The 144,179-nt window shown below is 35.3% G+C and overlaps 14 protein-coding genes and 2 pseudogenes across 14 annotated transcripts; 12 read left to right on the top strand and 4 right to left on the bottom strand.

The window, feature by feature from the left end:
* Positions 1-1,090: 1,090 nt before the first annotated feature.
* LOC124106321 (olfactory receptor 1165-like) lies at positions 1,091-2,050 on the top strand. Its single transcript, XM_046463931.1, has one exon. It carries the CDS (start codon positions 1,091-1,093, stop codon positions 2,048-2,050), a length of 960 nt encoding a protein of 319 aa, XP_046319887.1.
* An 8,871-nt stretch (positions 2,051-10,921) lies between these two features.
* On the top strand, positions 10,922-11,872 carry LOC124106341 (olfactory receptor 5D13-like). Its single transcript, XM_046463949.1, has one exon. It carries the CDS (start codon positions 10,922-10,924, stop codon positions 11,870-11,872), a length of 951 nt encoding a protein of 316 aa, XP_046319905.1.
* Positions 11,873-17,643: 5,771 nt separating this feature from the next.
* LOC124106320 (olfactory receptor 5D13-like) lies at positions 17,644-18,588 on the top strand. Its single transcript, XM_046463929.1, has one exon. The coding sequence runs from the start codon at positions 17,644-17,646 to the stop codon at positions 18,586-18,588; it is 945 nt and encodes a 314-aa protein (XP_046319885.1).
* A 7,692-nt stretch (positions 18,589-26,280) lies between these two features.
* Positions 26,281-27,219, top strand: LOC124106319 (olfactory receptor 5D14). Its single transcript, XM_046463928.2, has one exon. The coding sequence runs from the start codon at positions 26,281-26,283 to the stop codon at positions 27,217-27,219; it is 939 nt and encodes a 312-aa protein (XP_046319884.2).
* Positions 27,220-33,694: 6,475 nt separating this feature from the next.
* On the top strand, positions 33,695-34,642 carry LOC124106318 (olfactory receptor 5D18-like). Its single transcript, XM_046463927.1, has one exon. It carries the CDS (start codon positions 33,701-33,703, stop codon positions 34,640-34,642), a length of 942 nt encoding a protein of 313 aa, XP_046319883.1. The 5' UTR covers positions 33,695-33,700.
* Positions 34,643-41,498: 6,856 nt separating this feature from the next.
* LOC124106325 (olfactory receptor 5D18-like) lies at positions 41,499-48,073 on the top strand. Its single transcript, XM_046463934.1, has 2 exons — positions 41,499-41,510; positions 47,114-48,073. The coding sequence occupies exons 1-2, from the start codon at positions 41,499-41,501 to the stop codon at positions 48,071-48,073; spliced, it is 972 nt and encodes a 323-aa protein (XP_046319890.1).
* A 7,551-nt stretch (positions 48,074-55,624) lies between these two features.
* On the top strand, positions 55,625-56,566 carry LOC124106326 (olfactory receptor 5D18-like). The gene has a single exon (XM_046463935.1). It carries the CDS (start codon positions 55,625-55,627, stop codon positions 56,564-56,566), a length of 942 nt encoding a protein of 313 aa, XP_046319891.1.
* Positions 56,567-62,700: 6,134 nt separating this feature from the next.
* On the top strand, positions 62,701-63,636 carry LOC124106335 (olfactory receptor 5L1-like). Its single transcript, XM_046463942.1, has one exon. The coding sequence runs from the start codon at positions 62,701-62,703 to the stop codon at positions 63,634-63,636; it is 936 nt and encodes a 311-aa protein (XP_046319898.1).
* A 5,325-nt stretch (positions 63,637-68,961) lies between these two features.
* LOC124106317 (olfactory receptor 5L1-like) lies at positions 68,962-69,906 on the top strand. Its single transcript, XM_046463926.1, has one exon. It carries the CDS (start codon positions 68,962-68,964, stop codon positions 69,904-69,906), a length of 945 nt encoding a protein of 314 aa, XP_046319882.1.
* Positions 69,907-74,813: 4,907 nt separating this feature from the next.
* On the top strand, positions 74,814-75,764 carry LOC124106316 (olfactory receptor 5L1-like). Its single transcript, XM_046463925.1, has one exon. The coding sequence runs from the start codon at positions 74,814-74,816 to the stop codon at positions 75,762-75,764; it is 951 nt and encodes a 316-aa protein (XP_046319881.1).
* A 15,732-nt stretch (positions 75,765-91,496) lies between these two features.
* Positions 91,497-92,433, bottom strand: LOC124106315 (olfactory receptor 5W2-like; annotated as a pseudogene).
* Positions 92,434-101,340: 8,907 nt separating this feature from the next.
* LOC124106314 (olfactory receptor 5L1-like) lies at positions 101,341-114,435 on the top strand. Its single transcript, XM_046463923.1, has 2 exons — positions 101,341-102,249; positions 114,229-114,435. The coding sequence occupies exons 1-2, from the start codon at positions 101,341-101,343 to the stop codon at positions 114,433-114,435; spliced, it is 1,116 nt and encodes a 371-aa protein (XP_046319879.1).
* Positions 114,436-114,891: 456 nt separating this feature from the next.
* LOC124106313 (olfactory receptor 5I1-like) lies at positions 114,892-115,833 on the top strand. The gene has a single exon (XM_046463922.1). The coding sequence runs from the start codon at positions 114,892-114,894 to the stop codon at positions 115,831-115,833; it is 942 nt and encodes a 313-aa protein (XP_046319878.1).
* An 8,635-nt stretch (positions 115,834-124,468) lies between these two features.
* Positions 124,469-125,404, bottom strand: LOC124106339 (olfactory receptor 5W2-like). The gene has a single exon (XM_046463947.1). It carries the CDS (start codon positions 125,399-125,401, stop codon positions 124,469-124,471), a length of 933 nt encoding a protein of 310 aa, XP_046319903.1. The 5' UTR covers positions 125,402-125,404.
* Positions 125,405-129,493: 4,089 nt separating this feature from the next.
* Positions 129,494-130,426, bottom strand: LOC124106336 (olfactory receptor 5W2-like). The gene has a single exon (XM_046463943.1). It carries the CDS (start codon positions 130,424-130,426, stop codon positions 129,494-129,496), a length of 933 nt encoding a protein of 310 aa, XP_046319899.1.
* A 12,999-nt stretch (positions 130,427-143,425) lies between these two features.
* LOC124106324 (olfactory receptor 5W2-like) overlaps positions 143,426-144,179 on the bottom strand; it is a 1,569-nt pseudogene continuing 815 nt past the window's right edge.

The following is a 144,179-nucleotide window of genomic DNA, read 5'->3' as shown; positions in this document are numbered from 1 at the left end:
TTTTTAGTAGTACTTATTTTGTAGTTTTTAGTTGCTGATAAATATTCAATGTTCATGTTTTATAGGTTATATACTAAAAACAGACCGTATAAGACTATAGAATTATATAAAGAATATGTTAAGAATATATTCAGATATTTCCTTAGGATTGATGTGATATATTGAATTTATGATCTTAAAAAGATTATAAAATGGTGATAATTCTACTGAACATAGTTATCAGTAGAGTTTATTATTTATACAGTGCTGAGGGTGGAACCCAGAGGTTCACAGGTGATAGAAAAGTGTTCCACTAAGCCACATCTCAAGGCAAACAGTGGAATTTTGTTGTTGTTGTTGTTGTTGTTCAGGTCATTTAAAGATGCTCTTGGATATTTGATGAGTCTTTGAAAATAGAATATGCATATAAGAAGTAAAATGTCAATCCATTAATACACAACTGTGAATGTGTGGAAAGTACATTTCATACTGTTTTGCTTATTATGTTTTTTGTTTGTTTGTTTTAATTGTTGCTTGTTTCTGAAATGAGATCTTGTTATGTTGCCATAGTAGGTCTTGAAATCATGACCTCTCATGATCCTCCTCCAAACACTTCAGTTTGTCTGAATATTCCTCCTCGCCTGGTTACTACTACGGTTTTCTTTTCTTTTTTTTTAAGCATATTTCTTCTTAAAGGATTTGCCCTTCCATCAACTGATACCTGGTATGATCTGCCCAGTGCTTCCTGAGTTTGCTATATATGTTCTTTCTTTTACAGAATTATATTTATCAGGAGTATTCTAAGCATCACATACATTTACAAATGCTTTGTAGGAAATAATATTGATAGGTACTACTGTGTTTTGCAGAAAACTGCAATGCTGAAGAAGGATAAAATTTATTTTCTGTTATAAAAAGTCAATGAGTGTTCTAAAGGGAATCCAAAGGGAAGCAGAACAATCAGGAAGCAAATTGACCACATTTGTTTACACTGGTTTATACTGAGCATCTGCAGAGCTTCTCCCTCTCCAAATGCTCAAGTTCTGATGCTCAATTTTATTCTCCCTTTCTCTCTCTGTGTGCCTCTCTCTCAACATCTTCACAAAGAATAATGGTACTTGTGGTATACGACACAGGAAACCATAGCTCTGAGGCCACATTCATTCTGGTGGGGTTCTCAGAATTCCCACAGCTCCAGGCACCCCTCTTCCTGCTGTTCCTCAGCATTCACGCAGTCACTGTGGTGTGGAACGTGGGCATCATTGTAGTGAGAAGGATCAATCCCAAGCTTCATACACCCATGTACTTTTTCCTCAGCCACCTCTCATTTCTGGATATTTGCTACTCCAGCGTATTTACACCCAAGCTGTTAGAGATCTTGGTTGTGGAAGACAGAACTATGTCCTTCAATGGATGCATGACACAGTTTTTCTTTGGCTGGGCATGTGTGATTACAGAAATGTTCATGTTGGCAGTGATGGCCTATGACCGGTTTGTGGCCATGTGTAAACCCCTTCTCTACACAGTTGCCATGTCTCACAAGCTCTGTGCCCTCCTGGTGGCTGGAACTTACATGTGGGGTGGCCTCTGCTCCTTAATAATCACATATTCCCTTTTGCAACTGTCATACTGCAGATCAGCCCCCATGAACCACTTTGGCTGTGAGTACTCTGCCATCATCTCCATATCTTGCTCTAATTCCTCCTTCAGCCAGATGGCATGTTTAGTCATTTCTATACTGAGTGACGCCTGCAGCCTCCTGATCACCCTTGCCTCCTATGTCTTCATCATTGCCACTGTCAGCAGAATGCCTTCCAAGGGTGGCCTCCGCAAAGCCTTCTCCACCTGTACCTCTCACCTGATGGCCATCAGCATCTTCCATGGGATCATCCTCCTTCTCTACTCTGTGCCCCACTCCAAAAACTCCTGGCTACTGGTTAAAGTGGCAACTGCACTTTACTCCGTCATGATCCCCATGCTGAATCCCCTCATCTACAGCCTCAGGAACAAAGATGTGAAAGAGGCAGTCAGGGGGCTGATCAACTCCAAACTGCATTTTCATCCAACATAATTTTAAAAAATGATATTTATGTTCTAAACATATTGAAATTTTCATATACTTATTGATGGTATTTTAGCTTTATGTTAATATATGGTTATACTCTAGATCAATTGAATATTAAATGTGCACTAGTTTTCAGTGTGCAAATTGACCTACTGTTTTCTCTGTTTTCATACAAATATAGTGCACTCACCTCTATTTCATCTGAGATTATGAAACAATTTTGTTTCAACATTTCCTTACTGAACACTAGGGAAGGAAACACGAAGAAATTTTTTTTGGCATATACATCTTATGGCATAACTTTATGTTTTTGTTTGTTTGTTTGTTTGGTACTACGGATTCAACTCAGGGGCACTTGACCACTGAGCCACATCCTCAGCCTTTTCTTTTTATTTTATTCAGAGACAGTGTCCTAATAGTGGCTTAGCACCTCACTTTTGCTGAGGTTGGCTTTGAACTTGAGATTCTGTCACCTTAGCATCCCGAGCTACTAGAATTATAGACATGTGCCAGTCTGCCTGGCTTATGTTGTTCTTAAAATAAAGCACACACACATTATAAATGTCTTTACATGAAGGCATTCTCAAGTGGTTGAAACTCACACTTTTGACTCAGCAGGTTCACTAGAACATAACTTTTCATTTCATCTTATATTTTTCAAGTAGAATAGGAACATCAGGTTTATTTTATGAAATGATTCTCTGATTTAAGCAAACATGTTGGAAATAGTAGCTACTATCTATGTATCACTCATTTTCCTCAAGTATAAAGGTAATATGTTACAGTTCAATAAATGTTGAGGTACTGATATCAAGAATTAAGACCAGTTCACTTCTAATTCTACTTATATCTATTTTTCAGTGATACTAAACTATAATTTTTAAAATTCTACTTTGATTACACATTCTCATCATCAACTTATCTACTCTTTATCAATGACATCTGCATCTACTTAGTTACTTCAACCATTTGGAAAATTTTAATGATTCCACATAGTCTCTATGTATCTGCCAATAACTCATATTTTTTTACATCTACAAAATAGGAAATTTCTTTACTTCTCTGCTCTCAAAACTATCATAATAATACATTTGACTTATAGTAGTTAATATAAAATTACCCTAATTTCCTTTTTCTTTACTTTTCATAGATTATCCATGGTTTTGTAAAACATGCAATCTGTTTATTTTCCTCCCTAGGTTAGAATTATCTAACCATTTTGTGTAATATATAAAATGAAAATCAGTCATTTTGAAAAAATGTCATTTGCCTCTCTTGTATTAGCACTTAAAATTTAAGACATACAAGTGTGCATTTTTTAAGAAGATAACTGTGTAACTCCCAAATAGATCAGAGTAAAACTATTTCCAGCACTATAAAAATAAATGCCTAGCTTTTCCTCCAGCTCCTGCATTAGACAAAATCAAGACTTTTACAATAAAGGTGCAGTTGGTATAGAGATTCACTATCTATTTAAAGATACATCCCCCAAAATAGTAAATGATATTTCCTGTTTGCATACTTTACAATGATATAGGGCTTATTTCATGTGTAATACTTTATGTACTCTATGACTTTAGAAAAAAATAATTCAAAATTTTCCATATATTTATAATTTGTTCATTTTTGTTCCTATTTAACTTTTTGTTGCAAAAGTTTCAAGTACTTTTCTATAACTCAGTCTATTATGAAGTTCATTTTTTTCAGTTATAAGTACATGTATATGGTTACAATGTTCAGAAATATTTATGACAATGAGGTATATAGTTAGAAGTATTGTGCACATATATGTAGGTCCAAATTTTCAAAAAGGGTATATTAAACTACAATAAATAGCAGTGTCTGAATATTTAAATGTTATAATCTACTCCATCAGCTGTTAGTATTTTCAGGCCTTTGAAAATTGAATAATTTGCTCATTATAGGACATGATTAAATATTTGTGGTTACTGAAGTTGGGAAGATTTTAATATTTGCATGTATTTTTTTTCCAAATTGTCTTTGTATGCCATGCTATGAACCCATTGAATTATTTTCTTTTTGAAATTATTTTATGTACATTATGGATATTTTTTTTTCCTTTTTCTGTTTAAAACATGAAAACTTTTTATATTTTGATTTATTTTTCAATGATTAATATCCTTTGATAAGGAGAAAGTTAAATTAACTCAAATATATCTTTTTAAAAATGGTTTTGTAATTCTTTAATAGCTTACTTATCTACCTTGAAATGAGGGAGAATTTTTACTGTACCATGTTCAACAGTGTATTTAATTCTTTGTATTTTTTTTCTATGAATTTCCTCACATATGTCATTTTTTGTGGAAAATGTGAGATTTGGGTAGAGGCAAATGATATAGGTTTCATCATTATGTGCTCTCTTTGTCTACATGTATCCTGTGGGTAGACAAACATTTCTCATGTGACTCACCCTAGACAGCATGAAGTTGGTGAATGTGTTGTAAGCTAGTACACAGAACAGGCCTTAAATGTCTCTTCATGGTTGATTCTTTCTTCCTGGAGCTTATGCCTTTCACCTAGAGAGAAGCACAACACAAAAAGAGCATTCCTTCAACTCAGATTCCTGAATGGGCATTTACAGGAAGCTAACCAACCTTAGCAATGTCCAGAAGAGCGGAGATGCAGTTAGCATCAACACTCCTTAACTACTGCATTTTTAATCATACCCATACCCCATTGTCACATGCTGTTCACTCAATAAAATATTGCTTCTGTCCTGTTGCTCTAAAAATGCCAACATTGTTATGAAGGAAGCATCCATGTCTGTGATTTCAGTGTTACCATAAGCTACTACCTCAGGAACTCTTCAAAACCATTCCATAGTCAGTGGCTTAAAAGTTTAATTAATTAGTTTTCCAGAAACTGCCAGTAACCTTATGTGTCTCTGTTTCATGCTATGTAGTACAGGAAAGCATTATGTCCTAGCACATTGCTGTGAGTATGGGTTTTCTCAAATCTCTCTCATCATCTTTAGAGTTGTTGGCTCTCTATGGGTTCTGGTTTAGATGTGAGGTGTCCCCCAAGAGCTCATATATGAGACAGTGCAAGAAACTTTAGAGGTGAAATCATTGGTCTATGAGAATTTTAACCCTATCAGTGCATGAATCCCCTGATAGGGATTAACTGAATAATAACCTTAGCAAGGTTGGGTGTATCTGGAGGAGAGTGGTCTTTGGAAGTATACCATATTTTGTCTGTGGTCAGGAGATCTCTCTCTCTCTCTCTCTCTCTCTCTCTCTCTCTCTCTCTGTCTGTCTCTCTCCCGTACCATATTCCGAGCTGCTTTCCATTACAATTCTGCCATGATATTATGACTCACCTTAAGCCCAGGACAATGGAGCTGGCCACCTATGGACTGAGACCTCTGAAACTGCAAGCCCTCAAATAAAATTTTTTCCTCTAAATTTTTTTTTCCAGGACTTTTGGTCACAGCACTGAAAAAGTTAACTAAAAAATAATGAAAGTGTCAGAAAAATAATAGGTCAAGAGGCAATATTGAAGGTCTCCCAAGTCTATACTTAGAACTTCCAAAATGTCAGCCTCAGCAACTTGGTGAGTACCAGTCTAAATAAATAAATAAATAAGATTGAGAATGTGATTCAGTGGTAAAATGCCCTTGAGTTCAGTCCTCAACATTAAAAAAAATTCCTCAATTCACATTTCAATTGTTTGTGGTAGTTTGCATGCTATGTATATTGTAGAATTTACTACACTTCTTTTTAAGTTTGAGACAGGGTCTTGTTTGGTGATCTTGTTGGCCTTGAACTTGTAATCCTCCCACCTCAGCCCCACAAATCACAGGGAGTACAAGAGTGTACCACCAAACCTGGCTTTCCCACACTTCTAAAAACTATTATTGCTGGGTGTGGTGGAGTACTCTGTAATCCCAATGTACAAGAAGATAGAGGCACGAGGAATGCAAATTCAAGGCCAGCCTCAGCAATTTAGCAAGGACTTAAGCAACTTAGTGAGACTCAGTCTCAAATTAAAAGAAAGAGAGAGAGAGAAAGAGAGAGAGAGAGAGAGAGAAAGAGAGAGATAGATTATTTTTATATACCTGAAATATTTATGAAGCACATGAAGTAGTATTATTTCTACCCAATCATAGCTATCATGTTCAGTCACTAGAAAAATGAATTTATATAATTCAAGATAAAATGTATAGTAGGCCAATTTTTGACAATAAACCAGGGTCATAGAAAGATGAGCCAGATACCTGCACCTGCATTTCCCTGGAAACCATTCACTGAAAGTATAAGCTACAAGTTTTATGGTCATATAGATATATATAGGGAAAGGGTAAAATTTCAAGGGTAATCCAAGTTGAAAATTTTCCAGATTGAGACCCTGAACTGATGCCACAGGTATAAAAAGTATGACATGATAATCCACACTTGTACTGAAACTGAGATGTAACTCATTTCAGGGGCCAGGAAACCCTAGGCCTGGAGGTTGGATGAAAGCGTACTGGAGTGCCTGTGCTCTAAATAAATATTAGAAGCAGAAACATTTTGGTCCTGATTAAATCCTTTGAGACCTCAAATTATCTTCACACCTGAGTTTTGAACATAATGTTCAGTATTTTCAAAGTTTGCAAAGCACATCAAAAGATAGGAGAAGGGCAGTCTCTACCTCTGGAGGTGGAGACTCTACATTCTTATTTGAGTGTATTTTTTTGCTTCAGCCCAGAGCTTCTTTCTCTGAAGATGGCACAGTTCTCCCTTAAATGTGTATTTCTTGCTTTACTCCAAAAGATGTCTCTCTCTTGAGATAGCCGGCATTCTTCCTTTAATGTGTATCTATCTGCATTCTACCTTTCATGCGTATCTAATTATTGATTTCCTAAATAAATCTGTGTCAGAGAGAGAGAGAGAGAGAGAGAGAGAGAGAGAGAGAGAGAGAAGCCTATGAAATAAAATGCAATAACCTTTAGAAATCATCAAAACTTCTTCAGAACATTTTATACATCAACAATACATTCCTTAAATAAGAAGATTATTTTAGTCAGTGTTTTCATCACTGTGACCATAAGATCTGACAAGAACAATTTTAGAGGAGAAAAAGTTTATTTGGGACTCATGGTTTCAGAGTTCTGAGTCCACAGACAGCCAAGGCCTTTACTCTGGGCCTGAGGGGAGACAAACATCCCAGCAGAGGGTGTGGTAGAAAAAGCAGCTCAGGACTTTAGAATCAGGAAGCTGAGAGAAAGCTCTGCTCACCAGAGACAAAGTATATAACCCAAAGGCAGGTCCCCTGTGAACTACCTCATTCACCCACACCCAGGTGCCTGTAGGTATACCCAGTTGGTCCCTGGGTTAAGGCTCTCATAATCCAATCATTTACCTCTGAAGTTCTTGTATTGTCTCACTCATGAGTGTTTGAGGGACACCTCATATCTAAACAATAAAAAAAATAGAAAAAAATGAAACATTTAAAAATGTTTAGAAAACTAGACACTAAGATAAATAGTGTTTTAATTAAAAATAACTAAATATAAAAAGAATAAAAATATTGTAACTGACATTAAGAATTCATACAGGGGCTGGGGTTCTGGCTTAGCGGTAGAGCACTCACCTAGCACATGTGAGGCACTGGGTTCGATCCTCAGTACCAAATAAAAATTGAAAATAAAATAAAGCTATAAAAAGAGTTTAATTCAAAAATATAATTTAAATGGAAGTTTAATACCTAAATAAATGTAGCTAATGATAGAAGTTATCTTTGAGGTTTATCAGAGAGGAAAATAGAAACAAAGAAAATATTTACAAACTTTATATCTGATAAGAGGCTAACATCCGAAACATGTAAGGAGCTCCTACAACTCAATAACAAGTAATGACTTAATATCACAATTTATATTGGATTAAGATCTTGAGTAGATGATTCTCCAGAGAAGACATGCAAATGACCTACATTTCTATGAAAAAAAAATGTTCTGCACTATTAATTATCAGAGAAAGGCAAATTAAAACAATGGGGTATTATTTTTAGTTATGGTTCAAGCTATAAAGTCCATGTTTCCTTCCATGAGTGAACTTTCATTATTTAATTAATTCAATACTCCAAAGTGGTTAATGGAATAAATACCATAATGTAATTATCCCTACTGCTTCAAAAGAAAACACAGCTATCACAATGATGTAAGACTGTTTAACTAATTTTATGTTTTTTTCAGCCCACTCCAATTATAATTCCCTAAGGTCCCTATCTCCATAGTCTGGGGACATGTATAAAAGCTGGAGTTTGGCAGAGTTCAGACTATGAGTTCAACTTTCAGGTGTTTCTTTTTAAAATCCATCTTACTGGCATGATCACTGAAACACTTCCACTTTTATAACAAATCTTAAGCATATTGCTCTGTTAAGTAATATTTGCTCACTTGGACAGAAGTACCTCAACTTCATTAGTCTTAAGAAGAAATTCTAAGTGGATTAATCAAGAACTTCTGGTTTCAGGTCAGTTCATTTATCTTTTGGTCTTTCAGTTCAGGTGGAAAACAGGGGTTCAGTTCACATAGGTGGCTATAAAATTAAGTAGATATCTTTCTATGACTGGGGACATCTTGATTTTCACTAACAGTGCTTAAAGTGTTTCTCAAAATTCAATTTTGTGCTACAGAAACTGGCAACAGTGACACTACCAGGTATCAATGCAGAAAGTCACAAAAAGTTAGTGGGATGTTTGTTAATTTTGAGCTCCCCTAGATTTAGTTCAGCTTTGGGTACAAGCCTAATCCTGACACATTTGTGTTTATAAAATCTATTGGAAGTTGCTAGGACTTAATTATCAAGTCTTTTTCTGAGTGTCTTTTTGTTATTGACCTAAAAAGTATGCCACATGTCCAGAGTAGTAGTAGCTGACTTTACTAATATATTCAAAGTTTACGTATTAAAACAGTATGAAAAATAATGGATATTTAAACTCTGCCCACCCAGGCCCCTTGCTATGGGAAAAACCTGATCCTAAGAGAGGCTCTAAGTGTCAAGTTGCTGTTCAAGTGAGGGTGGGAACTCATGGGGCCAAGGTTCCATCTTGACACTCAATCCAGGTAAAGGTAAAAAAGTGGAAGACCATCTACAGATGTATTTCTGCTGCTGCCTTGTGTCTATCTTTTTACATTTTTCTTCTCTCACATCAAGACCTCTCATTTCATTGCCTTTTGTTTACACTTCCTCCTCTTCTCCAAGTTTGCTCATCTTAAAGAAAGGATTGTATTTTGGGGCTAAGAACATGTGTAGTTTTTATTACAAAATTTTCATTGTATCATAGAATATATTTTGTATGGAAATATTACTGGTCATTATAAGATTATTTTTTTCTACGTGGTATATATATATAATTTTGTTAATATTTTAACTGTTTATTAATGTGCTTTAAGTCAGCTCATTAGATTTTCTCTATATATACATACATATCAGATATATATGTATATATGTGTGTATATATACATATTATATATGTATATATACCTGAATTAAAGCACATTAATAAAGTTATTGAAAATTTGTTTGAAAACCTCTAATAAAAGAATAAAAGTTGACTCAATATCTCAATAAAACACCCATAAAAATACCCAAGGAAGCAGTGTGCATTGAAGTTTGAATGGTGACAATGTGAACGCATCATAATTGAGCTTCTGTAGCAAATTCTACAGAATCATGTTGAGAGGAATCTATGTGGAATTATGAACTATAGACATTTTAAGACTCAGTCTTGTGGAGATTAGTGACAATGACTGGGATACCAGTGTCTGAGACTGGAGTCTCTGATGACTTCATGGCTGTGGCATACTTGGTGGCTGTTAAAGTTTCTGTGCAAAGGCATACGATGCCAGGTTTCTAGGGAAATGTCCTCCATGTCAGAATCTTATCAGCCTGGACCTTAATCTCAGGCATAGCAGCTCCTGGGAATGAAGGAAACTTCTTGCTAAGAAAACAACGTTTCACGAATTCAACTCAATCAGTAACTTTAAACAATGAACATTCTTGAGAGCTGCACAATTCTCCTAACATTGCACATTGCAACTGTAGATTGTAATTGAGGAAATTGCTTCATACTGTTGCTAACTCTGAAACTTTCATGAATACAAAGAATAATGCTTGCATAGTCTTTAATCTGACTTGGAGACATATGTAATAAAGATTGCTGGTGTAATTCTTTAGACTTGCTTCTCCATCAGAGAGCAGCATTCCAATGGACCGCAGCTTTATTTTCAGGATCTGCATGTGTTGATTCTTATTTCTTCCAATCTCCCATCGCCCATTGAGGGAACCTGCAAGTCTGGTTGCACTGGTCGAGGCACAGTCCAACTACTAAATTCTATGGTGATTTGATTTTGTATCATGTTTAGAAAGGTGTAAAATGCAAAAGCAATTTACACTACCAAATGTGGGTCACCAATGGTGATGTCAAGCTCTCTTCAATTCTTAGTGTAAATCTTCAAATCATAACAAGGTACTCTTTGGTTCTGCTTCCCTTTCCAATTTTTGTGATTAATTTATGCTATATTTATTTCAGTTCCACATGAATAATACTAATGAAGGCTGACTTTTAAATAATAAAGATATTACCACATATTTTTCACATTTAGCATAGATAGAAACCTTCTAGAGGCTTTCTAGAATCACAAAGTGTGGGCATCATCCCAGGGTGTTTGATTCAGAAGGTTGATGGGACTGGAGAATTTATATCTTAAGAAATTGCCAAGTTCAGCTGTGGCTGTTCTTTGGGTACCCCACTTCTTATGTCACTCATTACACACAACACCTCTTTATTCCCTCTATTTTTATTTTCTATTAATTTTGATTGTCAGGATTAACTTGTGGTTCTCTTTTGTTTTTTCAGCCAAGAGGATTTATGATGTCTTCTAAAGGAAATAGAAGCAGCAGGCCCACCTTTATTCTGTTGGGTTTTTCAGAATATCCAGGTCTCCAGGTGCCACTCTTTCTGGTTTTCTTGTCCATTTATATCGCCACCATAGTGGGAAATTTGGGGATGATAATAATCATCAAGATCAATTCAAAACTCCACACAATCATGTACTTTTTTCTTAGCCACCTGTCCTTTGTAGACTGCTGTTACTCCACCGTAGTTACACCTAAACTGCTAGAAAACTTGGTTGTGGAAGACAGAACCATTTCTTTTTTTGGTTGTATCATGCAGTTTTCTTTTGCTTGCATTTTTGCAGTGACAGAAACTTTCATGCTGGTAGCAATGGCCTATGACCGTTTTGTGGCAGTTTGTAACCCTCTGCTCTATACCACTATTATGTCTCAGAAGCTTTGTGTTCTTCTGGTGGCTGGGTCTTATACATGGGGTGTAGTGTGCTCCCTGACACTCACATATTTTCTTCTTGCCCTGTCGTACTGTGAATCTAACATCATAAATAACTTCTTCTGTGACCACTCCGTCATTGTTTCTGTCTCCTGCTCGGACCCTTATATCAGCCAGATGCTATGTTTTATTATTGCTGTATTCAATGAGGTGAGCAGCCTGATAATTATCACTATGTCCTATGTATTCATCTTCATCACTGTTATGACGATGCCTTCTGCAAGTGGGCGTCAGAGAACCTTCTCCACCTGTGCCTCCCACCTGACCAACATCACCATCTTTCATGGAACTATCCTGTTTCTTTACTGTGCTCCTAGTGCCAAAACTTCTTGGCTCTCAGTTAAGGTAGCTTCAGTGTTTTATACAGTGGTGATTCCCATGCTGAACCCATTGATCTATAGCTTTAGGAACAAAGATGTGAAGGACACTTTCCGAAAATTAGTTGTCACCAAATCTCTTTGTCACTCAATATAATATTATTATATTTGTTATTCTATATCTAAAAAATAAATAATTTTTAAACTTCAGATTCTTCAGTTAGAAATGAATGAATAATTGAAAATGAGAACAACTGAAAAACCAACTCTTGGTGAGCACCAGGAATGCTCATACATTTCAGATGGGGGTAAAAGGAAAAAAAAAAACAAAACTCTAAGACAGCTTAAAAATGCCATATGAACTTCTAGAAAAAAAATTCTCAAAGAACTTAGCAATTTCTTTTCATAGTATCTGTCCATGATAAGTGAAATCAAATATTTCAGGATAAATTCTTCTCTTTGACTTGTTCAGTAATATAAGGAAAAGAGAAGGGAGTGTAGTTGGAGGTACTGCTGAGATTTTCTCTGCCCAGTTATTTTAAAAGTGATTTTCTTGGAAGATGCAACTTTTCTTTTTTTTTTTTTCATGAAGAACTTTTGCTGTAGGCCTATCAAGAATAAATGGGCAAAAGCAGAAAAAATATAGATGAATCTTATCATAGAAACTGATGTAGATAGTTAGAAATTACTTATTTACTTACATATACACTGCATGTAATTATATAATGTATGTATGTATGTATATACATATTTAAGCATATAATCATAATTGTGCACATTTCATATATGGTACAATGTAAAAATATTCAGTAACATATGTAAACCTTTACCGGCACTGTGCTTTCTACAGTTTCTTCATAATAACCACATTCTTATACTTTGAAGAATTTGACTGATGAGGCATAATTGTCCTCCTATGTAATTGTCTTAATGGAGATTGAAGGTAATTTGTTCAAAAACAATAGTTTGTCCATTGCTGTTAATTCTGTTAAAGATAGACGGTGTATCAGCCAATGTTTTATCAGTATAAGAAATTGACTGGTATTCATTGATAAGATAGGATATTTAGAAGAGTGATTTATCCTAAAAGTGCTGAAAGGACTGCTGGAGTAAAAAAGGAGTTCCATGGAGCACTAAAGACACTGTTAAAATGGAGCAACAAAAATTTTTATAACTCAAATCATCTCATAATTTATTTATGTGTCTTAGGGATGGCTCTCCTGGGGTTTTCACTGAGTCCTAATATGGATGTGCCTTCCTCAGATCTGAAAGGCTGATATAGATTGATACCGACTAGTCACAATAGCCAAGTTATACAATCAGCCTATCTTCCCACTAATGAAAGAATGAGTAAAGAAAACTTGTTACATACACACAATGGAGTACTATTTGACCATAAAGAAGAACAAGACCAAGTCATTTGAAGGAAAATGCATGGAACTGGAGATCATGTTAAGGGAAATAAGCCAGACTCAAAAAGACAAGTATTGTATTATTATTTTCCTTCCATATTCGGAATCTAAAATATAGCAACAACAAAAATATAATCATTACAATACAAGGGGAACTTTTACTAAAGAGGAGAGGGGCTTGCAGGAAAGGTGGATACAATTAAAGCATGCAGCAGCACAATTCATTGTAGGCAAACTGTGTAACCAGCCCAGGGGTCCATTAATGGAAGAATGAATAAGAAAATATGGTATATAAACACAGTGCAGCGTTGTTCAGCCGCAAAGATAAATAAAGTTATATTGTTTGCAAGAAAATCAGTGGAAATAGAGATGATTATAGTAAATGAAGTAAGTCAAACTCAGAAGGTCAGGGCCACAAGGTTTCTCTCATAAATAGAAGATAGGAAAAAGGAAAAGAAAGATGGGGAAGAAGGGATCTCATGAAAAGCAAAGGGAGATAAGCAGAAAAAGGGGCTGGGATATGTGAGGTGGGGGTGGGCAGGAAGTGCTGGGGAGTTATAGTGGCCAAATTATACTGTTATATTGTGTATTATGTGCATGTGTGAATATGTAATAACAAATCCCACCATTATGTATGACTATAATGCACCAATAAAAATGTGAAAAGAAAAAAATAAGTATACATTGCATAATGATTACCACCACTAAGGTAATTAACCTCACCTCATATCACTAACAATTTTTGGTGGTGACATCCCTGAGATTACTCTGCTAACAAATACTAAAAATAAACTATATTCTTATTAACAAATTTTCCCCATATTACATAAGCATTCCTGGTTCCTAGTCATTTATAACTGAAGGTTTGTTTCAGTTGACCAGTAACTACTATTTTTTCCCTAAACCCCAGGTTTTCATAGTTACAGTTCTACTCTCCATTATAAATTTAACTTTTTAAAATGTTTTAGCTGGGTACCATGGCATACTTCTGTAATCCCAGTGGCTCAGGAAGCTGAGATAGGAGAATCATTAACTTGAAGCTAGCCTCAGCAAGGGCAAGACGCTAAGCAACTAAGTGAGACCCTGTCTCTAAATAAAGTACAAAATAGGGCTGGGGATGTGGCTCAGTTTCTCCAAAAACATGCATTTTATCTTACATGAAGGAGTAAAAAATCATGTTCTATTATTTAAACATCCCAGGACACACATGACAGACAGAAAATGAGAACAATAAAACAGCTATTGCTAACAGCAGTTAATTATTAATTGTTACATTACCATTTATTTACCTTTTCTTTTATATTTTATTATAGTTAACATTTTGACAAGTCAATTGTACATTTTCCATAGTTAAAAAGTGTAAAATAAATTAATGGAGTAGGCCTGATGAGGCACTATCTCAAGTGATTAAGAAGAAATTAAATTCTTGTGCAATGCCACATAAGACACTTAGTCTAATTTCTGTGTTCAAAGTAATTTAGTAAATTTTCTCTAGGGTCTAAATCCCCCAGGTCATAGAGGTATAAGTAAGTCCTTCATTTTCTTTTCTACCTAGAAGTCAGAATAAGCTTCTAAATTTTTCTATTTCTCCTCCACCCCCTCCTCCCTCTCTGTCTCTCTTCCACCCCTCCTCCTGCTCCTGTCTGTCCCCTTTATCCCTGTGTTTTCTGAAACATATTCCTGGAAAATTAACCAAAATTCATTGTGGGTGCCTGATGTGTTTGCTAATTCTTAATATTTAAATAATATTTGAAATCTGAGCAAGAATTCCCTGGAGTCTATTTAAAATAAGAACAAGGTTTTCAGGTGAGTACTCTCAATATTACAAAATATTGTAGAAATAAGAGTATATTATATATAAGACAATATGTCTTTTGCTATTTTATACAATTTACGAATCATTGAAGTCCTGTACCTTTTAAAGCAGGGAACTCTCTTATACTGAAGGCCATACTATCTAGTTATCTTCTAGGGGAACTGATATTTAAGTTCTGATCTCTCCTTCTTTCCCTTGGGTATCAGTTCTGATTTTTCATTGTTGTTGTTTGTTTATTTGTTTTTGTTCCTGCTTTTTGCTTTTGGGATATCTACCTTGTGCATAGTAAAGTCACACTGAAAATTTTTGAAATGATGTTATAAAATCTAGGAGTACTCTCAACATTTCATAATCTTGTAGAAATAAGAGTATGTTATATGTAAGTAATAGGAAACAGACATATCATGATGTTCTCATGTCCTGATAATAACAACTGTAGGTACACGAAGCTATTATTGGAGTAAAAACGGAATATCTCTTTGTGATATTGATTTTCATCTAAGACCTTTTGTATTACAAATGTTGCATCAGGAATTCAAGGAAACAGTATATTTAAGTAAAAGTGAGAGATAATTAAATAAACCAAAGAATAAACTAAGAATATTGGCATGATTGAAGAAGGCTGAACACTGGGGTTAGTGAGTTATGGTTTCACTAATGAGAAATTTAAATTGAATAAATTAAGGGATAGAAAGGAATTGAAGTGTTTAAAGCCATAGCTTGTTAAGAACCACATAAATTGAGGATGTAGAAACAATGTTCTCACAGGAAGATGGAAGCACTACAGGGTTGAGTCCAAGCCTCTGCTCCCAGTTTGATAAATCTTCCCTGGGCAAAAACCTGAGATAAGAAGTAGACAACCAGAAAGAGTAACATTCTCATGAGAAAACAAAGGGAAAATCAGAAAATGTTTATTGCAGGATGACTGTGAATTAGAAGGTGAGGGAACCCCGGGAATGAGAGCTGAACTCAGCTTTGACATACTAAACTGCACCCACAGGTTTATTGCTGCCCTCGATGATGCTTGTTCTGTTTCTTCAGTGTTTTTTATACTAATATGAAGGTTGAAAAATAGCAATAGTTCATTATTGAGCTAAAAATTAAAATGGGTCATGACATGGGACCCTCCGTTTCCTGAATTGCATAATTTTGAGACTTGATTAAACACGTGAACATTATTTCCTAATTTGAAACTTACACATGTTTGAAATAGGTATTATCTTTCCATTATTAGTTTTGTTCTATTGACAAAGAAGCTGAGCTCAGAAAATCTAAATAATAAAAGATAGCATGGCAAATGCCAAAGTGTGAAAATGATAATAAATCTCTGTGGAGGAAGCCTGTGCTTCTCTCCTGATGCTGGTCTGTGATGAGCTGTTTGCACTCGCCTGATGATTTTCTTTTCTCTGTGAAGGAAGTACATTGTGGAGTGTAAGAAATAGTAGTTAGCTATAGAGGTGCAAGTTCTTTTTAACTTGAGCTCATAGTACATAACTAAAACTAGAGTCTTCTGTTTATGGGATTTACAATAATGATCTTGTGTAAACTTGAACATTTCAGAGATGCATTTATTATTGGATCAATTTGTTTTTTTTAAATAACTATGAAACAAATAGAGACTTTGTGATTATGAACTGCTACAAACAGAACACGTTTTTGCTTTCTCAACATGTACAAACAAAACCATGATTGCATAACTCAAAACTCTTAAGATAATTACATATGTGTCTTTAATCAAACCCTTCTTCAATATCTGGAGTAAAAATGTCCCTGTCGCCAGAGAGGGTGAGGGTAATTATCTAGCCATTGGTCATTATTACCATATTTTCAAACTTGCTCTATAGAACACAGATGACTTGGGAAAAATGCATTTTACTTTTATTTAAATTATGAAATTTCTGCAAAATAATAACATAATATGACTAGTAAAGGTGTGAGATTGAAATTTAATAGAACGTTTAAAAAAAATAAAACTGGGTCTGGATGAGCACATTAAAAGCATCAGGGCTTATGAGAAAACCTGTAAGGGGAAAAAATAGTGAAAGAACAGGTCCAAAGAATGTTCTTCTGTTTGACAGGTTGCTACCTTATTCTAGCACACTGAGGCAAGTGTTTTGACATAAGGAGGAATCAACAGAAAGCTTGGAGGCATGCAAGTCTATGTTTTCATTAATGTCCCCATGTTTTATGTCTCAGTGATTTCTGTGGCAACTCATAAATACTTATGTCCTCAGTCTAGGCATCCCACCTGCAGCAGTACCCACTCCTCTCTGCTTTTCGTCTCCCAGTACTTCCTTTAAACATTTTAGTGCTAAATGTATTCTCATTGCTTTATTAGTGCTGCTTAGTTTAAGGAGGAACTGCGAAACATGCTTTCTATAACAGGGCAGAAGACTGTTCTCTTTCTCCTACCGTAAACAAATTATCTTAACTGATGCCACTAAGGATCCACTCCACAACCCAGCTCATAGTTAACAAACTGTCTAAATGTAAACAAGTGCCACATTTTGTGTATGCCACATTTTCCTCATATCTCTATGGAGCTACTTGTTTACAATTCATTGTTCCATTTAGAGATCTAAATGAATATTTTTAATGTTTTAGAACATTGCCTGATATAGGGTAAATATTCTATGACTACTTGATCATTATCATTATTACTTTTATTATTATTTCAGATTTTTTCTTCCAACAACAATCATGCTGTTAACTGAAGCAAATCAGACTTCTGAAGTCACCTTCATCCTCCTGGGCTTCTCAGAATACCCAGACCTCCAGGTGCCCCTGTTCCTGGTGTTCCTGATCATCTACACAGTCACAGTGGTGGGGAATCTGGGCATGATCCTGACTATCAGGATCAATCCCAAACTTCAAACCCCTATGTACTTTTTTCTCAGTCACTTGTCTTTTATTGATTTCTGTTACTCCACTACGGTGACCCCCAAACTTCTGGAGAACCTGATTGTGGAAGACAGAACCATCTCTTTTGCAGGATGCATCACACAATTCCTCTGGGCTTGTATATTTGTAGTAGCCGAAACATTCATGTTGGCAGTGATGGCCTATGACCGATTCGTGGCGGTTTGTCACCCTCTCCTCTATACAGTCATCATGTCTCAGAAGTTGTGTGCATCATTAGTGGCTGGGACCTACACATGGGGTATAGTTTCTTCTGCGACACTCACCTGTTTTGTCTTGGCATTATCCTTCTGTGGGTCTAATATCATCAACAATTTTGTCTGTGAGCACTCTGCCATCGTCTCTGTCTCCTGTTCAGACCCCTCTGTCAGCCAAATGCTTTGTTTCGTCATTGCCATATTTGATGAGGTGAGCAGCCTCTGTATCATCCTCAGTACTTATATTTTTATCTTTGTCACTGTCATGAAAATGCCCTCCACCGGTGGACGCCAAAAAGCCTTCTCAACCTGTGCCTCCCATCTGACTGCCATCACCATTTTTCACGGGACTGTCTTGTTCCTTTATTGTGTACCCAATTCCAAAAACTCATGGCTCACAGTCAAAGTAGGTTCTGTATTTTATACAGTGGTCATCCCCATGCTGAACCCCTTGATCTACAGCCTCAGGAACAAAGATGTGAAGGAGAGTTTTAGGAAGTTAATGAATCACCTCACACTATGCTGTTGAAGACTCAGACTTCCAAATTTATTTGAGTTACTGACTGAAGCTTTTAAGTGTTTCTCATGCTCCCTGATGCAGATTATTTAGTCAGTTCATTGGTCAGAGGTTGAAATCTGTTTTAAGTCAATTATTTGGTAATTTTTTCCCATTTCAATATTTAGCAAAATAGCTCCATGAATTAATGTGCTACAAGTTGAATAGTGTCCCCTGAAATATCCACTCAGACCCTCTAAAGACCATATTTGGAAATAGCATTTTTGCAGTTACAATTCAGGTAAGGAGAAAAATGAGATCCTACAGGATTAGGGGAAACTAAATTCAGTAAAAGTGTCCTTATAAGAGAGAGTAAAGAAAAAATGCATAGACAAATGAGGAAGAGGGCCACATAAAGAAGGGAGCCAATTGGCATTTTAGGCAGAAACCAAGGAGTAAGGAGGGATTATCCTCAGCACCATCAGAGGGATCATAGTCCTTCCACCTCCTTGATTTCAGACTCTTGTCATGAGGTCTGTGAGAAAATGAATCTCTGTCTGCCGCAGTCTGGCTGGGCACAAATCACGAGCCACTGAAGCAGGAACAAACTTTATTTTTGAACTGCAGGAAAACACTTCACACAGCTCCCGGGGAATCCTCCCAAAGGCCACAGGGCTCGTCCAGGAACCCCCAGCCGGAAATATCTCTCCGGGAAATCCATCCTCCTGCACTTCCCCAACCAATGGGAACTCTCGGGGAATCCCCGGAAATCCCCACGAGAACTCTAAAATAGTGCCAGAACTCAAAAGTAGTGGCAGAGGCGGATAGTAATGCCTCGCCTGTCAATCAATACTGTTGGCAAAATGCCAGGGGCCATACAGACTCGGCCATGGCTCTCAGCATCTGTCATTTAGAGTCACTAAATTTTGTGGTAGTTTATTCCAGCAGTCTTGGAAATGTAGGAAATAAGTAAATATCTAATCATAAAATCTAAGTCTCTTTTCTTATGCAGTGGCATGGTAAATAATGTTTAAAATATTCTTTAAATTCATTTTAACAATGAAAATGTCAACCTTACAGTGGAAGTCTGCATGTACAGAGATCAATCAGGGCTGAATAAGAATGTGTGTATGGAAGAATTACTGAAGAGAAGCTGGAACACATTATCTTAAAATTCTACCAAATTCTTTGTTCCTTTCCCTGCCACAGCCTGCCATACTTTTATTATGCTATAGAAAGTGATGTTAGACATAACATCTCACTCTCAATTAAAAATGTTTACTTCAGCTGAGGATGAAGTTTAGTAGTAGCTTGCACTGTTAAATAAATAAATAAATAAATAAATAAATAAATAAATAAATAAATAAAACATTGGATTTATGTGATGTTCCTCAGAAATTACCAAGAGAGGGGGGTGAAAGCAGAAAATATTGGTCTCAAAACCTGAATTGTCACAGTTGATTCTGTAAATTTCACTTACTAATAGAATAGAAAGCACAATGAAATTAATAATCTGTTTGTATAAATATTGCAAAAATTTTAAGATTTAGTTGATTACACATTAAATATGCATAGAATAACTTTGTTTGCTAGATAATTATGGCATTATTGAAACTCTTTTGATACAAATATCCTTTGAAGTTATTATTCACATGTTTGGCTTAAACCAGAGATTGTCTGAGTCTGAAAAAAGATCAAACAAAATTTGATCTTTCTATTCCTTTACGAATTATACTTTGTGTTACCAAGTTTCAATTCTATGTCCTGTGCATACATCTGATATGTTACTCTGCATCATTTCTTTTAATAGAAAATATTTTTACCTTTATTAGGGCATTACTCATACTAGTGAAATTAATTTTGGTAGATTTTTTACTAAACACAACTAAATTGGATCCAATCCAGACTTGTTTGATGTCAGAGTTTTGAAATTTAACCAGTGTTTTGAATATATTTTTAAAATTTATTTATTACTTCTATTCAGTTGTACATGACACTAGAAAGTTCATTGATTCATTGTACACAAATGGAGAAGAATTTTTCACTTCTCTGGTTGTTCATAAAATAGACTCACACCATTCATGTAATAATACACGTACCTAGAGCAATGATGTCTGTCTCATTCCACTGTCTTTCCTACCCCTTTGCCCCCCCTCAGCCTTTGCCCCATTCAAAGTTTCTCCACTCATCCAATCCCCCGCCCATTATCTATTAGTATCCATTCATCAGAGAAAACATTCAGCCCCTTTATTTTTGAGATTGGTTTATTGTACTTAGCATGATATTTTCCAACTCCATTATTTACTTGTAAATACCAAAATTTTATTTTCTTTTAATGCTGAGTAGTATTCCATTGTGTATATGTAGCACATTTTCTTTATCCATTCCTCCTATTGAAGGGCATCTAGGTTGCTTCCACAGTTTAGCAATTGTGAATTGTGCTGCTATAACCATTGAGATGGCTATGTCACTACAGCATGCAGATTTTAAGTCTTTATAGTATAGATTGAGGAGTGGAATAGCTGAGTCAAATGGTACTTGCATTCCAAGTGTTCTAAGGAATCTGCATACTGCTCTCCAGATTGATTGCACCAATTTACCCTACATGATCTTAATTATTAAATATTAATTAGTTCCCTAGAATAACTGTGTTCATCTCAAACAAAGCCTTTAACTTCATTTTGTTATTAAAAAATGTATCACCAAACCTTCCCTTTTATATGAAAGTAGATAATTATAAAGCATATCACACACACGTCACCATGATTCTGGACAATTAGTGTTATACTGGATTACACATTTTGCAATGAGGTATGGAAATGCAACTCAAGATTTGTTCACTCTAGGAACAAAATGGGAACTTCCAGTGTTAATTCCACTACTTAAGCCTGAACATATGTATGTGTGGTGGGGTTAGGGGTGTGATATTATAGTTATTGAAGAATGAGAAACATATTTTCCCTCTTCTGAAACATTTATGTCAAATTGAGTATTTTTAATGAATATCCTTAGGAATAAACTAGTTTGTTAAGTTCTTTGTGGTATATTGGCTTGTATATGAAGAGAGGATGAATTTCTTTTGATCTTTTTATTGTGAATACAATAAGATAATGATAAAGGACAATGCAGAAAAGAAGTCAGAAAAATCTGTGATTATTTAATTATTAGTAGCACAAATCAGCAGAAATTATCAGACCCAAGGTAATCAACATCTTTAATTATTGCTTAAATTATTAAATGTACTGAAATATTTCTCTACAACTCTGAAAGTACATAAATTAGGTAAGATAATAAGAATGGTGTACCCTCTGATCATAATTTGTTAGATTTTCAGGGAAGCATTCTGTGAGTTATAGATATTTACAAAGGAATACACAAAATTTCACAGAAATATATTTATTAAAATTGCATGTAGTGCTAAAATGTTTTTGAGTCTATTAACTTCTATGTAGACTCTCTCACATTTCCACACCTCATGTTAAATGTCTGTGAGTTCAACATGGGTATGAGCACTCAGAGACTCTGCTGCCCACTGGTAGGAGGTATCTTAAGGACTGAGTTGAAAATAAAAGCAAAGAAGCAACGGATATAAGCTTTCTTAACTCATCAAAATTGGCTAAACTTAAATTTTTAAAGCTATTTGGATGAAGTGAACATAGTACAAAAGGTCAACAGAATATTTATATCAAATCTAACTATGTTGGACCCATAATAGGCAGCAAAGAAGAGAATAAATATCAGGAAACAGACCAGAGTCCCAGGTGTGCTATTCAATATAGTGTGGCACCTGTGTAAGCATTTTTTTTTAATTCAGTTTCTAAAAGGTAGTAGTTAGTAAATATTAGTAAAAAATAGCATGAGTCAAGACATTGATGAACCTACTAGCTGAAGACAATAAGGAAAGAACACAAGCAAATCAGGACATCTGAGTGACATGAAGAGTGTCTGCTGCTCCCATTCCATGACAAGATGTTAAAACCAGCTCTCCACTACTTTGCCTGACCTCCACTCAGGAAAAGCATGAAGAAAATGGAGAGTGGCCTCCTGAAGAGAGTATGGAGCAAGTACCTGCTCTTGTGAAGAGCACCAGGTGGTAGTGATGCTAGCGAGGGGTCACTATGCCATTTCAAAAAACTGGCAGAGAAGTCTAAATCTCTCAATTAACCTCATCAATCAAAAAAGGCTTAAAACTTTGTTTGACATGTAAAAGAAATACATTTGAATATTATTCAAAGCCTACAAGGAATTACAAAATTACTCACAGAAGCAACTAGAAAGTAAGATATGGTTTCATACAGATGGCAAAAATGTTTTAAGCTATGTGTAAAGTAAAATGTATTAGCACTTTGAATATATTATGCAAATTAGATGAAAAAATAGATAACAGTGAGTTCATTTATTAATCTAGAGATAACAGATATTGTATTATTTTCTGATTCCACAAGGATGGTAATGACCTATAAACAGCTCCATTTTGTAAGTCACTACTAACAGAATGGCTCACTGTGATATTGTTTTACTTGTTTTAAATCTCTCTCTCTCTCTCTCTCTCTCTCACACACACACACACACACACACACACACACACATGCACATCTCTGGCCAAATGTTATTTATGAAAATACAACCACATCAGTACACACATTGGATATATTAAAGATATAAGGTATGCATGTATCTATTCATCTCCATTTTATACACTTCTATCTTAGTCTTCAATAATTTCCTAATAACAAGAAATGATTAGTATAGTCTTCTTATATTCTGATTTCTATTTCTCAGTTTGTATATTTATATATAAATGTGCATGTTTATGTGTATGTGTGTGGGGTGTGCGTGTGTGTGTGTATGTGTGTGTGGTTGCCCTATAAACTTGTTGCTTTTGGAATCTACCACATGCACATTACAAATATTTTTTAAACCAATGAATTCATTGAAATGTACCCTAGAATATATTCTAATTATTTAACTTTAATGATACATTTATTTAATCTAATATGTGTAAAATATTACAATGCCCACATAAAATCAGAAAATAAATTTGCAATATTTTTACGTTCTCTTTTCCTTACTAAGTTTTTGAAAGCAAGTGGGTAGTTCATACTTCCAGCACACCTCAATTAAGAGCTGACACATTACAAGGTCTCAAAAGCCACCTGGGGTGAGTGGCCACCATATTGGACAGAGTAACCTTAGAATTTCCCCCTATGGTTTCTCCTGCCTTCCTCTGTCCTGCCCCCTGGCTTCCCTTCTGCTTCTCTTTTTTCTGTATCTCGGGCAGCTCATGCTTTTTGAAAGTCCTCTGCTAAATAAATTATTTTTGATAAGGGTGAAAAAAACTTTCAGAACTTAGTGACTAAAAACTATCTCTTGCCATTCTGTAAACTGACAGGGTGGATATTGTGCCATTATCACCAAGGCCCATGCACACTGCTGTGATTATGTGAACAGAGCTAGTACTAATACTTCCACTCCAAGATGGTATCTGCTTATATGTCAGGTGATCTGGTGCTGGGTATTGACCGGGGTGCCTCTGTGCTTTTTCCAACAACAACTTAACCTGCTTTTAAGTTCCACTGGCTTCCATATATGATGCTCTCAGAGTTGGAAGAGAGTGAAAGTAGAAGCTATAAGACATCTTGCTGCTTCCCTCCAGAATCTGCAAGGCACTCATACCACACTTTCTTGGTCAAGAAAGTCACAATTCTGACTTAATGTGTCCATCACTATACTGTGTGCCCTAGCAGGAGCAAACTCTCTGGAGAAAAAAGACCTCCTAACTACTGGAGTTCATGGTTTCACTCACAGGAAGGAAGTTTTCAGTGGGTGGATCATCAATAGGTAGAAAAGCCATTCCCTTTACACTTTGGGCTCATTTATTCTGGTCTCAGAAATTATTCCGGAAATTGCAATGCATTTTGGTTGCAGAGTCTATATATTGAGCCTATGTATCACATTCCAGCGGATAGTATTTTAGAGGTAATCTTTCCATCCTCCTGAAATATTCCCATACAACTTTTCTCAGCCAAATTTGAAAATACAACCCTATTTTAAATTTGCAATTCTTCCTGAAAGCCTTCTTTGTTCACTGCTGTCCTTCAGGGCTACCCCAGAGATGGACGATTGTGCTACAGCTATCTACCTTTAGGTTGTGCCAGCATTTCATGGGGAATTATCTGAAAAGAAGGTCTCAATGCTGTCTGCATATTCAAGTTGTCAAGGGAATGAGTTCATAGACTCTTGAGTTTTTGAATTCAGGCTGAGCAGAAGGAAGCAATGAAGTAAGAGTATGAACCCTGGATATTGGTGCCACATTCTCTTGTGATTTTAAAAAGAGGAGTGCAGCTGATTGCTGCCTTGCCTAATATGATAGACGGGTAGGATCACCAACATCCTGCTCAAAATGGGCCATTTGGGTTGCATGGTAGCTTGGGGATCTTTTACCAATCACTGTTGCTAGCAGGATGTGTTAAAATGACAGAAGCTCTTTCTCAAAAGGTGAATGTTACTGTTTCCCTTAACATTCTGATGTGTAATTTATTATGTGTCTTATGTAACATTCTGATAACCTCTATCTGCCATGTATCCTCCAAGGAGAATCATATACACTGGGTTATGTGGCCCAAGTAACTGAACAGCCTTTATGGAAGACTGCACTTGTTATAAAGTTTTCTTTTGTTATGGTACCCACTTAGTAGGAACCACATTTTGATGAGTTTTATAGACAGGCTAGAGTAACATACCTGAATCTCCTATAAGCTTCCTTCAAAATATAGAGATACCCTGATTTTCTGAAGTACATGAGGCAGTATTTCATCTTTATTTATTTATTTTTAATCATAGAGGGCATTTTAATTATATGTAAACAAAGTATGATACTTAACTCCATGCTGTCATTTTTCTGTGTAATTTCAAGAAAATACCACTTATTCTAAGAGACTTGCCTTAATTGCCTGTGTAGGTGCTTGTGAGGAATGATTTGCTGTTGATTCTCTAGAGTTACTGTCCCTGGGGTTGTAAATTTAGATATAAGATGTTTGGTGTCCCCATTATACTCAGCCTACAGAGAAACAGGAGGGCGGTGACCTGTTTCTCTGTGGCAGGTAAGTTTATTCAGGTTTCCTATGAAATTGTGAAAATATTTTTTCCTAATATTATAACTGGGACTCTCTTTGACTTTTTCCTTTTATGCTAAGTTACTGTAAATGCAATTGAATTCTGATCCATGGAATAATCATGTAAATATTTCAAACCCATTTAAATATTTGGCCTCTAGGTACCTAGACATCCATTTCATGAAGAAAATAAACCCATAAAGCCTAATAAAGTGTGTGTTCCCATTGTTATCCTTGATCACTCAGCAGGTAATATATTCTATTAAGGAAATAAGCTTATGAGAGAAAAAAGTGCTGAAATGGGTTTGTTCCTCTCTTTATCAATAACCCCCTAATATTTTACTTATGTTTAATATAGAACATATTCTCTCACTCTCACTGACTTTAATTGGTTTGTGCAAATAAAATACAGTTGCAATGCATATTATTCTTTGAAGCAAATAATTCATTTTTTCACTAACTTGTCATTGGTTTGTGAATTTATATCCTTTTCCTATCAATTATGTGCATTTCATGCTTATCGACAGTATTGCCACTCATCCCCATAAATCTTATGTTTGACAGGAGCAAGTGTCTTCACCTACACTCCCCCATGGAAGGAAGTTATGTGATGGCTGTAGGAAATCTGAGTCTGGAGACAACTTTTGCCCTCTTAGGTTTCACAGACTTCCCAGAGCTTCAGATACCTCTCTTTCTCATCTTTCTGCTCATGTACATTATCACCATGGTGGGAAACCTTGGGATGATAGTGATCATCAACATCAACCCCAAGTTCCATACCCCCATGTACTTCTTCCTCAGTCACCTTTCTTTCGTTGACTTTTGTTACTCTTCCATCGTCACCCCCAAGCTGCTGGAGAACTTGGTCTTGGCGGATAAAAGCATCTTCTACTCCAGCTGCATGCTGCAGTACTTCCTGTCCTGCACGGCTGTGGTGACTGAGTCCTTCCTATTGGCAGTGATGGCCTATGACCGATTTGTGGCTATCTGTAATCCCCTGCTGTATACAGTGGTCCTGTCACAGAGACTCTGTGCCCTACTGGTGGCTGGGTCATATATCTGGGGTATGTTTGGCCCCTTGGTCCTGCTTTGCTATGCTCTTCGGCTGAGCTTTTCTGGATTTAATGTAATCAACCACTTTTTCTGTGAATATACTGCCCTCATTGCTGTCTCCAGCTCTGACATCCATGTCCCACACTTGCTGCTTTTTGGCTTTGCCACCTTCAATGAGGTCAGCACACTACTGATCATCCTTACCTCGTATGTGTTTATTTTTGTAACTGTGTTAAAAATCCGTTCTGCCAGTGGGCATCGCAAAGCCTTCTCCACCTGTGCCTCCCACCTGACTGCCATCACCATCTTCCATGGGACGATCCTTTCTCTCTACTGTGTGCCCAACTCCAAAAACTCCCGGCAAACAGTCAAAGTGGCCTCTGTGTTTTACACAGTCGTCAACCCCATGCTGAATCCCCTGATCTACAGCCTGAGGAATAAAGATGTCAAAGAGGCTGTCTGGAAATTGGTAGGGGAAAAAGTACCATTTCACTGAACCAGTCTCAAGAAACGTTTCCATCCTAATGAATAAGAGAACAGAACAGAACCTGTTTCTAAGCCTATAGCGTGTGTTTCTATGAGATTTGTACAGATGATTGAGAAGCGTGGACTGGTAAATTCAAATCTCATGAAGAAAAGAAAGAAGTGTAATATTGAGATGAATTTCATAAGATTCTGATCCATGAAACATCTACTTCTTTGAAGCCTCTGAACTCAAATTATTTTTTAAAAAGCACAAAATATGATAGAACATGTAGTGTGGGGGATACAGTCACTAAAAGAATGATTGTAACTCACCACAGAATTATTTTTTTTTCTCATTTGTTAATGTGTATCCAATGAATGCCTGGCCTTTAAGGTCATTTGAGTTGTGTCATGGAAGTATTGTGTCAATGTGGGGAGATAAAGGTGGATATGCTCTGCGATTAAAAAATAAAATGTTTTCTGATACCTTCATGCCATGGTTCTGTGAATTTTAGAACTTGAGAGTCTGGCAGTTAAAACATTCAAGTCATCTTCTGTTGAGACACAGGATAAGGACAATTATGTTTGTTGGGTACATGGCTACACTAACTTCGAATGACTGATGTGACTTGAAACAGGAACTGAACTCTATTTCTGACTACAGATCTAGTGCCCTTTCTGCTTAGTGCTGCTGAGACTTTTAGCGGAAGAGTGCGTAAAAATTAATTCTGTCTTTCAGAAAAGACAAACATTGGAATCTTCAATATTTCTAGGTAGCACACTGGTATTACTAGTCAAATGTTGCAGTCCCAGAATCTTCATACCTGGGAATCTCTAACATTGTCTAATCCAGTTTATCCAGAATATAAGCAATAAATAAATCATTTGGTTTCTATGAAAGTTACTGGGATAACAATTCATTCCTCTCAACTTTGTTAAATAAAGAAACTCTATTCAATGTATCTTTCCTGTATGAATTGCATTTTAAGGTCATTTAACAGTTAACATGAGAGGAGGTTCAGAAGAAATCAAGGCTGAAAAAGCAGAAATAAGAAAATCACAACTCTAGAACTGTTCATCTGAAAAAAAAAATTTAAAAGATCATGGTGATTGCAATGATTTCAATGGGTGTTAAAATCATTAGGCAAAAGAGAGTGGGTAATTTTAAAATAAAGTAATCAACCTAACGCTGTCCCTACATGCAGGGTACTCCACATAGGCTTCATACAAGAATGCTCAAGAAACACATTTAGGACAGGGAAAATTAATCCATGCATCAACAGTTCTTGGAGTTCCTTGTTTTGAGGCTTGCGGTATTGAGGAAAGTATTTCATTGTTGTTTCCCTGGAAGTCTTCAAATGACTGAAAGATTTACTGTAATATCGATGTACTGTTTCTGGTTTTACTATTACAGATTATTTCTGCTGATCTGAAATTGTTTATCAGTAATGGACTAACAAAAGTGTGCCACAATAGCACTCTACTAATGCCATTCAATATTTCTTTATTGTCCTATGACAAACAAAGTTAGTGGCATAAATACAGCCTTGAAGGACAAATACAGATATATCCTATATTGTCCTTGTTATATATTTACAAAGAAATTGAGAAAATGCACAGAAAGCTCACCTACTCCAGAGTTGTTAAGATACATAAATAAAAGACCTTCTATTTGAAAATAAATGGGTTTGCTCTTCTTTGCAAACAACTCAAAACTCAAACTCAAATCTCAAAACTCTGTTCCTTCACAAAAGCCCTTTGCCTGACATCTCTAAATAAAATGGCAACTATGTTAACATCTATTTTGGTACTAAAGGAAATGATCACATATTTATCTATTTTTATATCCTACTTTAAATATAACTTTGAAGAGCAAAGAAACACTGTCTCACCAACTCTTAAGACAGTACCTGGCTCAAGGTAAGCCTGTCATAAATATTTATTGAATGAATAAATCAATGAACAATTAAATGAGTAAATTACATATCATCATTATGAACTCAATCTTCTTTCCCTGATTCCTGTACCAGAAGACAATGATCATGGAGTGATAATTGTTTTAATTCTGAGTATGAAATGCATACTTTTCAAACAGTGTGTGCTCAATGGTTATTACTTATTATGGCTTATTACAAGAGAAAGATTAGATATCTTTGGAGAGGAATGTTTTAATGAGATTTCATTTTATATTCTTATATCAAAAGCATATCCTTGGACATAATTGGTATGCAAACACGCTGAGTGACTGGACATGAAAATATTCTAAAGAAGCTACTTTAGGATTTTCTGAAGGAGAATAATTGAGATATCAGTTTCCATTTGCAAATAATTTCTCCATGCTGTACATTTGTTAAAAATACTGAGGTGCCACAAAAAATAAAGCACATGGTGGGAAGTGGGTTGCCAAAGCACAATTGTACTTCTGCAGAAGGGTGCACTCCCAAAGAGAATCTGAAGGACAAGTTCATCTAGGAAGGCAGTAGGATAATATTCATTCCTAAAGAGATAGCACCCATTGTTCCTGGCTCCTGATAAGAAGAGTCCCTGGTTATACTCTACAGGATTAGCTAATTTAAAATCTGGGGTGGGCATTAAACAGGGCTACAGTTGTGATTGGATACATATTAGGGAATTGTAAAAATGACTTTATTCTGACCACATGGTTCCCAAAATTAAGAAGGATCAATGCTACAGGTGAAACAAGTTACAGTAAACATGCATGTGCTACATTTCAGGTTCAACTGTAATAGAAAGGAAAACATAAATATCATATATTATTTTAGAGATACAATATGTCTATTGCAATAAGCTTGGCTAAAAAAAATATCATTACAGAAGACCTTTGTTTTCATTTTTACTGCCAACTTTTAAAATATTATTTTAATAGGTAAATTATAATAGTATACATTTACTTTAAATAATCACAATGTAGTAATATTCAGAAGTTTTTTGAACTCTCTGTTCTCTACTTCCCCACAGTTTTGGTAGGTTTAGCTCTGTCCCAGTTGCATGAAAGGTCATATTTATTATTCAACAATTATTCATGGTATAATTTGTGCTAGTTATTAGTCTAGCAGCTTATAATATATCAGTGAACTCAACAATGAATTTCTCACTTTCCCAGAAAATTTATTTTAGCAAAGGGAAACAAATTATATATTTAAAATGCAGTACAAAAGAATTTAAGAAATACATTTTTCTGTGTTAAACACTTTAAATGGTAATATTGTGGAATAGGGTAATCCCTTCAGTATAGTAGTGTGTTCATATAAGATTTCACTAAAAAATATATATTGGGCTGGGGATGTGGTTCAAGTGATAACGTGCTCACCAGGCATGCGCAGGGCACTAGGTTCAATCCTCGGCACCATATAAAATAAAGATGTTGTGTCCACTGAAAACTGAAAAATAAATATTAAAAAATTTTCTCTCTCTCTCTCTCTCTCTCTCTCTCTCTCAAAAAAGATATATAAGCAGAAATTAAAAGGAAAGAATTCCAGTAAGAGGGAGTATAAAAGCCAACAATGAAGGAGTGTGGTCTTCTTTTAAGAAACAATGAGGAAGTCGGAGTATCTGCATGCACAGCTAGTGTAATAGTTAGCTTGTACTCACTGTGATCTGACAAGGACAAGTTACAGGAGGAAAAGGTTTCAGAGGATCAGTGCATGGTTGGCCCACTCTGAAGCTGAGGGCCAGAGATAAGGCAGATCAAGATGATAGTAGGATACTTTGGGGGAAGGAGTTCATGACAAGGCACCCAGTAAGCAGAGAACTCTACACACTAAAAGGCAAAATATAAACTCCCAGGGAACATCCCACTGAAAACCTTTCTCTAGCCACTTTTTACCTGTCTACACTTACTGCCCAGTTAATTTATATCAGTGGATTAATCCAACATTTAAATGACATGTCTCATAATCTAATCATTTCACCTCTGAAAAGTTGGGCGTAGTTTCACAAATGACCTTTTCAGGGACCCCCCACAACTGAACCAAACAGAGGAAAGAAACAACAGATAGGGCCAAGATTTAACAGGGACTTGATCATTTATCCAGTTGAATGTTGACCTTTGTAAATCTTTCTGCTTTAACTTTCAGTGAAACATTACAACCTGAAGAGCTGGATATTCACTCTTTTCCAATATGAACAAATTATTTAATATGGTAGAAAAGTATTAGGCCTAGCAAATACTAGCAAATCATTTTATATTGATGATTCTTATATGTATTTCTATAAATGAAATTTATGGAGCATGAAATTTATGGGACAAAAGACAGTAATGAAGGTATGGGAAAGGTGAATGTAATATGTGTTATATAAAATGCTCCTGATGCTGCTAGAGGTTTTTCTCTAAATTTTCTCAGATATTAAAATTATATCAATTTGAGGTGATTATTTTTAATTGCTTGTGTATGACCTCAAGAGAATTAAGCAATTGATTGTCTCTAGGGTTCTTATCTCCCAAACTAACTATAGATATAAGAATATTTGCATTGCCCCCAACGAGGCAAGCTCCTGCCTTAGCTGTCAGCAGGTTTCTTTTCAAATTCAAAAGACATATTGGTTTAAATTCAATGTAGGAAACCGACCCTCTTAAAACTAGAGATTTCTTGAGAAATAGATGTGAAAGAACCAGGAACAGTGAGTACACTTTTTCTACAAAGTTTCATATTAGAGGACCATCTTAACTAGCCCCTCACCAGTATCACAAAAACAAAAAAATCGTATTGTCTCACTTTTGCAAATTTTGAAGGAGTTCTCAAGATAGAATATTTAAATAAAATGAAATAGACATTAAATAGAATGTCTATAAAAAAAATAAAGACCCTTATTTGATTAAAGTTAGAAGAATGTAACCACTGATAGCAGAAATAACAAGCACAATTGAGAAAAAATACTGGGATGAAGATTGCAGCTATAATTTTTTCCTGGACTGTAAGTTCATATAAGTTTTCTTTTTTTTTTAACCAGGGATTTCATAATAGCATTTGTGATAATGCATTCATTGTATTAAATGTAAAATAGTTTTAAATAAAATTTAAGATTCTTTAGATAAATAAAACATGGTAGTAAGAAAATAGATAATAGAATGTCTGGCTTGTACATTATCTTTTGAGGTTGTCTTTAATAAGTAAATTCATAAGGAGAGGAACAGATATGGTCATTGAATGCCTCAGCATATGATCAGATATCTTTATTGATGGGCTATGTGATGACTATTCTATAGATTCCGTGACTAAAGATGACTTTTCAGAAATAGTAGGGGAAGGTTGCTGGCATAGTTAGATATGAGAGGTTTTTGGCACTAATAACAGAAATATGTTTCTTTTATATTACCCTCATCTCCATGCAATGAAACATCTTCAGGGTATAGTACTACCTAAAATTGTTAATTCTACTCTTCTACAGGTAACATAAGCACAGAATAAAAATACAGTGTATTTTAAAGTTAGAGAAAGAGAGAGAAAAGAGAGATTGAGTGCATGATACCCAGTAGAGGGATATTTCTATGTCAGAGTTATATTATAGTTAGTTAATCCTGGCTGAGAAAAGTACCTAGTTCCCCCTCTAATATGTATCATCTTGATAGTGCTTTCTAGTACATTTCTTTGTCATATAGCCCATCACAGAATTACCTCCAATAGAATTAGAATTTCCAGTTTGCTTACTTGTTGTAAACATGATTAGTCATAAAAAATTCTAATATCTAAATCTAGAATCAGGACCAGCCACTGGTAGATAAGAAGTAGATATATCACTGGAGGCCTGAGGATCTGGGCTTCAGTCATAGATGTGTAGTGCATTCTTAGTCTGCATTTCATTGGAAAACTCAAGATTTCTTTGGCTCTAGAATAGGAAAGTAAATTAAAATATGTTTACAAATTGTTCCAGTTATATTTTTTTCTTTCAGACATGGAGCAAAGATTTGTGATAGAACTCCTTAAGTCAAACAACATACTTGCTGCAAATTTAATTCAGATTTGTGCTGATTCACAGATACTGGGTCAGAAAAGAAGATTTAAGTGATATGTGGAATTAAAAATAAATGCACAAGGTTAAGCATTAGCGTTTCAATATATCAAGGAATGTTTATAAAAATTAATATATTTAAAAACTTCCAATCTTCTTGCTGGTTAAAGGACTAAGATCATCCATTATCATTGATATTTAGATTTATCTTATACAAATTTACAATTTTAAACAATGGTTGAAAGTTTTAGGTGAACATTTGTTAAAATGGCCATTACCGTTGATCCGAATTTTTCATAATTGTATTTAAAATATTCTTTCAGAACTCATAATTTAATTCAATAATTGTATGTTTCTAATGTTAAAAAGGGGTTCATACTTTTAAATAGTAGATATATTGTCTACCACATATAAATAAACTCACAGATTATGAAAGTGGTGATTTATAAAATTTGAAAGCGCAGTGAACCACACTGCGTTGGTCCTCACTCTCCCTAATATTTTTGTTTTCAGGATTAACTCAGATTCCAAATAACAGAAACATGGTTCTGACAGACAGAAATAAGAGTGGGGCCACATTCACCCTCTTGGGCTTCTCAGATTATCCAGAACTGCAGGTCCCCCTCTTCTTGGTTTTCCTGGCTATCTACAGTGTCACGGTGGTAGGGAACATTGGGATGATTGCCATAATCAAAATCAATCCCAAACTTCACATGCCCATGTACTTTTTCCTCAGTCACCTCTCTTTGGTGGATTTCTGCTATTCCTCCACTGTTGCTCCAAATATGCTGGTGAACCTAGTTGCAAAAGACAGAAGCATCTCCTTTTCAGGATGTGTGGTACAAATTTTTTTCTTTTGTACCTTTGTAATAACTGAGTCTTTTCTACTAGCAGTGATGGCCTATGACCGCTTTGTGGCCATCTGCAACCCTCTGCTCTACACAGTGGCCATGTCCCAGAAACTCTGTGCTGTTCTGGTGGCTGGATCCTATGCATGGGGGTTGGCCTGTTCCCTTATGCTAACATGCTCTGCTCTACAGCTGTCTTTCCATGGCTCCAACACCATTGATCACTTCTTCTGTGAGTTCTCCTCCCCGTTCTCCCTCTCATGCTCAGATCCCCACATCACCTCTTTGCTGCTCTTTATTTCTGCCACATTTAATGAAGTCAGCACACTGCTCATCATCCTCACGTCTTACTTGTTCATAGTTGTCACAGTCCTCAAGATGCGATCAGCCAGTGGGCGTCGCAAGGCCTTCTCCACCTGTGCCTCTCACCTGACTGCCATCTCCATCTTCCATGGCACCATCCTGTTCCTCTACTGTGTGCCCAACTCCAAGAACTCCAGGTACACCATCAAAGTGGCCTCTGTGTTTTACACAGTGGTGATCCCCATGTTGAACCCCCTGATCTACAGTCTGAGAAATAAGGATGTCAAGGACACAGCCAGCAAAATATTGGGCAGTAAAGTCTCTTATTTTTGAGCATCATATTATCACTGAATTTTTTCCTGATATATAAATTGTGTTCTTGAAGGTTGGTTTTAAGAATAGGATTAAAATCAATAGAGCCAATATTATGCAGCTGAATTGAAATGGATTTCGCTTTCAGGATAATAAACTTAGATGTCTTTTTGTTGCTGTGAAACATCAGTAATCTTTCTCATTTTCCTTGTTTTATCTACAAAATTGGAATAATGTAACTTTCAATCATATAGTGAAGATTAACAAAAAGCCTACATATCATATGGGATATTGTTCTGCTTAGTAAATATTACTACTTTATCTATTTTATCAGATATTTGACATAAACTGAGCTCTTAATAAACCTATGCAATAAGTGGCCAAGTAAAATGTCAGAAAATATTAACTATCATAGGGAATTTCAGAGAAGGGAGTGCACTGAGAAACTTGAAAGGGATGTTTTTCTAAAATAGGTATTCTGTGAACTTGTCCAAGGAAAAGAGAAAGAAAGGATTTTGGAGATATAGTTCAGTGAAAAAGTAGTTTTAGTCAGAAGAAAACAGTGTATACATGAAATCCAGGAGGTAAGAATGTGATATTTTATTTTATTGAGCTAATATGACACATTTGTGTATGTGCTGCTATGTGTCTATGTTTATTGTGCAATATAAACAATTTCTTTGGTATAAATAGAAATTTGAAAGAAAGATGCTGTGTGTCCTGAAATATTTTTAAAGTAGCTCTGCATGGCAGTGTGATAATCTATGACAGAATCCACCAGAGGATCAAAAGTGGTAGACTTCACCTTAAGGAAAATTTCTTACATTAAGCTAAGAAACTGGGTTGATGGCTTCCTGCTATTATTCCTGCTATTATTAAGCTATTATTCTATCTTGGAAGATATCACACATATTCTTGATTTTACTGAAACTTGTTGTCCTGAGCATAAACATAAACTCTTAATTCTCTCAATAAAATTTTTATTTATCTTATATCAAGTGTTCCAAGCTAACTATTTATATAATCTTCTTCAAAGTAAATTTGAAAGCCATGTATCATCCTAATTAACATAATTAATTAAAATATGAAAACTTTGGTGTTAACTATTTTTATTTGAATAACTTGCTCTGCCTTTTCCTTCTCTTTACTAAATGTGTCCAGATAAAATTCCAAATATTCATCAATACAATGAAAAAATACATTTTTTAACATATTTAAGTGAGAAAAAATACCTGGGGTATACATTTATGAAGGTTTAAGAGCATTATTTGTTATTGTGATATTATTTTAAATGCTTCATAAATACTAAAAATGTTTATTTCATGTCCACTATTAGATAAGGAATCATATAATCCTGTGACCTGGGCACAATGCTATTTTCTTGTAGTCCCAGCTACTTGGGAGAGTGCAACAAAAGGATCACAAGTTCAAGGCCAGCCTGGGCAACTTAGAAGGGCCTCATTTCAAAATAATATTTTTGTTTGTTTGTTTTTGTCTTGTTTTTTGAGGAGAGTAATTCACCAAGGAAGATGTAAATGAATAAGAGAAAGTCCATGAATTTGAAGAATAGGAGAAAAGTTATTCTGGGAATGATAGCTTTGAAAGGAAACCCAAAAATATTTAGATTCAGAAAATTTTATCTCTCTATGAATAGTTGTTTTGAGAATTTAGGAATGGCTTATCTCTAACTACTTACTTCCATGAAACTTTTAAATGTTTGTGGTATGTAGGGGCATCCAGACTGTGGTTTAAACAATGTTCATGTTAAAGATCTATAGTAAGGAAAGGCACAGACATGGAGGGATGTTTAAGCATCTCAGTATGATGGCCTCTGGCATTACATAGGGAGTCTGCCCTCCCTGAGCCCTTGTAACTCTGCTTGCCCCACAGTTATGTGGTAGTACAAACTGAAAGTAGCATGTGATGCATTTCAACCAAGGATTCTCTGTATGACAGTGGGCAAATTATGCCTGTCTGTTCCTCAGTCACTTCATTTGTAAGGGGCATAAAATCACTGATATCATTTATTTTATAAAGAAGAAATATGATAATAGTTGGATTTAGAAAAGTACCTTGCATATAGGGATTGCTCAATAAATGTGTGTCATTATTCTCACTAATGGAGTTTCATGGTCCCCATTCTTTCTGTGGAGAATGATGTGTCTTCAGACTGTATAATGTACAGGAAGGAGCTGTTAAGCATAAAGCAGACATACTTATGGTATGTGTTCAATCTAACAAAATGATGAAAAGACTCTAGAATGAAACTACAGAATGCTAAAGAAAGAAATTGAAGAAGACCTTAGAAGATGAAAAGATCTCCCATGTTCTTGGATAGGCAGAAATAATATTGTCAAAATGGCCATGTTACCAAAAGCACTATACAGATTTAGTGCAATTCCTAAAATAAGGTTCTTGTGACATACTTCATAAAAATAGAAATGACAGTCATGAAATTCATTTGAAAACATAAGAGGCATAGGATAGCCTAAGAATCCTTAGCAAGAAAAGTGAAGCAGGAGGCCTCATAATTCCAGTCATTAAATTATACTACAGAACTACAGTAACAAAAATGGCATGGTATTGACACAAAAACAGACATGAAGATGAAGAGAAATGGAACAGAATAAAAGAAACAGAGACAGACCTACACAAATACAGTTATTTCATACTAGGCAAAGGCACTATGAACATACACTGGAGAAAAGATAGCCTCTTCAACAACTGATGCTGGGAAACCTAATAATCTATATGTCACAAAATGAAATTAAACCCCTATCTCTCACACTGCAAAAAACTCAACTCAAAGTTGATCAATGACCTAGGCCTTAGAACTGAAAACCTCTGCTCACTAGCAGAAAAAGTAGGCCTTATGTCAGCTTAGGAACCATCTTCCTCAACAAGATTCCTAAAGCATAACAAGTACAATCAAGAATCAATAAATGGAATGATATCAAATTAAAATGCTTCTTTATTATCAAGGAAACAATCAAGAATGTGAGGAGAGAGACTACAGAATGAGAGAAAAATTTTTACCACATTACATTTCAGATAGGGCATTAATCTCTTGGATACATAAAGAACTAAAGAAAATTAAAATTAAAAAAAAATAACCCAGAAAATAAATGGGCAAAGGAACTAGTCTGGCACTTCACAGAAGATGAAATAGGATGGAGATATATTATTTATTTTTTATTTTTTCAATTTCTCTAGCTATTAGAGAAATGAAAATTAATACTACACTGAGATTCCATCTCACTTCAGTCAGAATGACAATTAAAGAATACAACTAACAATAAATGTTGGCAAGGATGTAGGGAGTAAGGTACTCTCATACACTGCTGGTGGGACTACAAATTGGTGCAACCACTCCGGAAAGCAGTATGGAAATAATTGTTTGAATTCCAAGAGTTTTCTTGATGTCCCACAGAGGTCAGTGATTGTTTTGAGAAGCTTAGGAAACACAGATCCCAGAGAAATATCCACAAACATAAAGTCCATGATATTTTCCATCATAACATTTTCAGGGTTGGAATATATGCTTATTATTTTGGAGGGATATAGATATGAATAATATATTCTAGGAACTGAAAACTTGATTTATTTTCCTGTTTGACATCTATTGTAATCATATGTGAGAGAAGAATGATGTGTAAATGAGGGAAATAGTATTACAGTTTTAAAAAAATCTATAATTCCTCTCTTAGAGAATCCTTTGAGAACTGCCAAGCCCCCAAGAATAAGTAAGACTGGAGACTACAAAAGAGAGATTCTTAGGCAGGAATGCCTGATCACTATCAGGAAAAACTGGCAGATGTTATACATCCTGGTGAGATATTATTGGTTTCAGTCATCTTCATGATATTTATTAACATGTTCCAGATGCTGCAACATTTGTTTTTGTATTGTTCTCATTTCAGTAAAAGTTTTTGTTTCTTTCTCACAGAAACATCCATTCCCAGATGTCTTTACAACCTGTTCTTTCCCAACCAGTCTTTTACTGATCTGACCCAACTTCTAAAAGGGACCTCCAAAGCTGCTTGCCCCACCAAATGTAGCCTCCTCTCAGCTCTAAGCAGCCAGAGAGGTTGTCTCCCCTTGTCCTTACAGCAGTAAGGGTTTCCTAAAATTAGAGGGGGAATGGAGCCAGAATTAGATGGATAGTCAGTATAAACAGGTAAATTGAGTCAGGTCAGATCAAGGAGGCCAATTTTAGTGAGTCCGGGAAGTTGGAGAGGGATTGAAATGCTAATGTCTTCAGAGCCCTTCCTCCACCCTTATCAAGATAGCCTGCCCCTGCTCCAACCTGTTTCTAAAATAACCTGTCCCAGGGATTGTTTTCCCTATAGGGAGTTGTTAATTTTGCCCCCTTCCTGCCCAGATAATACCACTTTAGACCCTCTGGCCCATCTGCTTCTCACCTTTTGGCCTTCCCTCCAAGCATCTCCTGGGCCCAGTACACCAGGAGAGAGATAAGGAGAAGAGAACAGGAGAACAAACAAAGCCTAGGACATATAAAAAAAGGCAGAATGCCTTGCTTCTTGGGATACCAGGATACCAGCTATGGACCCCCTCTCCCTCCCAGGAGAAGCCTATGTTACCCCTTTTTAAATAAGCCCTTCTTTACATGCTTGCCTTTGTGTGCTTCTCTAATGTTATACTTCAGTATGTGAGGAAGCAGAACTCATCACTGGTAACTGACAGTATCACATTAAGCACCTCTTTAAGAAAATATACTTCTCCTTCTGTAGTAAATGACATTCTCAATGGGAAAGGGGGACAATTTAATCTGTAGAACTGCATATCTCATAAGAAATTGCTAGTGTGAAAGAAAATGAACATCAACGTGGGAATAAATGCCTTTTTCCATCCTTCCTTTTTATCTCTCTCACAACTCCATCCGTGAAACCTGGTCAAGCCTGCATGGAGAGTCTCCTGACAGTCACCACATTGCTGAGAGTGGCAATGAGATGCCCACGAAAATTTCCATGGAGGACCACAGACATGTGAACCGTCTCTGAAGTAGAAAAGGGAAGAATTACTTTAGCTCTGCACAAAGCACTTTAAAATGTCCCTTGAAAGCAGGTTCCTCAACTGTGTGGAACAACTGACTGTATCAATCTGGTAGTGTTTGGCTGTGTTGCATGTGTGGGGTGATAGAGAGGGTTGGCCATGTGCATTGGATGGTGTTTAACAGCATCCTTAGTAGATGGCAGAAGCACACCCCACTAACCATAGTGACAACAAAAGTACTACAAATATCACATAGTGGTCACATTCATTCCTGGTATAGAAGCAGTGCTTAATGAGAAAACAATCACCCGATTGATTTATTTATTTTTTTGAAAGACTTAAAAACAGGAAAACATTTTCAAAAATATGTATTACTTTGAACTTAGAGAAAGACTACTCATTTTTCCTGGTCACTTAGAGAAAGAAAACCATATTATTACATATACATAATACAGGATAAGTCTCTCAGTTTTATTGTTCACTAAGTCTCAGTTTTTTCATGGTCAATTCTCATGTCATTAAAATTTTCTCTGATATATACATTTCCTCTCATATTTCACTACTAAAATTTTCATATCATAAATAATGTTGCAATGTTCATTGGTTATTTTTCTGAATCATATCCTTTGCACATCTTTGATGAGTTGTTGAGATAGATTCAGAGAAGCAAATTAGTCAGCAAATAGATTTTTTGAAGATGGAAAACTCATAATATAGAAAGGCTGTTCTCAAGAGTACTAATTACCTGAATCATAGCCAACATTAGACACTCTATTAAACTAAAACACTAAGCTAATTGTTTAACAAAAAAAAATATGGAATATAATAAGTACTTTCCCATCTAAAATGCATCAAGAAAACATAAACACTTATGGGTAAATAAGCACAAAGAAGCCTATCTCACCAGTTCATGCTCCTGGAATTGTCTGATGTCCCTGAGCTGAGAGTCCTTCTCTTCCTGGTGTTCCTTCTCACCTATGGAGTGATGGTTTTGGTCAACGTAGGCATGGTTACCTTGATCTAGGTCAGCCCTCAACTGCACACTCCCATGTACTTCTTCCTCAGTCACTTGTCCTTTGTGGACTTCTGCTGCTCCTCAATCACAGTACCCAAAATGCTGGCCAACATCTTAACCAAGGTCAAAGCCATCTACTTTCCAGCATTCATGGTACAATTCTATTTGTTTTGCACTTGTGTGATTACAGAGGGCCTCCTGTTGGCCATGATGGTCTATGACTTTTTGTGGCCATCTGCAACCCTCTGCTGTACATGGTCATAATGTGCCAGAGCTCTGCGCAGATCTGGTTTCTGGCTGTTGCCTGTTAGCATTAGTGTGTGCTCTGATTCACTTGTGCTCAGCCCTTGAGTGGAGCTGAACATGGTAGTGCAGGCTTGTATTCCCAGCAGCTTGGGAGGCTGAGACAGGAGAATAACAAGTTTGAGGCCAACCTCAACAACTTAGCACAGCCCTAAGCAACTTAGTGAGGACTTGTCTCAAAATACAAATTTTTTAAAAGGGTCTGGTGATGTGGTTCAGTGGTAAAGCATTTCTAGGTTCAAGCCCTAGTATCAATAAATAAATATACAAATAAATAAATTTTAGATTATGTGATTATAAAACATTCTGTATAAACCTGCAGAAAATAAAATGACAAATTTAAAACCGAGACATTCTTTATTTATATGAGGAACAACAGTGGAAAATGAGCATTCCTATAGAAAAACAGGAAAAGGCTAATAAGAGTCTTTATACAAAATAGAAATAGTTATTAAACATCAGGAGAGTTGTTTTAGGGAACTCATAACAATAGAAACACAAATGTAAACATTATCATTTCCCACCCATCAGAATAGCAGAAATTATATGAGTTCAGTGGTAGGGAAACAGACTATTTTATATATCTGGGCAGAAGGTTACAAGCTACAGAACCTGTCATAGGCAATTTGAAGTATGAGCTACATTTCATATGCACTTAGCCGTCTCTTAAGCAGTTACAGTTCTAGGAATCTATCCCAAAGATAAAATGGCAAAAAAAATACACACACACACACACACACACACATGTTCACAGGTGTTATTTATCACAGTAAAACACAGGATGAAATTCAATATGAAGGTTTTCGAATATATATGATGAAAAAAATATATGTCTAACATATATACCAATGTAAACTAATTCTTAATAATTTATTGTAATTAGGAAGTCTCTAACTGAATAAAAGAGAAATGTTTCTACAAATTACTATGATGTACTGCTAAAACATATTAAATAAAAAACTGTTTTAGAAAAGTTTATATAGTAAAATCAGAAGTTTACAAGTAGAGAAAATATTAAACAAAGACCAATAAACTTAGGAAAATATGAACTAAAACAATAAAATAAATAACAACAAATAAATAGTTTTAAGTGAAAATCTTAATTTGAAGTAGGGGTTCAGTTTGAAATATTGTTTTTTTCTCTTAAAAACAAGGATCATTAAAAAACTACAAACCAATAACACTCAACATCCTTATTCTACAATTTTCCTCTAAAAAGAAACTTGTCCTGTCCAGAAATAGAGCTTGTTGGATAAATAACAGAATTTAAGTCTAGATAAAGAATATATGAAATGGACCTTGGATGATTTACTTGTCTGGAAAGTAAGAATGCTATAAAATCTCTTCAGATAATCTCAAAGAGACATAGAAGATGATTTGAAATGAGTTCTACTGGTTCATGGTGAGAAATACTTAATGCAAACTTATATTGACCACAATTGATTTAAAGGTACCAAATAATTTTAAATCTCAATATTTAAAATACAATAAATAAATCATTTGGTTACCATGAAAGTTACTGGGATAGCAATTCATTACTTTGAAAGTTGTTAAAAAAACATGAAATTAGAAAATCACAATTCTAGAACTGTTAATTTGGGTGGGGAGGATTATGGTGATAATTTCACTTGGTATTGAAATTATGAGGCAAATGTTGTTGGAGGGTAATTTTAAAATGAATTAATTGACTTGACACTAACTAAACACATGGATGAGCATTATTGCTTCAAGCCAAAGAGCCAGTTAACAGGTGGTTCCCAGTGGGCTGTACCTGGAAGTGCTGAGAACCCACTGCCAGAGTTCTTGCTGAAAAGAAACTAAGAGTGAATCTGAACCAGTAATGATATTTCATCTGAATATCCCTTTAAAAGAATTGCGGCAGGAACAACTAATTGACATCAAATGAAGCAGTCAGTTAAATACAGAAAACAAAATGTTCCACAAATGGTTCAATTTCCAACCCCCCAAACTTCCAAACACACACACACACACACACACACACATTTTTTTCCTTGCACACAGATTGGTGATATGATAAAGGAAACATAATGGTAACAATCAAATTTAACTTGATTTAACCTCAATGGAAAAATACATATTTGGGACAAATGGAAGAATTTAAATAATGGTTTGAGTTTTGAGTATTATTGAGAATATATTTTTATTATTGTTATGTTCAATTTTGACATGAGTAATTTTTGTTCATTTGATTTATTTTTGGTGTGGAGTATGAAATCCTGTCCTTGCACATACTTACCCCCAACCTACAACCCAGCCGCTTGACATGAGTGTTTAAATCAAAGGTTTATTATTATGAATGATTACACTTTTTCATAAACTTTTTCATTGATTCAGTCCTTTTTTCTTTTTCATTTTCTTTCTTTTTTACTTTTTTGATACCAGGTATTTAACCCAGAGGCACTTAACCACTTAGCCACATCGATATTAATCCCTAAAGAGGTACTATCCATCACTCCTTGTTCAACACAGGAAGAGTTCCAGGATAGAATCTACAGGATTAGCTAACTTAAACTTGGGGCAGGCAAGAAAAAGGGCTACAGTTGTGATTGGATACTTGTTAGGGGGTTTTAAAAATGTCTCTATTCTGACCACATGGTTCCTAAACTTAAGATGGTTCAATTCTACACATGAAACTTAAGTTCAGTAAACATGCCTGTTTTATACTGCAGGTTCAACTTTAATAAAAACCATAAATCGTACATATTATTTTGAAGATACAATGTTTCTATTGTAATAAACTTGAATAGAGATATAAGTATAGGTACGGAAGACTTTTTTGACTCCCCATTTAAAAATATTATTTCAAAGGTAAATTATAATTGTATATATTTACTTTAAATTATCATTTAATGTAAAAATATTCAGAATTTCTTCTCTCTGTTCCCTAACTTTCCCACAGTTCTGGTAGGTTTGGCTCCATTCCAGTTGCATAGAAGGCCATATTTATTATTCAATAATTGTTCATCATACAATTGTTGCTAGCTATTAGTTTAGCAACTTATAACATATCAGTGAACTTCAAGTGAATTTCTCACTTTCCAGAAAATTTATTTTAGCAAAGGTAAACAAACTATATATTACAATGCATTACAAAAGAATTTAAGAATATATATTGGGGAATAGAGTAATCCCTTCAGTATAGTAGTGTGTTCATATAAGATTTCACTAAAAAGACAGCGTAATTTAAAGGAAAGAATTACAGAGGGAATGTAAAAGCCAACAATTAAGGAGTGTGGTCTTCTTTTAAGAAACAATGAGGAAGTCAGAGTATCTGCATGCACAGCTGGTGTATTAGTTAGTTTGTACTCACTGTGATCTGACAAGGACAACTTACAGGAGGAAAAGTTTATTAGGTTCGTGGTTTCAGAAGTTAGGTCCATGGGTGGCCCACTCTGCAGCTGAGGGCTGGAGGTAAGGTAGAACAGAATGGTATAGGGCATGATGGAGGGAAGGGAGCACAGGAGAAGACACCAAGGAAGCAGAGAATTCTATTCACTAAAGACAATATATAAACCCCCAGGGAACATCTCACACCTTCCTCTAGACATCCTGTCTACACTTACTGCCCAGATAATTGATATCAGTGGATTAATCCAACATCTGTTTCACACCTCTCAATATGTAATCATTCCACCTTTGAAAAGTTTTATGTCTTACACATGACTTTCTCAGGGAACCCCCCCAACCTGGCCGACATGTAAACTAGGAAAGGAATAGTAAATAGGGTCAAGACTTAACAGTGACTTGATCATTTAACCATTTGAATGTTGACCTTTGTAAATCTTGTGATTACAACCTGAACAGCTGGATAGTCACATTTTTCCAATATGAACAAATTCTTTAATATGGTAGAAGAGCATTATGCCTGGGAAATATTAGCAAATCAATTTGATAATGATGATTCATAAATATATATGTATTTATAAATAAAATTTATGAAATATATGTGGAACATAAAATTTATGAAATTTATGGGGCATATGACAGTGATCAAGGTATGGGAAAGGTGAATTTGATATATATTATATATGAAATGCTCCTGATGCTGCTATATATTTTCTCTAAATTTTCTCAGATGGTAAAATTACCTTAAGTTGAGGTGATTAATTTTAATTGTTTATCCCACCTCAAGAGAATGAAGCAATCGATAGTCTCTAGGGTTCTTATCTCCAAGACTAATGATAGATATAAGAATAATCTCATTGCCCTAACTAGGAGAGCTCCTGCCTTCGCCATTAGCAGGTTTGTTTTCAAATTCAAAAGATAGATAAACTTAAATTTCAATATGGGAAACTGACCCTCTTAAAACCAGAAATTTCTTGAGAAATAGATGTAAATGATCCAGGAACAGTGAGTGTACACTTGCTTCAAAGATTTGGTATTATGCACTCTCATTTTTGCAAATTTTTGAAGGAGTTCTCAAGATAGAATGTTTAAGTAAAATGAAATAGACATTGAATAGACTATTAAAAAATAAAGAGCCCCATTTGATTAAGGTCACAAGAATATAACCACTGATAGCAAAAGTAACAACAAAAATTGGTAAAAAAAATAGTGGAAAGAAGAGGTCAGCTATCATTATTTCCTGGACTAAAATTTAATATAAATATTTTTACCAGGGATTTAATAAGATAATGTGTGATAATAGAGTCATTGCATTAAATATAAGAATAGTTTTATATAAAATTTAAAATTCTTTAGATAAATAAAATGTGGTAAAAATATGTGATAATTAGAATGTCTGGCTTATGGAATGAGTTTTTGAAGTTGTCTTTAATAAATAATTTCATGAGCACAGGAACAAATATGGTCATTGAATGTCTCAGTCTTGCATATGATCATACATCTTTATTGTTGGGCTATATGAAAACTATTTCTTAGATTGTGTGACTAAAGATAAGTTTTCTAGAAATAACAGAGTAAGGTAGCTGGCATGGATAGATATGAGAAGATTTGGCCAGCAATAACAGAATTATGTTTTTTTTATTATCCATCGCAGGCTTCCCAGAATGTCTTCATGGTACAGTAATACTTAAAATTGTTACTTAATCTCTTTCACAGGTAACATAGGCACAGAATTAAAATAATGGTTATCTTAAAGAGAGAAAAATAGACAACACAGAGCATGATCTTCAGGAAAGGGATGTTTCTATGTCAGAGTTTTATGATACTTATTCCTGGCTGAGAAAAGTATCTATTTCCCCTTCTAATGTGTTTCATCTTGATACTGCTTTCTAGTTTATTTCTGTGGCATATAGGATAGCTTGCTACAGAATTATTTACCAGAGAATTGAAATCTTCAGTTTTCTCACTATTTGAAAATGTGATTATTAATACAAGATACATGCTAACATCAAAATCAAGAATCAGGACCAGAGACCTATAGTGGAGAAATGGATACATCACTAGAAGCCTGAGGATCTGGGCTTCAGTCATAGAAGTGTAGAGGGTTCTTAGTCTGCATGTCATTGGGCAACTCAAGGTTTCTTTGGCTCTAGAATAAGAACATAAACTAAAATACTTCCATAAACTCTTCTAGTTATTTTTATTTTCTTCAGTCATTGAGCAAAGATTGGTAATTACTCCTTAAGTCAAAGAGCACACCTACTAAAAAAGGGATTTAGATTTATGTTGATATCACGGATATTGGGTCAGAGAGGAAGATTTAAGTGATGTGTGACATTAAAAACAAATGCACAAGGTTAAGAATTTGCATGTAAGGCTGTCAATGAACACTTACAAAAATTAATTTATTTGGAAAATTCTGATTTTTTATGGTTAAAGGGCTGAGATCATCAGCTATAATTTGTTAATTAGATTTAACTTGTATGAATTTACAATTTTCAATGACAGTTGAATGACTTATGTGAAGACTTGTTAAATAGTCATTACTATGTTGATCTAAATTTTTCACATTTTGTATCAAAATTATATTTGAAAATTCATAATTTAATTCAATAATTGTATGTTTCTAATGTTAAAAAGGGGTTTGTATTTTTAAATTGTAGGTATGTTGTCTACCACATATAAATAAATGTGCAGATTCTGAAAATGGTAATTTATAAACTTCGAAAGGGCAGTAAAACACACTGCGTTGGTCCTCACTCTCCCTAATATTTTTGTTTTCAGGATTAACTCAGATTCCAAACAAAAGAAACATGGTTCTGAAAGACAGAAATAAGAGTGGGGCCACATTCACCCTCTTGGGCTTCTCAGATTATCCAGAACTGCAGGTCCCCCTCTTCTTGGTTTTCCTGGCTATCTACAGTGTCACAGTGGTAGGGAATGTTGGGATGATTGCCATAATCAAAATTAATCCCAAACTTCACACCCCCATGTACTTTTTCCTCAGCCACCTCTCTTTTGTGGATTTCTGCTATTCCTCCACTGTTGCTCCAAATATGCTGGTGAACCTAGTTGCAAAAGACAGAAGCATCTCCTTTTCAGGATGTGTGGTTCAATTTTTTTTCTTTTGTACCTTTGTGGTAACTGAGTCCTTTCTGCTAGCAGTGATGGCCTATGACCGCTTTGTGGCCATCTGCAACCCTCTGCTCTACACAGTGGCCATGTCCCAGAAACTCTGTGCTGTGCTGGTGACTGGATCCTATGCATGGGGGTTGGCCTGTTCCCTGATACTAACATGCTCTGCTCTACATCTGTCCTTCCATGGCTCCAACACCATTGACCACTTCTTCTGTGAGTTCTCCTCCCTGCTCTCCCTCTCATGCTCAGATCCCCACACCAACTATTTGCTGCTCTTCATTTTTGCCACATTTAATGAAGTCAGCACACTGTTCATCATCCTCACATCTTACATGTTCATAGTTGTTACCATCCTCAGGATGCGATCAGCCAGTGGGCGGCACAAGGCCTTCTCCACCTGTGCCTCTCACCTGACCGCCATCTCCGTCTTCCATGGCACCATCCTGTTCCTCTACTGTGTGCCCAACTCCAAGAATTCCAGGCACACGGTCAAAGTGGCCTCTGTGTTTTACACAGTGGTGATCCCCATGTTGAACCCCCTGATCTACAGTCTGAGAAATAAGGATGTCAAGGATACCGTCAGCAAAGTATTGGGCAGTAAAGTCTCTTCTTTTTGAGCATCATATCACCATGGAATTTGTTCCTGAAATATAAATTTTGTTCTTTTCCTTTGATTTTAAAGGAAACATTAAATTAATATAGTTAATATTTTACAATATAATATAAATTGATTTTGCTTTCAAGAGAATAAAGTTGGCTCTTTTTCTTGCTGGAAAACATTAGTAATCTTTCTAATTTTCCTTGTTTTACCTACAAAATTCGAATAATATGAGATTACTTATAATCATATTGTGAAGATTAAAGAAAAAACATACATATCATATGAATACTGTTTGTAGCTTAATAAATATCACTACTGTATCCATTTTCTTATAAGATATCTGACAAAATCTAAGTTCTCAATTATCTTATTCAATAAGTGGTCAATTCATAAATCAGAAAATTTATGAATTGGCCACTTATTGAATTCCCTATCATAGGGAATTTCAGAGAAATGATTGTTTTAATGCACCGAGGAACATGAAAGAGATTTTTTTTTTGTAGAATATATATTGTGTGAACTTGTTTAAAGACAAAGACAGACAGTATATACATTAAATACAGGAGTTAAGTCAAACTTCTAATAAATATTTTATTGAGCTAATATGACATATTTGTGTATGTGCAACTATGTGTCTATGTGCATTGTGCAGTGTGAACAATTTCCTTGGTATGAATAGAAATTTGAAAAAAAAAGATGCTGTGTGTCTTGAAATATTTCTAAAGTAGCTCTTCATGGTAGTGTGATAATCTACGATAGACCCCACCAGAGGCTCAGGAGTGATAGACTGGACCTTAGAAAATCTCTTACATTAAATTATAAGAGACTAGGTTGATGGGTTCCTCTGAAACATGTACTTCAAGCTGATATTCTGTCTTGAAATATATCACATATTCTCAATTTTACAGAAACTTTTGTTCTAATCATGAACATAAACTCTGAATTCTTCTCAACAAAAATTTCATTTATCTCCTTTTAAGTGTTCCAAGCTATCTGTATAATCTTATTCAAAATAAAATTTTAAAAAATGCATCATCATAATTAATATAATTACTTAAAATATGAAAACTCTGGTGTTAATCACTACTTTTATTTGAATAACTTGCTCTGCCTTTTCCTTCTCTTTACTATATGTGTCCCAGTAAAATTCCAAATATTCATCAATAAAAAGCAAAAAATAAATTTCCATATATTAAAGGAGAAAAAACCTGGGGATACTTTTATGTGGGTTTAATAGAGTTATTTGTTATTGTGATATTATTTTAAATGCTTTATCAATATGAAAAATATTTGTTCCATGTACAGTACTAGACAAGGTAACAAATAATCCTGTGACCTGGGCACAATGCTATAGAATTGAAATCCCAGCTACTTAGGAGATAGCAGCAAGAGGATCAGAATTTCTAGGCTAGTCTGGGCAAATTAGTAGGGTCCCATTTCAAAATGATATTTTAAAATGGCTGGGGACGTAGCTCAGTGTTAGAGAATTTTCCCAGCTTGTGCAGATTCTGGTTTCAAACCTCAATACCACATACATGAAATAAATAATAATAACCTTATGAGCATACACATTTTAAATGTAATAAGGAATGTTTTGAATATTGAATATTATATATCAATAAACAAACCAAGCCAACAGCTGCCATGTCCAGATCAGATCTGCATTAAATTATCCAGTTGACACATCCAATAGATGTTTGCTATTTCTACCCAGTGGTTTTATATGGCCTTGGAATGCAATCTTTATAGTCACTGGCTTTCTCAAATCTGGGAAAGCTGCCACAAAGATTTTTCAAGCATAATGGCTTTCCTATTAAAAATATGATATTTCACTTTATTTGATCATTTATTTTTTATTACTTTTAGCGAATTTTCACATACATAATAACCCAGCTTATTTTTTTAATTGTTGCCTTGTATTTATATATAAAAATGGAATTTACTATAATATAATCACATATGCAAACAGCAGAGTTTTGTTGATTGAGTTCCCAAGTACCTACCTACCTCCAATCCTCCTCCCTAAACGTTCTCTGCTCTACTGTTCTCCTTCTATTTTCATGAATTCTCCAATTTTAAAAACCCTTTTTGTCTCTAGCTTCAACATAGGAAAGAATCCACTTGAGCTTTCATTTCTGAGTCTAAATTATTCAACTGATCATAATGCTCCAGTTCTATCCCTTTATCAGCAAATGATGTGATTTCACTTTCTTTATGGCTAAGTAGAACTTTATTGTGTATACATACCACATTTTCTTGATCCATTCATCTGTTTTAATAAAACTTCGCCAATTCAATGTTTTAATAATAAGGTATAACATTATAAGGCTTAACTGTAATTCATGTAACACTGTCATTTGCAACAGAGATAGACCTGCAGGACTTTTGTTAAGTGAAATATGGGAGGCACAGTGAAACAAAATCTTCATAATCTCATTCATGTGTAGAATATTAAGCAGTTGATTTCATGCCAGTTAAGAAAAGAATAGCAGCAGGATGCGGTGGTGCATGCCTGTAATCCCAGCAGTTTGGGAGGCTGAGGCAGGAGAATCACAAGTTCAAGGCCAGCCTCAGCAAAAATAAGGTGCTAAGCAACTCAGAGAGATCATATCTCTAAATAAAATACAAAATAATTCTGGGGATATGGCTCAATGGTTGAGTGCCCCTGAGTTTAACACACACACACACACACACAAAGAATAGAATAGCAGTTACCATTGGCTGGGGAGTTCAGGGAAAGAGGAGCTTTAATCTTTGAAGGAGGAAGAAGTTTCAGCACTCTATGGCACAGAAGAGTGACTATAATTAAACCTAAATACTGTATATCTCCAAATAGTTAGAAAAGAATGTTTTCAAATGCGCTCTCTATAAAGAAATGATAAAAGATGATGGAGATGAAAATTAGATTGGGTCGATCTTCATGCAATATGCACATGAATAAACGTCTCACATTGCATTTCATAAATGCATACAAATATATTATGAGAATAAAAAATTAAATACAAGGAGAAATTTTAAATTTGAACCTTTATATTATTCACTTTTTGGATAGTGACCTTGAAATCAATTCAGATAATGCATTGTGTGCTGAGTTAGGTAGTGTAGAGGGAGGGAATAGAAATGCATACTAAGGATCTGAGCAGCATTGCACCAAGGCATCAGTAACCCTTATTCCCTGTTGTGGGAACCAAACTCTCTCCAGACACTGACAAATGTCCTACTGCAATCAGATTCTTCTGGGAAAGATCAGTGTTCCATGGGGAACCAGAAGCCTGATTCTCCATCTTCAGTCTTGAAAATACAAATGAATTTTCAGAATTATATTCTGCATTGAACTCAGGGAAAGACAAATAACCTATTTTCCTCTCCATTTGATACTAGAAAAAGCATGTAATTAGAAAAATATCTTTAGACTTGGGTGTTTCTACCAAGGGCTGGGGAGAGAGAATAAATGTGAGGCATCTCACCCTCTTTGCATTTATTATCTGTTGAAGGCCATGAAGCTATATGTCCTTTATTCAAAACAAAACAAACAAAAAAAAATCAACCCTCCTCCATTCCACATCATAGTTATTTGATTCAAATTAATTTACTTTAACTTATATATAATAATGAAAAAAAAATGTAGATAAATGAGGGTACCATGTATATATTGTGTAATGTTTAAATACCAGGTTAAATATATCTGTCTCCTCAAATGTTTATTATTTCTTAATATTGAACTCTGAAAAAATATTTATTCTACATGAAAAATATGGGATCATTCAGAAATGTGATGAACACCTATCTATGCACCGACAAATTAGGAAACCCATAACAAATGGATAAATTTCTGGACACATACAACTATGCAAACTGAACCATGTATATGTAGAAAACCTGAGAGAGCAATTGTAATTACCAAGATTGTTTCAGTAATACAAACTTCTCAGCAAAGTAAAGCTCAGGATCAGATACATGGCTCCATGGCCAAATTGTACCAGAAACGTACAGAATACTACTGGAATGAGAATATACACATAAAGAGCACCACAGAGAACACAAACATAAGTCCAAGTATTTACAGCTGACTGACTTTTTGCAACAACAAAAACAAAACAGAAAAAGAAAAAGAAAAAGAACTTACATTAGAGAAAGTAAATCCTCCTTAATACACGGTGCTGAGGTCACCAGATATCCATATGCAGAAACAAATTAAAAAACAAACAAACAACAAATTCTGATCATTCACCATATATCAACATCAAGTGAAAACTCATTAATATCTTAAAGACCCCTCATTATTAAAGTAATGTAAGAAAACATAAAGACATGATCAGGACATTGATCTGGGTGAATGTTTTTTGGGTATGATCTCCAAAGCACAGGCAAAACAAGGAAAAAATTGACACATGAGATGACATAAACTAAAACATCATTTGTACAGCAAAGGAAATGACCAACACAGCAAAGAGACAACATACCAAAAGGAAGGAAAATAGGGACAAACTATCCCTGCAACATGGGATTAATATCCACAATGTGTAGGGACTCGAACAACTCAGCAAAACCCAAAAAATAATTCCATTCACTCTGAGCAAATGATATAAATAGTTCAATAACATTATCAAGAAATGCAAATGAAAACCACAGTGATATAGTATCTCAACCCATTTGGAGTGTCAATTACCTAAAAGAAGAGAAGTAGCAATTGTTAATGAATGTGGGAATTAAGAGGATTTCTTGTACACTGTTGGTGGGAATGAAAATCAATACAGCCCATTATGGAAAATAACATAGAGTTTTCTCAAAACACCAGACATAGAACTAACATATGATTGAGAAATCCCACTACTGGGAACTTAAATCAGAAACTAAACTCTATGTACAAGTGACTTTTGCCCTCATGGGTTTACTGCAGCACTATGTACAAGAGTCAAGATATGGAATCACACTAAGTATCCATTGATGGATGGGGAATGGTAAAGGAAACAATGGAGTAATATTCAGCTAGAAAAAAGGAAATCACATAATTTGCAGGAACAAGGATGGAAGTGGAAAATATGATACTAAGTGAAACAAACTAATGCAGAAAAAGTACAGCAAGTTCTTACCTATATGTGGAAGTTAAAGAGCTGATTCAGTAGTAAAGAACAGAAAAGCATAACCAGTGCCTTGGAAGGGTGTCAGGGAAGCAGAGTTTGGAAAGGCTATTACATAGATTAGAGATGTGTGAAGGAAATAACTTTTAATGTTCCATAGCATGATAGAATACAGTTGGCGATAATTAGTGAACATTTCCTAACCTGGTGGAGAGTGTTTTGGATGTTCCCAAGATAAAGAAATTATAACTGCATGAGTTAATAGATTTGACATCTACCCTAATCTGACCATTACATATTGTGTACATGTATTGAAATGTCACAGAGTAGTCCATAATGAAGAATTTATTTGTGATAATTTAAAAATACATAATTAAAAATAACTATCAGATAAGGTGATTAGTTTAATAGTTGCTTTGTCACCTCTAGAGAATGGGGACAATATCTAGTCTCTAGGGTTCTTGTCTCCAAGGGTCTTATCTACAGGTATAAGAACACAGATTTCCCTCCCAACCAGGAGAAGGCCTAACTTTGGTTTATCAGGTTTAAAATTCAAAAGAAAGATTGAAATTTATTTCAATCAGGAAGACAAGTGAAGATGGAAGAAAGTCAGTAGAACGACATGATCTTTGAGAAACAGATGTGAATTTGCAAGGAACAAGAAAGCACCGACTGTCAGGCTTTGTATTAGTGGCCCTGGCTCAGCCAAGCTCCTCAAAGAAGGTATGGTGCAGGGAGGAACAACAGCTCTGAAAAGCTGGGGAATGTGTATTGTTTCACTTCTGCAAATTGTGGAGGCATGGACAATGTAGAATAGGCAAGGATATAAGTAAAATGAAATTGATTCCAATAGAATAGACTCTAGTGAAAAAAAGTAAAAGCTATCAACTTTATTAAGATTATAAAATAAGAAATGTGATTCCTGTGAACAGATGTAGTAATCACACTGGAGAGCCAAAGCCAATAGGGAAGAAGATATGTGCCACTGTGTTTTCTAAACCCAAAGATATATAAAGTTACTAGCCATATAACAGCATATGGATCATAGGAGTCATTATCTTCTATGTAATACAGGTTTAAAATAAATTTTTAAAGCTTTAGATAAATGGAATTTTATTATTAAAAATGTGATAATCAGAGTCTTTAGCTTTGTGATTGCTCCTTTTGAGGTCACACTAAAGATTTTCTTTTGAGTTTACATTAATGATTAGTATTTATAAATATAAAAAGCTTGGAGCCTTTGAATGTCTTAATCATGCATATATTTTGCCAATTTTATTGATGCACTACCTGAAAACTATCTATTTGGTTATGTGAGCATAGACAACTTTACCAAAAAAAAAAAATAGAGAAAGACATTTGTGGTATGGTAGCATCTAATGGTTACTGGGTCCAATGAGAAAGAGAAAGAGACAGAAACAGAAACAAGGAACGAGAGAGAGAGAGAGAGAGAGAGAGAGAGAGAAAGAGAGAGAGAGAGAATAAACAGATTGTCTTTGAAAAATTTCTGGCAGATTCCTAAATATAATTAGTTACTCTTGATACTCTTGGGTGAAAACATTTCCCTGGATCTCATTCTGTTCCTTCCTTTGATGCTGTGTGACAGGTTCACGGTCATGGGTTTATTTCTATGTATAAAAGTCCCTGGTTTACTCACAAATTAAAAGTGTGATTATTAACAAAGGAAATGTGTTAGCATCTAGACCTAGAATGTGGATTAGTCTAGTATAGGGAATGGACTCATGACTAGAAGTCTGTGGATCAGAGCTTAAGACAGAGGTGAAGATTGGTCTTTTTGTGTCATTGGGAAGGTTAGACTTTCCCTGGCTTCTGTTTTGTCAACTCAAAAACAATGAAACAATCAACTAGACCATCTTTAAAATTTGTTCTAAATTTGTTATTCAGTGGGTAATGTTAAAAGAGTTGAAAAGAATGTCTTCTGAAATACGATTGTTATATATTTCAGTATCATATTTATTGGGTCAAACAGATTAAAGTGCTATATGGAATTAGCAATACAGCAACAAGAAATAGTGCTGGCAGTAAACAGTACCATGTAAACATAATATAAAATTAATTTGTTGAAAACTTTCTCACAGATACAGAGCTGAAATAATCAATCATGAAACTGGTAGGCTTCATTTTCATGAATATGCAATATTAAATAATGGCTGAAATTTTTATGCAAGGATCTTTTTAAAATAGCCATAAATATTTTGAGCTCATTTTCCCATATCTTAATGTTCAAAATTACTTTTGATAACTTAAAATTTTCTTCAAGATCTTCATGAAAATTTAAAAATGGTGTTGCTTGTCAAAATTTAAACATATGGTCTATTTTGTATAATAAAAATCTAGATTCTAAAGAAAACTTGCTTCATTCTACAGGTTCTATAAAGGAATGAATCAAGGTTACTGTTTCTTCACATCATTCATTATTATTTTCATTTTCAAGACTAACTTTAATATTATAACCTAAAGAAGCCATGATCCTCTCAGATGGAAATAAAAGTGGGGTCATGTTCACCCTCTTAGGCTTCTCAGATTACCCACAAATGCAAGTGCCCCTCTTCTTAGTTTTCCTCGATATCTACAGCGTCACAGTGGTAGGGAACATTGGGATGATTGCCATAATCAAAATTAATCCCAAACTTCACACCCCCATGTATTTTTTCCTCGGCCACCTCTCTTTTGTAGATTTCTGCTATTCCTCCACCATTGCTCCCAAGATGCTCGTTAACCTAGTTGCAAAAGACAGAAGCATCTCTTTTTCAGAATGTATAGTACAATACTCTTTCTTTTGTACCTTTGTGGTAACTGAAGCTTTTCTGCTAGCAATGATGGCCTATGACCGCTTTGTGGCTATCTGCAACCCTCTGCTCTACACAGTGGCCATGTCCCAGAAACTCTGTGCTGTGCTGGTGACTGGATCCTATGCATGGGGGGTGGCCTGTTCCCTGATACTAACGTTCTCTGCTCTACAGCTGTCCTTCCATGGCTCCAACACCATTGACCACTTCTTCTGTGAGTTCTCCTCCCTGCTCTCCCTCTCATGCTCAGATCCCCACACCAACTATTTGCTGCTATTCATTTTTGCCACTTTCAATGGAGTCAGCACACTGCTCATCATCCTCATGTCTTACTTGTTCATATTCATTACCATCCTCAAGATGGGATCAGCCACTGGGCGACACAAGGCCTTCTCCACCTGTGCCTCTCACCTGACTGCCATCTCCATCTTCCATGGCACCATCCTGTTCCTCTACTGTGTGCCCAACTCCAAGAACTCCAGGCACACGGTCAAAGTGGCCTCTGTGTTTTACACAGTGGTGATCCCCATGTTGAACCCCCTGATCTACAGTCTGAGAAATAAGGATGTCAAGGACACTGTCAGCAAATTATTTTGTGGTAAAGTCCCTTCTTTTTGAGCATCATAGTATCATAGAGTTTGTTCTCATATATAAAGTGTGTTCTTGAAGGTTGGTTTTTAAGGATACCATTAATATTGACATAGTTAATATTGTGCAATGTAGTGGAAATGGATTTCACTTCCAACGGAATAAACTTGGCTCTTTTCCATACTGTAAAAGTCAGCAATCTCTCTTATCATTAATACATTTAATCACAAATTTAGTTAGCATAATATAGTTTCTAAACTGTGAAGATTAAAAGACACATGCATTCTATCTGTGATATCCTTGTATAACTCAATATTAATTTAATCCCCCTTTCTTATAAGATACCTATTGTATACCAGCCTATTAATAAACATGAGAAATTTATTTACAAAATAGAAATAATAATTATAATAATGCATAGTACAGCACTGAAGTATATGATCATTTTGTGATGGTGAAAATAATAAGACCCATAAAGATTCATCTAGGGATAATTAATATCACCATATTATTATTCAAAATAAGATAAAAATCATCAAGTCCTATTCACTTGATGATTAAAAACACCAGATTTCTACTTTAATAAACTCACTTTTTTAAAATAACTTGGGTGTCATTTTTCTTCTCTTTACTAAATTTGTTTAGATAAAATTCTGAACAATCATTAATATATATTAAAAAAATCCATTTATTTTATTAAGGGAAAAGAGTAATCTGGTGCCCAATTTCATATGTCCAAATAAAGTATTTCTTCTGATAATGTTATTTTGTTCATTATAATTTTTGTTTTGTAATTATTAATAATAGTCACATTACATCACTAATTAAAATATAAGAACTCTATATTTTGATAAAATATAATTAAACTTTTTAAATATTCCTGAAAATATTTATTTTCATGGGCATATGGTTTTGGATTTCTAATTTCAATTAAATAATGTATTTGTAGAAAACTAACTTAATTCTAGAAGTCAAGTGTATTCAGTCTCATTTCTAATTCAATGTTGTAGTAAATGACAATATTGCAGCTGACCAATTCAATAAGGGTTGTTATTTTTAACAAATAAGTTTTAGAGCATTTTGTTTTGAAGTTACTAGAGTTAATCACTTTTTCAAACTCAGGAAAGTTTACTGCAAAGATTTTCTCAGGTCTTACCATATGCAAATTAAAGATATCTATCATTCTTCTACATGTAACTTTGTTATTCAAAATAATGTAATAAAACAGTTTATAAGATTTAACATCCACATTTAACCTTGCATATATACTATTTTATCTATATGATATTATAGCATATTGTATGATATTATGTGGTTTAAATATATATTATGAAAAACTTCATTTGCAAAAATTCAGATAGACCTGGGCAATATTAGATGAAGTGGAAAAGCAGGACAGAGAAACACAATTATCACGTAATCCCACTTCTGTGTGGAATTTAAAAAGTTGATCTTAGAGAAATTGAGAATAGAATAACTGTTACCAGAGACTGGGAAGAATAGAAGGCAGTGGGGAGGGAGAAAAGTCAGACAGGAGAAATAAATTACTGTTTGCTAGAAATTTTGTTTTGTTTTGTTTTGTTTTTTTTCATGTATTTGTATGCCACCTGCATTTTCTCTTTTGAAAAGTATGTGTGTAGTTCTTTTGTTCATTCATTAATTGAACTATTTGGTGTTTTAGTGTTAAGGTTTTTTTTTAGTTCTTTATATATTCTAGATATTAATTATTGAGGAACAGGTGGCAAAAATTTTCTTCCATTCTAGAGTGTCACTGTGCATGCTTTTACTTGTTTTCCTTGCTATGCAGAAAAATTTTAGTTTAATTCCATTCCACTTATTGGTTTTCTATTGTGAACTTTAAGAATCTTGTTAAAGAAGTTGATTCCTGTAAAAATATGTTGCAGTGTTTACCCTACGTTTTTCTTCCAGAAATAAAAACCAACCAACTTTTACAAATGCCTCACAGGTCTTTAAGTATGAGATATTGAAATGCAAATAGTTTGCTGTGTGGCATTTGTTGGATGACATTCATTATAGTCAATCATGTTCACTGCAAATACTCTTTTTGCTTTGGTATCATGGGATGTTCTCTTCAGTAGTATTCATCTTGTGACAAAAGTTTTAGGGTTTACTAGGAGCACCCTGAATTAGTATTCAACAAATATTTCCATCAGCCTACTTTATATCTGATTTCAAAATATTCCTCCATGGACTAGAATACATGCCCTTTTCCATGAAAATACATTTGTATACCCCAGGGGAAAATAATAGTTGGATTGTCTTGCTGAAGAAGACTTCAGAAGTCATGAATATTTCAAGTTGTCCTTTTTCAAAAGTGTTTTTAATTCATTTTAATTAGTTATACATGTCAGTAGAATGCATTTATTTTCTTTGATATATCATACAGAGATAAGGTATAATTGCTCATTTTTCTGATTGTACATGTTATAGAATCACATTGGTCATGCAGATAAAAGGTAATAATGTCAGTTTCATTCTGTTTCCTTCTACTATCCCCATATATCCTCTTCTCCCTTCCCTTCCCTCCCCTCTACCTAATCTAAGGCAACTCTATTCTTCCCTAGTGCCCCACTTAATGTGAATTCACATCTGCACATCATAGAAAACATTCAGTGTTCAGTTTTGGGGAATTGGCTTATATTGCTTAGCATGATATTCTCCAGCTCCATCTATTTACCAGCAAATGCCATAATTTCATTCTTCTTTAAAGCTGATTAATATTACATTGAATATATGTACCACATTTTCTTTATCCATTCATCTATTGAAGGACACTTAGGTTGCTTTCATAGTTTAGCTATTGTGAATTGAGCTGCTATAAACATTGACATGGCTGCATCACTGTAGTATGATGATTTTAAGTCCTTTAGGTATAAACCTAGGAGTAAGATAGAAGGGTCAAATGGTGGTTCTATTCCAAGAGTTTTCTGAGGAATCTTCATACTGCTATCAATAGTGTTGCACCAATTTGCAGTCCTACCAGCAATGAATGAGCTTCCCTTTTTCCCCACATCCTCGACAATATTTGTTCTTGCCTTTATTCTTGATAATGTGTCTTAGATTTTGGAATTTTTTTCTCATTAGAGTAATTCACAGAGAAAATGTGAATGGATAAGAGAAAAATCCCATTAAAGTATAGGGTAAAAGGAATGTAGGTATGCTAGCTGCAAATTCAAGGAAACCCAAGATTCCTTAAATTAAGAAATTCTTCGGATCAAACTTGGAAGAGGTTTGTTTGTTTGTTTGTTTGTTTGTATGTTTTTTAGAATTTAGAAATGGCTTATAAGAAACTACTTCCATGAAAATTTTAAATGTTTGTTCTACCTAGGGGCACACAGACTGTGGTTTGAACACCTTGAATTCGTATTAAAGTTCTATATTCAGGAATGGAGAAGACAGGAAGAATGGTGAAGCACCCCAGTACAATGGCCTCTGGCATTGCACATGGACTCTGTCCTCCCAGAGTCCTTGAAACTATGCTCTCCCCATAGTCAAGTGGTAGTACAAACTGAAAAGTACCATGGGGCCTATCTCCACTAAGGATTTTCTGTGACTTTGGGCGAATTACACCTGTCTGTGCTTCAGTCACTTCATTTGTAAGGGACATAAAATCATTGATACTTTTATTTTTATAAAAATAAAGAAGAAATATTTTAATAGTTAGATTTAGAAAAGTACCTTGCACATAGAAAGTGCTCAGGAAATGTGAGCAATGGCTATTATTCTCACTAATGGAGGTTCATTATCCCCACTCTTTCTTTGGAGAATAATGTATCTTCAGACCCATTACCTTGCAGGAAGGAGCTGTTACATATAAGGCAGACAAATGCATTCATATATTTCATAATAGCAATGTGAGGACTCAAAGAGGCAAAGCTTGGATGTACATACAGTGTTTCAAATTCATCAAAATTCTCAATGAATGGTGTTAGCTTTTAATAACATACAAAAATCAGAATCATAATGTGTACCACATTATTTGTTTTCCCCATTTTGTATCTCATAGTGGAAAAAATTGTTTGAATCCCAAGAGTTTCCTTGATATTTTGTTGATATCTTACAGATATCAGTGATTGTTTTGAGAATTTTAGGGAACACAGATCCCAGAGGAACATCCACAGACATAAATTCTATGACATTTTCCATCATAACATTTTCAGAAAAAGAGAAAACAGTTGAATGTCTACTATACAGGTAGGTTGGATTACAAGCTCATTATTTGGGGGGGCTGTGGTTATTAATAATATTTTCTGGAACCTGAAAACTTGATATATTTTCCTATGTTTGGAATCTATTGTAATCATATGTGAGAGAAAATGATGTATAAAGGAGGGAAATAGTACTACAATTTTTTTTTAAAAATCTGTGTATATATTATCCTTTTCTTAGAGAATGCTTTGAGAAATGCCAAATTTTAAGCATTCCTTTAAGAAAATATACTGCTGCTTCTATAGTAAAAGACATTCTCAATGGGAAATGGGAACAAATCTGCAAAACCACATGTCTCATAAGAAAGGCTAGTGTGAGAGGAAAATCAACATAAATAATGCAGATGAATGCCTTTTACCATCCTTCCTTTACATCTCTCTCACAAGAACTCCATCTCTGCAACCTGGTTGACCTTGCATGGAGAGTCTCCTGACAGTAACCACGATGCTGAGAGTGGCCATGAGAAACCCATGAGGATTTCCATTGAGGCACATAGATGTGTGAATCATCTCTGAAGTGGAAAAGATAGGAATTATGTTAGCTCTGCCCAAAGCACTTTGAAGTGTCCCTTGCAGGATTTCTCAACTGTGTGAAATGACTGACAGTATCATCCTGGGGGTGTTTGGTGGTGTTGGTCATCGGGATGATGGAGAGGGATGGCCATGTGCATTACGCAGTGTTTAGCAACTATATATATATATATATATATATATATATATATATATATATATATATATATATATATAAAACCACATACATTGTTAAACTATATATATATATATATATATATTTTTTTTTTTTTCCACTGACCATTGGGAAAACCAAAACTGTCACTGACAAATGTCATAAAGTGTCACAAAGTGGTCACATTCATTCCTGGTTAGTAAGCAGTGGTCTGTGAGCAAACAACCCCCTATTTTTTTTTTAAATACAGGAAAACATTTTTTTAAACTGTGCATTACTTTGAACTCAGAGAAAGACATCTCACTTTTCCTAATCATTTAGAGAAAGAAAACCATATGACTATGTATACATAATATCTCTGTCCCTCAGTTTTACTGTTTATTACTCTCATTTTATCATGGCAGTTATCATGTCATTAAAATTATTTGATGTGATCATTTAAAGAGAAATGCATTTTCTCTCATATATGTATTATAATTTTGGACATTTTCCCTCTATCTGATACTTCAATTCTGAAATTTATGTATCATAAATAATGCTGCTATGATCATGGTCTTCATTCTCAATCACATCCTATACACAGATTTGACAAGTTCTTGAGATAGAATCAGATAAATAAATTATCAAATAGCTCTCTTGAAAGAAGAAAACTCACAAATAGAGGAAGGCTATTCTCAAGAGAACTAATTCCCTGAATCTCTAAAATATATCAATAAAACATAAACACCTGTAGGTTAACAATAACAAAGAGGTCGCCTATCTTGTTAGTTGTCAGAGTGGAAAACTCAGAAAATGTTACCCTAGATTTTAAAATTTATTTCCTTTGATCATAATATTTAGAGTATTGATCACAGAGTAAGCTAGGAAAAATGGTTTTGAAATTTATAGAGAAATGAGTCCAATCAAATAATATTTTGGCATCACCCCCTCATGATTCTATGCCAAGCTTGCGATTTTGAAAAGCTAATCAAAGCATGTATACAAGTTTTTGTAAATATTAATTATTTCATATGATCTCTGAAGTAAACTATAGGCTTCATATATCTCTATTATGCAATGCTATAATTTTTGTCAAATTTCATGTGAAAGATTTCTAATTTCTTGATAGGTAAAATTAAACTATCCTATTGAGTCTGTTGTTATTTATTTTTTAATTCATTATTTACCAGCCAAAATAATATTTGAATTGCATAATAAAGTATAACATTTAGGGTTTTTTTTTCCTCCCCAGCCACATAGATAGTAGGCACATGGCTGAGGAAAACTGCACCACTGTGACAGAGTTCATTCTGCTGGGATTGTCAGATATCCCTGAGATGAAAGTCCTTCTCTTCCTGGTGTTCCTTCTGATCTATGCAGTAACAGTTTTAGCCAACCTAGGCATGGTTGCCCTGATCCAGGTCATCTCTCAACTGCACACTCCCGTGTACTTTTTCCACAGCAATTTGTCTCTTGTGGACTTTGGCTACTCCTCAGTCATTGTGCCAAAGGTGCTGGCCAACATCTTAAACAAGGACAAAGCCATCTCCTTCCCAGCATGCATGATACAATTCTATTTGTTTTGCACTTGTGTGGTTACAGAGGTCTTCCTCCTGGCTGTGATGGCCTATGATCACTTTGTGGCCATCTTCAATCCTCTGCTGTACATGGTCATCATGTCCCAGAAGCTCTGTGCAGAGCTGGTTTCTGGCTGTTATCTCTTAGCATCAGTGTGTGCTCTGATTCACTTGTGCTCAGCCCTTGAGATCCCATTCTATAGGTCAAATGTGATTAATCACTTCTTCTGTGATTTACCCCCTCTCCTAAGTCTTGCTTGCTCTGATGTCACTGTGAACAAGGTGCTGCTGTTCATCATGGCTACTTTCAATGAATCTATGACCATTGTGATCATCCTCACCTCCTACCTGTTCATTCTCATTACCATCCTGAAGATGCGCTCTGCAGAGGGGAGGAGCAAAGCTTTTTCCACCTGTGCCTCCCACCTCACAGCCATTGTTGTCTTCCATGGAACAATCCTTTCCATTTACTGTAGACCTACTTCAGGTAATGGTGGAGATGCTGACAAAGTGGCCACGGTGTTCTACACTGTGGTGATCCCCATGCTGAACCCCCTCATCTATAGCCTGAGAAATAAGGATGTGAAAGAAGCTCTCAGAAAAGTTGTCAGCTCTAAAATGCATTCCTAGAGAATGTGTATTTACCAGGACTTAGGTTGCAAAGTAGAGGCAGGTGGAGGGCATGATCAGTGGACTGTAACATTGAAATGGAGAGAACACAGGAACAAGCCAAGGAGTCACAAGTGAGTCTTTTGATTTATCTATATTTGTGTCTCTTCAATTTCCAGCTGTGGGATTAAACATATTTCAAAACTTTCAGACTATTCTTTTCTGTTTTTAACTTATAAATAATCAGTAAAGTTTAAATGAGTATGGTTAATGGCACGATTCAGACATACATACTTGTTTTGGTGTAAAGCCTTTGTAAGTTAAAGAAGAACATAAGACTTGTACTTTATATTAGTATCCCTGACCCACAAAACTATCTTTTAAAAATAGTAGTTTTGTAAGGAAGATCACACAATTGACAGTGTGTATACAGAATGAAAAATATATATGTAAACCTATACTTCTATTATTTTCTTTTGTTGCTATATATACACATACATAATATTATTTACTATATATTCCTTTTTCCTTTTTGTGTTGCAGTTGTCCTAATGTCCAGTGTTTGAACCTTGGATAATATTTCATGTGTAATATGATAATAATTTCATAAGTATTTAGGAACATTGTGTTATAGAACCTCAGAACATCAGCTTAGACTGATCCCTAGTAGATAATTAGTCCCCTTATGTCTGTAGTTCTTTCTCCTCCTCTTATATACTTATAACCATTTTTAAAAAAAAAACATTATTAAAGGTAACAGAATTTCTGAATTGTCTCTTTTTTTAACTTTATGTTTTCTTCTTATTTTCTTGCTAACACTTCAATTCACTGTAGATTAAATGATTAATGATACAAGTGTATTTCTAAGCTCTGTTCACGTTCCTTGGATGCATCTTTGGTCTTGATGAAATACTCTTTTTTGCACTTTTCTTTATGCATCTAAATCATATTTCTTCATCATTCCTGATTGACGTACACCACTGACACTTTAAGGCTGCATTATGATTTCATTTTCTCAATTATATTCACTTACTTAAATGAAGCTTTATGTATAATAATTGTTTGAAAACAATAGGCTCCAGTTCATGAAAGCCTGGACAGGTACTTTGACCTTGATTTTTTTAGTTTGACAGAATTTAACTTCTTCAGTCCTCAATTTCCTCCATCCTAATGTTAACAAACTTTACTAACCTCACAGTATTTCATTAAAATTAAATTTTGAAAATGTATATTTACTCACCAAATTCTGGAATGTATTTTTGGTGTGTATCATATGTTTCTGGGGCTATTTAAATATTTATCTATTTTACTGTCTCTGGCATATAGTAAATTCTCTTTAGTTATATTTTTATTGAATAGATAGGTGATTCAACACTGGTGGTTGAACAGTATTCATATTGAGAAAAACAGATGAATACAGAACGCTTTGGAAGCCACCAAGAATTGAGAATTGGCTCAAAATTGCCCATATATTGACACCTATGTTCAATTAATCAGGGTCCCTTAGGAAAACAAAATCTCAACAAGATTCAAAGTAAGGTGTGAAGAGTATTAAAATCTAAAAGAGCATGAAGGGAACACTGTGAATTTCAGTTTTAATAACTGCAGAGAGGCTACAGTTTTTTATATCAGGGTTGATATCAAGGATATGAAGGTTTTGTGATTTAAGTAAAACCAGCTTTGAAATGGAAGCTAGTTCATAAAATTTAATGCTTAAGTGAGAATAAAATCAGCCTTAACTAGGAAGAGGAGTGTGCTTTAAATTTTTAAATGACTAAGAAATGATATTTATTTAAAGAACATACAAAACATACAAGTCTACCAATTAAAGTTGCATTTCTATTGCAGACTTTTCCTTTGTTACTCTCTGATATTTGAGACAAATCTGCCTCCGCACTTTGGCCTCAGTTTCATCACATATATATAATTTCTAATCCTCTCATCTGCCCTAGAGTTTGAGGAACTGATCAAAATCGTGCTGGTTCTTGACACTCCTTGGATGCTGGTCAGAAAACTAAGCGAAGGAATGCTGATGTTGTCACTTTGTCTGCAGCCTAACTTACAAAAACCCTGTTTGAGTGGTTTTGGAGAGAAAGGATGTATGCCACTCATCCAGGTAGCTGCCATTGGACAAAACTCCACCAGGGAATGGAGGCTGTGCCTGCCAAAGTACCAAGAGGGATGGAGGTGTTTTCTGCCTGTTGCCACTGAATTCTTTTTTGGAGTAGTCAGTGACCTCTTGAAAGTTTTTCCAATAAACCATGTGTCTCCCATGCTGTCTCCAACACTTTCTTTGTCCTGCCCACAGCCCTCCCTACTGCCTTTGGCAAAATTATGTTAAATAAGAAAGTCTTAACACTGATTCTGAATATGTGCTTCTCTCCATACAGTCTATATGCCTTCTCCAGTAGAATACTTTGAGTTTGTTCAAATTACAACTGATTGTGCTTTCATTATCTCCTTTGAAGAAATGCATAAAAACAAAATTGTCTTTTGGCTAGTTATTAGGAAGATTAAATGAGCTAAGCTTTAAATAAGATTTAGATAGATTATAACACACAATGCATGCCCAATAGGTGAGTCCTGTGATTATAGCTATCTGACCAGAAGATCTATTACCATTATTGTATTTGAAGAAACTCCAGGGTAGCTCAACACAGTCTGCCCTCCTGGAAGTTAAGGGATTTTGTAGTGTTACGAGAAAGGGAAAGTTCATCATAAATATTCATGGTAATTACAAATGGCAATACAATCTGTGCCTCACATATCAGATATTAGGATACAGAATCCCAATCACTCTTGAAATCTGGAAAAAAAGAAGTTTTAGTATTGTTTCCAAATTTAGAATATTTTTTTTTCTTTTTAATTTGCCATGATAGTTGTACTTATAGAGCACAGTATGCTGTTTGTATACACGTATATGATGTGATGATAAAAATCAGGGTGATCTGTATAACTATCACCTCAAACATTTGCCATGTTTATTTTTTCATTTTTTTTGTGTGTTGAAAACTGTTTCTTCTCGCGATTTAAATTATATGTGCATTATTCTTAATATGTTCACCCTACTCTGCAATAGAACACCAAGTTATGGTGGTTTTAAAACCAATTTTCTGATCACATTCCACAGAGATTAATTATTTTTGAGCCTTCTATGACATCAATTTTTACTTCAATTTTTTCTTACTTTGTTAAACCACAGAAATTAATAATTATTTTAGGTAAGGCATTAATTTCCCAGGAGCATAATTTATAATATAAAGTCTTTAATTGCATGCTATCCACACCTATCACCTTCAATTCCAAGAAAGAAACATCTATATCACAGGTTTGTTCACTAAAACTAGACTCTAAGTGCTTAAAAGAGAAAATGTATTATATATATATATATATATATATATATATATATATTCTGAGCAAAAAATAATAATTAATGACATGGTTAACTCATATGTCTTTGACTTAGAGAATGTTTATGAGAACACTTATCTCATGCCCTTACTTTTCATTTTTTTAAATTTTATCTAAGAGACAGTAGAGAAATTACAACTATTTCTTCTGTAATATCAAACATTAATATATATAAACACAAGCTAAAATGGTAAACTTTCTCTTTTTCTCTTTCTCCCCCGCATTTCTCCCCTTTTTCTCTTTCTCCACACCAGCATTCTTCATGAGATCTACAATGACCAAAGATGAGCTCGTATTTGCCACTGCTATTCCAATTTTGAGGGTGGTGTTAATGTGCCTGCAAGGTGGTCATGAACTTCATTGGCTCAGCATAGAAGGGTAATTTTGGGTTTTCTTTGGATTTATCATAGGCTAGTAACCTATGCATAGAACATAGCAAACAAATTGTTCAAAGAAAATTTTCCTCTTTTATCAGGGCAGGAATATTAGCATTTTTTAATGGCCATGAATTCAAGAGAATAGTTTGTTTTCATTACTTTAAAACTGGCTCATAATACAGAGAAACCATCAGGCTGCTTCTGGTCTAGACTGTCTTCACTCAATTTTCAGTACAATGTGTTAATGAATAAATGTCTAAATCTACATATTAAGGAGAATAGAGAGTAAAATTATTTTAATTACATTGATATCTTCTTTAAGGGAAAGATCAGAATGGTAGTTTCCACTTACATAAAATACTCAATTTAGTATAACATTTTGAGGGACCTTAGAAAAATTTCACTTCCTTTTTAAAATATGGATAAACTTATATATATATATATATATATATATATATATATATATATATATATATATATATATATATCATGGCCAAATTCAAGTTGATGACATATAGGCCATCTATCTGTTTTCACATTTCTACATATACACTGTCATTTACAACTAAAAGTTTGCATCCTATATACTGCTGGTGTCCCTTTTTAATGTATTTTCTAAACAATTTTATAAGTACATTTCCACAGTAGATATGATAAACCACAGTTTGTTAATTCTTTCACTTTTGACTATTATCAAAACAGTAACAAACAATAATGAGAATTAAACATAGTTTTTCATACTCTTTCAATATAATCAAGTTTGATAATAAATTATTATTATATCTCTAGTTTTAAAATTATACAGATTTTATTGTTGTTAATGTTAAAATTTCAATAAATGTGATGAATTACTTTTATAAAAAGCAAGAAAGATGTATTCCATCTGTCTGTATCATGAAAAGACTTCATAATCACCAGTACAGTGAAATACGTAACCATTAATTTGACAAATAAAAACTATTATGTCTTTGACTATGTGCATTCATTTTCGTTTTTGGTTCTGAATAACTGCAACTTTAAAGGATCTTCATGAACCACTATTTTCAAGGAAAATTTTCCCACACCCAACAAAAAATTTAGAAAACTTGTGTGGGAAAATTTTGGGTTATTAATATATTTAACAAAAACAATAATATTTGTACAGTAACTTTTATACTTCTCAGTCATAATTTTTAGTATTTTTGTGAATAGACTTTAATTTCCATGTAATATTAAAGCATATTTTAGAATCTATTTCAAACTCAACCAAACCACCTACTGTAATAGATCATCTGAACTGTACAAGGTAGTTAAAGACTGAGAATCCTTTAAGATTATGACTAATTCTGAAATTGATTGTCACTAGTAAACTCTACTGAGAAACATAGGTTAGAATATTATAATTATGGAACAATAAATAAATTTGGTAGTTATGTTTCTCTTACAATTCATGCATATGTATTTCATATTAATGTTACTTGATACAGAAGTTAATGTCCACCTACCATTTCCTCTTTCATATCTTCTCAGAAGTAAACCAATAGTTATAATATGTAAGTTATCCTGACATCTATTGACAATGGCTGAAGAAAACTGCACAATTGTGACAGAGTTCATTCTCCTAGGATTGTCAGATGTCCCTGAGATGAGAGTCCTCCTCTTCCTGGTGTTCTTTCTCATCTATGGAGTCACAGTTTTAGCCAACCTGGGCATGATTGCCCTGATCCAGGTCAGCTCTCAGCTGCGCACTCCCATGTACTTTTTTCTCAGCCACTTGTCCCTTGTGGACTGTAGTTACTCCTCAGTCATTGTGCCCAAAATGCTGGCCAACATCTTAACCAAGGATAAAGCCATCTCCTTTCCAGCGTGCATGGTACAATTCTATTTGTTTTGCACTTGTGTGATCACAGAGATCATCCTGCTGGCTGTGATGGCCTATGATCGCTTTGTGGCCATCTGCAATCCTCTGCTATACATGGTCATCATGTCCCAGAAGCTCTGTGCAGAGCTGATTTCTGGCTGTTATCTGTTAGCATCAGTGTGCGCACTGATTCACTTGTGCTTGGCTCTTAAGATCCCATTCTACAGATCAAACGTGATCAATCACTTCTTCTGTGACCTACCACCACTTCTAAATCTTGCTTGCTCTGATGTCACTGTGAACAAGGTGCTGCTATTCATCGTGGCTACTTTCAATGAATCTATGACCATTGTGATCATCCTCACCTCCTACCTGTTCATTCTCATCACCATCCTGAAGATGCACTCTGCAGAGGGGAGGCGCAAAGCTTTTTCCACCTGTGCCTCCCACCTCACAGCCATCTTTGTCTTCCATGGAACAATCCTGTTCATTTATTGCCATCCCAGTTCTGGCACTAGTCTGGATATTGACAAAGTGGCCACGGTGTTCTACACCATGGTGATCCCCATGCTGAACCCACTGATCTACAGCCTGAGGAACAAGGACGTGAAAGAAGCTCTCAAAAGTGTGCTGTACTCCAAAATATTATCACAGACAATGTGATAAAACATAATATGGATTAAGGGTGAGTAGGTGGGAAGAGGAGTTGGAATGCAGAGAATGATAAAGAGCTAGGCAGGTATTAGTGAGTCTTTTTGTTCTATAATCTTTGTGCATCTTGAATTCAGAAAGATGGGAGTTAGCATGTTCACAAGTTAGTCTGTTTTGTAGTTCTTCAATATATAACATTGTAAAGTGATATAGTAAATAGTACTGTTATTACATGAATTTTTAATTTGTTTTAATCTATCACATGTTTTAATGAAGAACTCACAATAATCATTTGTTTCAGTAAACGTTTTTGAAAACATAACACTTTAAGAATTTTTATTCATGATTTTTATAGTAAAAAACACCCCCATGTCAATTAGTTTACACAAGCATGAGGATTCATGTGTACATATATTGTTAACTGTTTTTATTTCTTCTTGTTTTCTTTATTATTGTGATAGTTGTTGCAATGAACATTATACAACTTCATCATACATTATGCAACTTCATTATATAACTTCATCCATATCATATTATTTGAAAAATGGAGACAATATTAATAATCATTTCATAAGAATCTTAGAAGAAATAAATTACATGTCAAATGTAGGTACAACCCCTTGTATATAATTCATTTTATCTCTTTCTATCTGGATTCTATATTGTCATTCTTCATCATTTTTAGTTATTGAATAAGGCTTACTCATCATGAGTAGTTTTCTTTTTTACTTCATCTTAACTTCTGATGTTTATGATACCTCTTCAATATGTTTTGGATGTAATGCTTACTGTACCTTATAAGTGCATGTATATTTATTGTTCATATAATGATTATTTGTCCTTGTTTTCTGTGGATGTTAGCAGCATTTCTTAATTCAGTTCTGACTAGATACAGCATTGAGTCTTCCTTTATAAATTCATTATAATTTATGTAAATTTTACTTTGCACTTGCTTGTTTAAATGAAGCTTCTTCTAGCTGCAAAACATTAGAAAATCACAAGATCCAGTTCATAAAAACTAGGATTGGGGGCTGGGGCTGTGGCTCAGTGGTAGAGCACCTGCCTCATACATGTGAGGCACTGGGTTCGATCCTTAGCACTGCATAAAAATAAATAAAGATATTTTTAAAAAACTAGGATTGGTTTCAATCTTGATTATTTAATTTGGAAAGTAACTTAATTTCTGCAATCTTTATTTTTTATTTTTTTGCATTTTCACACTGCATAATTCTACTAACCTCACAGCATTTTTTGAGATTAAATTTTGACAATATATATTCAGTGGTGTTTATATTCTCACAGGAAATAAACCTTGCTAATTGATAATTTGAAATCATAATAATTTCTTTACTATTAATTGTAAGATACAGTCTACCACAGATATTTTATAACAGATGAAACTGTTTAAAAATAGATTAAATATGATAGGAATTCAAATGCCAATGATCTTCTACAGAATTGTGTCAGGAGAAAGAACAGCACTTGAATTCAGCTTATCACCCATTTTATACCGAATTTTCACATTTCACCCAAGACTGTCCATTTCATGACTATTAGATCCTTACACTAAAAATCTAACACTAGTATAGGGTAAGCAAAACTAAAAAGAGTAATTTTCCTATGTAAGCATCCATTCTTGAGAGAGCATGAGGATATGTGAGGGGGGCAACAGATTAGGGGTAACCCTTTCTGATCACAAGAAATTCACATTTTGATGGGAGAGAAAACCGTGTCAATGTATCTGGGTATAATTGTATCACACCAAGGTTTGAGTAATGTTTAAATAAGGACAAATTCACAGAAATTGTAACTACTAGAGAATAATGAATGCAGTCTGGAAGAAACACAACATGTTATAGATGGTTCCCCCTGGCTCCCATTTTTTTTCTGTCTTATTTTTCTTATTTTTGGTCTCAGTTTCACATATTAAAATGAGGAAAGTTCTAACACTGGCTCTGACTCTCATTTTTTTTCTCTGTAAAATCATGTAGTTGGGAAAAAACTGCAATTCTCTTTGCTTTGTTAAAATTACAACTATCTGTGTCTCTATCACCTATTTTGTAAGAAATGTATAAAAACAAAATTGTCTCTTCACTGGTTGTTAGGAAGATTACAAGCTAACATTTAAATAGATGTGATTTACAGCTGGGTATAATAATCCATGCCTGTAATCCCAATGGCTCAGGAGGCTGAGGCAGGAGGATCACGAGTTCAAATCCAGCCTCAGCAACATAACAAGGACCTAAACAATTTACTGAGACCCTTTCTCAAAATAATTCATAAATAAATAAAACAGAAAATGGACTGGTGATGTGGTTCCATAGTTAAGTTCCCCTGGGTTCAATCCCTGGTACAAATAAAAAATAGATATTATACATATTTATAGGGCATAGTGCTTTCTTTCTAAACATGTATACATGATGTGATGATCAAATCAGCATGATTTGTATATCCCTTGCCTCAAAGATCTGTCTTTTTTTTTTTTTTTTGGTACCAGGGATTGAACTCAGAAGCACTCAGCCACTGAGGCCCATCCCCAGCCATGTTTTATATTTTATTTAGAGACAGGGTCTCACTGAGTTGCTTAGCACCTCACTTTTGCTGAGGCTGGCTTTGAACTCACCATCCTCCCGCCTCAGTTTCCCAAGCTGCTGGGATTACAGGTGTGCACCCACCACTGTGCAAGGCTGTCATTTTTTTTGTGGTAAAAACATTAATAATCTGTTGTTTGGGCCATTTAAGGTATACAATGAATAATTATTAACTATGTTCATCTTACTCTGCAATGTAACACCAAGTAATGGTGGTTTAAAAACAGATTTTCTGATCAACTTCCATAGAGATTAATTATTTTTGATCCTTCCATGACATCATTTTTTTATTTTGTTATACCATAGAGATTAGAAGTTGTTATAGGTAAAGCATCCATTTCCCAGGAGCTTAATTTATAGTATAAAATATTTTTTATTGCATTCTGTCCACATCTAATACCTTCTGGAAAAAACGTCTATACCACAGGTTTGTTTACTAAATCTAGACTCTAGTTACTTGAAAATGAAAATACATATATTTTCTGAGGAAAAAATAATTAATATGTTTAATTCATCTGCCTTTGACTCAGAGAATGGTTATGAGAACACTTATCTCATTCCCTTACTTTTTAAATACTTTTTTTTAAGAGACAGGAGAGAAATTACATTTTTTGAAATATCAAACATTAATATATTTTAAAAATACAAATAAAAATGGTAAACTTTCTCTTTTTCTCTTTTTTCCCTCTTTGGCCACACAAGCATCTTTCATAAGATCTACAATGACCAAAGTTGAGCTCACTACTGCCACCATTACCTCAATTTTGAGGGTTGTGTGAATGTGTCTGCAGGTGGTCATGAATTTCCTCTACTCAGCAAAGGAGGATACTTTTGGAATTGATATGGATTTATCATAGACTTGTTTTCTATTACCACAGACTATAGAGAATAATATTTTCAAAGAGTATTTTTCTTTTTTTATTCTGTCAAATATCTTAATTTTCATAATGAATAAAACACAAAAAAAGCATGACTTCAGGAGAATAATGTGTTTTTATTTCATTAAATTTGATTCAACATGCAGAGAAACCAGCAGTTTTTCTGGCCCAGATTGCCCTCACTCAATTTTGATTAAAATGGTTTAATGAAGTAAGTATCTGTTCCTACAAGGTAAGAAGAAAGGCAGAGAATAAGATCATGCAATTCCTTGGGCCTCTTTATTAAGGGAAAGGTCTGGATGGGAGTTTCCACTTCCATGAAATACATAGCTTTACACCTTTACCCAAATAACTCTTTGAGGAACTTTAGAAAGTATTCAAATTACCTCTTTTTAAATGTGGTTAAAATATTTTTATATCATTGTTGTATCCAAATTATGTTGATGACACATGGTATTTTTATATGTATTCACAATTCTACACATGATTCTCACAACTAAAACCTCTAACTATATGCATTACTGGTGTCTGTTCTTTAAAACTGATCATATTAAAACAAAATTTGAAAGTACATTTCTACCATAGATATGATGAGTCATAGTTTAACAACTCCACATTTGACTATTGTCAAAATAGTCCGAAACAACAATGTACCATTCAACATAACTTTTTATAATCTTTTGATACAATCATTTCCAACAACATATTGCTAACAATATAAAATCTCTAATTAAAATTCATTTAGTTTTTACTGTTTGAAATGTTAAGACTTCCAATAAATGTTGCCTAATTGCTTTTACAATGTATATGTGTGTGTGTGTGTGTGTGTTCTTTCTGAGACATTATAGTACTTCATAATTATCATTACAATGAAATCATAATTTTTCTAATTTGATAAAATTGAGTGTACACATTGTTTTCTTTCCCATTCTGAATAATTATAATTTTAACAAGTCCTCATGAAACACATGTTTCAAAGAGAATACATTTTCCAACAATACACTTTGGATAACTTTATAATTAAAAAAAATATGTAACTGATTTTTAAAGAAAAATCAAGTGTGTGATAACTTTTACACTTATAGGTTATAACTTTTAAATATTTTTGTAAATAGAGGTAAATGTCCATGTACCATCAAAGCATATAATTGAGTCTATTTTAAAGCCTGCCTAAAAACGTAATTCAATGGATCATCAGAACTGTACAGGGTATTTACAGACTGAGAATCATTTAAGATTATTGCTGATACTTAAATTAAGTTTCACTAGTCAACTCTACTAAGATACAGATTTTAGATTATTCTCATAATTATTTAATATTTTGAAAATGTGACAGATATGTTTCTTTTACAATCCATAAATATGTGTGTTTAATTTTAACATATTTTCTTTGTGTTCTCCTCCCTAAATGAGCAAAAAACATACCAAACTTTCCTTAACATGATTTCTGATGATAATGGCCAAAGAAAACTGCACCACTGTGACAGAGTTCATTCTTCTGGGATTGTCAGATGTCCCTGAGCTGAGAGTCCTCCTCTTCCTGGTGTTCCTTCTCATCTATGGAGTCACGGTGTTGGCCAACCTGGGCATGGTGGCACTGATCCAGGCCAGCTCTCAGTTGCACACTCCCATGTACTTTTTCCTCAGCCACTTGTCCCTTGTGGACTTCTGCTACTCCTCAATCATAGTGCCCAAAATGCTGGCCAACATCTTTACCAAGGACAAAGCCATTTCTTTCCATGGCTGCATGGCACAACTCTATTTATTTTGTACTTATGCAATTACAGAGGTCTTCCTGCTGGCACTGATGGCCTATGACCGCTTTGTGGCCATCTGCAACCCACTGCTGTACATGGTCATCATGTCCCAGAAGCTCTGTGCAGGGCTGGTCTCTGGCTGTTACCTCTATGCATCTATTTGTTCTCTGATTCATTTGTGCTTAACTCTGGAGATCCCATTCTACAGGTCAAATGTGATCAATCACTTCTTCTGTGACTTACCCCCACTCTTAAATCTTGCATGCTCCGATGTCACTGTGAATGAGATGTTGTTGTTCATTGTGGTCAATTTCAATGAAGTCTTCACCATCACCATCATCCTCACCTCCTACCTGTTCATTCTCATCACCATCCTGAAGATGTGCTCTGCAGAGGGGAGGCGCAAAGCTTTTTCCACCTGTGCCTCCCACCTCACAGCCATCTTTGTCTTCCATGGAACAATCCTGTTCATTTATTGCCAACCCAGTTATGGCACTAGTCTGGATATTGACAAAGTGACCACAGTGTTCTACATTGTGGTGATCCCCATGCTGAACCCCCTGATCTACAACCTGAGGAACAAGGATGTGAAAGAAGCTCTCAGAAATGTGCTGTACTCCAAAATATTATCAAAGACAATTTGATAAAACATAATTTGGGTAAAGAGTAAATTGGTGGGAAGAGTAGTTGGAATGCAGAAGATGAGGAGGAACTAGGCAGGTATCAGTGAGTCTTTTTGTTCTCTAATGTTTGTGTGTATTCAATTCATAAAGATAGGATTCAGCATGTGCAAAAGTTGAAGTCTGCTGATTTATTGTTCTTCAATTTGCAACATTGTAAAGTGATATGTGAAGTAGCACTGTTATGACATGAATGTTTAATTTGTTTTAATCTATCGTGTTTTAATGAAGAACTCACAAGCGTTATTTGTTTCAGTAACTGCTGCAAACACCCTATTGTCTATTAGTTAATGCAAGCATAGAATCCTATATGTGTATATTTATGGGTAACTGTTTTATTTTTTCTCCTTTTCTTAATTGCTCTTGTAGTTGTTCCTTGTTTTTACAACTTCACACATCATTTTCTTTGAAAAAAAATATTAATAATTATTTCACAAGAATCATAGAAGAAATAAATTACATGTCAGGTGCAAGCATTTATTATAACCTGGTATATATAATTCATTGTATCTCTTCCTCCCTGGATTCTGTATCTGTATCTCTGCATCATTATTAGTCAATAAATAACTATTATTATGAGTAGCTACATCTGTAACTTAGCCTTTTTATAACTTTGTTTTATCTTCTGATTGTCATGGTACCTTCTTCAATACACTGTAGAGGAAATACTTATTGTACCTTGTAAATGCATTTCTAACCTTTGTTTCTGTTCTTTGCATGTGATTTGTACTTCATATTATGATCTTTTATCACTATTTTCTGTGTACTTAAGCAGCATTTCTCAATTCAGTCCTGACTTATATGCAGCCTTGAGTCTTCTTTTATAAACCCATTATAATTTAATTAAATTTCTATTTTGTACTCACTTGTTTAAATAGGAAGATTCTTCCAGCCATAAAACATTAGAAAATCACAAGACCCAGTTCATAAGACCCAAATCATAGTCTTAGATTTTCCATGAAGATTAGGCATTGATACAAAGAATTAAATATTTGCTATCTAGATGTAAAAGAAGTTGCGATTTTTACAAGATCAAATCTAGTGATTGGTTTTAAAGACCATTGTGTGAGTTCTAGAAACAATGAGTACTATGCTTGGTCTATGTGCTCTTTAGTATTTGATGAGACACAATGTAAGTGTTCTTTCCTTTCCTTTTGACATAAGGCTCACTACCCAATTTTAGATATGATTAAAAGAGAAAGGGGAAGTCCTCCTGATCATTGAAAACATAATTCTCAAACAGAAATGATGGAAACCTCATAGTTTAACACATAAACTTACATTATATAAGATTTTTAAAGTACATATTTATTTAAAAATTGAAAACAGGATGAGGGACAATTAATAGTTTATACATACATAGAATTCTTAAAAGTATGTGTGCATTTATGAATATGTAATCTTTGTGCAATTGTGTATGATTATTAATTGCACTAAGTGAACAGTGGAGAATAGATATGTGTATATTTTTTTATTTATATGCTTTCTTTTTACTGTGGGGCTTCTATGATAAATTAATTAAGTGATCAAACAAATTTTTAAAAACCTTACACTCCTTTGTATCCCTACTCATTGATAAAATAAAGGCTTGCTTATCATACTATATATAAATAAAATAAATGTAATATTATTTTGTCAATGCTATCAAGTTCACTTAGAGTTATCTGGTTCTAAGAATAGATTATTTTTAATCATTTTAGACTTCAGAATTCATGAAACTACATAAGAGGTCATAAAGCAATTCATTTACAAAACTCCCATTTTTTTCCAAAGAGGTCAAATATTTAACCTACAGTTTTAAGTTTGGAAACTCAGGATCTTACCTCAGATGAGCTGTTCTTTGATAATTGAGTATTGAGCAGTATCATTGTATTGTAACAGGCAGCATTTGGGACTTAAACATTATGAAGCTACTTCCCTCAGGTTTTGAAATTATGCAACAATGTAATTATGTTTCTGGTTCTGTGTTGCCCCTTGTGAATACATGAACATCTTTAGTAAATGTTGAAATTAAATCTTGAAAATATTCACAGAAGGGTTTATGTCAGATGATAAATGCAAGTGAATTTGTCCTTAGGAATACATAGAATGTGCATAATTTACATTATAAAATATAATGGGCATTATCCTTGTCCAGCTGAAGCAGAATCAGTAAAACTAACATCACCTTGTTGAATAATTTCCAATTTCTTTCTGTTATTCATCTTTTCTTTCATTTTTGTAGCACTGTCCTTCACCATCTAAATGCTTTTTATTGAGATATAATTCATATACTATACAATTCACCCTTTAAAGCAAGCACATCTGTGAATTTGGCTATATTTGTAAGGCTGTGTACTCTCCTTTTGCAGAACATTTTTTTTGTATCCCCCTGGAAAGGACATACAATTGCTGTTTTCTATTCAATAACTGCACAAATACCAAAGTTACTACCCAGTATTGTTGGACTGTCCTTCCTCGGGGTTTTCAGAACTCTCCCACTTTGTTTAATGAGATTCTGGCAAAAGACTTGCGAGGGTTACAGCTGGATCAAGGAACCCTTTGACAATATGTGGATGGACTGCTTATAGCCAATCTAGACTATGAACATTGTCTTTCAAATACTATTACGCTACAGAACCAGTTAGCCTCATGTGGATATAAGGTGTCCACTAAAAATGCTCAAATTTACACACTACAATTCACCTATCTGATATTCCAAATTAGCCAACGAACCTGAAGTTGATGTCAGATGGAAAATTGACTATATTGAAGCTGAGAGAATCCCGGAAGCAGAGGCAATTACATGGATCCTGGGAATGTCCGGATTCTGCCATATTTGGACCCTAATTTTGGACTAACAGCAAAACTCTTGTATGAGCATTGAAAGGGACAGAAATAGAACCTTTTCTGGATCCTAGAATGTCAAGCTGCTTTTGAAAAATTAAAACATAGCCTTATGACAACCCCTGCTCTGGGCCTACCTGACTTAAAAAAAAGGAATTCAGATTATATGTACACGAGAAACAAGGCACTGAAACTAGATATTCAATGGAAACTGCATGAATCCTGGAGAACCCAATCTACAGGATAAACAGAGAAAATAAACCACACCTTTAAAAAAAGTGGCTAAATTATGCCAACAAATCCATCTGCAGTGGGATAAGGTATTGCCAATTGCTCTCCTCCAAACATGGGTGGCCTCAGAAGTGGGCTCAAATTAAACCCCTAAGAAATAGTGTATGGGAGACCCTTTAGCACCCCAGGGAAAAGGGGAATATGTGGTGAGAGCAGGAGAAACTAGACTCAAACAATCTGTACATCAGATCATTCGAATATTAACTAATGTTGCATGAGTATGCTTCTTTCAGGCTGCCTTTAATTTGAAGTCACTGTTTATCCCTTCCAGTCTGGGGACCAGGTGCTACTTGAGGCTTGGAAAAAACAGGGACCAGAGCAACAACTGGGAGAGAAATGAACAGGATGTTATGATGTGCTTCTGACAACTCACACCTCTCTAAAGCTTGCTGAAATAAAAACCTGGGCCCTCCACACTAGAATGAAGAAGTTCCCAAGAGACTTACCTGAAGCTACCTTTCCCACCCAAACATGACAACCCATAGGGGACTTAAAATACCTGCTCAGGAAATCACAATGAGAAATTTTATGTTTTTATTGTTATTTTTTCTCCTGTTCCCTCTCTAGGGAGGACAACAGTTTGGTCAGAATAGCACAGAACTTGACCCTCTCAACTCATGCAGTTGTTGATTGCTGAATTCATCTTCCCAGGGCCTAATCCTCTGTGGACCATGGTGACCCCTTTGTATATCCAGTGACAAACTTTATTTGAATCCCAGATGCAGACTGGACACCAACATGGGACCTTCAAGCCCACACCATAATTTATTGGATTCCAGTTATGCATTATCCAGATGATGCTGTTTCCGGTGTTCCCTGTCTCACTCTTCCTTGTATTGCCTCAAATACAAAGACCTGGTCTACAGGAGAATACAAATTCCAGAGCATCTTAAAATGAGACCCCCTCATTAACAAGAATGACTACCTCTGTGTGTACAAAAAGTTACCCAACTTTTTATAGAGAAAATTACAGCAGTAACTGATTATCCTTCCCAGATTATTCCCAGATTACTCCTGGGTGGAATGCATAGGATAGTTTAAAGTTGGGGACTACTTTCTAATTATGGACCCACTGGATTTCTGTTTATAAAAAAAAAAAACTGGTCTTCTGTGCTGCTACAGGACATGAGTTTTTAAAATTAATAATCATGGGCTACTGAATGCCTTAGAAACTTTACAACTCCCACCGTATATTATTTTAAAAATTTAGCAACAACATTCTCAATTCAGTCCTTAAATGTATCTGCCCATTGGATAAGCTCTATAAACATCTTTACTAAGTTGGCCATGGACCTCCCAGTGGGATTCCTGATGGATGTAAATATTTCTTTGGCTATACTTTATTACCCTGATGGGGTGTTGGGGCCCATCCTTGGGTCCTCCAAAATCTGTCCAAAACTTTGATCACACTGGCCAATGAAATAGCTCTATCCCTTTCAAACTGACAAACCTCCCTGAACTCCTTGGCCAAAGTAGTTTTAGATAACTGCCTGGCTTTTGACTGTCTGTTAGATGAGCAAGGGGGAGTTTGTGCTATAGCTATTATTTATCTATTTTAAGACCTTTATTTTATTTATTTATCTTCATATAGTGCTGGGGATCAAACCCAAGGCCTCACATGTGCTAGGCAAGTACTCTACAACTGAGCTACAACCTCATCCCCTGCTGAATTTATGTTTACACCTCTTCACAAGTGGAGACTGGTATTGAAAAGATCAGGCAACAAGCAACCTGCCTACAATAAACTCTTGACCACCATACAACATTTTTGTAAGTGATGTAAAAAGGCCCAATTGATTGATTCTCTGGCTTCTTCTCCTGGATACCAAGATGGATTCAGTGTATTTTACTAGGTCTCCTCCACCTCATTCTTACTATCATATTCATCATTGCCTCTGTTTATGTATCTTTCCATTTACTTTTCTGTTGCTGTTCTTCCCTTTGCAACTACGCAATTAAACACAGGATTAAAGAATGACAACAATAAATAAGCCTTCCATCTCCCACTCTCAGCAGGAAACAGCTTGGAGATATCTGTCATCCATCTTTCCACAGAAATGGAAAGTAGAAATTGACAGTGGGGAAATGTAACAGAGGTCTACTCACCCTTTGAATATTGCTGTTTTTGCTCTGAAGTTTATTTTTTTAAAAAGACGTTTTGTTTGTTTTTATTGGTATTAATTTTTTTTCTTTCTTCTTCCCTCTCCACCTCCTTCACAAGATTAGGGAGACAGTATTATTACTTTTTACCCTAGTCAATTGTCCTTGAATTTTTACCTACCACAGGAGGGAAATATCTTCCAGAGGATCTAAGACGTGATTATCTATCATACCATCAGAAGATCCCAGGACCACTTACCAGAATACACCTGGAATGCAACCTTTGATGAATTCTTTCAAAATCTCCTTATTCCACCAAATGGGTAGAAATACATACTTTGGGACAGAAGTCCCCTGTGTTTCTCCTTTGCTAGCAAACCAATAAACCTTCATTTTCCTTTTTCTCAAAACTGTGTCCATCTTATTAAATTGGCATTAGGGACAAGGATCCAACTTTTGGCAATACTATGAGATTCTGAATTTAGGAGACATAATAGCACAACCTCTTGCTTGGAGATTGGTACAAAGATGGTCTACTATCTTCCGTAAAATAATATTATCTTCTCAGAAAAATATTTTCAATATAATGAAACTAGACAAGATCAGTAGGAAACAACAGTGAGGGCAAAACTGCAGATTTAACCGAGGGGCATTCTAACACTAAGCTGCATTTTTCAACTCTTCTCATATTGAGACAGTGTCTACATCACCATGTACTGGGTTGAACTTGGTATTCTCCTGCATGAGCCTCCCAGTACAATTATAGGCACTCACCACTACAGCAGGAATTCAAAGTGAGGCATTGAGCCATTATGCAGCGATGTTCTCCATAGAAATAGAAAAAGCAGTCATGAATTTACTTGCAAGAACAAGAGGTCCGAAACAGCCAAAGCAATCCATAATGAGAAAAGTGAAGCTGGAAACATCTAAGTATAAGACCTTAAATTATACTACAGAACTACAGTAACAAATACAGTCATGGTATTGGTACCAAAGCAAATATGAAGAACAATGGAACAGAATAAAGACAAAGAGAAAAACCCAAATGAATATTCTTATTTCATAGTCTATAAAAGTGCCATGAACATACATTCGACAACAGACAGGTGCTTCAACAAATGGTGCAGGGAAAACTGGAAATCCATACAGAGTAAAATTTTACTTTATTATATTCTCTGGAGAGTTTGGACTACCTTGTACACATGTATCACATAGGGTAGGAGGTTGTTAGGACCCCCTTTTGCTTCTCTCTTCAATACAAACTGTATCATTCTTATTTATGCCAAAATTCTCCAACAGATTTTTTTTTCAGGGTCTTTCCAAGCAAGGTATCTATTCCAGGTGTATTTCCTGGGATTAACATATGAGTACCTGGTGTGGTGCCTGGTGTGCTCATCTGATACTTAATGCTTCTCCTTCGTAGTTTTTGGTTTTATTTTTATATCTGTATGTATTGTCCAGGGTTCTGGAAAACATGGATTGTGTGCCATGGATTTGAGTACATTTAGCATCAAAATTTGTTAGGGCAACTTTTTTTTTTTTTTTTTGGTGGACAAGCATAGAGTGAATTCTATATGAGACCTCAGGTTGCTCTCTGTTTGCCTCACTCTGGGGCAACTTGGACCCTATTCCTAATCTCAGGGACTGCAAAGGAGTCATCTGAAATAACCTGCATCACCTGACTGCACAGGCTGATTGTCTCTCTCTGTGTGGGAAGAGAGGTTGAAACTGCTTTGTATCTTTCAATACAGCCACCAACAGGTCACTAGGTTGGGTTAATTTTCTATCTTTGAAATACTAGTTTTAGTGAAACTGGACTTTTGACATGAGACTAGACTCCATGCTTCACCAATTTCCTCTAGGTTCTTGTCTCATAAATTTTGAAGGATAATATTCATGGATAATCATGGAAGGGAAAAGTAAACAAAGCAGAATTTACTTAAGCAAGAAGAGATAAAACTGTGGTCATGCAGAAAGGAACCCGAGCAGAAAAATTCATTAGTATGTGTGTCAGCTTATGAGTTTATATATGGTTCTAGCTAGAGCATAGAGCAAAATATGTATTGAACCAGCATTAGGAAGTTGAAAAACAATTAAAAATATTCTCTGAAATGCATGGATTTATTACAACAGATATATATTGATTCCTTTTAACCTGCTATTCCAACCATGGCCCTTGAGATTGGATCCCAATGGGTAATATAAAACAGTGCTCTGGGATTAATTAATGAACTCACTTTTTAAGAATGTGGGAATAAAGTTTCTAGCGTATTTTGGGGCAAGCAGCTTATTCAGGTGATGATATGATTTCGGGGGGGGGGGCGGTCTTGGAGAAGCCTCTACTAAGCTCTAAACAAAAAGGAAGGCAGAGTCAGGAGTACTAACTCCTAGGGTGACTGGACAGAGATACATAAACATGATCTAAGGCTAGAATCTTCAACTGGATTTTGACTAGCTAGGTGAACAGTCCTTTACTTGTAATCCCAGTGACCTGGGAGTCTGAGACAAGAGAATCATAAGTCCAAGACCAACCTATGCAACTTACTTACAACTTGCATCAGTATTGGCTGGGGATGTCATTCAGAGGTAGAACACCTCTGGTTTTACCCCCTAGTACCACAACTAACAGACAGGAGTTACAGCTTGAAGACTGTTTCATGATCTGATGCTATGAACAATATCATTTATCTGTCTTTTATCATCAGGAGGTTAGTCCTTTATGGTTGACCAAGTATGAGCTTTAGCTTTTTTGTCACTATAAGAAAAAGACCTGGCAACTACAATGTAGAGGAGGGAAAGTGTTTATTTTGTCTTGTGTTTTCAGAGATCTCAGTCTAGAAAGATTTGACTCCATATCTCTGGGCCTAAGTTGAGGCGGAACATTAGGATGGAACATTATGGCAGAAGGCTGGGCAGAAGAAAGCAGCTCAGGACATGGCAAGTAGGAAGCAGAGAAAGCTCTCTTCTCACCAGCAAGAACATACACACCCCAAAGCATACCCTCAGTGAACCATCTCCTCCAACCATAACCTACCTGCCTATATTGAATCCCAGTGAATCCTTGACAGTGGATTAATCCACTGTTTGCATTACAACTATCATAATCTAACTATTTCACCTCTGAATATACTTGCCTGTCTCACACATTAACTTTAGAGGGACTTCTCATATCAAAACTAAAACGGTATCATTATAGAAACTCTATTGAGCAATATCAGACATATCTCTATATAACTGACAGATACAGATTTTACTAAAGCCCAATTTAATAGATGAAAAAAATGAAGGTCTGATTATTGTCATAAAATTAATAAGTAATCACTGCATACAAACTAAAATCATATCTGTCTTCCTTCAAAATCCAAAGTCTTTCATTAAGGTCACTTTCTTCTTTATTCCTTTCTTAAAAGAAAAACAAACCAAAACATAAAAAAAGAAGCAACTATCTGGATTAAGGTTGTATAGAACAAGTACTTAAGAGATGCAATAATATTATTCATTTATTTTCAGCTCTGTTAGCTCATTAATGCAAGACAAATATCCTGTCAAAATTGCATATTTTTATAAATTGCTCAATTACTATGATGTTTTGGGATAGATAACATTCAGTAAATCTTTTTTTTCTTTCCACATTTTTATTGGTTCATCTTAGTTGTACATAATTATGGGCTTTGTTGTTACACATTAGTATATGTGTTGAGTCCCAACGCAAAGAAAAGACCACCAACTCCAATTTTAAATCAAATTAAAGCAAGCTTGTATTTGTGTACACAAAGAGCAGATCAGCAGTTGTCTCTCTCAACAGGGGCTAGAGATCAGCATCCTAGCTCTCCAGGAAAGAGGTTTTATAGCACAAAAAGTTGCAAAGTGGGTGTTTTGAGAACTTACAGCTAACAGGATTTTGACAAGCATAATGTAAAAGCAGATAGTAGGTTAATGATCTACATGGCTCAACATTTCAAGTTGGGGAATAAATTCAGATCCCAACACCAGAATTTATGAGGCACTGCTGGGGTTTCAGTGATGGTTGTTGTCTGGCCAGGGAAAGCCAGGCATGAATGAGTTTAAGGCACTAGCAGGCTTTCCAAGAAAGTTTAAAACATCAAAATATGGCCAGGCCAAATAGTAATCCTAGCATTTTACAGAAAACAGAAATGAATTTTCTGTAATGTTTGACAAGATGGCTCCCAATCTTAAGAGGGAATTAGGCTGGGTTTATCTCATGGACCCAATATAATAGCACACATAGCACTTCCCAGCATATCCCCCAGCACATTCAGTCCATCTTATAACTGAAAGTTTATATAAAATCAGGGAAGAGGTCTTGAATGGTAAACTCTGTATCACCCTCCATGCTCCTTTTATGACAATATGGTAAAATAAGTTTAATATTTTTGAGTGTAGAAAACACTTATCATCAGGAAGTTCAATGGCATTAATACATTTTTTTTTATTTTTGGAAAAGTGTGTGTGTGTGTGTGTGTGTGTGTTTTCCATTTGGTACTGGGAATTGAACTCAGAGGTGCTTTACTACTGTGCTGCATACCCAGTCCTATATATATATACACTTTGGGACAAGATTTCACTAAGGTGCCAAGAATGGCTTCAAACTTGCAACTCTCCTACCTCAGCCTCCTGAGTCTCTGAGATTATAAGCATGAACCACTTTTCCTGCTGGTAAAATATTATTATTGACAATTTTTAATGTCTCTTGGTGTTTCATTTGCATTCTGTTTGACGATACCAAATCTTTTGTGGGAGATTATAGAAGCAAAGGTATGTTCTAAGTAATTGTCAATAACTTTCAACAGGTTTATTTAAGGACCTAAAGGAGTTCTATTAATTCTCAGCTGCACATGCGGGAAAGATGGAATCATCCTCCGGTATGTTCTAGTTGCTCTCCTGATTTTCTCCTCAATTGCTCCCCTGTCCCCAGGGATGACTCATTCCCTCAGGCTACACTCGGCTCTTAAGGATCCAAACATCAACTTCATAAACAGAGCTACTCCTGAAGGCCATGAAATCCAGCCCCCATCCCCACTAATATGACAGCAAAGGTTGGACTGTGTTATAAAAAATTGCTTCATCTGAATTACTTCCCAAAGGAATTGTTTTTTTTTTTTTTTTAAAGAAAACATTTCTTTTTAAATATTTTTTTCAAGGCTCAAGAGACTTAAGGTAGAATTTAAAACATCACAAACAAGTGAGAATGACACATAAAGAAAATACCTGAACAAAAACAGCTTTCCTGGGGTCACTGTTGCCCTTAAATATAACTATGGGCACCCCACTTCTTCTAAGGTCCTTCTTTAAGAAGACAGCTACCAAGTCCTGTGAAGAGCAATTATCACATATTCAAGTTTGACCACATATCATATTTGACCACATGATAGTGGTCAAAAGGAAAACCAGTTTCAGAGATCTCTGCTGCTCAAAGCCAGAAAATCAGTGCCTGAGAATGCTAGCATTAATAAATTAATAAATCACAGATTTTTGTAAATATAAATAATATTTATTTTATGCAATATTATGTGAAGGTTTTGTGCTTTATTAATTTCACAAGTGTAGGTTCAATATGCTTTGTTTACAGAAACTGCTAGAGATTTATAAGGGCTAATATAATCATAAAAATCTAACAATAAATAGTGTTTGATTTCTGACAACCTTCCAGGACATGTGTACATAAAAAGTTTTAACTGTATATGTTTAAAAATAATATATGTATTTTTTACAAATAGTAAAGAGAGCAAAGGGATTTTCAGAAATGCAAACACTTCTATATTTCAAAGCTGAACCACAAAAACTCAGAACAGAACAAGAATTTCAGAGAATTGTTGTGGACCGTAACTAAATTGGATAGGCAAATTGAAATGCAATATTGCAAATTGAAATATTGTATTCTTTTGCATCTGTTTTCTTTAGCTTTCTTATGTGATTCCTCTACACATTTGGTTGTATGTAGTAATAGTTTATTTTCATTAATATGCAGCATTCTGATAAACAGAGATTTGTTTAAAAGAAGGTATCACACTTTGAGAACATATGTTATGTATATGTCCAGTTATAGAAGATATTGCCAAAGAGTCCTTCAGTCAAAACCCAATTCTGACTCTTACTTAGAGTGTGTAAGACAGAAAGTTATTACATATCCACACTAATATAAATTGATATAATTAATAATGTTAACCATTTTTATTTTAGTCTTTCTTTAGATCATTTAACAGCATTATTTTTTATTGAATTTACACTGACAGTTTTACAACCAATTCTGTACTGTGTCTATTAAAATAAAATGCAGAATGGCAGGCCAGTTAAAAAAGCTGTGTTTAAAAGTATCTGGTCTTTTGCAACACAAGTCCTCTAGCTGACATCACTGTCAGAGCCATTTCAGACCAAATCAATCCAGAGAAAGAACAAAGTTTTTTTATACAAAGATCAAGCCCTTCATTGTTTTATTTATTTAATACCTTCAATAATGGGAATAGAAATACTTGATAGTGGAATCATAGGTATAATAATGCAGAATATTACAATTGAAAAGAATCTCACAGATAATCTATTCTTAGTTCTTTTACACAAGGGCAGTTATGTCAAGTGAGGAAGAGTGACTTCCTACATATCACTGTGGTGTTTGTCTCCTAGCATCCTTCTTGAGAGAGAGATGTGCCAGGAGTTTAAAGCTGCTGTCTCTGACATTAACACATTACTTCTCTTTTCATTGGTTACTTATCATAATTATTGCAGTTTTCTAACAAATATACTATACAGCCAATCCCCGGTAGGTTCTCTGCTTTCACTAGGTTATACAGACATCAAACCTCCATAAATGTTTAAACATCTCAGTTCATGAACCTACAAATTTATATGAATTAACACAGTGTTATGTTCAGGTATTGTCCTGTTAAGGCTGAAGAAAATAAATCAAGATAGAGAAACATTCGTATAGTCTTAACTCCTGAAACAGAGTCATTGGCAATATCATATGTAACAATACAATTTTCCATTAGTCTTCCCTGATCTATGAGGAGGATGTGATATGGAGGGATAGGCAGTGAAGGGACTGGTGGGCACTGAAGTGGACAGGCCAGAATGGATCAAAGACCTTTGATCCAGGTTTGCCTATCAGTATAGAAACCCAAGATGGATGGATCACTCAAGGCTATCTGCCTAAATTCTTACTGAAGTCACACATATACTAAGCTATATTTAGAGTAAGTGTTTGTTTTTTTAAATATTAGTTTAACAAATTCACAGAGATGAAGACTATAACTTATGAACTGGTTTTCTTATACCTTTAGACATGTATCATTGAGTATAAGATACACTCTTGTTGTGATTAGAATTTCCTTCTGTTTATATTATGCTTACTGCATATGATTAAAGGAATAAATAAGAAGATCAAATTGATCTTTCCATGATCTAAATGTGGTATGTCATACAGAGGAAAATTAAATGTGTTTACATGTACCTTTAAATTTATTTGAATTGTCACAGTGTTTCAAGTAGAGTTTTCTCCATGCCACTATTCATGAGAGAGATGAACAAAAACATATGGGTAAACTGGGAATATGTGGCACAGGCAGAATCCTTTAAGTCTGTGTTTGAAAAAGCAACACTCCCCCTGTTCTTCCCCATGTGTTTTTTCTATAACTACACCGTTGATATAACCTGTCATAGGGTCCTACTGTTGCCACTTTGGAAAGCGTAGATGCCTCAAGTGCTTTATCCTGTCACTCAGGATATTTTATATTGACATCTAGAAAAGGCTACAATGTTTAAAATCTTTTTTTTTTAATTTTTTATTGTTGGTTGTTCAAAACATTACAAATTTCTTGATATATCATATTTCACACTTTGATTCAAGTGGGTTATGAGCTCCCATTTTTACCCCATATACAGATTGCAGAATTACATCAGTTACACATCCATTGATTTACATATTGCCATACTAGTGTCTGTTGTGTTCTGCTGCCTTTCCTATCCTCTACTATCCCCCCTCCCCTCCCCTCCCCTCCCCTCCTCTCTCTCTACCCCCTCTACTGTCATTCATTTCTCCCCCTTGTATTATTTTTCCCTTTTAAAATCTTTAAACTTGTACAATTTTAATGGATAATTAAGAATTTCACAAAGTTGAACAATCCATCTAACAAATGGCCATGTTTGCATTTTCTCAACAAGATTCTCTTTTCTTGTTTGGACATCATAAACTTGAGCAGAGCCAGATGCAGCAGCTGAGCTGTCTTCTAAGTACTTAGAAGAATGCTCTCTACTTAATTCACACACTTTTGTTTATTCACTAACTTAGAATACACAAATATTTTATTTGTTTTTGAAAACTATAAAATATTTATTCAAAATACATGGCATATCATCCATCAATTCACTATAATTGTATAGCAAATGAGCCCTCAAATGTTACCTCAAATGAGAGATCTTTATTTCTTATTGTTTTTCCATTCTGTGTCTCAGTCACAATGCTGTGAAAGAAAGAGAAGCGTAAGACATGCTGTCCTTCAGCAAAGAATACTCACACTCTTTCACTGAAGTTAAAGATTTAATAAACTGAGAAATGGGAAGAATAATTCCTTTAGGAGAGTAATATTTATGAATCACAAAGGTACCCTCTTAACCACAACTGAAAAAGAGAGGAATGCAAGAAAAGCTGAGTGGAAGTGACAGAGTTGAGAATTTCAGTACAAGGTTGACTTTATTGATGTCCTTCATTTACAAGTTTCTTCATTTTATTGTTAATTGACACAAAATTGACAAATTGAAAGGATACATTTTGACATAAAGTCTTATATAAAAATTAATAATGAAACATTGAAAATATAACTCTAGTGAAATTATTGATAGAACATTGATAGATAATGGTCTTTCATGAAGTCAATGTTAAACTTTATAATCAATAACATACAGAATTTATTTTTAGTTATTCAGACTATAATCTTTGTAGTCCTAAATCATGTCAAAAGCTCTTTACTCTCAAATGCATACACTTATCTTTACTAATATTGTTTTCTTGGATAACTGAAAAGAATGTGGATTTACCTTGTATTTAGTATGTACTATTGTATAGGTCATAAAATGTGAAACTAAAAAGAAGCATAGCCACTTACACTTTTAAAATCTTTATATAATGGTCTGGGATCATGGGAATTTTTCTCAATAGACTGAACAAGGGAAAATAAATCCTCATTCAGATATAAAATATTTCTCTTACAGCATCTGAATTTTGCATTTATTATAATAGTAGGAGCCAATCCTGTGACTACTTAGAAATACCATATCTTCTTTATACATAAAATATTTTTACAAAAATAAAAATGGCATTATTTAAAAAGAGTCATATATACATTACATAATAACAAAAAGCAAGGTGATTATTATATCCATTATATCAAATAATGTGTTTATAAGATGCATTATCTCAAAGACTTATGATTTCTTTATTACATAATATTCAGTCTCTTCTTCTACATGCATTATCATTGACTATTGTGATACTACATTGAGTAGAATGTAAAAAACAGTAATAAGAAACAAGCAAAGAAAAAAAAGGAAAAAGAACTTGAATAAAAAATTCTAGAGAAGATTGAATCGACAATTATTTAGAGAAGGCATACAAATTACCAAGTGCGTGAAAAAATATATATTCAAGTTTTCTTATCATTAGGGGAAAGCAAATTAAAATCACTTTGCTTGATGTTCCTTAAATGATGCACTTTATTTTATCTACAGTCATTTTCCTGCCCACTTCTAGATTTCTAATTCTCATCTCCATCTGGAATCCTTTCTTCTCCCCATCACTCCACTGTATCTCTTTCTATTCATTGCTTAGATCTGAAACTCATCATCTCCATTCCAAAAAATCATTTCTTCACAGAAGTCTGGATTTAGACATTTGCTTTTAAATAGAGTAGCTAACCATTGGACTTCTTGGCATGCTACAGTTCAATGTGAATTACTTGTAAGTTAAGTTAATTACTGTTTCTAATTTCCAATACAAAATTTAGCTCATTTGCATTGAGATTATTTTGCAAAAGGCACACACTGAAAACTCAATAACTCTTAGAATAATTATTAATGCATAAATCTATGCAAAACGAATGACACTTTTTTTTAAATTTTTTATTGTTGGTTGTTCAAAACATTACATAGTTCTTGATATATCATATTTCACACTTTGATTCAAGTGGGTTATGAGCTCCCATTTTTACCCCATATACAGATGTGTAACTGATGTGACACTTTAGTACACTGAAACACAGACTGAAAAGTTTTCCAAACCTAAAGAGTATAATATTTAAATTGAAGGCACATAATGAAGTATAGGATATTTAATTATCTAGAAACTATTGGCAGGTGACAATTCAATAAAATTAATATTATAAGTTATTAGTGATAACTTCACATGATATGTGTTTTGAAGAAAACATGATTATAAATTTCTGTATAGTATGTATTGTATGATGTTTATTAAAAGAAAATTTTATTTTTCAGTTTTTTTATGCTCTCTTTCATATTTTTGGTCCGTAGGCTATAAATCAGAGGATTCAGCATGGGAGTCACAAGGGTGTAGAACAGTGAGGTCATTTTGTCTTCATCTAGAGAGTAGGCAGAACTTGGTTGAAAATTCGTGAAAAGCATAGTGTGCTGGAAAATTACAATTACAGTTAAGTGGGAGGCACAGGTGGAGAAAGCTTTGAGCCTCCCTTCAGCAGAATGGATCTTTAAAACTGATGAGATGATGTAGCCATAAGAGACAAGGACTCCACAAATGGTACTCAGTTCAATGAATCCAAAAATGGTGAATATCACTAACTCATTGACTTGTGTGTCAGAGCAAGAGAGTAACAGGAGTGGAGGGACGTCACATCACAGAAGAAGTGATTAATCTCCTTAGACCCACAGAAACATAAGCAGAATGTTAATGCCGTTTGTATTAAAGCATCTGCCAGGCCTATAAAGTAAACCCCAGCCATGAGCAGTGAACACACCTTAGTGGACATGTCTACTGCATAGTGCAAGGGGTTGCTGATGGCCTTGTACCTATCAAAGGCCATCACTGCCAGAAGCACACACTCAGAATCTTCAAAGGTACAGTAGGTCAAGAACTGCACAGCACAACCAAGGAAAGAAATTGATTTTTCTTGGAGAATATGTTAACCAGCATCTTGGGTCCTACTGCTGTGGAATAGCAGAGGTCACAGAAAGAGAGGTGGCTGAGGAAAAAGTACATTGGAGTGTGAAGCTGGGGATCCACTCTAATTAAAATGATCATTCCAAGATTTGCAAGGAGAATAATGAGATAAACAACTAGAAATGCAGGGAATAGAATCACTTTAATCTGAGGATTATTAGTGATTCCCAAAAGAGAAAAATGACTTAATGATGAACAATTTCAACTGTCCATTCTTCTTGGTTCTTGTAATAATCTTTTATAAAAGTCAATAAGGGAATGATAAATTAGGGATTGCTTTTTATGCATACATGAAAAATGTTATTATAAGACATAACCTAATTTATTTTCAAACATTGTGTTCCTTGCTCTCAGAAAATAGCCTACACAAACACAAGTGTCACTGATAGGAAGCATTAACATATTAAAAAAAAAAACTTTAAAAGGGCTAACATAAGATCTTGATTATCTTTGCTTCCAAATTTATATATAATTTCTGAGTCTTTGACTTTAGACTTAGCATAATGACTGGTAGTTGGCATACACTGGCATTTGCAATGTGTTGCTTCTATTAATATTTGAATAAAAGTAGAAGAAACTATGTACCACATTCCTTGAAGAATGATTTTGTAAAGGAGAGGACTTCTAAAATATGAACAAGTGAAAGTTCTACAGCCCTTATTCAAATAGCAAATGAAGTCAGTCAAACTCATACAGGTCTATCAGGAAAATCATCATTGGTCATTACACTGAGGGGTTTACTTACTTGAGTATGAAAGTATGAAACTAGTCACTTACACATCTGTCAAGACATGATTCCTCATTGGAAAATCAAGTCATATTTTTCTATTACTCTTAAGCATAGCCACTCAGAGACTTAACCAAGGTGAGAAAGTCTGTCTGTCCTTATCTCTGATGCCTGAATGAAAAGTGGATCACATTTTATTTCCATATAGTGACAGTAGGGAGTTAAATCTCCTAAGCCACTGCCATCACTTCTTTGTTTTATTCAAACATGATTAATTAGATTAATTACTACTTGCTATAACAGCTTATTACGAATACTCTTGTGTGAGTATTTTCTCCTGAGAATACCAAAAGAAATTCAGCAAAGACTGAACTTTTAATTATTTTCCCTTATCACAAAATTACTCACTGTCAGAAATGGACAAGGACTTATTTAACAGTCTCCTTCTTGGCTCTCATAACCATACTGGCTGTTGGTGAAACCAGACATGTACTGAAACTGAAATACATTCCCTACTTGGTGGCTTCTGGGTCCCTTTCATTGTCCTCCTGCTTCTTCATTTCTGAGACCACCTCCTGAACTACAGTTTAGACACATGGTAGTCCACAGGCTACTTCTTTCATTAATCAATGTCTGATTCCTCCTCGCATCCACACCAATTGCCCTCATTTTAATGCACGTTCTCCACTGCACACTGGTCCTTTCTCATGTTTGTATATCTCATTCCATGTGAGTGTCTCTACATTAGCACAGAAATTAGTGCAGATATTTGCATGAGTAATGAATCAGTACATGTGTGTTTTAAAACATTTTAATGTTAGGCTCTAGATATTCAACAACCAGCAATGAGTGTGTTTCAAGGTTTATTTCTGTTAACTTAGTTCACGTGTACAATAATACTCTTTTTTAAATAATGCATGGTGGTATGATGTTTTCACAAAAACCAGCAAGATTTACTATTTTTCCAAAATAAGTTTTGCATACTATTATTTAGTATACGTACTGGCAGTATTTTTTTGTGTGCACACTAATCTATCCTGTACAGCCACCAATGAATATTCTCCCTCTTTCAATCTGTTTAACATCCTTGTCTTTAAATTCATTTGACTACTTCGTATGTACAGGCTGCATGTAAGGCCGTTCTCATTATTGTCAAATATTCCTTTACACAAATATACTATTTTTTTAAACACTGAATTCTTGGTAGGAATTGAATTGTTTTCTTTTTTACTATAAACTTAAATGTTATTGTGAATATTCTCATGCATTTATTTGGGTAGAGACATACATTTATTTATTTTTTGTATTGAAATTGGAGGTATAAATATGTGTTTATGTCTGTACAGAAAGATTGTACTTCATCTCTCTCTCTCTCTCTCTCTCTCTCTCTCTCTCTCTCTCTCTCTCTCTCTTTCTCTCTCTTTTTTTCCCACTAGACAGAGGAGTAGTGAATGATGCCAAGTAGGTAGTGTGAGTTTCAGAAGGTCAAACACTTTGAAACATTGTCATATTAACTGACTTCTTACTCAAATTCAGAATTTCATAGACATGTAATATTAGTGGATATACAATTTTATTGGGGCTTTTGGTGGCTCGGGTAAGCATCCTCCAAGGCCCATGTGCAAAGACTTGGTCTTCAGTCCATGGTGCTATTGGAAGTACTGGATCCTTTAAGAGCTGGGACCTACTTCCAGTAATATAAGAAGAAAAATTTATTGGGACATTGGGACCCTAGCTCTTCTTTTTTCTTGCCTTTATGGCTTCTTATCTGCCATGAGGTGAGCAGATTTCTCAGACCCTCATTCCCACCACAAAATGTTGCTTCTCCACAGGCCCAAAACAAAGGGGCCAATTGATTATGAATAAAAAACCCAAACTATGAGCTAAAGTAAAATCTTACCCTTAATGTTAATTACCTCTGCTATATAATTACCATAACAAAAAGCTGAGTAACCTAGCCATTTTCTGAAAATAAAGAATATCACATAATGAAATAAATAGTTTTGCAATTATCAAGAAAAATTAAAACTTCAGTATAGAAATTTCTAGATCATGTCTTTAGGGTTTCAGAGGGGTAAGTAAAAATGAAGGGGAATTTTGTTTTCCATGAGTAAATTCCATCTCTTGGGAATTCTCAAGAAACCTGGGATTAAAAAGACACTATTTGACACATTTCTCATTGTTGATCTCCTTTATTTTACTGCAAACCAAGTAATGGTAATTTTATTGGACTGGATTCCCAATTTCACACATTACTATATCTTTTCTCAGTCACCTGTCCTCTCCTGATCTCAGATACTATACAACAATTGGAGCTAGGATACTGGTAGGCTCGATTGTCAAGAACTTGTCAACCCCCTTATTTTGCTGTGCTCTGCAGTTCTTGATCTTTCTGTAAAACAATAAAGTGACTAATTTTTTTTTCAATTTTTTTAAACACCACATGGGATTACATGGAATAGAATCATAATTCATAGTAACAGAATGTGGTATGTGGAAAGGACATTATAAATAATCTAGATTATCTTTCTTTTTTGTAAAAGAAGATTGAAATAGATTATGTATTAGATTATGCCATATCTTTTGCATTCTTATATTTAAGAGTTACAGCATTAAGGGTGAGCACAGAAAAAAAAAATATACCATTAACCCTGTCAACCCAATAACCAATACTGTGCTTATTTCAACAATATTTGCCATCAGTCATTGATTGACATGAAAGAAGGATGTGCTTAAGAGAGATCAAGAGAAGAAGGGAAGAATGAGGACTGGACTAGACAGACTGTAATAGATCCTTTGGTGCTGTGTTCCACAGATTGTTAGAATCCCAAGTTTGAAAGAATTGGGCATTATTAACTTATGTAAATATATGATCTCATGACTTCATGACTGATAATTCTACATCATGTACAACCAGAAGAATGAGAAATTATACTCCATCTTTGTATGATGTGTCAAAATACATTCTACTCTCATGTGTAACTAATGAAAACAAATTAAAAAGAGTAAAATGGATAAAAATGAGCCAACGTGAACCATCTGCTCAAACTTCTGTTTTGGTTATGAATCCAATAATAATAGTTTCACATGATACATTTTGAAACTCATCAATTTCAAGGAGGTTAATTTCAATATCAAACCAGTTTATGATATTTTGGTCATCCTTTCATAAGTCTTTAATTTCTCTTATTTCACAGTCACTGTATCTAATGATAGGAGCCAATATGAAGCTTGAATTGGCCTCTAAATATGACAATTAAAGTGAATATCTGAGAAAGAGATGGGTTAGTTGGATAGAAAATTTTTACCATCAGGTTACTGGCAAGCCACATTCATCCCTTTTGCCTAAATTTCAGAATATTTCAAACATTGTTTTCACCATTTTATTGTTCAACTTGAGCTGGTATAACAAAATACCATAGAACTGTTGTCATATAAACAACAAAAATTTATTTTTTCAGAGTTCTAGAGGATAGAAGTCTAATATTTAGGCACTGTGAGATTCAGTGTCTGGGGACAGCCCCTATCTGTCCAGAGACAACTGTTTTCAGTGTCTTCTCATGGCAGAAGCGTCCAGGGAGATCTCCAGGCCTGTTTGATGAAGGCACTACTCCCGTTGTGGAATACCCTGCACTCATGAATTTATCACCCCCAGAGGGTAATAGTACCATCATTTGGGGATTTAGGGTCACAATGCATAGGTGAAAGAAAAACAAAATACAATAACTATGTACAGAATGCACTATTTCAAAACATCAGGAGATAGTTCACAAATTGTTATAGAGGTGGAAACACATAGGCTTTTTTAATAAAGCAAGAATTGTTCATAGGTATTTTCCCTCATGATATCTTCTCCTGACTTGTGATTGTAGTTACCATTCAGGCAGGCAGACTCTCATTAGTAAGAAGTTGCACAATTTTGCAGTGTCTTAACAATTCTACAGATGATTGCTACTGAATGAGTAAGGTTTCTTGCATGGTGGTTGTTGCAGGTTGTGACCTGTCTTCTGTCTGAGCTTTTGTCTTCCATTACAACCACTGTTGAGATGAAAAGTTTGGTACATAAGACAGAGAATCTTCCCAGTCCACACTTTCCTGCTCCTAAGAATTCCATTTCTTTCCATCTCACTCAGGTCACTAGACACTTGCTTTCACTTGTTACTTCTATCATTTTCCCTCCTAGCCTGACAAATCCACAGGTTAATATCTCCAAACCAGAATTCTGTTCTTCTATGTCTGTTCTTTCAACTTGGAGGCCAGAAAGAATGTGGAACAATGTACATCTGTTTGTAGCTGTAATTTCTCCTCCATCCATTTTGTTCTTGCCTCTGTAATTAGTTTTGCATCAGTAACGAAATGTACACACTTCAACAATGGGCATTCAATAATGGCAGCAAAATACAGCCCTTCCTTACCACATTAGTTTAGACAAATTTCTGTCAACAATGGCAGAGTATCATCCCTGCTGCTCTCCAAACATAGAGTGTCCCTGTACTACTATGGCAGGCCTCCAGGATCGGGCATTTAGTTCTCCCCCTCCACATACACATAAGTGGATGCTCAGGATTTCCCCTATGGAAGGTTCCTTCTCTTTCATTAGTTTTTTAAGCTCCTTGCTAGCTCATTGATTATTTCATAAAAATGGAATCTGGTGTGTAAGAACCAGCCATAAATGGTGGAAGGTGCAGAAAGATTGATGAAAGAGGCAGTTAAACATAAAATTTCACAGAGTCCAATCCAATTCATTAGGTACTTAAAGACAGAGCATGTCTTGGGTGGCAGAAGTCACTCTCCATGGTACGACAAAAAGGTTCATATGCTAAACTAGACAAATGTGATCTATTGCCAATCAGAGTGTAGCTGGGATTCCTCAAAAAAATAAAATAAAATAATTACTATTAATATATTAAACATAAGTTAAGGAAAATTCAAGACTTCAGTGATTATCACTGAATGTTCTGCTGAATATCTCAATCATTTTCTACTGTTTAAAATGCATGCCAGGTTTACCTGATGAACAAGTCAGCAATTTCGAGCAAGATGCCTATACTCATGTCAAGCTGATACATACAACTGAGAGAATCACCATGTCAACTAAGTAGAGGCCCAGCTCAATCCTGATAGGTAACACTGAGAAAAAGAAGGAATAAATCACCAGACAGAAATGACAAATAACTTAGTATCCCCAAAACAATATCTATTCTTCCTTCTTTCTAGCCTTTCTTTCTTCTTTCCTTTATTTCAGTTTTTCTTTTTCTTTTTTTTTTAATTTTTTTTATTTGTTTTAATTGGGCTCTCACTATGTTTTCCAGGTTGGTCTCAAACTGTTGGGCTCAAGAGACACTCTTACCTCAGCATCCCAAGTAGATGGGGCATCAAGTACACACTTCCATATTGAGCTACCAGTATCCATTCTTAATCAAAATTATAAGGTATACATGAAAGTAAGAGACAATAACTTATTATAAAAAAAATTAGAAGACCCAGATTTACGTACAACATAGATATTAGAACTATATGACAAATAATCTAAAATAGTCATGATTTCTATATGCATTAATGAAACAGGTGGGCAATGAAACATGTATGCAGGTGTATAAAGCAAATTTCAAAAAAGTCATGAAAACTATAGCTAGAAATTAAACTTAAAAAAATAAGAAAAAATACATTAAAGAAGAACAACAGTAGGTGCAACATAACTGAGCAGAATTTTAATGAAATTAAAGGCGTATCAACATAGTATACCCCAAATGAAAAAGAGTAAAGACCACACTTGAAGACAGTGCAGTAAGTAACACCAAGGAATCAAAATAACTATAATTAGAAATAATGGGGTTTTCCTTCAAGATAAGGAGGTCAGGGCAGAGGAAATATATGTAGGAATGGGGCTAATTTTTTTTCTGAAATTAATCAAAAACGAAAAGAAATAGAAAAACAAAAGTCTCCAAGATGAACAATAAAAGGTCAGAGACAAGCAGAAAGAACACACACACACACACACACACACACATTCTCATCCAGAAAAAGTTTTAAAAAGTAAAATAGAAATTACTGAAAGGAAGAATCATTACAGAGATAGTAGGGCTTGTCGTTCTTAAAGCTATTGATGTTTTACATGGGACAATTTTTCTTGGGGGCCACTACTTCCTGTAAATTGAATTAGAGGATGCTGAGCTGCACCCCTAGCTTCTTAACACTAGATGCTAGTAGTAGGAAATGTAAGAACTGGAAAAAGGTCAAAAATTTTTAGATGAGTTTATGGTTTATACAAAGAAGATATAAAAATTAACCCTGATACAACAATATTTCAGGTTATCCCCCCTTTTATTTTGGCCTTCAGAATTTTAGTCAAGATGATAATTTACCCTACTCTGAGTTGATATAAACTTTCCTTTTTTAAAATGTGAAAAATAAAATAGGTGCTTGAGTAGAGAAACCAACTGTCTCCATAGTTTTATGTGCAATCTTTGACAGATCAACTTTAGAAATATACTGTACAGGAGTTGAAAATATCTCAATATGTTTATCTGAAACAGCTTTTGCATCATGCACACCTTGAAAACCCAAATGGACATCCAGTGATAGATAAAGACAAGTAGAACAGGTGCCTCGCTTATCCTTATCAAGTGTGAAGGGCAGCACACCTAGCAGCATTCACCTGGATGCCTTCCAGCATTGGACAGCCACTAGGGAGAATGCAGTCTCTACACTGGCTCTGGTCCTATGTTTTCTTCATGTTCAGCTATGAAGTGCAAAACCAGACACCAGAATGGTAATACTTGTATCTCATGATTCAGAATAGCTTCAGACACATAGTGTGATTGTTAATTAGAATTTTCTTATTAGTAGGTTCATTATCTTTCTACTATTTGAAGGAAATTTGGTGTGGCTTAAGGCACTCCACCAACTGGAAAGTATGGGATTTGTATAATATTATGAGAAAGTGGATGTTTATAAGAAATATACCTGTTCCTTCAGAATGGAAGCATAAACTCTAATCATATATTTGATATGCAGTTATACAATTCCACAAAGAACTATGGATTCTGAAAGGAAGCATGTTTGATATTAAACAGTTATATCTTCAATTAAAGTAGTTTAACGAAATACTCAGCCAATTCCACAGAGATTAATTATATTTCATAGCTTACATCACATGATTTTGTGCCATTTGTATTTTGTTAAACCATAGATATTAATAACAATTTTACTTAAGAGACCCATTTCCCAGGGGGTTACGTGTAGTATAAATCTCTAACCTTATACTATTCACTTACCATCCTCACTATCAAGGAAGAAAAGCTGGTACTTCAAGTGTGATAGCCAAAACTAGATTCGGGTTATTTGAAGAAGGAAATTAGAATATTTTCTGATAAAAGATAATTTAAATATGTTAACCGCATCTCTCTTATATTTATAGACTGTTTATGTGAACTGTTTCTCTGTGAAGTTAATTTATACAATGTGTTTGCCTTATAGTTTTGAGAGGCAGTTGATGGGAATGATTTCCTGTGTAACATAAAGCATCGAAAGTATAAAAGATAGAGTAATGAATGGTAGAATTTGTCTTATATCTGTCTGTGTCTCTCTCTCTGTCTCTCCTTTTAATAGACCTAAACAATTTCTAAGAATAATAGTACTTCTAAACAAAACAATATCTTATCTTTTCTTATTTTCTGGATTAAGACTTCAGATGCATATTGCCTAGTTATTTCCAGGTAAGTTCACATAGGTATTCATCTTTATGAGTAATCAGAAATATTGAACCTTAATTAATGAAATAACTGTCAATTTTGTAAGTAAAGTTCCTATGATTTTCAGGGTTCCTTTTATTGTTTATTCATTCTACATATTTCTGTATTTAAATGATCTATCTTCCTGTAATTCCTCAAATTTGTCATGTTTTTATATAGTAGCTGTAAATCACCTCACTTAAAAAAGTAATGTTATGACAAATCAAACCAAAAAATAGTGTATATTACACAAGGTCATGTTGTCTGTGAATCTCTTAAATGCAACTAACCAAGTATTACAGGGAACAAGGTTTAATTTCTATGTATTTTAAGATGAAACATAAAATATATTTCAAAGTCCATGGAGTGACATAACTTATTAGATCACCTGAACCTACTTTGGTAGAAAAAAGGTGGAAATAAATATCAAGTGCTCCTGATGAATAAATTAATTTAAATCAGTAATACTCACTAAGATGCTTAACTTTTAAATTGCTTGGTAGTTATGTTTTGTTATCTTCATAAATATTCTGAGATCAACGACATATATACACACATGAAATTTTTCTGATTTTAATATAGACTTTTTTTTTTCCTTTTTATTCTCTTTCCAGAAAAAAATACAAAACAGAATATCTTCCCAACCTGACTCAGTGATCAATGGTGGGAAAAAACTGCACCACCATGACAGAATTCATTCTCCTTGGATTATCAGATGTCCCGGATCTGAGAGTCCTTCTCCCCCTGATGTTCCTTCTCATCTATGGAGTCACCGTATTGGCCAACCTGGGCATGATTGCTCTGATTCAGCTGAGCTCCCGACTTGACACGCCCATGTACTTTTTCCTCAGCCACTTGTCCTTTGTAGATTTCTGCTATTCCACAACAATCGTACCAAAGATGTTGGCCAACGTCTTCAGCAAGGACAAAGCCATCTCTTTCCTAGGGTGCTTCGTGCAACTGTACTTCTTTTGTACATGTGTGGTCACTGAGGTCTTCCTCTTGGCAGTTATGGCTTATGACCGCTTTTTGGCCATCTGCAACCCTCTCCTTTACATGGTTACCATGTCTCAGAAGCTTCGTATGGGCCTTGTTTCCAGTTGCTACCTCTGTGGAATGGTATGTTCTCTGATTCACTTGTGTTTAGCTCTTGAAATCCCATCCTATACATCAAATGTGGTTGATCATTTCTTTTGTGATCTACCACCTATCCTTTCTCTTGCTTGCTCTGATGTGTCTGTTAATGAACTCATGGTATTAATTGTGCCCACTGGGAATGAGGTCATTACCATTACCATCATCCTCACCTCCTACCTGTTCATTCTCATTACCATCCTGAAGATGCGCTCTGCAGAAGGGAGGCACAAAGCTTTTTCCACCTGTGCCTCCCACCTCACAGTCTTAGTTGTCTTTCATGGAACAATTCTGTTCATTTATTGCCAGCCCAGTCTAGGCCACAGTCGGGATGCTGACAAAGTGGCCACAGTGTTCTACACTGTGGTGATCCCCATGCTGAATCCCCTGATCTACAGCCTGAGGAACAAGGATGTGAAAGAAGCTCTCAGAAAGGTAATACGATCTGGGCTGGGGTTATAGCTCAGTGGCAGAGTGCTTGCCTAGCATGTGTGAGGAACTGGGTTTGATTCTCAGTACTACACATAAGTAAGTAAAAATGAAGTTCTATCAACAACTAAAAATAATATTTTTTTAAAAGGTGATGGGATTCAATTACTTTTGAAGAATCATTTTCTTATATAGATTTCAGGGTTGCATAAGGAAACCTCAAGAGGACTTATGTGTGAATGAATGTGGGGAAATGTCAAACAGGGAAATATTTTAGGCACCAGGGGATTATATGTGCTTTCAGGTGGACCACTTGTCTGGATGTTAAGTCATGTGCTATACTATTTAATTATTGTTTAACTGAATATTCTACCTTCACTTCTCTTCTTCAATCTCCAACTGGTTTAAATGGGTTTGTAAGATAGCATAATTATTCCCAATTTTAGGGTCTGAGATAGGTACGATGTTTTTCCAACAAAGTGCATATTGAAATGTTTTTTCATCATCCTTGATGCATATAAACATTTTCACTAAATTTACTTCACTTTTACTAGAGGGAAAAATACATTTATTTAATCATCTATGCTTTTTTTCATAATATGCTATTAGTTTCCACTGAGCTGTTATGTATTTCTGGATAATATTTTCAGTAATTTTCATTTTATTACTTTTTCTATGGTGAAAAGAGTACATGCACATTAAACAAATTCCAAATATACAATGCAATAGTATTTACTATATGACTGTGTCATATATAAATACACACTGATTGAAAGAATGACTTATGTTCTGCTTGTGATGGACAGTTAGCACTCAGTGAATTTTCAAATGTTTAAACTGGAATGAGATTTTATTTATCTCTTGTGAGACTTTGAATGTGAAGACTAATTGCCGCAGTCTGGCTGGGCACAAAATCAGGAGCCACTCAAGCAGGAACAAACTTTATTTTTTGAAACTGCCGCCAATGTCCAGTAGGCGCCCAGGAAGAATTTCGATCCCCCCACTCGGCCTCCTCCCGGAACTACAGAGAGCGCTCCTCCCCTGGAACTCCCTCCTACTGTACTTCCCCAACCAATGGGAACTCTCCAGGAGTCCCGTAGTGGGCCTAGGTGAACAGCAGGAGTCCAATATCCATATGAATGCAAATCTTAACATAATCATATCATCTCAATGGCTAGCTGGTGTCACCTTTAGACCAAAAATGCCATGCATCATATACTTGGCTCTTAGCAACTAATGAAAGAGAAATTTCTTTCACAAAATTTTCTTCTCCAAAGAGAATAGTGATTCTCTATATTGATACTACTGACATTTTGGACCAGATCATTTCATGCTGTGGGAATTGGTCCTATATTTGATGGGATGATTAGCAGAATCCCTGACCCCTACTCATCAGATGCAAGGACTTAGCAGCCCGCACATTTATGACAAGCAAGGGATCTTTGCAGACATTGCCACATTTCCTACAGCAGAAGGCCCCTTGCCCCAGTGGAGTGTCACTGGTCTAGAGAGTACATGAGTGTGTTACCAAAATCTCAGTGCTTGTCCTGGATGTCAATTCATGCCAACTTAATAATGAAGACATGATTTTGAGAAAAAAGATAAAAGAAATTTTATTGCTTTGCTAACAAAGGAAAAACACAGGGGACTCCCATACCAGAGGCTGAGATTCTGCCCATCAGGAGAAATAGGGTCTCCTATTTAAAGAAAAAATAAATAGGAGTCTCCCGTTTTAAAGAAAAAATTTCAAGGTTTGCATTCCAGGTGTGCTCTGGTAGGTGGTTCTTTGGCACCCAGATGTTGTGTTAGATATTCATTTCTTAGATGCTGTTGTGGTGTGAACTGATCAATATAATCAATAAGTCATAGACATAGGTTAAAGATTATAGGAATTGGGCTGGGATTGTGGCTCAGCAGTAGAGCGCTCGCTTAGCACAGGCAGGATCCAGGTTCGATTCTCAGCATCACATAAAAATAAAGGCATTGTGTTGTGTCCATCTACAAAAAAAAAAAAAGATTCATATTCTCTCTCTCTCTCTCTCTCTCTCCTTTAAAAAAATCAAACCTATAAAAATTATAGGAATAAGATAAGATAGAATAGGATAATAAAAATAAGTACTATGAGATGAATAATGTTAAACTGTCCTAATAATAAGTTAGAAGTAAGCATAGAACATAAGTTCATCAGGAGTAAGCATAAGTAATAGCAGGATAATCATGTAACTGTAAGACATAGGATTTAAGCTACAGGAAATAAGATATAGCACAGCGTAAATTAATAAGTATAAGTCAGTAGGCCGATATAGTTATAAATATAGGCTGGTAGGTTAATACAGACATAGACAAGGTTAAATCAGTGTAGTTGTGAACAATTGTAGTAGCTTGATCATGTAGACATAAGGCTTATAGAGATCAGTAGTGAAATGATGAGTAATTGAGACAACTTCAGCATTGACTAAGTTATCACTACTGGGATAGCAGGAATGGAGTCACTGTGGGTATATGAAAAAAAGTGTTGCCATAGGGACTCCGTCTTAGCTGTTCTAGACTGCATCTTAGTTTTTCTGTTACTGCTTCTGTGAAGAGAGAACTGCATGACCCACTTCTGAGAAACAGAAACGAAAGCTGTCTTCTTAAAAAAAAATGTTTTACTGTACTTTGTACCCCACAGAATGTACCTAACTCAGGATATAGTGGTGGTCATGGTGAGCTATATCCTGGATTTGAGTACATTTATGGGTCTATATGACTTTAAAATAGATTATCGCCCCTACTCAGCTAAAACTCATGATATGGTGGTCTAACACTTCTTCAGAATGGAAATGTGATAAAGTTAACTGCCTTTTTTAGCTTTTGTAACTTGCTTGCTTGCATGATGCTGAAAGAAGCCCCTGAGTTGTGATTTTTTTTCATCCTTAAATTCCCAAGGCACAGGCCAGGAAACTGCTGTTCTCCCACAGAGCACCAGTCTCTACTTGTGAGAGACAGTCCCTGGCCAGGTAAATAAAGCTCTCTCTTGTTTGAATTCAGACTTAGAGTGTTTTCTGAGATGGCTCCCCATAACAATCCTCTAGCAGACCTATCCTTCCTGTAGTGGGTGTGTTGAAGGACAATTAACTAAGGGAAGAAAAGTCTCTTGGGCAGTAGTCTCCTGTGCTTCTACTTTGATAGCAAAACTATAAACCTTATTCCTTTTTCTCAACATGAAGTCCTCAGTATCAAATTGGCATCAGAGACAAGAAGTGAGCTTTTAGAAACAATAGTGCTCACTGTTCCCAAAGTATTCAAAGTCAAATTGGTAGAATAAGAAGTTTTAATTCAAGCCAGATTTGAAGGAAATCAAAGCAAATAAAAAAAAAAAACTTCATGTGAGTGTAGCTGGCACAAACACCCACAAGAGAGACATTGCTGAGTCAATCAAAGGTTTATTGACAGAGAATAACCCATCTGCTCCTATGACTATTACTTCAGGTCTTTGTTGTTGTTTTAGTAGTTAGGGACTCTTGAGGGAAACAGTGACAGGAGGGTCAAGCCTGGGTGCCCCTGCTGATTTTCCAAATGGGGTTACTTTGGCCTAAGGACTTAATACTTCATTGTTACTTTACTGCTGTCAGTCAAAAGCCAAGAGATGGACCTGGGTGAGACTTTTAAAAACTTCCCTTGGAAATTAAATAACACTGAAAAGGAGCATGGTCTCTCCCTCTCCTAGAGGACTCACTCTTCTCCTTGACAGCGTCCCTTTTACCTTTTTTTCCTATCTCCTTTAATACACACATATCTGCTACTTTGAGTGATGTTTGAAAACTTTCTTGTGTTATAATGGGAGACAAACTCAAGCCTGAACATAATAACAACTATCATGAGAATTAGTGTCTGGGAAAGGGAGAGCTCTCCTCCCCTTTGTAGTCAACCCTCTTGGGATCTTCAGGGAACCAGATTAACACCCCCCTGTCTTTTGAGTTGTAGATGACTTCCCCTAGGAATCTAATGACTCCTTTGAAGTGTACATGCCCCTGTGGGGAATCAGGTCCAAAACTAGAGATTAATCTAAGGCCTTGTAAGAAGATGGGCAAAGGTGCAATTTATGCAGTCCAGCAGGAGAAATAAAGAATGTCCACACTCATATGCCTTTTTTCAATGTTTTATTCACTCAAATTACTCAATATGATTTCACTCTATAGGTTCTTAATCAAGAAATAACAATCCTTAATGCTGGGCACTACAAACACAATAATTCAGACTGATAAATGCAATAAACACAACTAATTCAAAGTAAACAAATTATACGTTAACTCTAAGCACACAAAACACTCTTAATTATGACAGACCTATTACAGACATTCCCTCTGCATGCTAAGCTTAAGTGCTAAATTCAAAGTCCTTGCTTAGCATCTGTATTTATACTGGATGGACATTTTAAGTGACAACCACCATTTTTAGGAAAAAGTTTCGCTTTCCTGCCCAAGGGTGTTTCTGAGAAAGACTTGCCACTGGGTCATACCAACCCAACCCTTAACTACCTGCATTGGCACCTGCCCCACCTATTAGTGCCTGCCCTATAAAACTCCTGGAACCCAAGCCTATTCTGTCTCTCTCGCTATAGAGAGATGGTCTTTATTTGTTAGCTCTGGCAAATAAACTGTCATGTGTATTCTGCCTGGTCTCTGTCTTTCATTTATTGCTTACTAGTCTCTTGTTCCTACCTTTCCCTTCACTCTCCTCCCCCCTTATCTTGCCTACATGACTAGTGACTAAAATGTGGAGTGATCCAAGAATGAGAATAAAACTTCCCATCAGAACAGACAGGAAGGGAGCAGCCCAGCAGATATTCATTACTAACTGCTTGCAGGGAGGAAAACTTCCCTGGAGGGAGGTAACCTTGAAAAGCAGAAGGGCTCTGGAGGTATGAGCATTTTATTTCCTTTCCTACCAGCCCCCATCTTCCCAATATGACCCAATCATTCATTATCTACACTGTCTTTTTTCACCTACCTGCTCCTCAATGCTATGTACCTACTGGCTCACTATTTTTCATTAAAAGAAGATTCTTAAACTTCCAAAATGTGTCTATAATTCATGAGATGGCCTATATCCCCCCTTGAATGTGTATTCCTTGTTTTAACCCTAAAGACATTTTTCTCTTGATATTGGCCACATTGTACTTTTAATATAAGCCTACTTTCTTAAATAAACTTCTGTCTATGCCTCTGACTGGTGCAAGTTGATGTCCTTACCATGTAAGCCATCTATACCACTGGCTCTGTCACAGGAAAGCAGGGAGCTGAAATTCCAAATCTTGGTTCTTGTGTTCTGATAAAAGAAAAATCATGCAAGAGATCTTTGATATAGGAGAAAGTTATATGAAACTGAAGTGAAAGTTACCTAAAAATAAATTAAGGCTTAAGCAGAGAGCATTCTCAAGAGAGAGTGAGTCATCTCCCAGCAAAAAATAACAAAGAAAAGGCTCTTTATTTATTTTCTTTTTAATTGTTTGATGTTTACCAAAAGAGCTGAGGACCATTTTCTGTGCTCTTTTCCGATCCTCCGTCACATCAGGAGGTAGAGCTTTTGGTCCTCTCTGGAACTGTCATGGTGGCCATCCATTTAGCGGGGCTTCATCTACAAGTCAATTCCATGTTAATGTGGGCATTGATGTCAATAGCTGGTCAGAAGTTACCTTAGAGCATCTGCAATACTAAAAGAATCTTCCTTCCGAGACAATTTGAGACACATATAGTCATAATTCCTAGCTTTATATCAACATCAGTGGACCCTCTTATGAGTTAATCCCATTAATCCTTTTCTCTTGATATGTTCTACAAAAAGCTCCTTTTTTTTTGTACAGATTAACTGCCACCATTTGATTTCATTTGACAGTTTAAAGAAGGACATTGAAGTAATTTAAAGAACACTTTGTGACCTTGCCATGCATTTCACTGCTCATTGCTAGCTACTACATAACAGTGCTGTCTCAAGTTTCCCCATCTCTCCTGGAACTTTTAAAACACTTCTAAGATACCTCTTCTCCTGTTGCTGTAGTCAGAGAAGTGGTTTATGATCAGTCATCTAGAGACACAGGGATTGGTTTCTGGTTAGACAGAAGTGAGATAATGAATTGATTGTAGGATTTTGCTGGGATCATTGGAAGAAGGAAGAGGTACTTCCTACCCAGGTAATCCTCTGAGCAGTCAGAAACTCAAATGCTCATTGTTCTCTTTCCTAAGAATAGAGAAGCTACTTGAGATTTAAGTCAACAGAGGAAAGCCTAAGAGAGAAATAGAGAAAAATAAATAATCAATGGCACTTATTTTGAGCCCTTTGATCCTTTGTCTTCTGCTTTATGTCCAGAGTGTTCAATTATATCATTGACATATTCTGTTCATTTTAAGTTTAATACAAATTTCAAGAATTTGCATTCTACTACGTTCAGACAAAACATTCCTACTCTTTTGGTCTGTATATGATATATCCCCTTTTTACATTAATGCAGAAATATTCAGAGGTGAAATGATTGAAATGTGAAGACTGTCAATTCATTAGTCCATCTTAATTTGAATGAACTGACTGGGTGATAACTCTATTCAGGTAGCCCTTTTTGGAAGAGATAGGTTACTGGGGGTGTGTTCTGGAAGCATTCATTTTCCCTATGACATATTTCTCCTCTCTTTGCTTCCCGGTCTCCATGAAAAGGACTTTATTTCTCCACCACCTTCTTCCACCATGATGTGCTGCCTCATCTTGGGCTCAGAGTAATGGAGTTAGCCACCTATGGACAGAAAACTCTGGAACCATGTGCCAAAATAAACTTGCTTCTCTAGTTGTCAGGTATTTTGTTTATAGTAACATAAAGATAACTAAAACACCTACAACTCAGTATCCTCTTGATTAATTAAAATATATTTGATTTCCTTGAAGTGAATTTTAAGACAAAACATTTTTAGCTACATGTGCATGTATATTTGTGTGTTTTCCCAGTCTTACTTTATTAGGCAATATATTCTTTATTGATCACATTTTCAATTCTCTAATCATGCTGAGATAGGAGAAAGAAAGAAGTACAAGTACCTGATTATCAAAAAAAAAATAAAGAAAAAAAAGAAAGAAAGGAAGGAAGGAAGGAAGGAAAGAAAGAAAGAAAGAAAGAAAGAAAGAAAGAAAGAAAGAAAGAAAGAAAGAAAGAAAGGGGTAGATAGCACTTCCCCATCACCTGGTTGCAATCACTTCTGTGGGAGAAGAAGGATCCTATTTTCCAGCAGAAGCAATCACTGCCAGAAGAAGCTTCCTGCCTTTTGGTCACATAGGCAGGATAACAAAAGAAGCATGAAATTTGTAAAGAGGAAGTCGCCCCCACTCCCATGAACATCAGCTTTGTGTCCCTTCCTCTCTGGATGAATCTCTTTCTCTCTCTTTCTCTCTCTCTCTGTGTGTTTCTGTTTCTTAAAATTTACTATTTGCCCTTGCCTCCGTGTTTCTCAGGTGTTTAAATCTTCAATACCAGGGAACTAGATCTTAATTTTTTTTTTAAGACTGATATCAATGCCATGGAGTTTCCAATCTCTATGTAATTCCTTATGTTATTTCATCCATCTCACATAATTGTTCTATATTTGATAAAATTAGTAAAGCATGTTTAAGTTACTCTTTTTTTAAATTTAAACTTTGTTTCTGAAACAAAATATCCACGAACTAAATGTACTTATAGTACATATCAAATTTATTAAATCCATGCATGATTGGTTTTCTTTTGACATTTTGGTTTTTAAGATCCTATACTTCTAAATTAATAGTCACTTTTGTGACCTTCTCTTTGCATAGAATATTCTGCTAGTTTTTTGATAAATTGTTATTTAAATCAAGTGTGATAACAAATATCTTAATCCAATTTTCCATATATGCTGTCATTTTGAAAGCCAAGCTATTTCCTTGAGGTATTCTCAAGTGATAGACAAACACATTATATCACTTGGTTTTGGGTTTAATCAGCTCCTTGGTGGAAATATTTAATTGCTCATGTATGGTTTCCTATGGGAAATTTGGATGTCAGAGTTAGAATTCTTAGGATCTAATGTGAGATTAAAGGCTGACTTGAAAAACCTCACAGCAAACTATAAAATGTCATGCTTTTCCACAGCAACAGCCTTCCTAAGGAAGGCACAGATTTCTTCTATGAACCCAGAAGTCCTGCGCTAAATGGATTATGACAGATACTACAAAGGATAATGTTGTTGTTTTTCTTTAATTGTCAACCTTAACTTTTTTCCAGGAGAGAATTAACTGGGGGTCATAACAGTGAAGTAAGAAGTTGGAAGAAATAAAGGCAGTGATCTGGTGAGTGTTCTTGTCACTTGGGGGTTCTTAGGCATAAGAGTCTGAAGACAATTTTCAAAATTATTAGACTCTGACTAGACTTGACCAGAAATCTAAGTGCAAACCCAGTTTTCATTATGTGTTATGATTTTTTAAAGTGTGAACATACAGATATCAATTAAGGTGAATTGATTTTATATGTCACTTGCTTTATCTTATCATATTGATGCTGCCAGATATCAATAAACAAGTAAAGGGCTGGAGTGAGGGGTGTATGTTTATTGTAAGGGGACATTTTTTAAAAAATAAAGTATTACAATGTAATTTACAGAACTTACTATAACAATATCATTTTATGGAATACATTCAAAATCCTCCATTTCACCTGTCCATTGCATAGGACAAGTTTCCTGGCTTCAAGTATTTGCACTATTGAAGCATATAACATCCTTGCAAGATTATTGCAACCAATATTCTCTTTATGAATTAATTTCTTTATCATCTTTAATTTTGTGTTCAGAAATAAGGGTTCATAATACAAAGCATTTTCAGAAGAGAAGTGGCTATTTCCTAATAGTCCATACCAGAAGTTCATTTAAGAATTGTCCCTAATGATGAACCAATGTTTTTAAGGATCATTCTTTGGAGTTGCCCAAATAGAGGATGGCACAACACAGAAGCACTTCCATCTGAGACTCACTTTCTAACCACCAGAGATAATCATATCTTATATTTTTTGTGAAGGAAATACTTTGTATTATAAACAAGGAAGAACCCAAAGAGTTGACCAGTCGATTAAGGATTTTTTTTTTCCAATCAACTCACCTTTTAATTTTTCTCTTTACTTTTTCTTTCTTTTAAATTTATTTTTTATAATGTCTGAAAATTGCACAGATTTATGGAGCTCTGGATTCATAATAAGATGACATATTAATGTTTAGTGAAATTCAAACTCATCTCACTAGTTGTATTAGTACTAGCTTATATTTATTGAATATTTGAGATATGAAATATACATTTCAAAGCACTTTATATGAGTTAACTCATTTAATCCTCATAACCCTGTAGACAAGTCTCACTATATGATACGACTTACATATCAGAGTGAAACCATATAGTATAACAAATGTGCCTAAAGTCTTATAAACATAAATGCTAGAAGTGGGATGTAAGCCCAGGCAATCTGGCTCCAATGTGCATCCTACTGTCTGTTCCTGGATGAAAGAAGCAAAACTGACATCTGCAGGAAAACCCAAAATGGACATTCAAGTTTGTTTAATACTCTCATATCAAATTTAGCACATTGTTTTTTTCAGGAAGCAATGCAAGTATTTAATAATTTTTCCAACTTGAGCATCTTTGTGTCATCCCCTGTCTTGGGAAGTGCTGCTTATTGGAGAGTGCTCTAGCCCAGTGGTACAGAACTGCCAATCTCTGGCCTGGTTCTTTTATAATTAAACTCCATAACCATGGACTGACTAATTTGCCTATAATAATTAATTCCTTTTTTTTTTTAAAAAAGAGCAATAATTAGAAAATTTAATGATCAGAATTTAATCAGATTTAACAGTCCTTTGAAAATTATAAAATAAAAACAACAATTCTCAGTGTATCAAACTTATCCATGAATTGTTTGATTTAACTAGACCTTTTTGGAAAAAGAACGAATGTAAGAAAAAGCAACTTTGAAAATAATCATCATCATGTCTTATTACACTGTTTGTACCCAGAGAATAATGTTTCAAATAGTTGCAGTTAGTTTATTTATTCTTAATTGAATCCAGGGTTTTAAAGAAGAAATTTAGATTTATTAAATATATGTACCAACGTAATGAAAATCAAGTAAGAAAGCCAGTGTGAGGGTTGTCAAATAAACAATAACAGGGTGGGGGTTAGGCTTATATGTTGATTGTAAGGGGATTTTTAAAAAATAAACCATTACAATTTATTTTACAGAATTTAGTATGACAACATCATTTTATGAAACTCATTTAGAAGCATAAGATATTTATAATATTGTTAGATTAGGTCATGGTATAGAATGAAGCATATGAGATAAATGGAAATAAATGCAAATATGAAGCTATTCGAATATGGGAGAATTGGAGACATAGAATGTTTTCAGTAGTAAATATACCTACAAGATCAGGATGACAGCACAGGCTTATGTAGTGGGAAGTAGTATTAATGAAATTCAATTTTAGACTTATTATGTACATGTGCATGGTCTACAGCCATGTAATGAGGGACAGAATTGAAATGAATACAGGAAAGCTGTCTTGTGGATGTGGTACCTTAGTAAAGGTGTAATATTGCCTAGAAAGAGTGTACTTAAAGGAGAGAAAGAGGTCAAGAATGAAGTCACCACCTGCAATGGTTGAGGAGGGTGGGGGAATTTGGAATTTGGAAGCAACCAATAGGTGACAGGAACCCACAGAGGTGGGGGTTTTAAGGACAGTTCTATTATATAGTACATAAAACCAAAACACACTGAAAAATCTTTGAATTTGGCAGTGAAGATGTAATTTATAATGTTGAAGAAATAAACTTTCTTTAAATTATTGGAAAAAAAAATCATCAGACCTGTGAGTGGGGACTTCACTGTGAATACCCCTAATGCAACATTTAGATGAAATGAAAGGATACATGAGTAAATATATGCCAGGCTGCATTTTGAAAGAAGAAATTGACAAACATTATCATGTGCTAAAAGTTTATGAGAGATGATTAGTAGAAGTAACTTAAGTGAAACAACATGGTTGGTAGGATCAACTTCACAGAGAAGGGGGGCACATTTTCCCTAGGGAAGAAAATAGAAAGAGAGTGTGATCATTGATATATTCAAAAGCTGATTAGATGACTTGAACAGAAAGATCAGGATAAACTTATTTTCTATTTAATATTTTCCCTATAAATTAGAAAGCATTTTCAGGACGAAGAATAAGGTGGCAAAGTAGGGTCATAAATAGAATAATAAATGTTTAAGATTGCTATCCATAGGGAAAGAGCTGTGTGTAATATGAATCCTGAAAGGACCTGTCTTTATATACATGGATAAACACACACATAACCTAAAATTGTGAGCATACAAATATAAAATGTGTATGTTCAGTGATCTTTCTTGTCTTATTCATTAGTTAAACTTCTATAATTGGCACAAAAGAGAATTTAAAAAAACTAATTTGAAAGATCAGGTATTCTGAAATAAATTATACACACATAAAAATCTGGGCTTTTCCATGGAAGAGAGAAAAGTCAGTTTTCTCTATGCTGGACAAAATACACACAGACAAGGATAATTTTAATGCAAATATTGATACACAACTTAGAGAGTTATAGATTAGAGCAATAAAAGGCAGAAGCAATTTAGAGAGAAAGTAGGTAAGATTATTTCAAAACTTATACAGTTATTCCCTGAAAAGGTAATCAAAACCTTCCTGTTTTTCATTTACTATAACTTCCTGAATTAAACAGAGTAAATTTGCAAGTATGACAAATCATTGTTCCATATTTAGATTCCAGACTTGAACAAAAATTAGATGTCTGGATTCACCCAGAATTGTTATAGTGACACTTGATAACAGGGAAAGAACAAGAGGGGGACTATACTGAAGATGTGGAAGCCAATTAGTTCAGCATGTGCATTTGGTGAAAGGTGCTGTCTTTCTCATATTGCAGATGAAGAAACTGAACTTGGTACATAGTTGTGCCACCAAGATCTTGCAACTACTGAGGAGCAGTCAATATGGAAGTAACTATACAGAATCATTGCTCTTTCTGTGTTATCAGTGGAGTTCAGACATGAAGGAGGAGGTCCTTGGTTCCTCCAAGGTGGAAGCCACATCTAACAGTGAGAAATACAGACCTACTGCTCCACCCACATGACTGCACTAACAACAGCAGCACTTTTATCTGTTATAGAAATAAACAAGACAACACAAAAGGGAAGTAGTTTACTCACTTTGCCCACATCAGGTGCTTAGCCATAATCACTCCACACTGATGATAGAAGAAAAAAAAGAAGGAAAATTAAAGCTAAAGTCCAAGTGTAGAGCCCTGCAACTGGTTTGATGATGGCCCTATTTAATGTGGGAAACAATACCTTTAAATGATACCTTAAAATGACATGAATCAAATTAATTTTAAATGTATGTAATAAACTAATTGTGGACATACCTGGTTGCTATCGGTATACTCAAGTGGATTAGCAATCATTATTGCAATTATTTTGACCTTTTTTCCTTTTTAAAAAAATATTTTCCTTTGATAGTGTTGGGGTTGTTATTAACACTTCTATCTTTACTCTGTCAGGACTCCAGAAAGCCAGATGCACCCCAGATAATGAGGTTGGAGAATGATACTGTGAAGGCAGACTTTCTTCTCCTGGGATTCAGTGACCATCCAGAACTTCAGAGTCTTCTTTTTGCTGTGTTCTTTTCCATCTACTCTGTTACCCTGATGGGGAATCTTGGGATGATTTTACTAATCACCACCAGTTCCCACTTGCACAACCCAATGTACTTTTTCATAGGCATTCTGTCCCTCATAGATTCCTGCTACTCCTCTGTTATTGCCCCTAAGTTGCTTATGGACTTGATTTCTGATGAGAAGACCATTTCTTACAATGGTTGTGCTGCACAGTTATATTTTTTCTGCTCTTTGGTTGACACAGAATCCTTCCTCTTGGCCGCCATGGCTTATGACAGGTACATTGCAATCTGTAACCCACTCCTTTATACTGTTATTATGTCAAAGAGGGCATGTTGTCAGCTTGCACTTGGAGCATTTGTGGGGGGAACATTAAGCTCAGTTATTCACACCACCAATACTTTCCATCTGTCATTCTGCTCCAAAGAAATTAACCATTTCTTCTGTGATATCTCCCCGCTCTTCTCTCTGTCCTGCACTGACACTCATGTGCATGACATCATTCTGGTGGTCTTTGCTAGCTTGGTGGAAGGTATCTGTCTTATAACAGTTCTCCTCTCCTATGTCTGCATTTTGGCAGCCATCCTTAGAACAGGTTCAGCTGAGGCCAGAAGGAAAGGCTTTTCCACCTGCGCTTCCCACCTGGTAGTGGTCACTATCTACCATGGCACCCTGATCTTCATTTATTTGCGCCCAAGCACAGATCATTCCCTGGATATTGACAAGGTGACCTCTGTGTTCTATACATTGATTATCCCTATGTTGAACCCCCTAATTTACAGTCTAAGGAACAAAGATGTCAAAAATGCCTTTAGAAAAATGATTCGCCAAAAATGGCTTCTTAAGATGACATGAAAATCAACCAGACAACTTTAATAAGGTCTGTTTCTTGATCTTTGGTTCTAACTGTTGGAAATGTCAACTTAACATGGATATTCCTCAGATCTGTGAATAATGAAATCTCAAACACAGAATAAGGTTGAAGGTTAACCTTGGAGCTGGGATCTCTTACATTATTAATATAATTTCTATTGTTTTAAAGCTGAAATATTAAACATCAATCTAAGGGAATATTTACTCATCAATTTCTAAGTATCCTGTTATACATTTTCTCCTCTTTCTCTAACCCTTTTTCCCCACAATTTCTTTAAAAAATGGATAAATCAATGGTATTTCATCATCCTGTTTTTGTGTTTGTGTGTATGTGTGTGAAAGAAAACAAATTCAATTCAGGAAGATTATTTATCATTAATCTTGATTCCTATGGAAAAAAAAATGTACTCATCTGTTCAAAGAGTTCACCTGTCTAAATCCTACCTATTCTAAAATATATTATTAAATTTCAATTCACACCTATTTGTTTTCATAATACCCTTTCAATTTCAGATAAAAACTAAACTTGTATACATTGTCCACAGGAATCCTTGGTGTGATTCTTTCAAGATCATCATTTTGTTTGTCTATTTTCTTATCTTGTAGCTGTCTATATTCTAATCATATTTCAGATTCATTAATTAAATCTTATTCATTATTTAATCTCTTGCCTCATATCATAGTATATTCTCTAGTGTTCCTGTTGGGAGAATTTTAACATGTTAATGTAAGTTGACCATTGATTGTTTTTAGTTTAGGTCACACTCCTCCAGTCTTCAGATACTTGTTATTTTTAGTGCAGTATTTTGGATGCATTCTCCAGAATGATACAGTATATACAAGTGGTGGCCATTACAAACTATTGCAATGCACTGAGAGCCAGCAACAGGAACTGTTACCTATGAATGTTGGGATGATGGGCTAACTTACTACCATATCATGACACATGAAGCATGCCTATAAATAAAAAGAAAAGAAGAGGAAAAAAAATGAAAGCCAAAGTTGAAGTTGAATAGTGAGAGAGAGGATAAACTAATGAGGGAAGTCTTCTGACAGTGAAAAATATATTCTGGGCCCTAAATCTATACCACTGTGCTCTTTCTTAGAATGGGAAATGTATGCATAAAAAGTAATTTGTCCTTCCACACCAGTACTGAAATAGGGCTCTGGCCCATATGGATTTTCAATAGTGAAGACAGAAATGGTATCCTGAGATTGAACAGAACTAAGTTTTTCAAGCTGAAAAATCAATAGAAAATGTTCTCTGAAATGCATGGATTCATCACAACAGATAGATATTGATTCTTTTTACCTGCCATTCTAGTCACGGCCCTTGGGATGGGTCCCACAGAGTAATATAAAATAAAATGCTCTGAAATGAATTAATGAGTTCAGTTTTTGAGAATGTGGGGTCTGGGATTGAAGTTAGTACTGTATTTCAGGGCAAATGGCTGAAGCAGGTGATGATATGATTGGCAGGGGGAGTCATGGAGAAGCCTCTGCTAAGCTCTAACCAGGAAGGAAGGCAGAGTCAGGAGTACTAAATCCTAGAGTCATTGGGCAGAGATACATAAACATGACCTGAGCCTGCCATCTGCAACTGGATTTTTGACTAGCTAGGTGAACAGGCCTTTACCTGTAATCCTAGTGTACACAATATAATCACATAATTTGGTCATTACCACTTCCCAGCATATCCCCCACAACACACTTAGGGTATTTTATAAGCATGCACCACCTTTCCTGTTGGTAAAATATTATTATTGACAAATTTTAATATCTCTAGCTGTTTCATTTTCATTTTTGTTTGATGACTGTGATACTAAAATACCAAATATACTTTTGTGAGAGATATTATAGAGGCAGAGCTCTGTTCTAAGTAATCACCAAAAACTTTCCCAGAGGTTCACTCAAGTACCTAATGGAGCTTTATTCATTCTCAGGTGCACATTTGGAGGAGGTGGAAATATCCTTGGGAACCTTCTAGTAGCACTCCTCTTTTTCCCTCTTACAAGTTCCCTTGTCTCCAGGGATGCCTCATTTCCTCAGGCTACACTCTGCTCATTCAGGATCCAAACACCAACTTCATAAACAGAGTCATCCCTGCAGGCTATATGGCACAAACCCTACTCCCCATCAATACATACTTCTCAAAGGAATTTGTGTTTTGAAAAAAAAAAAACAGCCTTTTAAAAAATATTTTATTCAAGGTCAGGAGATGTCACGAGGGGGTAAAATTATGACATATGCAGTCCACGTGCTTCTTCCCCTTTCAATGCTTTATTCACTCAAATTACTCAATAAGATTTCACTCTATAGATTCTTAATCAAGAAAACGACAATCCTTAATGCTAGGCACTGCAATTGACATAATCAATTCACAGCAAACAATTCTAGATTAATTCTAACCACTGCAAAACACACTTAATCATGATAGGCTGATGACAGACATTTCCTCTGTGTGCTAAGTTAAAAAAGTCTTAAGCCTTAGGCTTTAAGTCCAGCAGATGCACACTCATACCACAGTGATCAGGTCCTGAACCAAAGCAGGCTCTTCCTGTCGTGGAGTGGATGACCGGTTGAGGAGAGGGTCCTAGGGAGGACTTGAGGCTCTCACCAAGGTCCAGAGGAGGCAGTAGAGTTTGAGAGTGGTGAGGATCACACAGAGGCTCAGGGAACAATGACAAGTGATGAAATGTCAGCTTCTCATCAGGCTCTCCAGCTCGAGTGCATCCTTGGTTCTGCTGGCTGATTTGCTCTATCATTTATACTAAATTTTGAGGTTTTTTGACCCCCCTTTCAACCCTTCTCAGCTACCACTGGAATTCTCAGTGACATCATTTACCCTGGGGTCAGAAACATCTGGTCTGGTGGTTTCCACCCTTATCTTCTTGACTTTCCCTCTTATCAGACTAGGACAGCCTACCAGAGGCTTCACTCTCTTTATCAGGGTGAGGGGAAATAACTTGTTTGAGGCCATACTGGAGGGCTCTGTGGGTGTGCCTGGTGAAACTGCAGGTTTCATTGTTCCCTGAGCCTCTGTGTTATCTTCACTGCTCTCAAACTCTACTGCCTCCTCTGGACCTTGGTGAGAGCCTCAACTCCTCCCTAGGACCCTCTCCTCAACCGGTCATCCACTCCATGCCAGGAAAAGCCTGCCTTGGTTCCAGACCTGGTCACCAAGATCTGAGTGAGTTTGCATCTGCTGGACATAAAGCCTAAGGCTTAAGACTTTTGAACGTAGCATGCAAAGGGAATGTCTGTTATTAGCCTGTCATGATTAAGTGTGTTTTACAGCGCTTAGTATTAATCTAGAACTGTTTCCTGTGAATCTATTATGTCTATTGCAGTGCCTAGCATTAAGGATTGCTGTTTTCTTGATTAAGAGCCTGTAGAGGGCTGGGGCTGTGACTCAGTGGCAGTGCACTTGACTGGCATGTGTGAGGCACTGTGTTCAATTCTCAGCACTACAAATAAATAAATAAATAAAAGTCTATCAACAACTGAAAAAAATATATACATAAGAAGAACCTACAGGGTGAAATTGTATTGAGTGATTTAAGTAAATAAAGCATTGGCAGAGACAGAAGCAAATGGACATTCTCTGTTTCTCCCCCTGGACTGCATAAGTCGCACCTTTTGCCATCACAACAGGGCCCTGACTTAAGTTGGTACAAAAATTGATGGTTAATTTTACGTGATTAAAAAATTGATATTGAAGTGGAATCATTCACATTGTGTTTCTTATGTCTGTGTTCTTTAACTTTCCTACTAGATTCCTCCATACATTTGGTTATGTGTAGTGATGGTACATTTTCATTAATATGCAGCATTCTAATAAACAGAGACAACCTGTTATTTGTCAAAGTGCAAATAATAAGACTGACCATTCTGCCTAAATTTTGGGTATATCTCTCTATATATGTATATGTACACACACAAACACAAGTATACATTTCTCCATTAAGTTCAATTTTTACAAAGTAAGGTGTAATGCCAGATTCTGGGGACCCCAGTAGACCTCCAGGAACCGAATCCAATGCAATCACATAAGAGTCTTTATTGCAAGCGAGCCTGGACTCACAACTGTTTCCAGTGCAGCGGTACTGAGGACTGAATCATCTCCTTTGTTCAGTGAGATTTTATAGGTTTGGGGGATACTCTATGTGTCACAACATCATTTCATATCATGGGAAAATCAAACAACTCTTAACATTGATTAGCACATTGACTGGTGGGAACAAGTTGGGTAGGGCTGATTGGTTAGTTCAAGAGGTGAATACATTTGAACTGATTGATTTAGGCCATGAGGGGTTGCAAAAGTGTATATGCTAAACTGCAGGGTTTCCTAATCATGTTATCAATCATGAAACTACTGGGAAGGTCACCTGGCATTTCAGGTAGTTTCCTTGTCTCATGCTGATTGATGGTTGCTAGGGGGTTGCTATGGGTCTTCATGCTCTTTCCAGGAACTAGCATAACTGAGTCTGAGACACCTGGTGCTAGAAGATCTCTGCTTTTATTTACAAACAACTTCGCAGGGTGGCTATGTGGGTTTTTCCAAAGACAAGGGTCACACCCCTCCCTTTGGACAGGCCTTGAGGTAAAATCTGATTTTTCAAAAATGGAGTCACATCAGTTTCTCAGAGGAATAGAACTTTGGGGACATAGGTATGTATATGTCCAGCTATAGAAGAGATTGCCAAATAGTCTTCCAGTGAAAACCCAATTCTGACTCCTACTTCCAGTATGTAAGATCTGAAGTTGTTACATATCCACTTTAGTATATATAGATATACTTAATAATATTAACAATTTTTACTTTAGTCTTTCTTTAGGTCATTTTACTGTACCAAGGTTTTAACTTTTACTGAATTGAATACTCATAGTTTTATAACCAGTTCTTTGCTGTGTCTATTACAGTCCAAATGCAGAATGGCAGTCCAGTTAGACGTTATGTTTAAAAGTATGAGGTCTTTCACAACACAAGTGGTCTAGCTGACACCACTGTCAATGCAATTTCAGACCAAATCAGTTCAGAGACACAACACAGTTCTTTTGTTTTATTTATTTGTGTCTTCAATATCTCCAATAATGGGAACAGGAATACTTGATAGTAGAATTATAGGTATAATAATGGAGAAAATGCCAACTGGAAAGAACCTTACAGATAATTTAATTTAAGCTCTTTTACAGAGGAGGACTTACATCAAATGAGGAAGAGTGACAATGTCCTACATATCACCGACTTAGAGTTTCTTTAGGTGTTTATTCCCTAGCATGCTTCTAGAGAGAGAGATGTTCCAGGAGTTAAAAGCTCCTGTCTTTAACAGGTGACTTCTCATTTCCTCGGTTACTGATCATGATTACTGCTATCTTCTAACAAATGCGGTTATACAGCCAATCCCCAGTACATATCTGTGCTTTCACTAGGTTATACAGACATCAAACCTACCATTAGGTGCTATTGTTATGTTCAGGTATTTTTGTGTTAAGGCTGAAGGAAATAAAGGAAAATAGAGAAACATTCCTGTAGTTTGAACTCCAGTGACACAGTTATTGGCAATATCATATGTGACAATACAATTTTCCATTAGTCACTGTTGATCCATGAGGAAGATGTGATGTGGAGGGATGTACAGTGAAGGGACTGATGGGGATTGAAGTGGACAGGCCAGAATGAATTAAGGACCGTTAATACAGGTTCCCCCTTTAGCGTAGAATCCCAAGATTTATCATTCACTCAAGGCTATGTGCCTAAATTCTTACTGAATTCATGCATATTCTAAGAAATATTCAGAGTAAGTGATTTTTTAAAATATTACTTTAACAAATTCAAGGAGATGAAAATTGTAACTTATGAACTGGTTTTCATATACCTTTAGACATGTATCTTTGAGCATAAGATGCACACTTGTTGCAGTTAGACTTTCCTTCTGTTTATTTCATGCTTTCTACAAATGATTAAAGGAAGATCAAATCAATCCTTCCATGATCTAACTGCAGAATGTCATACAGAGGAAAATGAAATGTGTTTATGCACTTCAGTTCATGAATCTTCTAATTTATTTGAACTGTCACAGTGTTTCAAGCAGAGTTTTCTCAGTGCTGCTGCTCATAAGAAAGATGAATAAGACTATGGGTAAACTGAGAATATATGGCACAAGCAGAAACCCTTAAGCCTGTTTTTGGAAAGCAACACTGCCTACATTCTTTCTGTGTGTTTTTTCCATCACTATACTTTTATACAACCTGTCATAGGGTCCCACTAATGCCACTTTGAAAAGCATAGTTGCCTTCTGTGCTTTACTTATTTTTTTGAGAATTCTCTTACAGGACATTTATAATGACAGCTACAAAAGCTACAATTTTTTAATTCTTTAAACTTGTACTGTTTTAATGGATAATTCAGAATTTCATAGAGTTGTACAATCCTTCTAACAGATGACCATGTTTGCATTTTCTCAACAGGATTCTCTTAGTATTTGGACATCATAAACTTGAACAGAGCCAGATGCAGCAGCTGAGTTGTCTTATAATTACTTGGAGGAATGTTCTCACTTAATTTGCACACTTTTGTTTATTCATTTAGAATATACAACCTTTTAACATGTTTTTGGAAGCTGTAAAACATTCCAAATACATTGCATTTCCTCAATTCACTATAATTTTATATCTAATGAGCACTCAAATGTTATTCTATGGAGGGACTGGGGATATAGCTCAGTTGGTAGAGTGCTTGCCTCACATGCATAAGGCCCTGGGTTCAATCCCCAGCACCACACACACACACACACACACACACATGTTACTCTATGGATTGATTTTTGTTATTTACTGTTTTTTTTTTTTCCATTTTGTTTCTCAGTCCAATGTTGTGAAAGAATCAAAAACATAAGACATGCTTTCTTCCGCAAAGAATGCCACAGTTTCTCATTGAAGTTGAAGATTTATTAAACTGAACAAAAGAAACAATAATGCCTTCAGGTGAGTATTATTTGTAAATCACAAAGGTGCCCACTTCAGAACTGATAAAGGGAAGAAAGCAAGACAAGCTGAGTGGAAGTGACAGAGTTGAGAATTTCATTACAAGGTTGACTTCACTTATGTCCTTCATTTACAATTTCTTTTTCATTTTGTTGTATTCTTTTTTTTTTTAATATTTATTTCTTAGTTTTCGGCGGACACAACATCTTTTTGTTTTGTACGTGGTGCTGAGGATCGAACCCGGGCCGCACGCATGCCAGGTGAGCGCGCTACCGCTTGAGCCACATCCCCAGCCCTTTGTTGTATTCTTAATTTGCACTGGTACCCGGTCCTCCACAGAAAATCTTAATTAAGCTTTTCCAGAAATTCACACTATAATTGATCTTAGGACCATCAGCAAATAAATAAATAAATAATAATCTCTGTAAAAAAAGTTTAACATAGTTAAGCTTCCTATTTCCTGTTGCTCTCCCTTACTTGTACATGGGCCTGAAAGAGATCAGCTGAACTCCCCTTTATTAGCTTTTCACAACATTTATGGACTATGTAGTATTGTAAAGATGTATAATAATTTGTAAAATTTTTCAAGCCGGAAGTGTGTTTGCAAATGCAGACTGTGATCAGGAAGACCAAATGTTTTACCAAGTTCTCTGACTTTGGGGGAGGGAGATTCAAAGAGACATCTACTTTCCAAAGATAAGAGAAGGCGTTGCCATTTGGGCTCCATAGTAATAGCTGGCATTAATACTATGCTCAGTAGAATACCAAATTTATTTTTCCCTTGGTACTCAATCAACTCAGTAGGAAAAAAAATGAAAACAAAAAGAACTTGAATAAAAAGTTTTAGAGAAGATTGAATAGATATTTATTTAAAGAAGACATACAAATTACCAAGCATATTAGAAAATTTCAACTTCACTTATCATTACTGGAATGCTAATCAAAAGCACTTGTCTCCATATGCCCTACATTTGCACTTTATTTTATCTACAGACATTTTCTTGCCCATTTCTGAATCTTTAATTCCCATCTCTATCTGGAATTCTTTATTCTCCCAACCAACTTCCACTGTATCTCTACTCATTGCTTTAATTTAAAACTAAAAACCTCCATTACAAGAAATCATTTCTTCACTGAAGTCTATATTTAGAAACTTGCTTTTAAATAGAATACCTAGCTTTTTGACTTCACGGTGTGCTACAGTTCAATGTGAATTAATTGTAAGTTAAATTAATTACTGTTTCTAATTTCCCATACAAAATATAGCTTATTTACATTGAAATTATTTTGCTAGGAAAATCAAGGCACACACTAAAACAAAAGGCTCACACTAAAAAACCAAGAACTCTTAAGATAATTAATGAATAAATCTACAAAAAATGAATGACACTTTACTACACTGAGATACAAAATGAAGAGTTTTCCAAAACTAAAGAGTATCACATTTAAATTGAAGACAAATAGTGAAGTATAGAATGTCGAATCATCTAAAACATTTGGCATGTGAAAATTCAATAAAATCAAAATTATGTTAAGATATTAGTGACAATTTAATATTATAATATGTGTTTTGAAGAGAACAACATGATTATGAATTTACTTTATAATATATATATTTGTAGGATATTAATTAGAATAAAACTTTATTTTTCAGTTTTTTCATGCTCACTTTCACATCTTTGTTCCGTAGGCTATAAATCAGAGGATTCAGCATGGGAGTCACAAGGGTGTAGAACAGTGAGGTCATTTTGTCTTCATCTAGAGAGAAGGCAGAACTCGGTCGGAAATTCATGAAGAGCAAAGTGCCCTGGAAAATTATAACTACAGTTAAGTGGGAGGCACAGGTGGAGAAAGCTTTGAGCCTCCCCTCAACAGAGCGGATCTTTAAGACCGATGAGATGATGTAGCAATAAGAGACAAGGACTCCAGAAATGGTACTCAGTTCAATGAATCCAAAAATGGTGAACAGTACCAGCTCATTGACTTGTATGTCAGAACAGGAAAGGAGGAAAAGTGGAGGTAAATCACAGAAGAAATGATTAATCTCATTAGACCCACAGAAACATAAGCGGAATGTTAATGTTGTGTGTATCAAAGCATCTGTCAGTCCTATTAGGTAAACTCCAGCCATGAGCAGTGAACACACCTTAGTGGACATGTCTACTGCATAGCGCAAGGGGTTGCTGATGGCCTTGTACCTATCAAAGGCCATCACTGCCAGCAGCAGACACTCAGAATCAGCGAAGATACAGAAGATCAAGAACTGCAGAGCACATGCAAAGAACGGAATTGATTTGTTCTTGGCAAATATGTCCACCAGCATCTTGGGTCCAACTGCTGTGGAATAGCAGAGGTCACAGAAAGAGAGGTGGCTGAGGAAAAAGTACATTGGTGTGTGAAGGTGGGGATCCACTCTGATTAAGAAGATTATCCCAAGGTTTGCCAGAAGATTAATGAGGTAAATCAGGAGAAAGATTATGAAAAGGGCCACTTTGAGTTCAGCATTACTAGTAATTCCCAAGAAAATGAATTCATTCAAGGATGAACAATTTTTCCTGTCCATTCTTCTCCTCTCTTGTCTAAATGCTCAAAACATAATAAATATATATTTGATTCATTTTTTCTTCCAGAATATAATAGGACAGAACATATTTTATAATAGTATTTTTTTATCCTAAAAAATCAAGTCATGTGTTCTCCTCTACAAAAATACATTGTATTTTTTTTAAATTTTTGATTGTTGATGAATCTTTATTTTATTCATTTATTTGTATGCAGTGCTGAGAATAATACTCAGTGCCTCACAAATGCTAGGCAAGCACTCTACCACTGAGCCACAGCCCCAACTCCTATTGTGTGCTTTTGACAAAAGACATGAATAGATAGTTGAAGAGAAATTGTGTAATTCATGAGGTACATGACTTTCTACACATTTATATCTCTGGAACTTTCAGTAAGTCTTTAAAATAATATTTAATAAACAAAGTCTTAGATTTCTTAGACAGTGATATAAAGGATTAAGTATTTGCTATGTTTGAAAACATCCATCTAGATGTAAAAAATAAAATGCATTTTTTTCAATATCAATACTTGTGATTGGTTTTAAAGACTGCTGTGTGAGTTGTAGAAACAATGAGTACTATGTTTGGTCTATGTGATCTTTTATATTTGATGACATACAATATAAGTGTTCTCTTTTTTTCTTTCCAAAAAATATATCGGTTTGACATAAGGCTCACTGGCTATTTGTAAATATCTTCTTAACAGAGAGGGTTAGTTTTCCTGAACATTGAAATAATAATGGTCAAACAGAAATTATAAACCTCTCATAATTTAACACATAATCTTTTATTATATCATATAATACATATACAATATATATTTTTAGAAGTACATATTTATTTAGAAAGTGAAAACAGAATGAGGGCCAATTAATCGTCCATACATATATGAATTTCCTTTTTTTAAGTGTGTGTATATTTATTAATATTTAATCTTTGTGCATGTGTGTATGATTCTTAATTTGACTAAGATAAGGTGAGAATGCATATGTGTATATTTTTATTTGTATGCTTTCTTATTACTATGGTGCTTCTACAATCAGTTAAATCATCCTACAAATTTAAAAAAAACCTTACATTCTTATATATCCCTAGTCAATGATAAAATAAGTAAAGGCTTGGTCATCATCCTAAATATAAATAAAATAATGTTATTTTGTGAATACTATCATGTTCACTTAGAGTTTTCCAGTTCTGAAGAGAATACAGTATTTTTGATCATTAGACTTTTAGAATTCATACAACTACATTAGAAGGTATAACTTGATTCATTTACAAAATTCCCAGTTGTTTTCTAAAGTGATATATATCTTTTTTAATCTTGCAGTTTTAAATCTAGAAACTCAGGAGCTTACCTGAGATGAGCCATTCATTGGTAACCAAGCACTGAGCAGATACCATTGTATTTTAACAGGCAGCATTTGGGACTTAAACTCTCTGAAGCTACTTCCCTCAGGTTTTGAAATCATGCAAACATGTAATTACATTTCTGGTTCTGTGTTGTCCCCTGAGAATACATGAACATCTTTAGTAAATGTTGAACTGAAATCAGAAGTCACTGAATATTGTCTGTAAGAATGAAAACTGCAAATTAGTTCTTCCTGTAGAAGAAATAGAATATGTGCATATTTTACATCATAAAATGCAATCTGTATTATCCTTGTCCAGCTGAGGCAGAATCAATGAAACTATTAGCCTCATGGTACTGTTCATAAGAAAGATAAACAAAGTATATGGGTAATTTGAGAATATGTGGCACAGACACAAACCTTTAGACCTGTTTTGGAAAGCCACATTCCCCCAGTTCTTATCCATGTGCTTGTTTCCTTTACTACACATTGATACACCCTGTCTTAGGGTACCACTCATGCCACTTTGAAAAGAATAGGTGCCTCCTGGGCTTTACTTATACTTTTAGAGTTCTCACCTGGGATATTTTATAATGACAGCTAGAAAAGGTACAATCTTTATGCCTTTAATCTTGTACAATTTTAATTGATAATTAAAAATTTCATAGAGTTGAACAATCCTTCTAACTTATTGCCATGTTCATAGTTTCTCAACCAGATTCTCTTAGTGTTTGGACATCATAAACTTGAGCACAGCCAGATGCAGTAGCTGAACTATCTTCTAAGTACTTAGAAGAATGCTCTCTATTGAATTTTCACATTTTTGTTTAATCACTAACTTATAATATATGACCACTTTATTTGTTTTTAAAGCTTAAAATATTTATTCAAAATATATTGCATATCCTCAATTCACTATAATTTTATATCTAATGAACACTCAAATGTTACTCCATGAATTCATCTGCTTGTTTTTCCATTCTGTGTCTCAGTCACAATGCTGTGAAAGAATCAAAATCATAAGCCATGCTGTCCTTCAGCAAAGAATGCTCACAATCTCTCATTGGAGTTGAAGATTTAATAAACAGCAATGGAAAGAATAATTATAAGAAATAATAATAAAGAGGAGACACAGACAAGGTGCAGGGGCAGGGAAATTGGCAAAGTAGCTTTTTGTCCAAGAGGCTACGTTTATTTATATCAATAGGTTACATTAGATCATTAGTACCATAACCACATTATTGTTTAGAGTATCAGTAATGTTACTTATTTTGAAATTATATTTCATAGTTACAATGTACAATGTCAGGAGTTTGTGGCAGTTCTCAAGAAAGTCTATTATCTAAAGTTACTGTTAGGTGGGCAGCTCTAGGAGCACCAGAGCTTGATGAAACATTGTAGTTATCTAGCAAACAAATTTTTCTATTCCCAGGAGTTATGTGCCTGTAATCAAGGTCAACGCTTGATGAGGCTCTAAAACAGAGGTATCTCAGGGCATTGCCATACCAGCTAGACATAGCTCATATGTTAGCTATATTATTAGATCCTAAGAGAGATTACAGGACATTCTAAGGGTGGGAAACATGGTGCCTGTTCCCTCCCCGGGAGTTTTCTCACCAGAGGAACGCTTACCTGTACATTTCCAAAGACAGAATCCCTACAAATAATATCTTTAGCAAAGTACTATTTGGGAATCACAAATGTACCCACTTAATCAGAACTGAAAAAGGGCATAAAGGAAGAAAAACTGAATGGATAAGATCGAGTTGAGAATTTCATTACAGGGTTGACTTTATTGATGTCATTCATTAACAAATTTTCTTCATTTCATTTTATTGTTAAATGACATAAAATTGACAAATTGTTCTGGTATGGTGTGACATCAAGTCTCAGATAAAAAATGAAAAATGAAACTTTGAAAACACATAAGTCCAGTGAAATCTTTTCTTTCATTGATAGATAATGGTCTTTATAAAGTTAGTATTAAACTTTACAATCAGTACCATACAGAATTTTTTTTTTAGTTATTCAGACTATAACCTTTGTAGTCCTAAGTCATTTCAAAAGATCTTTATTCTCAAATGCATAGACGTAGACATATGCCTAAAATTATTTTCTTGGGTAACTGGAAATGAGTGTGGATTTATCTGTTATTTAGTACATACTATTATATAGATCAGAAAACGTGAAGATGAAAAGAAGCATTAACACTTACACTTTTATAAACTTTATATACTGGTCTGGGATCATGGGAATTTTTATCAATAGATTGAACATAGTGAAATAAATTTTGACTCTTAGATATGGAATATTGCTCTTATAGTATCCCAGTTTTACAAATATTATAATAATAGCAGCCCACCCTGTGACTACTTAGAAATAACACATTTATTTATTATTTATTCTTAAAAGTTTTTACAAAAAAAGCATCAATTAAAAAAGGATCATATATACATTACATAGTAATAAAAGGAAGGTGACTATCATTCATTATCTCAAAGAAGGTGATTATCATATGTATTATCTCAAAGACCCATGATTTATTTATTGTAAAATAGTCAAAATCTTTTATTTGCTTATTTTGAAATGCACATGCATTATTACTGACTATAATAACCCTATCATTCAGTATAATACCAAATTTATTTCTCCTTTTATGCTCAAACAACAACTCAGAGGAAAACAAGCAAGGACAAAAAAAGAACTTGAATAAATTCTGTATAATATGTATTTGTAAGGAATTTATTAAAATAAAATTTTATTTTTCAGCTTTTTTATGCTCACCTTCACATCTTTGTTCCGCAGGCTATAAATCAGGGGATTCAACATGGGAATCACAAGGGTGTAGAACAGTGAGCTCATTTTATCTTGATCCAGAGAGTAGGCAGAACTTGGTCGGAAATACATGAAGAGCATAGTGCCCTGAAAAATTACAACTACAGTTAAGTGGGAGGCACAGGTAGAGAAAGCCTTAAGCCTCCCCTCAGCAGAGCGGATCTTTAAGACAGATGAGATGATGTAGCCATAAGAGACAAGGACTCCAGAAATGGTACTCAGTTCAATGAAACCAAAGATGGTGAATATCACTAACTCATTGACCTGTGTGTCAGAGCAAGACAGTAACAGGAGAGGAGGGACGTCACAGAAGAAATGATTAATCTCCTTAGACCCACAGAAACATAAGCGGAATGTTAGTGTTGTGTGTATCAAAGCATCTGCCAGTCCCACAAGGTAAACTCCAGCCAGCAGTTGGGAGCGCACCCTGCTGGACATGTCTAGTGCATAGCTCAAGGGCCTGCTGATGGCTTTGTACCTGTCAAAGGCCATCACTGCAAGCAGCATGCACTCAGCGTCTGTAAAGGTACAAAAGATGAAGAACTGCAGAGCACAGCCAAGAAAGGGAATTGATTTCTTCTCGGCTAAAAGGTCCACCAGCATCTTGGGTCCAACTGCTGTGGAATAGCAGAGGTCAGAGAATGAGAGGTGGCTCAGGAAAATGTACATTGGAGTGTGAAGCTGGGAATCCACTCTAATTAAAATGATCATTCCAAGATTTGCAAGGAGAATAATGAGATAAACTACTAGAAATGCAGGAAATAGAACCACTTTTGTTTGAGTGTTATTGGTGATTCCCAAGAGAAAGAATTGACTTAATGTTGAACAATTTCCACTTTCCATTCTTCTGGTTCTTGTAATAATCTGCTGTAGACATCAATATGTAAATGATAAATTAGGAATCATTTTTATGCATACTTGCAAAATGTTATTTAGAGGCAGAACATGATTTCTTCCTGTACATCTCTTTCTTTAACCTCAAAAAATAGTCCATAGGGTCACTGATAAGAAACATTAACATATTTAAAATGAACGTCGAAGTGTCTAATGTAAGAACTTTATTAACTTTGCTTCCAAATTTATAAGCAGTTCCTGACTATATGACTTTAGACTTAAATAAAATAGGGATGGGCCATTGGCATACGCTGGCATCTGTAATGTGTTGCCTCCATTAATATTTGAATAAAAGTAGAATAAATTAAATTTACATGTACCACACCCCTTGCAGAAAGATTTTATAAAGGAGTGGATTTCTAAAATATGCATAATTAAAAGTTCTACAGGCCTATTCTATTGACAAATGAAGTTAGTCAAACACTTGAAAACACACAGGTCTATCAGGAAAACACCACTGGTTATTATTGTAAACTGAGGGGTTTACTTACTTGAGTATGAAGGTATGAAAACAGTCACTTACACATCTGTCAGGACTTGATTCTTCATTGCTGAGTCAAGTCATGTTTTTCAATTACTCTTAAGCATAGCCACTCAGAGACATACCCAAGATGAGAAAGTCTGTCTGTCCTTATCTCTGGTGCCTGAATGATAAGTGGACCACATTTTATTTCCATATAGTGACTGTTGGGAGTTAAATCTCCTAAGCCACTGCCATCACTTCTTTGTGTTATTCAAATATAATTAATTAGATTCTTTTCTGAGTATTTTCTCCTGAGAATACTGAAACAACTTCAGCAGAGGCTTAACTTTTAATTCTTTGCCCTTGTCACAAAATTAATCAATGTCAGAAATGGACCAGGACTTATTTACCAGTCTGTTTCATGGCTCTCATAACCATACCGGCTAATGAAAGCAGACTTCTATTGAAACTGAAATGTATTCCCTACTTGGTGGCTGCTGGGTCCCCTTCTTCATCCACCTGATTCTTTATTTCTGAGAAAGCCTTTTGCACTACAATTTAGAGATATGGTAATTCACAGGCTACTTCTTTCATTAATCATTATCTGATTTCTCCTCACTTCCATACCAACTCCCTCAATTCAACTCATGACTCCACTACACACTTGTCCTCTTTCAAATATTTGTATATCTCATCCCATGTGAGTGCCTCTACATTAGCACAGTTATTAGCACAAAGGTTTGCATGAGTAATGAATGAGTAAATGTAGGTTTTAAACATTTTAATGTGAGACTATAGATATAAAAAAACAGCAATGAATGTTTCAAGATTTATTTCTACTATCTTAGTTCATATGTAAAATGAATCTCCTTTTTAAAAAAAATTAATGCATGTTAGTATGATGTTTTCAAAGAAACCCTAAGATTTAATAGTTTTTTTTTTCCAAAACAACTTTTGTGTACTATTATTTATAATAGGTACTGGAAGTATAAAATTTTTTGCACACTCATTTATTGTGTACAGTCACCAATGAACGGTCTCCCTCCTTTAATCTTGCCTATCATCCTTGCCTTTGACTTTATTTGACTCTTTTGTAGGTAAAAATATCTCAATCTTGCATTACATTCTTCCCACCATAAGAGTACACCTAGTCTTCTTTCTGTAAATGTGCTCTGTAAGTACCTTTTCATTTAGCACTGAATTTATGAGGGTAAATGTTATTAATTTAAATGTACAACATTGTGGATATCTTACAAAATGCCACTTGTTTTCACACAATATTCAACTCATTTCCATATATAATATTTCACATACTGTTTTTTTATTCTATCTCTTAACAACCTCATTATACCGATTCCAAAAATTAGATACTTAAGTAATCAGTAAACTTCTGGATTCCTATAAGAATCATATTTGGACTCTAAAGTACCTATTCTCAATAGATTTCTCATTACAGTATAATAGGAAAAAAAGAATACCCACGGTATAATAGGAAAAAAAGGATACACCATTGAAAAAAAATTATCTTTATTGTTATCATGAAAAGTCATAGTGTTTTTGTGCAGATGTTCAGATTTCTAAGAAAATAAAATTGTCGTGCTCCGGCAGCGGAGCACAACAGACACTAGTATGGCAATATGTAAATCAATGGATGTGTAACTGATGTGATTCTGCAATCTGTGTATGGGGTGAAGGTGGGAGTTCATAACCCACTTGAATCAAAGTGTGGAATATGATATGTCAAGAAATTTGTAATGTTTTGAACAACCCACAATAAAAAATTAAAAATATAAAAAAAAAATTGTCATCCAATTCTCATCTCTACACCGAGAGAGTTTTTTTCCCCCAGAGATAAAGTACAGAGGGAAGCAGTAGGAAAAGCTATCAGATTCATGTATAATCTGTGTTTTTCATTTTAACAGGATACTTCCATATTATTATCTTTTTTTGCAGAGATCTTCCATATCACAAAATTTCAAGAATCACATACAGCATAAAAAATGGCATCCCAGGGTCTGTGCCATGTTCTGAGTGATATTTTATAATGTGTCAATCATTTCAGTATGAACATATTTCTATGTGTTGTTTAAAGATGTTGACTCTAATGTACAATTATATAGTATATATTTATATAATGATATGTATATATTTTAAAGCATATTTAGTGTAATACTCTATTTTTAGTAAAACAAATGAAAGTGTTATATGTACAAAATTAGTATTAAAAACTGCTCTATTAACTGGTTTCATACTCATGTTCAGAATTTTATAGACATGTCATGTTAGTGGATATACAACGTTATTGGTGCTTGTGGTGGCTGGGATAAGCATCCTCCAAGGCCCATTTGCAAAGACTTGGTCTTCAGCCCATGGTGCTGTTGGTAGGTGCTGGATCCTTTAAGAGGTGAAGTCTATTTGGATGTTTTTCAGTAAGTGGAAGTACAATTGATGTGGACATTGGGACCCTAGCCCTTCTTCTTTCTTGCCTTTTTAGCTTCCCGGCTGCCAGGATATGATCAGATTCCTCTGATTCTCATTTCCACCATAAAATATTGCCTCTCTAAAGGCCCCAAAGTAAAAAAGGAATAAAAACCCTCAAACCATGAGCCAAAGTTAAACTTTCCCCCTTAACATTAATTATCTCAGTTATGTTATTACTATGACAACAAACAGAGTTACACAGCCAATTTCTGAGAATAAAGAATATAACATATTGGAATAAATGTTTTCTGACTTACAGATTCTTAGTTTGCAAATGTCAAGAAGAGATAAAATTTTGTCTAGAAATTTCTGGAACACATCTCTAGCCTTTCAGGGGAATAAATGAGAATGAAAGGGAAATTCCTTTTTCTTAATTAAATTCCTTGTCTTGGAAATATTTGAATATCCAGGGATCAAAAAACCATTCAGTATATTTCTTTTTGTTGATCCCCTTCATCTTACTGCAAACCTGGTAGTGGTCATTTTAATTGGTCTGGATTCCCAACTTCACACACTACTGTATCTTTTCTAAGCCACCATCTCCTCTCCTAATAGCAGCTAAACAACCATCGGAGCTAGGATACTGGTAGGCTCAATTGCCAAAACCTGGTCAACTCCATTCTTTGGCTGTGCTATGCAGTTCTTGATCCTTCTGTACAACAATGAACTATTTTTGTTTTTGTTTTCAAATATATTTAAACAGTGCAATGGGGTTTACATATAATAAAGTCATAATTCATAGAGGCAGAATGTGGCACCTGGAAAGGACATTGCAAATAATCTACATTAAGTCTCTTGTTAAGTACAAGAATAGTAAAGTAGACTGTGTTTTAGGTACATACCACTATGCTATCTCTTTTGCATTCTTATATTTAACTGTTATAGTATTAAGAATGAGCACAGAAACAATTCTACCATTAACCCTGTCAACATAATAACCAGTACTGTGTTTATTTCAACAATATTTGCCATCAGTCATCTGTTGACATGAAAGAAGGAGGTGCTTTAGAGATATCAAAAGGAGTAGGGAAGGATGAAAATTGAGCTAGACAGTTTGTAATAGATCCAAGTCTTTGGTGCTGCATTTCACAGCTCTATAGAATCCCAAAATAGAAGAGCAAATGGGGACCATCTGCCCAAAGTTATGTTTCAGTAATTAAACCACTGATAACAATTTCAAGTAATACATTTTCAACCTCTTAAATTTCAGGGAGATGAAGTTCACTATCAAACCTGTTTATGAGATTTTTTTTGTCATCCTTTCATAAGGGTTTAATTTTTGTTGTTTTATTTCACACCCACTTTATCTGACATATGAGCCAATATAAAGCTTGAATTACTAACAAAAGCGAACATCAGAGAGGGATATGAGTTAGTTGGGTGGAAAAATTTTACCCTAAGTTTACTGGGAAGTCACATTTATCCCTTTTGCCTAAACCTGAACATATTGCAATCATGCTTTCCCCATTTTATTGTCCAGATTAAGCATTATAACAAAATACCACAAAATTGTTGGCTCGTAAATAACAAAAATTATTCTTTAGTGTTCTAGATGATAGAAATCTAACATTTAGACAATGTGAGAATCAGCATCTGGGGAGATTCCTTTTCTGATTCAGAGACAGGACTGTTTTTACTGCCCTCCCATGGCAGAAGTGTCTAAGGAGATCTCCAGATCTGTTTTATAATTACACTATTCCCATTGTGGAGTACCCTGCACTCCTGAATTTATCACTCCCAGAAGGTAATAGTACCATCATTTGGGGAGTTAGGGTAGAAAACCATAGGGGAAAGAAAAAGAACTATAGCCATGCACAGAAGACACAATTTCAAAAACACAATCAGGAGTTAATTCAGAAATTATTACATAGGTGGAAACACATAAGGCTTTGTAATGAAACAAGAATCCTTATAGGTATTTTCCCTCATGATATCTTCTCCTGCCTTGTAGTGTACTCATATTACCTAGGAAGCAGAAGCACATATGGGCTTCAACAAGATTCAGAAATACTTAATACAGAGATGATTTACACTGGCAGGTCTAAAACCTGAGTTAAGCATTGGTTTTAGCAGCTGTAGTTGTAATGAATAACTAAATATATCCTTGTTTGTTTTCTGAACCTTCAAATTATGATCTTGTTCATGTTTCTTCAAAAAGCTGACTCAGTGGGTGAGCTCTCAGACAAATAGAACAGAGAATGCTGAAAATTCAGCTATCAAAGACACACAGATATGAGATCTTTACTGTTGATGAAATGAATGTCCATGTGTTCATAGATTTATTACATAGTATCCATAATCATTTTATACACTTTAGTAAAGTAGTAGCCTGTGTGTATGTTTCACAAACCAAAACCTCAGCAAATTTTGCTTTCACAAACCAAAACCTCAGTTAATTTGTTTTTTTAATATCTAGTAAACACTCAAAAATGCTGTTTTCTGGTCTTTCACTTTTTTTTTTTTTATTTTTTAATTTTTTAATTTTTTTATTGTTGGCTGTTCAAAACATTACATAGTTCTTGATATATCATATTTCACAATTTGATTCAAGTGGGTTATGAGCTCCCCTTTTTACCCCATATACAGATTGCAGAATCACATCAGTTACACATCCATTGATTTACATATTGCCATACTAGTGTCTGTTGTATTCTGCTGCCTTTCCTATCCTCTACTATCCCCCCTCCCCTCCCCTCCCATCCCCTCTTCTCTCTCTGCTCCCTCTACTGACATTCATTTGTCCCCCTTATATTATTTTTCCCCTTCCCCTCACTTCCTCTTGTATGTACTTTTGTATAACTCTGAGGGTCTCCTTCCATTTCCATGCATTTTCCCTTCTCTCTCCCTTTCCCTCCCACCTCTCATCCCTATTTAATGTTAATCTTCTTCTCATGCTCTTCGACCCTACTCTGTTCTTAGTTACTCTCCTTATATCAAAGAAGACATTTGGCATTTGTTTTTTAGGGATTGGCTAGCTTCACTTAGCATAATCTGCTCTAATGCCATCCATTTCCCTGTAAATTCTATGATTTTGTCATTTTTTAATGCAGAGTAATAATACTCCATTGTGTATAAATGCCACATTTTTTTTATCCATTCATCCATTGAAGGGCATCTAGGTTGGTTCCACAGTCTAGCTATTGTGAATTGTCCTGCTATGAACATCAATGTAGCAGTGTCCCTGTAGCATGCTCTTTTTAGGTCTTTAGGGAATAGACCGAGAAGGGGAATAGCTGGGTCAAATGGTGGCTCCATTCCCAGCTTTCCAAGAAATCTCCATACTGCTTTCCAAATTGGCTGCACCAATTTGCAGTCCCACCAGCAATGTACAAGTGTACCTTTTTCCCCACATCCTCGCCAGCACTTGTTGTTGTTTGACTTCATAATGGCTGCCAATCTAACTGGAGTGAGATGGTATCTTAGGGTGGTTTTGATTTGCATTTCTCTGACTGCTAGAGATGGTGAGCATTTTTTCATGTACTTGTTGATTGATTGTATGTCCTCCTCTGAGAAGTGTCTGTTCAGGTCCTTGGCCCATTTGTTGATTGGGTCGTTTGTTCTCTTATTGTCTAATTTTTTGAGTTCTTTGTATACTCTGGATATTAGGGCTCTATCTGAAGTGTGAGGAGTAAAGATTTGTTCCCAGGATGTAGGCTCTCTATTTACCTCTCTTATTGTATCTTTTGCTGAGAAAAAACTTTTTAGTTTGAGTAAGTCCCATTTGTTGATTCTAGTTATTAACTTTTGTGCTATGGGTGTCCTATTGAGGAATTTGGAGCCCACCCCACAGTATGTAGATCGTAGCCAACTTTTTCTTCTATCAGACGGTGTGTCTCTGATTTGATATCAAGCTCCTTGATCCATTTTGAATTCACTTTTGTGCATGGCGAGAGAAAGGGATTCAGTTTCATTTTGTTGCATATGGATTTCCAGTTTTCCCAGCACCATTTGTTGAAGATGCTATCCTTCCTCCATTGCATGCTTTTAGCCCCTTTATCAAATATAAGGTAGTTGTAGTTTTGTGGATTGGTTTCTGTGTCCTCTATTCTGTACCATTGGTCCACCCGCCTGTTTTGGTACCAGTACCAAGCTGTTTTTGTTACTATTGCTCTGTAGTATAGTTTGAAGTCTGGTATCGCTATACCGCCTGATTCACACTTCCTGCTTAGCATTGTTTTTGCTATTCTGGGTCTTTTGTTTTTCCATATGAATTTCATGATTGCTTTCTCTATTTCTACAAGAAATGCCGTTGGGATTTTGATTGGCATTGCATTAAACCTATAGAGAACTTTTGGTAATATCGCCATTTTGATGATGTTAGTTCTGCCTATCCATGAACAGGGTATATTTTTCCATCTTCTAAGATCTTCTTCTATTTCTCTCTTTAGGGTTCTGTAGTTTTCATTGTATAAGTCTTTCACCTCTTTTGTCAGGTTGATTCCCAAGTATTTTATTTTTTTGGAAGATATTGTGAATGGAGTGGTTGTCCTCATTTCCATTTCAGAGGATTTGTCGCTGATATACAGGAATGCCTTTGATTTATGCGTGTTGATTTTATATCCTGCCACTTTGCTGAATTCATTTATTAGCTCTAATAGTTTCTTTGTAGACCCTTTTGGGTCTGCTAGGTATAGAATCATGTGTTCTGCAAATAGTGATAATTTAAGTTCTTCTTTTCCTATTTTGATGCCTTTAATTTCTTTCGTCTGTCTAATTGCTCTGGCCAGTGTTTCGAGAACTATGTTGAACAGAAGTGGTGAGAGAGGGTATCCCTGCCTTGTTCCAGATTTTAGAGGGAATGCCTTCAATTTTTCTCCATTCAGAATGATGCTAGCCTGAGGCTTAGCATAGATTGCTTTTACAATATTGAGGTATGTTCCTGTTATCCCTAGTTTTTCTAGAGTTTTGAACATAAAGGGATGCTGTACTTTGTCGAATGCTTTTTCCGCATCTATCGAGATGATCATATGATTCTTATTTTTAAGTCTATTGATGTGGTGAATAACATTTATTGATTTCCGTATATTGAACCAGCCTTGCATCCCAGGGATGAATCCTACTTGATCATGGTGCACAATTTTTTTGATAAGTTTTTGTATCCGAGTGGCCAGAATTTTATTGAGGATTTTTGCATCTAGGTTCATTAGAGATATTGGTCTGTAGTTTTCTTTCTTTGAAGTGTCTTTGTCTGGTTTAGGTATCAGGGTGATGTTGGCCTCGTAGAATGAATTTGGAAGTTCTCCCTCTTTTTCTATTTCCCAAAGTAGCTTGAAAAGTATTGGTATTAGTTCCTCTTTAAAGGTTTTGTAAAACTCTGCTGTATACCCATCCGGTCCTGGGCTTTTCTTAGTTGGTAGTCTTTTGATGGTTTCTTCTATTTCCTCAATTGATATTGGTCTGTTTAGGTTGTCTATATCCTCCTGACTCAATCTGGGCAGATCATATGACTTAAGAAATTTATCTATGCCTTCACTATCTTCTAATTTATTGGAGTATAAGGATTCAAAATAATTTTTGATTATCTTCTGTATTTCTGAAGTGTCTGTTGTGATATTGCCTCTTTCATCCCGTATGTTAGTAATTTGAGTTCTCTCTCTTCTTCTCTTCGCTAGCATGGCTAAGGGTCTGTCGATTTTGTTTATTTTTTCAAAGAACCAACTTTTAGTTTTGTCAATTTTTTCAATTGTTTCTTTTGTTTCGATTTCATTAATTTCAGCTCTGATTTTAATTATTTCTTGCCTTCTACTTCTTTTGCTGTTGTTTTGCTCTTCTTTTTCTAGGATTTTGAGATGAAGTATGAGATCATTTATTTGTTGGTTTTTTCTTTTTTTAAGGAATGAACTCCAAGCAATGAATTTTCCTCTTAGAACTGCTTTCAATGTGTCCCATAGATTCCGATATGTTGTGTCTGTGTTTTCATTAATCTCTAAGAATTTTTTAATTTCTTCCTTGATGTCTTCTATAACCCATTGATCATTCAGTAACCTATTGTTCATTCTCCAAGTGATGTATTCTTTTCCCTTCCTTCTTTTATCGTTGATTTTCAGTTCCATTCCATTATGATCATATAGGATGCATGGTATTATCTCTACTCCTTTATATTGTCTAAGAGTTTCCCTGTGACATAATATATGATCTATTTTTGAGAAGGATCCATGTGCTGCTGAGAAAAAAGTGTAACTGCTTGATGTTGGGTGGTATATTCTATATATGTCAGTTAAGTCTAGGTTATTAATTGTGTTATTGAGTTCTATAGTTTCCTTATTCAACTTTTGTTTGGAAGATCTGTCCAGTGGTGACAGAGGTGTGTTGAAGTCTCCCATGATTATTGTATGGTGGTCTATTAGACTCTTGAACTTGAGAAGAGTTTGTTTGATGAACATAGCTGCACCATTGTTTGGGGCATGAATATTTATGATTGTTATGTCTTGTTGGTGTATGGTTCCCTTGAGCAGTATGTAGTGTCCCTCTTTATCCCTTTTGATTAACTTGGGCTTGAAATCTATTTTATTTGATATGAGTATGGATACTCCTGCTTGTTTCCGAAGTCCATATGAGTGATATGATTTTTCCCAACCTTTCACCTTCAGCCTATGTATGTCTTTTCCTATCAAATGCGTCTCCTGTAGGCAGCATATTGTTGGGTCTTGTTTTGTGATCCATTCTACTAGCCTGTGTCTCTTGATTGGTGAGTTTAAGCCATTAACATTTAGGGTTATTATTGAGATATGGGTTGTTCTTCCAGCCATATTTGTTTATTTATGTTACTAAACATGGTTTGTTTTCCTCTTTGATTATTTTCCCCCCTTTAGTGTCCTACCTCCCACTGTTGGTTTTCATTGTTATTTTCCATTTCCTCTTCCTGTAATGTTTTGCCAAGGATGTTTTGAAGAGATGGTTTTCTAGCTGCAAATTCTATTAACTTTTGTTTATCGTGGAAGGTTTTAATTTCATCTTCCATCCTGAAGCTTAATTTCGCTGGATACACAATTCTTGGTTGGAACCCATTTTCTTTCAGTGTTTGAAATATGTTATTCCAGGATCTTCTAGCTTTCAGAGTCTGTGTTGAAAGATCAGCTGTTATCCTGATTGGCTTACCCCTAAATGTGATCTGCTTCCTTTCTCTTGTAGCTTTTAAAATTCTCTCCTTATTCTGTATGTTGGGCATCTTCATTATAATGTGTCTAGGTGTGGGTCTCTTATGATTTTGCACATTCGGCGTCCTGTAGGCTTCTAGGATTTGGGGTTCTGTCTCATTCTTCAAGTCTGGGAAGTTTTCTCGTATTATTTCATTGAATAGATTGCTCATTCCTTTGGTTTGAAACTCTGTCCCTTCCTGTATCCCAATGACTCTTAAATTTGGTCTCTTGATGTTATCCCATATTTCTTGGATGTTCTGCTCATGGTTTCTTAACAGTCTTGCTGAGCTGTCTATGTTCTTTTCAAGTTGAAATACTTTATCTTCATTGTCTGATGTTCTGTCTTCTAAGTGTTCTACTCTGCTGGTAGTATTCTCAATTGAGTTTTTAAGTTGGTTTATTGCTTCCTGCATTTCTAGGATTTCTGTTTGTTTGTTTTTTATAACCTCTATTTCCCTGTATAGTTGATCTTTTGCTTCTTGGATTTGTTTATGTAATTCATTGTTGAAGTGATCTTTCATTGTCTGATTTTGCTGTCTGATGTCTTCCTTGAGACTCCAGATCATCTGAAGCATGTATATCCTGAATTCTTTATCTGACATTCCATCTGCTGCAGCTATTACCTCTTCTAACGTTGAGTTGACCTGCAATGCTTGTGGTCCTTTCTTTCCTTGTCTCTTCATACTGGTCGCGTTCCTTTCTACTTGGTGAAACTGTTGTGCTATTGAATTTTCCCCCTATATATTTATATTGGTCTTGTATAGTTGCAAAGTCTCCCTCGCAGTCGCGGGCGGCGGCTCTGTCCCTCTGCGGGCCGCTAGGCTTGTTCTGTCGTTGGTCACAGTTCTGTCTACTTTGCAGGTGCAGGCAGCGGCACTGCCACTCTGCAGGCCTCTGGGGCTGTACTGCCAGTGGGTCGCAGGTCCGCCTACCTTGCAGGCGCTGGGGGGGGCTGCTCTACCCTTCCTCAGGCCACTGGGCCTGTTCTGTCTTTCGGTTGCGGGTCTGGCCTGTTCTGATGGTGGTCACAGTTCCGTCTACCTTGCAGGCACGGGGGGGAGGGGGTGGCTCTGCCTCTCAGCAGGTCGCTGCTCCTCTTCTGCCGGTGGGTCGCAGGCCCGCCTACCTTGCAGGAGTTATTGGAAGCTCTGTTCCGCCGTGGGCCACTGGGCCTTTTCTGTCCGTGGTCACAGTTCCACCTACCTGGCAGGCGCGGGGGGTGGGGGGTGGCTTTGCCCCCCAGCAGGCCACTGGGCCTGCTCTGTGCGTGGTCACAGTTCCCTCTACCTTCCGGCACAGGGGGAGGGGGCGGCTCAGCCTCTCAGCAGGCCGCTGCTCCTCTTCTGCCGGTGGGTCACAGGCCTGCCTACCTTGCAGGAGTGATTGGAAGCTCTGTCCCGCCGCAGGCCACTGGGCCTTTTCTGTCGGTGGTCACCGTTCCACCTACCTGGGAGGCTCGGGAGGTGGGGGGCGGCTCTGCCCCTCAGCAGGCCGCTGGGCCTGCTCTGTGCGTGGTCACAGTTCCCTCTACCTTGCCGGTGCAGGGGGAGGGGGCGGCTCTGCCTCTCAGCAGGCCGCTGCTCCTCTTCTGCCGGTGGGTTGCAGGCCCGCCTACCTTGTAGGAGTGATTGGAAGCTCTGTCCCGCCGCGGGCCACTGGGCCTTTTCTGTCAGTGGTCACAGTTCCACCTACCTGGCAGGCGCGGGGGGTGTGGGGCGGCTCTGCCCCTCAGCAGGCCGCTGGGCCTGCTCTGTGCGTGGTCACAGTTCCCTCTACTTTGCCGGCGCGGGGGGAGGGGGCGGCTCTGCCTCTCAGCAGGCCGCTGCTCCTCTTCTGCAGGTGGGTCGCAGGCCCGCCTACCTTGCAGGAGTCATTGGAAGCTCTTTCACTTTATTTTTTCTTTGTTTTCTCACTTTGTGCCCAAGGTATAAGGCTATGCTTTGGATAACAGGTAGAAGTTCACTACTTGATCAAAATATGCTTACATTCTTGTATTGGAGAGATTGCTTTATATACAGGACAACACAGCTTAAGAAATTCAATCATAAAAAAAAAGAAGACGAAGGAGAAGAATTTAACCAGGGCAGAGATTAGAAAGAAAGTAAAGACAAACTTCCTAGAGGGACATATGGGGACCTGATTGTTGACAATGGCTGCATACACATGTATTTTTATTTATCAAGGCTTTTAAATTTATTTCTTACATCCCAATCTGTTTGAATTTTCCAGTTTCATAGACCCATGTACCTCAAAATTTCTCTGTTGTCAAACACTCCACTAGAATTCCTTCCACACCCCAGTACACTTCTTTATAGATCCGAGACTCCATAAACCCATGGAAGGAAGACATTTCCCTGCACTCTGAATTTAAATATTTCCCTGTGGATTATATCTCACTGTATATTTATATATCATATCAAGTTCATTGGGATTTTTTTTTCTGTGCTCAGTTAATTAATGTCTACTATTTCCATAGAATATAAGAGTCACTTTGTATATCAACTACTGAATATGCTACAGCATGCAAAATCCTTTAATGTGCAAAGGGTCAGTTAGCAAAAACATTTGTTTTAAGTTTTGATAAAATTAAATTTGTGCAAAAAGTTGAGCATTTGAAATATTGGAATTTGAAAGGCTCAGAAACATTGTCCACAAAGACAGAGCACCGTTTATTAATTCAAGAAAAATAATAAAACATGACACATAGAGATTTTAAAAAATTTCCTATAATCATACCTTAATACAAATAAATGCTCATTTTACTAAATAAGTTATATAATACAATTTTGTATCTTGCATATCATGAGATACAATTTTGCAAAAACAATCACTTTAAATAAATATGTATTTTTATAGATAGTAAAATTATTTAAAACTACTCTTGCTTTTAAGTTTTTGCAGGGCCTCTTTCACATTCTGGTTGCATATGCTATAAATCAGGGGGTTCAAAATGGGAAAGAAAAGGGTGTAGTTGAGTGACCTCCATTTTATGTTGATCTAAAGACTATAAAGAACGTCTCCAGAAATACATAAAAAGTATAGTGCCTTGGAAAACTGCAACTGCAGTTAAGTGGGAGTCACAATTGGACAAAGCTTTGAGCCTCCCTCAGCAGAGCAAATCTTCCAAGAATGATGAGATGATGTAGTCATAAGAGACAAGGACTTCAGAAATGGTACTCAGTTCAATGAATCCCCAAAAGACAAATAGTACCAGCTCATTGATTTGCATGTCAGAACAGGAAAGGAGTAAAAGTGAAGGGAAATCACAGAAGAAATGATTAATCTCTTAGACCCACAGAAACATAAGCAGAATATTAATGTCATGTGTATCAAAACATCTGCCAGGCCCATGAGGTAAATCCTAGCCATAAGCAGTAAACACACCTTAGTGGACATGTCTACTGCATAGCGCAAGGGGTTGCTGATGGCCTTGTACCCATCAAAGGCCTTGTCTTACTGTCAAAAGTATATGGTACATGTCCTTTTGTACAGTAGAATATAAGACTAGATATTTTTCTTAGCATTAAAAAAATATAAAATGTGTTCTGTCCTATTAATATTCTAATAGAAAAAAGGATTAAATATGTATTTACTATGCTTTGAATATTTGGAGAAGAGA

Source organism: Marmota monax, unplaced genomic scaffold (assembly GCF_021218885.2).
Source record: "Marmota monax isolate L192 unplaced genomic scaffold, Marmota_monax_Labrador192_F-V1.1 WCK01_AAM20220418_F8-fsc00503, whole genome shotgun sequence".
Taxonomy (NCBI): Eukaryota; Metazoa; Chordata; class Mammalia; order Rodentia; family Sciuridae; genus Marmota; species Marmota monax.
This window is presented reverse-complemented; position numbering and strand designations above follow the sequence as displayed.

Coding starts and splice junctions, on each gene's coding strand:
- LOC124106321 (XM_046463931.1), top strand. CDS start 1,091: ATGGTACTTGTGGTATACGACACAGGAAACCATAGCTCTGAGGCCACA.
- LOC124106341 (XM_046463949.1), top strand. CDS start 10,922: ATGATGTCTTCTAAAGGAAATAGAAGCAGCAGGCCCACCTTTATTCTG.
- LOC124106320 (XM_046463929.1), top strand. CDS start 17,644: ATGCTGTTAACTGAAGCAAATCAGACTTCTGAAGTCACCTTCATCCTC.
- LOC124106319 (XM_046463928.2), top strand. CDS start 26,281: ATGGCTGTAGGAAATCTGAGTCTGGAGACAACTTTTGCCCTCTTAGGT.
- LOC124106318 (XM_046463927.1), top strand. CDS start 33,701: ATGGTTCTGACAGACAGAAATAAGAGTGGGGCCACATTCACCCTCTTG.
- LOC124106326 (XM_046463935.1), top strand. CDS start 55,625: ATGATCCTCTCAGATGGAAATAAAAGTGGGGTCATGTTCACCCTCTTA.
- LOC124106335 (XM_046463942.1), top strand. CDS start 62,701: ATGGCTGAGGAAAACTGCACCACTGTGACAGAGTTCATTCTGCTGGGA.
- LOC124106317 (XM_046463926.1), top strand. CDS start 68,962: ATGGCTGAAGAAAACTGCACAATTGTGACAGAGTTCATTCTCCTAGGA.
- LOC124106316 (XM_046463925.1), top strand. CDS start 74,814: ATGATAATGGCCAAAGAAAACTGCACCACTGTGACAGAGTTCATTCTT.
- LOC124106314 (XM_046463923.1), top strand. CDS start 101,341: ATGGTGGGAAAAAACTGCACCACCATGACAGAATTCATTCTCCTTGGA. Junction 102,250..114,228: donor TGAAAGAAGCTCTCAGAAAG/GTAATACGATCT, acceptor CTCATATTGCAG/ATGAAGAAACTGAACTTGGT.
- LOC124106313 (XM_046463922.1), top strand. CDS start 114,892: ATGAGGTTGGAGAATGATACTGTGAAGGCAGACTTTCTTCTCCTGGGA.
- LOC124106339 (XM_046463947.1), bottom strand. CDS start 125,401: ATGGACAGGAAAAATTGTTCATCCTTGAATGAATTCATTTTCTTGGGA.
- LOC124106336 (XM_046463943.1), bottom strand. CDS start 130,426: ATGGAAAGTGGAAATTGTTCAACATTAAGTCAATTCTTTCTCTTGGGA.